The sequence below is a fragment of the Mixophyes fleayi genome, chromosome 8 (assembly GCF_038048845.1).
Source record: "Mixophyes fleayi isolate aMixFle1 chromosome 8, aMixFle1.hap1, whole genome shotgun sequence".
NCBI lineage: Eukaryota > Metazoa > Chordata > Amphibia > Anura > Limnodynastidae > Mixophyes > Mixophyes fleayi.
Window position 1 is genome coordinate 100,461,855 of NC_134409.1, and position 144,179 is coordinate 100,606,033.

At 41.7% G+C, this 144,179-nt stretch overlaps 2 protein-coding genes and 1 long non-coding RNA gene across 7 annotated transcripts in view; 1 reads left to right on the top strand and 2 right to left on the bottom strand.

Annotated features, from left to right (window-relative positions):
• Nucleotides 1-8,801: 8,801 nt before the first annotated feature.
• ADSL (adenylosuccinate lyase) lies at nt 8,802-42,100 on the bottom strand. Its single transcript, XM_075183002.1, has 13 exons — nt 41,845-42,100; nt 38,873-39,076; nt 38,136-38,180; nt 37,945-38,024; nt 37,040-37,211; nt 36,350-36,396; nt 31,978-32,068; nt 24,504-24,573; nt 23,895-24,042; nt 22,660-22,750; nt 20,982-21,071; nt 20,310-20,486; nt 8,802-8,942 (listed from the first exon to the last, which is right to left on the bottom strand). Exons 1-13 carry the CDS (start codon nt 42,052-42,054, stop codon nt 8,856-8,858), a joined length of 1,512 nt encoding a protein of 503 aa, XP_075039103.1. The 5' UTR covers nt 42,055-42,100; the 3' UTR covers nt 8,802-8,855.
• Nucleotides 42,101-51,561: 9,461 nt separating this feature from the next.
• LOC142100150 (uncharacterized) lies at nt 51,562-69,078 on the top strand. Its single transcript, XR_012678740.1, has 3 exons — nt 51,562-51,870; nt 52,467-52,651; nt 67,894-69,078. It is a non-coding gene; the product is annotated as an uncharacterized LOC142100150 (long non-coding RNA).
• A 58,171-nt stretch (nt 69,079-127,249) lies between these two features.
• The window catches only part of TNRC6B (trinucleotide repeat containing adaptor 6B), a 107,226-nt gene continuing 90,296 nt past the window's right edge, over nt 127,250-144,179 (bottom strand). For all 5 annotated transcript variants that reach the window (XM_075183004.1, XM_075183008.1, XM_075183003.1 and 2 more), the window contains 9 exons: nt 142,129-142,285; nt 141,573-141,698; nt 140,070-140,246; nt 139,595-139,741; nt 138,978-139,061; nt 137,955-138,191; nt 136,131-136,201; nt 135,896-136,035; nt 127,250-129,706 (listed from right to left, as the gene is read on the bottom strand). In XM_075183004.1, coding sequence (XP_075039105.1) covers nt 129,337-129,706; nt 135,896-136,035; nt 136,131-136,201; nt 137,955-138,191; nt 138,978-139,061; nt 139,595-139,741; nt 140,070-140,246; nt 141,573-141,698; nt 142,129-142,285 — 1,509 coding nt within the window. In that variant the 3' untranslated portion in view covers nt 127,250-129,336. The remainder of the gene's footprint in view (nt 129,707-135,895; nt 136,036-136,130; nt 136,202-137,954; nt 138,192-138,977; nt 139,062-139,594; nt 139,742-140,069; nt 140,247-141,572; nt 141,699-142,128; nt 142,286-144,179) is intronic.

The window sequence follows — 144,179 nt, forward strand, 5'->3', positions numbered from 1 at the left end:
AAGTGTATTTTGTTAACTGACCTGAGTCTGAACTAGGCAAGTGTCAATGGTCTTGTGAAAGTAGCCAGGCCCAGAAACAGATAATTTTATGAGTAGTTTGTGTACGCAGAGGAGTTAGACTTAGCCAAGCCGAACGAATGAGCAGAGGCTCAAGGTCCTGTGGACATTCCGATCTCAACTCACTTCGAAAGCCCTGTGACATTTGGGAGATCAATCTGTCTTTATTGACAGATGGGGTGTGAAGATCCAACAAGAAATGGCTTAAAATCTTCTGCCTTAGACATCAGATTGTGCATTTCATGAGGGGTCTATCAAGACTGAAATGTCTCATCCTTCTTAACTGTGTTCCCTCACACATCAGGTCTTAACTAGTAACTCTGATTTTATTTTCTATTTTATTTTCTGAAACTCATTTGTGAAACATTTTGTATGTCTTGTTATTATTTTTTGTAAATAAGCCTTGGAAATATTTTTCAGATTAAACATATTTAGCGTATTTCGCCGTGATTCTTTGTGAATTTATGAAGCCCAGGGAGGCTCATTCTACATGTGTATGTGATTTAAGTGTGAAACATTAATAAGTGGTTCTGGTGAACGTAAAGACACCTTCGTGGTGACAGAAACGTTGTATTCATTGTTAAGTAACCAAGGTAACACCAGTCATGGCCAGATGTTCAGATTGCTGTATCTGGGACAGGCGGGGTGTTCGTGATATCCACAAAATGACTTCCTCTACTCTGTGTAGACAATGGATACATTTTAAGAAGTGGCACTTTAAGTTTTCCATAGCCACAATTAGGAATTATTAAATTGCACCATTTTTGTACAGACAGTGACTCTAAGGCTGGGTGCACACTTCAGGTTTTTCGCCCGTTCATCGGGCCAATCACACGATAAACGACCGTTCGACCCATTATATCGCATTAGTGTGTGCACTCCAGCGATGATTGATTATATGATTATCGTTCCAAAGCACATATTATCGTTTGATATGATTTTTAAACCGGTCTAAAAATCTTGTTCAACGATGGAATGATGTCGTTCCAATTCAGCAGTGTGTATGCACTCACGACCAGCAGTGTAGGCAGATCTCTATGGAGTGTGCAGATCTTTTCAGCCGATGGTTATGATAGATGAAGAGCACAGATCTGACGGTAAATCATGTAAAACATAAATAGTGTGTACATAGGAATCAGCATTATGATTGGGACTTTTAGTCGTTGGTAAAATCGTTAACAACATCGGGAGAAATTTTCTGTAGTGTGGACCCAGCCTAAGAAAATTAAAGTTACAAACAGATTTTGTGAAAATTACATCCACCAAAATTATTGTAACATGCTCTGCACACAGAAATCTGGGATTAGCAGATTATTTGGTGCAGAGTCTTTTAACTGCAATATTGTCTAATTATCATTTTTGCTGTTATAATGTAACCTCACTGACATTGGAGGAGAGAAAACCACTTAATCTCTTATGTCACCAGATGAAAATTACACTGCTATAACTACCAGCATTTATGGGAATTTGTACAGATTGAGCAAATCAGGTGCGGTCAAGCAACATAGAAACATATCATGTCCTCCGGGGGCATTTCCAGTGCTTTGGGGGTGCCAGAGCACTGGAAATGCCTAAAACCACACACACAGCATTGGTGGGTCATTACTTAGTGGGACATATCTCTCAACAAAAGTTCTGTTACTTGGGATGGCTATCCTGCCTAAATCGGGAAAGTTATCAGGCATGCACTGTCCAGCTTACTTCTGAAACGAAACATGTAAACACTCCCACATGGGTGGAGAGAGGCTGTCTCTGATTCAAGAAGAAATAGTAAAGTCCGCTCTCTCTTGTTGCCAGGGGTGTAGGAACCGAGGGGGCATTTGAAACCCAGGGGGGACAGAGAGGGCAGTTGCCCACCCATAATTTCTGGGGGGGGGCAAAGACTGTGTTTTGCCCCCCATGCGCTTCTACACAAAAGCCTTCATGTTACTTTCTGAAGCCATCATATCTGTTCTAAACTTGTGAAACTTTTTGAAATTATAGATTTGCTTAGTATAACTACCAAATGTGTCTTAATATAGAATGCCTTAGTATAGATTTAATACAGATTGATTGATTTGTTTATTAAAAAAACCTCTAAGGGGTATATTTACTAAACGGAGGGTTTGAAAAAGTGGAGATGTTGCCTATAGCAACCAATCAGATTTTGTCATTTTGCAAAATGTACTAAATAAATGACAGGTAGAATCTGATTGGTTGCTATAGGCAACATTTCCACTTTTTCAAACCCGCAGTTTAGTAAATCTAGCTCTAAGTGTTCTGTTCATAAACATTTTATAAATAACCTGTATTGATGAAGAACAACTATTCAGTTTACTTTGAATTTTGTGTGGTGTGTGCAGTATCAAACATGAGATATAGTCAGTGGAGGGCTGGCAAATTTTAGCCCCGGGGCAAGACATGACTCAGCAGCCTCTTTGGAACATTTGACCAAGTGACCCAGCTCAAGGTAGCCCCTATGGTACTGCCCCCCTGCCCACCAGCCCAGCCTGCCCCTGGATATAGCAATTTGAATTTATAGCACATACCATAACCAGTGAGGTAGTGACTATAGATTTAAAAAAATACTCCCAATAAAATTAGATTAGGCTATTAACGAAAGCTGAATAAAAATAAGGTTAATGGCTAAGAAAAATGTACTTTTTTAAAATGAACAATTGAATTTATCTATCTTTCTAACAGTTATTGTACTAATTGGTAGTTAATATTAATAATATTTATTTAGTAATGTATAAATACATTTTTACAACAAAATAAACAATGAAACTGGGGTTGGCCAACCTCTGAAACGCTAACAAAATTTAACATAGGAGTTGGAGTCTTGGTATATCTACAGTCACTGTTACAACTGTCATAAAACGAGATACCAAGTGTGAGAAAGAGGGGCTCCAAGCCCTATAGTAGGCCTTGGCCTTTTGCCCCCCCCCCCCCCCCCCCCATATGAAAATCTTCATTCTATGCTCTTCCCTGTTGCTGTAGTAATATAAACTCCATCTTGGTGAAGTAACCATTTCTCAATTTCGGGGTAGACTGCCCTTAATCAAAGGTGTGATACCACCTTGCCAAACATACAAAGTTATGTGTCTATATATATATATATATATATATATATATATATATATATATATTATACACACATATACACTATATGAACAAAAGTATTTAGCCACGCCTGTTAATTATTGAATTGAGGTGTTTCATTCAGACTTGTTGCCATGTTGTATAACATCGAGCACCTAACCATGCAGTCTCTATCTGCAAACATTTGTGAATCAAAATGGGTCATTCTGAAGAGCTCAGTGACTTCAAGCGTGGTACTGTGGTAGGATGCCACCTTTGCATTAAGACGGTTCGTGAAATTTCATCCCTGCTGGATATTCCATGGTCAACTGTAACTGATATTATTAGAAAGTGGAAGTGTTTAGGAACAACAGCAACTCAGTCATGAAGTGGAAGACCACGCAAAAGCACAGAGCGGGGTCAACGTCTGCTAAGGTGCATGGTGCGTAAAAGTCGCCAAGGCTCTGCTGATTCCATAGCTGAAGAGTTCAGAAGTTCCACTGGTATTAATGTAAGCACACAAACTGTGCGGCGGGCGCTTAATGGAATGGGTGATCATGGTCGAGCAGCTGCATGCAAGCCTCACATTGAATGGAGTGGTGTAACGCACACCGACACTGGACTATGGAAGTGGAAACATGTTCTGTGGAGTGACGAATTATGCTTCTCTTTTTGGCAGTCAGATGGACGAGTCTTGGTTTGGCGGATGCCGGGAGTTGGGTGGATGAGGGATAATGGTATGGGGCTGTTTTTCATGGTTTGGGCTAGGCCCCTTATCTCCAGTGAAGGAAAATCTTAATGCCTCTCTGACCGTGGGTGACAGCAACTCTTCTCACCAACGAGAAGAAGGATTCATCCCTTTTGATAAAGTCTTTGATAGACGAAACGCGTTAAGGGAATATTGGCACCTTATGATCTGTGATCGGCAATAAAGAAGGAGGCATTGCTATCTGTGGCCAGGGAGGTTAAAAGAGACATCAGTTCCTTGTGGTTACCGGCTCGTTGGTGAGAAGAGTTGCTGTCACCCATGGTCAGAGAGGCTTCCTAAAGACATTGGACAAGTCTATATCACAGATAAGCCTGCTTTGTTTATATCTAATGTACGGGCATTTGTATTGTCATATATGGATATGGCCTGTTTTTGATTAAATTTCTATTTTTTATAAGGAAGTTCACTTGTATGTTATGAACGCACTACACTATTGTTTTCTATTCTCATATTGAGTTCTAGTTTGGAATCCAATGAATTGAAGGTCCACCATATACAAGAAGGAGCTATGTATTATTATATGTTTGGTACGAGGCCCATTTGAATTATATGGTCACTTTTTTACATTGATGGTATCACACTATGTTTGGCGCTTCTCTTTCTTTTATGTATATATATATTTTTTATTTTTTTTTATTTTTTTTATAAAAATATCCCCCACCACATCACCAGGGGGGAATGGCTACTACAAATACATTTTCATTTTTTCAGCTGACATATCTCAAGACCTGGAACAAATGGGCAAGTCCTTTTTTTTTATTTTTTGCATTGAGAGCCAATTTGGGTCTACTTATACATTACATCACAGAAACAATGCAATGGCCAAATCTGTTCATAACGGTGGCTGACCGTCTTTTCTGAGGTCAAACTCGACATATATAGGGAGGTTACTAACTGAAACAGATTATTTTTACCTGCATGGAACAAAGATGTGATTTTCTAGTACACCAAATTAAGGGTTATTTACATATCTACAAGAGGGAAAAAATGCTGATTTTGTGAGGGCATGTACTTTGGTGTAAATTCACTTATTACTACGGGTAAGCACGTGGATTTAATGTCAAGATGCATCACCTGTGAAGGTGCAACATTTTTTATCATTTGGTAGTAGGATTTGGGTAAATCAGGGGTCATCCTTATCAATGACAAATTAAGCACAGAAGTGTGCAAAGTGCTGCAATTCAGTGGAGGAACAAGATTTAATTTTGCAGGAAGAGATAAAATGACCCAGTGGAGTTGGAGAAGAAACATTTAGGGACATGGTTGGCAAGTAAAAAATCTCTTTCTCTATACAAAAACACATTAATACACAGGCTGATCAGAGATGGACATACAACTGCATACATATAATTTTAATGGGACATATTTTGCATCTTTCAGTAGCACTTTGCAGAGAAGCACATTTCTAGGCAACTTAAAATCAAATTAATGAAAACCTTCAAACACAAAAATAACTTGTGTAATAAAAACAGTGCCACTGCAATTCAAGACATACACCGGTCAGCCACATTAATACGATAGGCAGCAAGTGAGCAGTCAGTTCTTGATGTTTGTGTGTTGGAAACAGGAAAAGGGGCAATATTTAGAATCTGGCTGACTTTGACAAGGGCCTAATTGCGATGGCTAGATGACGGGGTCAGAGCATCTCCAGAACGGCAGGTCTTCTGGGGGTGTTCCCTTATGCAGTGGTTAGTACCTACCAAAAGTTGTACAAGGAAATACAACTGGGAAACCGGAAACAGGGTCATGGGCGCCCAAGGCCCATTGATGTGCGTGTGGAATGAAGGCTAGCCTGTCTGGTCCAATCCCACAGCAACTGTAGTACAAATTACTGAAAAAGTTAATGCTATGATGGAAAGGTGTCAGAACACACAGTGCATTGCAGTTTGTTGCATATCGGGCTACGTAGCCACAGACAAATCAGAGTGCCTGTACACTACCTAAAATGCCTTCAATGCCCATATGAGTGCCAGAACTGGACGAGGGGCAATGGAGGAATGTGGCCCAGTCTGATAAAATCATGTTTTCTTTTACAACATATGGATGGGCGGGTGCGTCATTAGGAGAGATGGCACCAGGATGCACTATGGGAAGAAGACAAGCTGGTGGAGATAGTGTGATGCTCTGGGAAATGTTCTGCTGGGAAACCTTGGATCCCAACATTCATGTAGATGTTACTATGACACATACCACCTATCTAAACATAGTTGCAGACCAAGTACACCACTTCATGACAACGGCATTTACTAATGGCAATGGCCTCTTTTTGTAGGATAATTCGCCCTGCCACACTACAAACTGTTCGGGAATGGTATGAGGAACACGACAAAGAGTTCAAGGTGTTGACTTGCCTCCAAATTCCCCACATCCCATCCTATTGAGCATCTGTGGGATGTGCTGGAAAAACAAGTCCGAAACATGGAGGACCCACCTCGAAACTTACAGGACTTAAAGGATCTGCTGCTAATGTCTTGGTGCCAGATAGCACGGAATACCTTCAGAGGTCTTGTGGATTCCATGCCGAGACCGTTCATAGCTGTCTTAGCAGCCCAAGGGGGACCTATACAATATTAGGCAGGTGGCATAAATGTTGTGGCTGACTGGTGTAAACTAAACAATACCAGAAGTAAGTCTAACTTAGTGAAGTTGGTGGTCCTACAGGTGGAGGAGGTAGGACTTTCTTGGGAGATACATGTACATTTTCTGGAGTATGCACAAACCAAAAAATGTAGGCATGTTCCCATTTCCCTTGAAATGCACATAATTTTCACAGAATCTCCAGTAAATAAAGTAATTCAAATTGTGGGTGGCACAGGTCATGTGGTCTAAGTTTGTTATATTTATAGATGTTGGACAAACATGTAAGTATCTATACAAATTTGCTCTATTTAAAAAAAATATTCCATATATATATATATATATATATATATATATATATATAATGTGAATTGTGTAAAACATTTGTGATTAAAATGACTGCTGCATCCTTAGATAAACTAAGGCAGTTAATGTGTATTCTTCAGTTGACTATTCAAAACACATTGTTGTCCATCCAATGTTAGCAGTAGCTAAGATAACAGTAGTACAGTCTGTTTCAGTTTCTAAAGCACTTGATAGTGTCCCAACAATAATCTTTATATCAGTAACAGAAGTTTTGGCTCGTGGCTTTAATTAGAGGAACCTGTTCGAGCTCTCCATATATTTTAACATGAAAAATGTTTACACATGTCCATGTAGAAGCATTTATATATAGTTTAAAAAAAAAAAAGTATTTAGCATTCCTCATATTCGCTGGTGTGATTAGGACTGTCATCAAGGGGGTACAGGAGGCACAGGAGTGTATGGAGTTCGGACAGACCAGGGGCACAGCCGTCCAAGGTCAGCATTTGTTATAATAATCTGTTGAGGCCCTTACTCATTCAGAGTGGTGCATCAGTCTTGAAGAAAGTGGGGTTGTGTAGCATTATTGGGGCCAGCCGTGATTTAAATAGGGCAGGTCTTGTCATTGTTGTAATTCCTGCTGGCTGGCTCCACCTTCAGGAACATCTAGCAATCAGCTGCCTTAGTTTCTAATCGCACCTCCTCCCTTCTGTCTTCTGTCCTACACCTCTCTTATCCCATCCCCGTTATCCTCTGCTGTACCCCATCTTGCCTCTCCTCTCCACATGTGGATGTGTGTCCAACTCTTCCTGCTTTGAAAGATAGTTAAGTGACATGGGTGTGTTTTTTTCTTTTCTTTTTTACAATATGTAGTGTGAATAGTAAGGGTGAGTATTCATGTTATGTGGGATCTGATCGGGTTAATGCTAGTTAAACCATCCCAACAGTACAATAGTAAAATATATCTCTCTCAGTATCTGTGTTCAGCATTGGACCAGTCAGAGTCTCTCTCTCGGAACAAGATGAATGTGGGTAGGTCCGGGTGTCATGGCACAATTGTATCCACTAGAGGGAAGTGTTGCGCGGGGGGGGGGGGGGTGTGCTGCTGTTTCATTTGTGCTGGGGCCCCACACTTTCTCATGGCAGCCCTGAGTGTGCAGTTACATATAGTTCACCTCTGCACTAGCATTTATGCATGGGGAGAAACCCCTGGGCCGCTGGGCCGCTGTATAATAAAAAGACAGAGACACACTTTGTAGCATTATTGTGTACATTCCCCTGATTCACATTCTGCAGTAGGGAGCTAATGTGCTTCCAAACACAGAGGAGGTGCTTTCTGTGACCACTTGCACTCTGCAGTTATACCCTCATTTTGCAGTGTTAGTGACTTGTTCAATCGTCAAGTCATCGATATTCTTACAATAGTTATTCCAGATAAATGGTTTACAAAAAGTTCCCAGTGCCATAGGCGCCAATGTAATACATCTTAATTGGAAATACACCAAACAGGTATTCCATCCGAAGAACACCTGTTTTATTGTTTACCTCCTGGTTTCTTCCCACACTCCAAAAACATACTAGTATGCTAATTGGCTGCTATCAAAATTGACCCTAGTCTCTGTCTGTCTGTCTGTGCATGTGTATGTGTATGTAGGGAATTTAGACCGTAAGCTCCAATGGGACAGGGTCTGATGTGAATGAGTTCTCTGTACAGCGCTGCGGAATCAGTGGCGCTATATATAAATAAATGGAAAATGATGATGTTGTGTTGGCCACTTATTTTGTTATCCTACAAGCTCCCACTACCATAAGCTCCCACATCTAATATGTCATAATAGGAAATTACACCAAACAGGTATTCAAGCCTAAAGACATCAGTGTCCATCTGTTTTTTTCACTACTTATCACCAGTCAAATCTATATGACAGAGAAGATGACAGATAAATAAATAAATAAAAATGATAAACTTGTGACATGAGTTAGCACTACAATGGTAGCAGGAAGTGGAAATGTAGGACTTCATTGTCAAAACAGATAACTTAAATCCATCTATTTTATTTTCAAAATAAATATTTCTTATTGACACTCTTCAAAGGTCCAACTCAATCTTCACATCCATTTTACTCTGGTAGGGGGTCAGTAAGGGAATCACCTCCTCCTTCAGAAATCTCACAACCTGTTAAAATAAACAGAATATGAATGGAAAAAACTCTTTAGTGAAATACTAGTAGGGTAGCAAGTTTGGGATACATTAAGCACAATTTGTTTGGTTCATCCGGCACCAGAACACAGTAACTCGGTAGGTAGATTTCAGTACAGTTTGCCTAATGCAAGATGAAACTTTTGTGCTTGCCACGTCTGTCCATTTCTAAGAACTATGCCCTACCAGTTTGTGTCAGGACAGGCAAACTGGGGACTTGTCCATAGCAACTGGGGGGAAACTTCCTTGTATGAAGAGAATTAAAAATAAAAAGGCAAAGTTATTTGTTAACGGTTACATTATTTTTCTCCAAAGCCAGTAGAGGACACAGGTATAACTCTTGCATTAGAATCCACCAGAACAGTCAATCCAATCCAACAGAATCCACCAACGGAAGACAGGACATTTTAAAAGTACAATTCCTCCAGGGTTGGTTAACATATAACAATCTAGGAACAAATATCATAAACACAAACCAATACCCAAACACATTGGAAAGATCCTAATCCTCCCTTCATGCAGAAGCTACAGAATTACATATGGCATATTGCAAGCATGGAGAGTATTACGTACTACCTACACGACAAAATAAGATTTTTACTCACCGTAAAATCCATTTCTCTGACTCCATTGGGGGACACTGCAAGACATTGGGGTATAGTAGTGGGTCCAGGAGTCTTTGTCACTTTATCTACTAGTAGATCTTTGCTCTCCTCCCCTACTATGCCCCTCCTCTCCTGTGGATTCCTTAGTTTTGACTAACCAAGCGCGAGAGGAAAGGAGGCGATAACACCCGGTTTTATGTTATAGCAACATATGAGACCACTTTTCACACACAGAACTATATACAGAGCAAGGGAGGGTGCGCAGTGTCCTACAATGGAGTCAGAGAAATGGATTTTACGGTGAGTAAAAATCTTATTTTCTCTTTCCTGCCATTGGAGGACACTGCGAGACATTGGTGATATACCAAAGCTTCCTCAAGGGAGGGATTGCTCTGGACCAGCTGCGTGTAAAACTCTGCGGCCAAAGCTTGCATCGGCCGACGCGAAGCCTTGTAATCTGTAAAACTTGGTGAAGGTGTGGACGGAGGACCATGTCGCCGCTCTACACAACTGTTCCGCCGACGCGCCGTGTCTAGCAGCCCAAGAGGCGCCCACTGCTCTGGTAGAATGCGCCTTTAACCTCTGCGGGACGGGCTGCGAGGCCGTGATGTAGGTCTCTCGAATTGTGGATGTAATCCAGCGGGCAATAGACTGCCTTGACGCTGACCATGCCCTTTTCTGTGCCTCATAGAGGACAAATAGATCCGTGGTCTTCCTAGAAGGGGCCCTGCGTTCTATATAACACTGTAGTGCTCGGACTACATCCAGTAATTGTAAAGTCTCCTCTTGTGAGTCCTTGCTGGATCTGAACGCCGGAACCACAATCTCTTGGTTCAGGTGGAATCGAGAAACTACCTTAGGGCTGAACGAGGGCTTTGTGCGAAGTACCGCCCTGTCTGAATGGAAAATGAGAAACGGGGGGGGGGGGGGGGGGGGGTCACAGCAAAGCGCCCCTAGTTCCGACACTCTACGTGCTGACCCTAGAGCCAAGAGGAATGCTGTTTTCCAAGTGAGATGCCTTAATGTTACTGAATGTAACAGTTCGAACGGGGTCCTGGTAAGGGCTCCCAGGACCAAGTTGAGGTCCCAGGGTTCTACTGGGTGGCAAAATGGGGGTTGTATGTGTAGGACGCCCTGCAGGAACATTTTAATGTCTGTGTAGTCTGCTATCTTCTTTTGATATGGAGAGCGCCGATACTTTGAGCGACCCTAGACGGAGGCCCTTACCAAGGCCGTCCTGCAAGAAGTCTAGTAAGCGGGGGAGGTAAAATTTGGAAGTGTGGAATCCTTTAGATTCGCACCACATAATATATGCCTTCCAGACCCTGTAGTATATAGAAGACGATGAAGGCTTTCTGGCCTTGATCATGGTAGCAATCACCCGTTGTGAAAAGCCCCTCGCTTTGAGAATCAGGGTTTCAGTAGCCACGCCGTCAAAGCTAACCGATCTAAACCTTGGTAGAGGAAAGGACCCTGAACCAGAAGATCTGTTTGCATGGGGAGGCGGAAAGGAGGGGCTGCTGCCAGTCGTGAACTCTGTCTGTGAACCACGCTCTGCGTGGCCAATACGGGGCTTATTAGGATCGCGGGCACCCGCTCTCTTTTTAGCTTCTTTAGCACCGAGCCAGCATGGGAATGGAGGGGGGGAATATGTAGACCATGCGAAACCTCCATGGGGTCATCATGGCATCTGTGAGCTCTGCTCCTGGGTCTCGTGCCTTTGCACCGTACCGCGTGACCTGATGGTTTAGCTTGGATGCCATTAGGTCGATCTCTGGTGTGCCCCAGTGATCCACCAGAAGTGAGAATACTTACCTGTTTAAGGCCCATTCCCCTGGGTGGAGTCTTTGCCCGCTGAGAAAGTCTGCTTCCCAAATTTGTACCCCCGGTATGAAGATGGCCGAAATCTTGGGAACATAGAGTTCTGCCCATGTCATTTTCTGTTCCGCCTCTCGCATAGCCGCAGAACTGCGAGTGCCGCCCTGGTGATTTATGTAGGCTACCGTGGTGGCATTGTCTGACTGAATCTGTAGGGGTTTTCCTACAGGTATCTTTGAGCTCTTGTCAGAGTATTGTATACTGCTCTGAGCTCTAGTATGTTTATTGGCAGTTTGGCTTCCTGAGGGGACCAGAGCCCCTGCAGCCTCAGGTGTCCTGTTACGCCTCCCCCCACCCTGACAGACTTGCGTCCGTTGTGACGAGCGTCCACGCCCAGGTCTGTAGGGATTGGCCCTTCTGCAAATTGTTTCTGGATGTCCACCAGGCAAGGGATAGCCTTGCGTGTGTGGACAAGTGAATGATCTGTCTGTCTAACTGGCTCTGAGATCCCGACCACTTGCGTAAGATTTCCGTCTGTAGTGGCCGGGAACGAAACTGTGCGAATGGATCTGCTTCGAATACCGAGACCATTGTTCCCAGGAGTTTCATGCAACTGAGGATAGAGACCCTCTTCTTCGCTAGGAGGGCCCTGGCTTTCCTGCGCAGTGCTAATGCTTTGTCCTCCGGGAGGTATATTCTCTGGGTCTGAGTATCGAATATTAGACCCAGGAAACGCATTTGTTGGGCTGGCGTTAGCGACGACTTTGGTATGTTCAACAGCCAGCTGTGACTCTGAAGTAATTTCATTGTGGTATCTATCTGCTGTGATAGGAGGGCTGATGATGGTGCCTTCAATTGAAGGTCGTCGAGGTAGGGGATAATAGTTATTCCCTTCTGACGCAAGATCCCCGCCATGGTTGCCATGACCTTGGTAAATACCCTGGGTGCTGTTGGTAGGCCGAAAGGCAGGGCCTTGAACTGATAATGTGCCTCCTTTACCGCAAAAAGCGTAGTAGGCACTGGTGCCCCTTCCAAATTGGGACATGCAGATAGGCATCTTTGATGTATATGGATGCTAGGTATTCCCCTTGCTCTATAGTTGCTATTACTGAACGCAGGGATTCCATGCGAAATTTCTGAATCTTTAGTTGCTTGTTTAACAACTGGAGATTTAGAATGGGCCTGAATGTGGCATCTGGCTTTGGTACGAGGAAAAGGCTTGAATAAAACCCTTGACCCCTCTCCAAGGGGGGTTCTTCTACTATTACCTTTGTTGCCAGAAGTCTTTGAATTGCCTCTTGGAGCGCTTTGCGCTTGATTGGACAAAGGGGAAGGGGGGTGCGGAAGAATCTTTGTCTGGGGGACTGGGCTATGTCTATGATGTAGCCCCGGGACACTATTCTTTGAATCCAGAGATCGTTGTGGACGCCCACCACTGATCGCTGAAATGCAGGAGTCGTGCCCCTACCTCTATCTCCCCCAGCGGAACCCTGTCAAGCGGAGTTCTTTTCCGCTGGGCGCGAGGCTCCCCTCCTAGGCACGCCCCTGCCCCTCTGTTAAAGGATCCTCTAGAAGCCGAGAACGGACCTCTTGGTGTGGGGCCCCACCGCCTCGGGCAAATTTCCGAAAGGACCGAAATCTGCCCTGGCGGGGTCTATTGATCACCGTAGGGAGAGCAGTGCTCTTTCCCCCTGTGATTTCGTGAATCACCCTCTCGAGCTCTGAGACAAAGAGGGTTACGTCAAAGGGTAGATTCTCTAATGCTCTCTTGGAGTCGGCATCTACTGCCCACGACCGTAGCCATAGGCTATGGCGCGCTGCCACAACGAGTGCCGAGGACCTAGCATTAACAGATACGGTGTCTCTGTGGGCATTTACTACATACTCGGACGTCTCGTTTGTGTTCTGCTAACGTTAAGAGCTCCGTGCGAGGAGTGTTGTCCTTAAGGCCTATAATCAATTCCTCAGTCCATAGCTGAATGGCCTTGATAGCCCATGCTCCGGCCAGATTTGGTCTAAACAAACTGCCAACTGCAGTGTATGCTGAGCGGAGCGCTAAGTCGCACTTCTTATCAGTGTGATCCCTAAGGGCTATCCGCTCCTGAACGAGAATGGTCGAGGAAGACGCTAGGCGTGCCACTGGCGTGTCTACCCTAGGTAAAGGTTCCCATTTTGCCGCGTCCTCTGGAGGCAAGGGGTAAAGGGATTTAAACCTGGCAGGCATCAAAAACTGTTTAGTGGGCCTTTGCCAGGCTTCAGCTATAATCTCCAACATTTCTGGTGAATGTGGGAATGCTGCTAGTTGTGCCTTGGTTCTTTTAAAAAAGGGACACCCCTGTGGGTGCTGATGGTTCAGGCTCAGCGAATCCTAAGGTATGCCGGATACCTAAAATGAGACTATCCACACTATTTGCTGCATCATAGTCATGGTAGTCCTCACCTTCTGGGTCTAAATCTAACTGCCCTTCCTCTGCTGATGAGAGGTCTGATTCCTGATCCTGGTCTTGGACCGTATCAGAGATAATTCTCTTTCCCCTATGAGTAGTAGACATTAATCTACTTTCCCTGAGGGCTGGCCCTGTTTGTGGGACTGTGCTCTCGTCAGCCTGACTGTGTACGAGCGTGAGTGGAGTAGAGCTTTCACGTACTTCTGCTACCAGCAGCATGGCGTTAGCTAGTTTCTCCATGGTTGATGAGAAGGATCGTAGCCAAAGCGGTTTTTCCACTGCTGTAGGCACCTCCCGGGTTGAACTGTCTCGCGCCTGGGCGTCAGCGGTACAGGCTGCACAGAGGGCGTTCCGGTCTGTCTGTCCAACTGAAAATTTTGTATTACATTTGGAACAGGTATAATACAACACAGAAACTACAGAGTGTCCGTTGCTTTTTGCTGTCCCCTTCTCAGCCAGTCGTTTTTTAAGTAACTTAAGATCACACAATATGTATTAAAGAGAACTAGACAAATGATGGCTGTTAGGCTAGGCAATCTACCGAGTCTCTATACCAGGTAGTCCTAGAATATCAAGTCACCTCTCCTCTAACTCTATATCTACAGTACTGTATGTGAAAGGATACAAACAAAAAAAACAAAATGCAATGAATCACAGACCCATAACAATAAAGAAACCTCTGTTTGATACCTCCGTTTGATATACTTAATAGGCACAAGCCTTTAATGATACCCGGATGTCTAGTACTGCAGCAGAGGAGCGGCAGAGTAGGAGAGTCAGGTAGCGCTGTTCACGGTGGTATCCTGTGTATCCACGTGCAGGCTGAGTTCCGTTTGTGGGCGGAAATGAATGGGAGGAAGGAAGTGTGATCGTGGCTCCTCCTCCTTTGTTGCTGGTCGCTTCCTGTTCTCCAGCGATAGTGCCCCATTCAATATGGCCACTGTGATCGCTAGGCGCACGCTGTATTAGTTAGCTCAGGACGCGTGCGCTGTGTACCGCATCTTCTCTCACCTCCTAAGGAGTGTGAGCGATGCTTTTTTTGTCCCCTTGTTTTGCTTGTTGTCGAGGGGAATTGAGCGGGGACCTGCCGGCATGCACAAACGGTCAGCGGGGCTGGGGGCTGTGGGACTGACTGACCCCTATTACTGGGCTGCAGTTCTGATCTCCGCTATGAGCACACTTGAGCCCCGGGAATAAATTGCCTCAAATTGCCCCCTGCAAGCTCGTTTTTAGGGGAGTGCCGACAGAGGTGCCAGTAAGTGAGCTTCAGCTGCTTCTTACCTTATGCGGGACCCAGAGTGAGCAGAGCCAAGTCTTGTTCACTCACCTGGGTCTTGAGATCGAGCCCCGCGATGCACCTATAGGGAAATAAAAACGTGAAAAAAACCTAAAGCTAACTCGGTATAAGCAGGAGCCCATACCCTAGTGACCTCTGCTCCTAGTCACTTTAAAGAAACTGAGGAATCCGCAGGAGAGGAGGGGCATAGTAGGGGAGGAGAGCAAAGATCTACTAGTAGATAAAGTGACAAAGACTCCTGGACCCACTACTATACCCCAATGTCTCGCAGTGTCCCCCAATGGCAGGAAAGAGAAATAACAAATTCTACAAGGTTTGTACCCCGTGGTATTTACAAGGAAGCAGTAGCTGCATATCCTCCTCGACTCTCCCTCCCGCTATTGCATATAGCCTTTGGCCTGCCTCCGGATCCCCCAGGCTGGGTGCAGTGCACCATGGGTAAGAGCCTTGTCTATGTTGAAGATTGATTTCTAATGGCATAGGTTGATTGTCCCCAGACATGTTGCATATATTTTCATTAGTGATATCACTGTTGAAATTTGTGCCTTTCCTACTAACGTGTAGAAAAAAAATAACTACTTACCAGTAAAAAGACACAGAGGAAATCTGATGAGAGGACATCGCGACACTTCCAAATGACATCAGTTGCATGCGCAACTGTTTTTTTTTTTTTAGCTGCAGTGCACAGACTATGGTAATATTAATTTTATTCCTAATCCTAACCCCTAACGTAAAGGCAATACTTACCTGGGTCCGTGCGTTGCCCCTTTAAAAGTCGAAATTTCCAAGTTGTGCATGCAACGGACGTAATTTGAAAGTGTTGCGATGTCCTGTCATCGGATTTCTTCTGTGTCTTTTTACTGGTAGTTATATTTTCTATGTCGCTCAGTTCATTATTAGAATAATTATGTAGGAATAAACAGTGTCAGTGTTTACAGCACCGATAACTCGATTACCACCCTCCTACTACCCCCCCCCCCCCCCCCCTTCAATATAATGTCTGTGTTTTTCGTGTTGTTTCCTCTTTAAATTAAGAGTTTAAAAAATAAAGTCCTAAAAGGGCTGTCTGGGTGGGTACAAATCCTCCATTGGTTTCAATGAAAATTATTTAATGGCAAGTTAATAAAATATCCTTTTTCTCCTTCAGCTATATTGGGGTACACAGACAACAGACTCTCTGGGGACATTCTAAAGCCTTCATAGACTTCAGGTAACCACTACCTGAAATACCTTCCTCTTAGATGCCATCTATGCTGAAGCAACAATATGCACCTGTGAATCTTAAGAATGGATGCAAGGATGATCCCTTGGTCACCAATACCTGTTCAGTGAAACTTCCTGGGCAGCAGGGTGGCTAAGTGGTTGGCACTTCTGCTTCACAGCGCTGGGGTCATGAGTTCAATTCCAAACCATGGCCTTATCTGTGTGGAGTTTGTATGTTCTCCCCGTGTTTGCGTGGGTTTCCTCCCACACTCCAAAAACATACTAGTAGGTTAATTGGCTGCTATCAAAATTGACCCTAGTCTCTCTGTCTGTGTGTGTGTATGTTAGGGAATTTAGACTCTAAGCTCCAATAGGGCAGGGACCGATGTGAATGAGTTCTCTGTACAGCGCTGCGGAATCAGTGGCGCTATATAAATAAATGGTGATGATGATGATCCCTCTGCTGCCATGACTAGGAAACAATTTACAGCACAATAGTATAGGCAGAGAAAATACAGAAGGCAGCTTGTCAAAGAAACCATTAAATGGATGATAAAGATCAGGCACCTTTTCTTTTACGACTGGATGAAACGAGGAGCATAACTCCTGACAGACATCCAGGTGTGTAGCTTGGATTCCTTCTTTAAAAAGAACCAAGGCTAGAAGGACAGACCACAATGCCGTCAGAGTACAGTGTCCTTCAACCAACTGAAAACATACAGAGCAGCTAATCCTGGCCTAAGCATTTGACAAGTTAATATGGCCTTTATGCAGAGCATAGCTACATAAACTCTACTAGATCTAGTGACACATAGGAGGCAAGTGACAAGCCATGGATACAGATGATTTTAGGTGCAATATTTGATATATGTCAAGAAGCCAGAGTTTACTAGAGAAATGTAAACTTAGGAAGATGAGAAACAGCAACTTCCTCAAATGTTCTTTGTGAGCTAAAAGCAAATGAAGAGCCTTTTCCAAGGGTACCGATAAGAATCGCAGTGTATGAGGAAAATACACTCCCAATGCATGACAGTGGTCTAAAAAGCTACATATACCTTCAGTCAGATAATGCATCGACATTTTAATGATTGTAAACTAACCTTTTAGAAACAAAGAAATCACTACTGAAGATCACTTATGATAATGTATAATAAAATAAACCTTAAAGAAAAACCCACATTGGACAAACAGCAAAATATTACAGCATACAGTAGCATCAAATAAACCAGGTGAATGAAGTACGCCACTGCCTTGGCATTGTCCGACAGCATCTTCACCGCCATGCAACAAACATCACTCGCAGTTCTAATACATTGATTGGAAGCTGGATTCCTTCAGAGTCCAAAGACCCTGAAAACGTCCGTGAAGACAGACAGCACCCCAAACCCAAAGGCTGGCATCTGTCGTCACCAAAGTCCAAACCCAGATCAAGAATGTGTGACCCCTGCAGAGATAGCCTTTTGGGAGCCACCAAAGGAGCGACTGATGAATACAAGGGAAAAGACGAAATACCTGACTGGAAAGGTTCAGCTGAGATCTGTTCCACTGTGAAAGGAGTTCCAGCTGAAACTCCCGTGCATGAACTGAGCAAACTTGAATGTCTCGAAAGTTGATACCATCTTGCCAGAACCTTCATGCAGAAGTGTACAGAGGTCTTTCTGACAGCCAATACAGACTTTATCATGTTCTGAATCTTGTCCGATGGCAAGAACACCCGCTGTTTGGGGTTGTCAAAGGAGAAGACCCAAAAATATCATCCATTGGGACAGGGTGGATTTGGTCTTCTTGAAATTGAGAATCAACCCATGGTACTCCAGAGTCAGTGTTGTCACCGGGACATGGAAAAGAAGTACAGATGCGACTCTTCCTTGATAAGATGATAGTCACCCCCTATGACTGCAACAGTGCAACCATGATCTAGGTAAAACCTGAAGCTGTGACAAGAGCAAAAGGAAGAGCCTGGAACTGGTAATGGTCCGAATGAACAACAAATCAGAGAAGGGACTAATGGCTCTCCCGGATGGGAACATGCATATATGCATCCCTGATGTTCAGAGACATCCCTGTTCCATGCTGGGAATTACTTATCTCAAGGATTCCATCTTGAATCTTGGCACCCACAACTGGGTGTTCAAAGATTTGAGGTTCAGAATCTGCCTGAACGAGCCATCAGGCTTTGGAACCAGAAACAGGTTGGAATAAAACGCCAAACCTCTGAGGAGAACAATCACCCGTGAGGAAATCAGGGAGTGGATGATCTCTCAAAGAGCCAGGCACTTTTTTCATCCTGCAGGGAGCCCTGTGGAATAGAACCATCTGGGGAGATCCATCATGCACCCCTGGTCCCTAATTCCATGGACCCAGGCATTCATAGTAGACGAACCACAGATCCCGGAAGAGGAGAAGACCTCTGTGTAATCAGAGAAGGCTCTGCAGTCTCAGGGACCGCCGCCTCCGGAATGACCAATACCTGGCGCTCAGCCTGTATCAAATACTTCAGAGGAGGAGAAAACCGAAACCAGACCCTGTACTAAAGTCGATAGACCTCGGACCAAAGTCCATTCCTACGAGACTGCAGCCACAGGCCCTGCAGGACCCTGGCCTAACAAAACAGGAATGGGTTCCGCCAGACACTGTTGGGACATGAAGTGTCCCCAAAGTACAGTATGCCATGGAGACATACTGACACAGAAACAGTAGAGACCTGGCTTTACCAAACAGAGTACGCTGGGTCTTGGGACACAGTAGGAAAGAACTGAGGTCAGTAAGTACAAAGAAATGCCCTTCTCTATTAGAATTGGCACCAGTCATGGCTTTATATATTGTACTTGGCATAACAAATATCAACTCCAAACTTTTGGAGACGGTTTTTACATTTTGGACAGATTTGATGCCGATACTGCAAAGTCTGTTCTGCTAGCTGGTTTCTGAACCAAAGCTGAACAAGTAACTGCTGTTGCAGAGGTATAGGCAACTGGCTCAAGGTCATAGAGGAAACCAAGCTTTAGAGGCATGGAGGTGGTGTATGTCTTTCCGACAATGTAAATGTCGGCAGGCTATATGCAGACCCTTGCATTGTGTGACAAGTGGACAATGTTGTCAGTGTGATTGGAATCACGTTGCGACATTTAAAAACCAATGCCACCGTGTCCGCCGGCTATACACCAAACCTGGCGGCATTGGTCTTTTAATGTTGGCAACGTTATTGGCGAAATTGTGAATTTAGCCTGCTAACATTTAAGTTGTCGGAAACGCGTACGGAACCCTTGTCGGCCACCTCCTCTCTACCCCCATGATTTCAGCCCAGGCCCACATTTTGCCTAAAACTGGCCTTGGCTACAGCCATTATATCTCAAGTCCAGTATGATGAATAAATTGCAAAATGTATGTGGGTGGGAAGGATAGTATAAATTTCACCATCTGCATTCTGTCTGCCTATTTGGTAGCATTTGCAATTGTGAGTATAGTTTTAAAGTGTTTCAGAATCAGCAGAAACTTACTATATTAGTTTGCACACTGTACTCCATTAGATAAAGTATTCATGGTATTAAAAAAAAAAAAAAAAAAGAAGGCCCTTTTGTAAATCCCATAAAATAATATGACTGAAGAAGTCCAATAAATTTGATATAACGGTATGGGGCATATTTCTCGCGGCGTTAAAAGTATTACAGCAATTCTAAGCTCCCTGAGCTGCGAGCAGAAAGCCGGCGTTAAATGTACCGAAATAACGGTAATTACGCACACTATAGTGCGCAAATCGCCTTACTTTTGCGAGTAACGCTGACAATTGAATATGCCCCTATGTGTAGAAAGTAAATCTCAGTTATAATCTATTGGACAGCCATGGCAACCTACACACTGTAGTAGAAACTTACAAATGGTGAGTTGTACATATGAGTTTATTACCTGTTACCTGGCCTTTTACTTTTTTAAACAGCTAACTGGTACTATATACGAGATATGCTAGTCTCACCTGTTGAGGTGCACGGCCAATAAAAGATTTCGGGTCGAGTAGCTGTTCCAGTTGAGCGTGTATGGGGGCAAAATAGGGCTCAGATCGGATTCTGCTGATCAGGTCATTGTCTCCACCCTCCTGTTTTACTACAGTAGCGGCTTGCTGAGATAGCACTCTGATGCGCTCATGGCAGTCCTAATGCAAAGAAAAGATTAAAGGCCTTTTTGGTCACAATAGCCTCTTTTCAGGTAAAAATGATGTGCTCATCATTTTATATTGGCGATTGCAGGATGTATCTGTTGCCTACACAAAGTAGGCAACAGATACATCCGTTATTAATGAATATACAGCCATTCAATACAGTAATTACTAGCCTATCAGACCACTAAGAACTAGTGACATCACTGCGTAAGGTACAGGTCACTAACTGGAATAAATCAGAAAACAGGAAAGCTACATTTATGGATTGGTTATTTATTTGTTAGTAATGTCATTACTACAATGGTTCAAAGAAAATATTGTGAGCATTATCTATGGTCAAAGACCAAAAAGGTGAGTAGGTTTAAAATCCGATAGGAAAATAATACTAAACAGTATATTACCCTGACATGCAGCAGGTTGTAGGTACAGGATATAATACATACAGGACTTGTTTAAGATGTCCACAAAATTATATCCTAGTAAACTAACCTGCCTGTTTCCTCCGTTCTTCACCATCGCCATAATCACATTCTCTGTGGCCATAAACGGGAGCTCCTGGCGGATTCGCCTTTCAATCACCTGTGCCAGAAAGATGTCACCAACATTCAGCGTGCTAGATACTTCATGTCACTTAATACTGCACAGTAATGGTTAGCTATCAGACAGACATACTCCTGATTTTTACTCTGGCAATGAAAAACACTGCAATCATTCATATTTCCTATACCTACATCATTATTTAAAAGGAAGGGAAGGAACATTTTGGGGAGATAAAGAATACCATCTGCCAAAAGTACAGATCAAAGATTTCCCTTGCAGTGTTTGGCAGTATATTGTATCAATGCTGTATGGCATTTTAATTACCATTCAGAAATGCTAGCTGTATATCCAGCACTCTCAGAGATATTTGTGTGAATATCAGCTATGAGGCATTCAGTGATTTTCAGCTCATGCATGAAAAACTTATCCAACCAGATAGGTAGAAACTCTTCTCAAGACAAAAGATGAGCACAACAATACACAACACTACTGCAATGCAAATTGTGCAGTTTATACACACTGATCAGCCACAACATTACAACCACCTGCCTAATATTGTGTATGTCCCCCTCAAGGATCACACTGCCTCAGTCGGCTTGCCTTCCTCCCATACTCCATTCTGGTGCAATCTCTTTTCCAGGTAAAGGACACACCCGGCCGTCCACATGATGTAAAAGAACAAGCGATTCATCAGACCAAGCCACCTTCTTCCATTGCTCCATGGTTCAGTTCTGGCGCTCATGTGCCCATTGTAGGCGCTTTCGGCGGTGGACAGGGGTCAGCATGGGCATTCTGACCGGTCTGCGGCTATACAGTCCACGCTGTGCACTTTCTACCATAGCCAGCATAAACATTTTCAGTAATTTGTGCTCCAGTAGCTATTCTGTGGGATTGGACCAGACGGGCAAGCCTTCATTCACCACGTGCATGAATGAACCTTGGGTACACATGACCCTGTCGTTGGTTCATTGGTTGTCCTTCCTTGAACCACTTTTGGTAGGTACTGACCACTGCATACCGGGAACACCTCACAAAACAAGCTGTTTTAGAGATACTCTGACCCAGTTGTCTAGCCATCACAAATTAGCCCTTGTCAATGTCGCTCAGGTCCTTATGCTTGCTCATTTTTCCTGCTTTCAATACTTCAAGTTCAGGAACTGAATTCACTTACTGCCTAATATATCCCACCCCTTGACAGGTATCATTGTAACGAGATAATCAATGTTATTCACTGACAATGGTTTTAATGTTGTAGCTGATCGGTATATATTCAAATGGGTGTAAGCATCTAAAAATATATTGCCATATAGTTATGTATTATTTGTAACTATATAAATTTCGATTTTTGGGATTTGTTTTTTCAAATTCAAAATGCTCCCTATTGTGTGTGTATATATATATACACATATATATATATATATATATATATATATATATATATATATATATATATATATATATATATACATACATTGGATTGCTGTACAGCACTGTGTAATTGGTGGTGCTATATAAAAAAAAAAATGATGATATTGCTAGAAAGCAAAATCAAAGTGTAGTAAATTTGCCAGTTTTGTAGCAAAATATCATAAATGCTACAGGATCAAAGATTTGGGTTCAGTTTCACCTTTGGATAAACCACAAGCCCCTCAGAGATATTCTGCAGAGTGCTGAGAACAATGTCTGCTGTCAGAAAAGCTTCAGCCAAAGAAATCCGCCTGTAGAGAACAGAAACATACTTTAATAAATATTGGAGTAGGCATGTGGTAAACAGGGTAAAAAACAAGAAGAAACAATGGAATGGAAAAATTCTAGATAAAATTCACCTATGTGTAATAGCTTACTGGATGATCCAGCCAAGGACACCATATCAGTTCTTAAAAGTAAAACTGTGGCACAAAACACCAAAAGGTACAGTAAGTAAGTTCAGTCATGAAATAGAGCAATTTAACTGCTTAGCTATCTTATCATAGTATTTTTGCCTGCTAAATGAATATAAATGCATTTCCAACTTTGATGGATATATATTTTTTATAAGAAACGTCTACCTAAAGAGCAAACAACCTGGGAGCTGTACTGTGCGTGCTGACAGCCATATTGGCAACATGTTAACCCTGGCTCTTTAGATTCCTAACACCATCTTGATGACAATTAGAGAGGAGCGAAGATGCAGTGAAATAATATCAAGTTGATTTTCATGGCAGAGCAAGCAGTTTCGCCAGAGGTGCAACATTCCAGAGCTACAAAGTTTAGTTTTGCTACGCCATTCCGCACATGATATTGTAAATTGCATATAATGGAATCTATGCACAGAGCTGGAAGAGAGCCAGTCAACCCATTCTGCGGCATGGTGTGGTTTTCCTTGCAAACCGTGAGAAAATTTGTAGCCAAATAGTTTTGAAAATTCTGCTCATCTTTAACAATATACTTCTCCCCCTTGCTGTCCGATCATCTTACCTTCTTATTATTGTTGCACTGAATCTGTAGCACAATAACAAATGTATAGGAATATAGGAACTAGACAGCAGCAGGTGGGTATTTAAACTCTGTGTGCATCGCCTCAATTAGCCCATGCATAGGCTCTGTACGTCACAAACAGTGTTAGTGAGAGGTGAACCTAGACTAACAGGCTACAGATAAAGCTACCAGCAGTACAGTCACAGTGTACAGAATATCCATGTTTTTGTCTTTTTTTTCAGTGTCTATAAGTTACAATCCATTATTTTTGAGAAAGGATTGGGTTTCATTGTCTTTTGGGTTTCATTGTCTTTAGGTGGAAAAGACAATGAAACCCATTGGGTTTTTTGGGGTTTCATTGTCTTTAGGTGGAAATCCCTCTTAGATGTCTGGAGATGCGGGTACCTGTTAGCGCTGTCATCCAGGGTACGTTCAAACCACTGTACAGATGCTGTCTGCAGTGGGTTCAAAATAAGAGTCATGAGGTGGCGAGCCAGGCTGCAACAGCGCTCAGAGCGCATGGGATTTCTCTTGTAGGGCATTGCACTAGATCCTGCAAGAGGAGCAGATCATATCATTTCACATGACTGGTATTATCTTGGGTCATAAAACCATCAATTAATTTTAAGGAATAAATATTTTAAAATTCTTTCCTCCAATGCCAAAAGGGTGACACAGACATCGCTAAAGGGGTAAACTCCACCCAGTCCTCCTCTTTGGCTGAGTAACCCATCATCTACAGAGCAGGGTAAGTTAATAAACAGAAAGAAGAAACTCTTAAAATAAATCCACTGAACACAGCCCGAATAGGATAAAGGCAAGAAGAAACAAAAACAAAACAAGCATACCAGGATTTTGTATATAGTGGTAGCATTTATAACCGCAGCATCTTTGCAGCAGCTGAAAATTGCTTTTAAATACTTTATGTAGTGATGTTCAGCAAAAAGACATAACTTGAGGGTTTCTAACTCATTTTACTGGTTGACGGAGCCTTTTTGAATAGCTAGGACTCACCAATTTGTTCCTTCTCAAATGGCTCCTCCAGCTCTTTCAAGTTGGCCAGCAATCGGATGTCAGTACATATCTATGGAACAGAAGAAAGACTCTCTCAAATGGACACACATAGTTAATCTTTCATCATTCTTGCTTCAAGAAAAGGATGCTGGTGCTCTTACAGTTTATGAAAACTTGTGAAAAGGTAATCTCAGATGAATAAAATAACGAAGGAGCTTCCACATCTACTAAGCACTAGTTTTATGCAGGCTGACCAGGAAGAGGTGAGAGGAGAGCAACATGAGACCATTAGACCCATCAGAGTCCCTGGTAGATCCAACGAACAGAAAGCAGCTAGTAAGTAAAATTCTGGTTTTATTTAACTATTAGTACTAAACTACAAAATGTAGTTTTGGGTGGTCTTTAAGTAAACAGATTATAGAAAACAATATAGATTCAAATCTAAACTGAACATTACTATTCCTATTTTTCAAGAATTATCCATTAATAGGAACAAGATACACTTTTACATGGAGCCTAGTGAAGTACTCTGCCGACTCAGAAATGTAGGAACAAATACCTATAATATAGCACATAAGCAGCCTCGGACTGGCCTGCCTATTCACCGGCAGGCCCAGCTGCGTCGAAGCTCCGCCCCCTCCGCTGTTAGGGCGGAGCTTATGGAGAAGATGTCACTTGTGATGGCGGCGGCGACACTTCGATAACAAACCCTACCGCGCAGGTGCAGAGAGAGTGTTATTTTTCACTTTCAGCAGGGTAGTTCATCTTGCCGCGGCCGCCCAGAGGAGCAGGAGTCCGGTGTTTCTGCTTGGAGGTGGTGAAGGTATAGAAACATATTACAGCCCTACCTATCAATATCTCTCTGTTAGCAGCAAGTATTAGTCCAATTCCTAGCTGCTGCCATAAAAATGATTTTCAGGGTCTCTTTGCTGATGGGCTAATGTGTGTGTGTGTGTGTGTGTGTGTGTGTGTGTGTGTGTGTGTGTGTGTGTGTGTGTGTGTGTGTGTGTGTGTGTGCGCGCGCGCGCAATGGGGCTTGTGGCAATGTAAAGGGGGTGAGGACAGGGGGGTTTGTTAAAGTGAAATAGGAGTGAGCAGGTGGCGCTTATAAACAAAATGGGGTGAGAGCAGTGGGGCTTATTATGTGAAATGGGGGTGAGAGCAAGGATCCTTATTATAAGTGAAATGGGGTGAGAACAAGGGGGGCTTATTATAAGTGAAAAGGGGGGTGGGGGCAGGGGACTTGTAGTAATGTAATGTGGGTGTGAGGTAGGTGGTGGCTAACGTGTGCCATTTTATTTGTGGGGTGACGGTGGGAAATTTAATTTAATAACGGGGCCTATTAATTTAACATAAGGTGGCGGCACCGTTAATTTAATGTTGGGGTGGTTTGGGGCTATTAATTGAATATGGGGCTAAGTTTGGGCAGCAGGGCTATTTATTAAATGTGAATGTGAATTATTTAATGCCGGGATGGTTGTGGGAAATGGTTATATTTATTAAACTTAAATGCTATTTATTGCTAGGCCTGTTTGGAGGTAGGTTTATTTATTAAATGAAGATACTAATTATTTAATGTTGGGCCTGGTTGGAGGGAAATAGATCTATTTATCACAGTGAATACTATTATTTTAATGTTGGGGCTGTTGTTATTAAACGTGTGTACTATTTATTTAAGGCCAAGGGCTGGTTGGAGTTTTCTAACTTTCTTGTACCCCTTTTTTTTCCCAGGTAAGACTCTCAACATTCCTGGATCCAGACAAGCAGCAACTGAGCTAAAGACACCAGCAGCCACAGGTCAGGAAAGAGACAAGAACAGGACACACATACTCGGGTACATACAGCAGGCGCGCACACTAACATTGAGTGCACACACATACTGGGCTCCGACTACCATTTATTTGGCCCCGCCTACATGAGGTTACTTTTTCCAGGGCCACTTTTTGTTCACAATCTGCCCCTGCCCTTTTCTATGTAGGTGGGGCAGACCAGAGTCACAAATTTGTAAAGCGCAAGTCAACTGCACCGTTAAGAGCCGCACACGTCATGACGTTGGAGCCTGCCCAGGTGACCACAGAGAGGAGATGAAGCAGCGGTAAGTAACTTTATTTTATTGTAATTTTTTTATTTGCTTTTTTTTTTTTTAACTTGACAATGTTCCCTTTTTACATGGTGGGGGGGGGGGTAGCATGTTCTTTGCACAATATGGTTTGGGGGCAGTACTCTGTGGGATAATATTGTTTGGGGAATACTATGAATTGTGTCATAAATTGAACAATGTGGCATAAGCTGAACTGGGGCACTACTGTGTGGCATAATATGAACATTTATTTGTTCCATTATTACTAATATATATATATATCTAAATGGAACACCTTGGCTTGACTATATTTTAGCCAACCCCTAAACGTAGTGAACACTGCAAGAACAGGTAGGAAAGAGCAGGACAGGCTGCCAACTGTTCTGATTCTAGTGGGGCAAGACTTTGTCCTGATCTAAGGAGCGGGGCCTAGACTATGCACTCTTTATATACACTACATTTCTTGATATACTACACTATGTTAGCTATGTCCTTCATGGGCTGACCACTCCCCCCTCTAGTGTCTGGTCTCGCCTCTACGGTGATTGACCACACCCCCCTTTGGTGAGCCCCTACCATTGCAGTCCCCCGGTGGGCCCCTCATGCCCCAGTCCGACACTGCACATAAGTCATTAAATATATGGATAAAATGCACTGGTATAGGATTAAAACTTTGTATCTTTCATCTGTCTAGTTTACAAAATATTTACAATAGGAATGTAACACAGAAAAGTAACACCTATCCAATATCAATGAAAACAAGACACAAAAAGGCATAAAAGCAAAGCAAAAACCAATGAAAACACACATACTATAAACAACTTCATATAAAGAATATAATTATGTAAAAACTGTCAGTTTCAACTGTAACCACCCATTTTCCTTATTAGCATATCTCTGAATCTTCAGAAAGCCAAATGACAAAACTAGTATACATTTCTATAGATGATTTTCAACGTCAATAACTTAACAGTAAACTAATAATTTTTTATCGACTATTCCACATTAAATCCTAAAGAATATTTTATCAGCAAACATTAAAGCCTAACCATAAATGATAAAATTTGATACTATCTCCATTTATTACTTTAGTATTTAGAAATGTTTGCCTCACCTATGATTACGCTAAAGTTTGTCCAGCCGCCAAGATGGTTTGTTGGGCAATTTTATAACACAATGAAACCACTGCTTGATTTGAGCTATATTTCTACTGAAGCTCACTAAGCCATAGATGCAAGCTACCAGTGAAGGTAAAACACATTCAAATCATCACTGCATTCCTTTTTTTTTGTAACACAACAGAAAAGCATACACTAAATAATAAATTGCTTAATCACAAGATTGAGAGTTCTGAGTTTAGTGGGCAAGTACCAGTCCAATAACACAATACATATTTTGAGCTATGAGTCACCAAAAAACCTGTTACTCTAACTGTTGGCGTGTCACAAGGTTCCATTCTTGGCCCCCTTCTCTTCTCCTGTATACTTCTTGCCTTGGTGACCTTTTCAGTTAATTTGGTCTTCATTACGATCTATATGCTGATAATCCTCTCCAGCCGTCTTTATGCTATTTACACTTAGATGTCACAGTGCTTTCTTAAGTTTAATTTGTCTAAAACTGAACTCATCCTCCTCCCACCCTGCAGAGTTCCCTCCACTCATCTCTATATTCATCGACAACCTTGCCTTTTGCTTGGTCCCGCAAGTTTGCTGCCTAGGAGTCATCCTCAACTGCTCACTCAATCCCTCTTCTCTACCATGCAGCTGCAACCTATGAAACATCTCCAGGTCCAGACCCTGTCTCACCCTCTAGGCATCAAAGACCTTCATCCACTCCCTTGTCGTCTCTCATCTGGACTATTGTAACCCGCTTTCTCTCTGGCCTTCCTACCTCACACCTGCCTCTCCCAACCCCAATTCATCCTCTACGTTGCTGTTAGTCTTATTTTTCTAGCCGGCTGCTCTGCATCAGATTCCCCTCTCTCCCAGTCGCTATACTGGCTTCTTTTCCGCTGCATAGTCCAATTGAAACACTTTACTCATCTATAAAACCCTCACTCAATCCTCCCCCTCCCCCCAACATCTCCAGTCTCATCTCCTTCAATACTCCCCTCTCACCCTCTCCATTCTGCAATGACTGGCACTCATTAACTCCTCTTACTTTAACTTGCAAGAATTCTCCCCTGCTGCTCCCCTTTTCTGGATCTTACTCCTTCTCCCAATCAGGCTTTCCACCTCTCTGCAAGGCTTCAAACAATTTCTCAAAACTCATTTCATCATCAAAACCTACCAGCTTTCCTCCCAAACCACCCCTACTTCCCCTATCTACACTGTCCCATTCCGTCTGTGTCACCCCCATTTGCCTCTCACCTCCAGGGCCCTTGTGTCCGCCTCCTTTCGCTTCCTATGCCACCAGCACACCTGTATCTTCCCTTCTCGCCTCAATCAGCGGCTCTGATCCTTTTGCTGCTTCTTAGGGACCTATTCCTACCACCGAATTCTAAAATTTGACTACGACCAAATAGTTCTTTACTCTGGTGCATGCAGCTGTTTCATGCACAGTACGTTTGCCAAAACTTATATTATACTTAAACAAAGACTTTCATATGCATATAAAATTGGTGGACAGATCACCTATTTCCTGTACATGGGAAACAATTTCTCTGTTCACCAGCAATTACAACAAACTGCAGGAATACCTCCAATTTGATGTTGCTACATCACCCTGATTTCTGGTTCTCCTAGGTCTTCCATGGGCTAAAGGACACACAATCCACACATACATTACAGATTGAGTTTGGCCAGGTTGCACCTTTTCATGCACCCTACATGTGCAGTTGGGCATTTGTAGTTAATGTCTGGTGCCAGAAAGGTTAAGATCTGCATCTGAAGAGTTAATTTAATAATAGAGTGACCAGCTCTGTGCATCTACTACAAAAATGCAAAATGTTTAATCATATGAAAGTATATATGAATTTTAAAATATCTAGAATAAAAAGGTTTTGCATCCTATCCTGGTGGACCAGGAGGTATCAGGAGCATTTGATGGTATTATACTACCACTGCAGTTCCTGTCCGCGGGAACACCAAACGTTGGTGTTCTATTCAGTCACACTCCTCCCCCCCCCCAAAGGGCAACAAAAGCAGAAATATAGACTACTGCCCCACAATCTGGTGCAGATTTTGACTTAGTGTGAGGGGTTAGACCCCGGAGCAGGTCTCCTGGAGGAAATTTGTGCAGAGGATTTAAAGATGAAATCTACCAGAGCAGATTTAGTGGCCGTAGGGTGGAAGAGAGAAGAGGAAAGCAGTGCACAGGAGGTGCAGATAGTCCCCCAAAAGCACCCAGACCAGCTGCAGACAGGTAAGAGTTTGGCTGATGCTTTAATCCAGGGTGTGCAGTCAGCTACCTTATATCACCTACCACTGATACACTGTATCCATTGCTGGCACACTGGGTATAGGAGCATCCTATTACATCAGTGTAATACCGACGCACCAGGTAAAGGGGTGTCCTATGAGATCAGCGGTAATGTTGACAGTATATACTCTTGACTACATATTACTATTGGCTTTGCAGCTGGTAGACATAAAAGCTCTGTACAGAATAATTGTAGTAACAAAACATCTGCGGGTTGGGAAAGGTTACTACACATCTTAGTTCCGACATTTACACAGTTTCAACGAGTAGTTAATCATCCACCCATTGCCAAGCCCCTTGTTACACAGCAGAATGGACATTATCGCAGCAGTTTCTTCAGTGATAATATTCTACGGCCGGAGTTTGGGAGGAAGGAAAATGCTTCCCAGCAGGGTGAGGTCTTCTTAGGCAGGGATTACTTTGGCTCGTAATGTAGGCAATCAAGACTGCTTTGAAAAGACAGTCATGAGTGCATGCACACTGCAGAATTGGAACGACATTCTTCCATTGTTGAACAAGATATTTAGTGCAGTTTAAAAATCTCGTTCAATGATATGAAGGGCTTTGGAACAATAAATGTTCCTCGTTGCAGGGTACACGCTACTGTGATATCAGGGGAAGTACGGTGGCTCAGTTGTTAGCACGTCTGCCTCACAGCACTGGGGTCACGAGTTCGATTCCTGACCACGGCCTTATCTGTGTGGTTTGTATGTTCTCCCCATGTTTGCGTGGGTTTCCTCCGGGTGCTCCGGTTTCCTCCCACTCTCCAAAAAACATACTGGTAGGTTAATTGGCGGCTATCAAATTGACCTTTGTCTGTGTGTATATGTTAGGGAATTTAGACTACGCTCTATTGGGGTAGGGACTGATGTGAGCGAGTTCTCTGTACAGCGCTGCAGAATTAGTGGCGCTATATAAATAAATAATGACGATTATGAACCAGAGGTTTGTCGTCCGATTGGCCCAATAATCAGCTGAAAACACAGTACTGTATACCTAGCTGTAGTATAGACTTCCATGTTTAATTTAAAAAAAAACATTAAAAGCTGTTATGTGGATTACGGTGGCTGCATTGTATAATACCACTTTTGTAGTTGTGGCCTCAATTATCAGTGATTTTCTCTTTCTGAATAAGTAAAAAATGTGATATTACTGACCCTGTCTGCATATAAATCAACCAATCAACACTGTGCATTTCCGCAAAGCAAGTCTGCCTAGCATTCATTCACTGTCTAATTGTTTAGTCAGAAGCATCTACTGTCTAATATGGAACACAGCTGAAGAGGAATGTAGTAGAGTATTGTGGGCATATTTAGTTAAGTTTACATACTGCGGTTATTTTGTATATTCAGTTCAGTAATAGAGATTTGTATTAAAATCAAATAGTGGTATTTCTCGCTCTTGCCATTCTGTTGATAAATGAAAAGTATCATTTAGCAAAGATCTTTGATATGTGAATACTAAATTTATTTTTTTCCTATTAACATGTACTCCAAAGTGACTGCCAGCCGTTAAGGAACATGTGACTTATTATTTACCAAGAGATTGAGAGTTATTTATCTTACCAGACAATTAGGGACAGATTCAATCAAATGTGATATGCCGCGAACGGACTCCCTGGCTAGGCAACATTGCAGATTTTTCCTCTAACCCCAGAGATGCGCAGGAAAAGACGCAATATTGGGGTAACCGGAAATGTGCGCAGCCTGACATTGCGATGACGTCCGGCAGCACCTTGTATTTAATTGAGTTGGCCCCAAAGTATTGCCGGCACCATTTATTTCCCTTGCAGCTCAACCACCAATTTTTTCTGTGCAAGACAAAATTGCACAGGTATTGGCACTTGACGTGATTTGTGAGGGAGTAGCCCTGTGGTACAAGTTCAAAATAGGAACATCCACTCTCTGATTGTTACTTGGTGCAAATACATTGAAGTTCAGTTTTAGCTTCTTATGTGCAGAGGTTGTTACATACCTTGTGGACCGTGGCTCCTAAACTTGCCAGAACAGACAACACTTCTACATCCACTTTGCGACTATAGGTTTGTCCAGTCACTATGTATGCCCTAGAAAAACAAACATGCCTGTGATTCTCCACACTGATCCATCTATACTTTTATCCCCATAAAGCGTATGATCTGATCTCAAAGTGAACTATCAATCATATCCTCCAATATTTCATTCCTTCATCCATGGTAATATCCCAGCTAGTATACTTTAAGTTACATCCTTTACTCCATCTCTGCATGGCATTACCATTTATATCCATTCATTATATATTTTTTTAATTGTCAGATAAATCCATTATATGCCCAATACAGTAATCTCCTAGAAATTGTTTAATTCTGGTCACCCAGAGATTTTTCTCTGTTCCCAAGAAACTAATAGACTTAGATGTTATATGTTGTGTAACCAAGGCTAACAATAAAATCATGAGCCATTAAATGATTGCTAGGACCTAGTGTTTGGAGGATAATTTAATTTGACAAAATAAGACGTTCCCATACACAAGAAAGTGTGTGGCCAAATCTAACATCTAGTCAGATGACGACCGTATGTGTGGTCAGAAAAGGTCACTGGCCAATCTGATTTTGCAGCTGTGCTGGCCAGTGTGGTCATTTATACACAAACTGCATACTGCAATCTATACTAGCCTAACGTCAATACCGAAGTCTATGTGGCCACTTTCACATTAACTGTGATGCATTACAAGGTATTTGTTGTTCAGAGTTACAAAGGTGGATTAGTACAACATGCTCTATTAGACAGCAATGCATCATTTTGATATAAAAAGTTACATAGGAAATAATTAATTTAGGGTTTAGTGGCCCTGTAAGGATAAAGAGGGACAAAAGAGTGACATGGTTGTCACTTTGTTCTTATTGACGGTAGGGTTGACTTTTTTCTTGGCAAAACTAATCACAAAAGCAGGATTTTTTAACTCACCGGAAAACCCATTTCTCTTTCCTGCCATTGAGGGACCCTGTGACAATGGGGTATAGTAGATGGATCTGGAGTAAAGGCACTTTAACACTCAAACTATTTGATTGGATAGCTCCTCCCCTATTATGCCCCTCCCATCTAGACCCATCCTCAGTTTTTGTAGAACAAAGCCCAGAAGAAACCAAGCGTAACAAGAAACATATTAAAGGTAAACACCAATACCAAAGGTAAACAGCATTACGAGAGGCAAAGCCCTGCAGCACTGGTTTAGCCGTTGAACATAAGCCAAACACACACAGTAGATGTAAGCCAACGAGCAATAGATTGCTTAGATACCGACCAACTACGCTTATGGGCATCATACAAGATGAAAAGGTCATTAGTTTGACAATCGCAAAACGTACAGTCTACATAGCATCTGAGGGCCCGATCCACACACAGAAGGTGCAAGAATGCATCAGAATCGCTACGACCTAGGATATCGGAACAGCAATCTCCTGGTTCAAATGAAAACAGGAAACCACCTTTGGCACCAATGAGAATCTAGTGTGAAGCACTGCCCTATCAGAATTGGCTGCCAAAACAGCGGGGAGGTTACAGCACTGCGGCCCCAACTCAGTAACCCGACGAGCAGAGGAGACAGCGAGGAAAAACACCACCTTCCAAGTAACATAAGCAGATCAACAGAATACAAAGGCTCAAAGGGCTCCTTAGTAAGAGCCCTGAGCACCAAATTAAGTTCCTAAGACTAATGGATGTACAAAGGAGGACTGAGCATGTAGAATCCCTTGTAGAATACTCTGCACATCCTTCATGACTGCCATCTTATGCTGAAAGAAAATTGAGAGCACCAAAACTTTCAGGGAAGAGAAACCTTTATCAAAACCCTCCTGCAAAAAACATAGCAAGCGTGAATTTTTTAAACTGTGACCTTCACACCACTGCAGGTAAGCTTTCCACCATAGTAATTGGCAGAGGAAGATTGCTTCCGTGCTTTAATGATGGTCTGCACAAACTGTTGCGAGAAACCCCTGGCCGTAAGAATCAATGTCACGCTGTCAAAGCCAGGAGACCTAAAGAATGGCAGGGAAGAGGACGAAAAGGCAACCAGTAAGGAGGACCTGCCTCCACCCATAGGACCAGAAGGGCAGGTACCCAATTCTTTTTTATTTCTTGAGCATCCACAGGAGCATGGAAAGCAGAGGAAACAGGTATGATGAAACCGCCATAGGACTGTCATGGCATCTGTGTAGCTCCCCGCTGGATCGCTTGAATTTAGGCAGAAGAGAGGGACCTTCAATTTCAAACTCGATGCCATGAGATCTGTCTCTGGCTGACCCCAATGCTGAACCAGAAAAGCAAAGACCTCCGTGTGAAGGTCTGCGTGTTTTCCCCCTGTAGCATTGTCCGATTGGACCTTCAGGGGCCCTCTGGCCAAAACACCTTGAACGAGCACCCTGTAGATTGCTTTGCATTCCAGAACACTAATGGGCAAGGAGGACTCCTGGGAAGACCAGAGGCCCTGGAACCGGAGATGACAGATGACTGTGCCCCAACCAGACAGACTGGCATCTGTGGTAACGAAGGTCCACTCCCACAACTGGAAGGGCTGAGGGAGCAATGTGTGGCCATGGACAGCGTGACGATCTGCCGGTCAAGATGCAAGGTGGATTTGGAACATTTTCTGAGAAGCTTCCTCTGGATTGGCCAGGAATGAAACTGGGTGAAGGGCATGGTACACCATGGTTCCTAGCAATTTCATGCAGTGGAGCAGGGACACTTCTCATTTGGTCAAAAGGGACCAGGGGGTAAATGTATTAACCTCAGATTCAAGCAGATCGCCAATATTCCGAGACTTTATCAGTCAAATTTAAAACGCCAATTTATTTAAAGGCAAGATTTGCCTTTAAACATATTAAGTGTCTGCAGATAACAGTAAAGCATGGTGGAGGTTCCTCGCAAGTTTTGGGCTGCACTTCAGCAAATGAAGTTGAGGATTTGGTCAGGATTAATGGTGTCTTCAATGCTGGGAAATACAAGCAGGTACTTATCCGTCATGCAATACTTTCAGGGAGGATGCTGATTGGCTCCAACTTTAGCCTGCGGCAAGACAATGACCACAAACATACAGCCAATGTCATTAAGAACCATCTTCATCGTAAAGAAGAACACGGAGTCCTGGAAGTCCTTGAGTCTGTCTGGGATTACATGAAGAGACAGAAGGATTTGAGCAAGCCTACATCCACAGACGATCTGTGGTTAGTTCTCTAAGATGTTTGGAGCAACCTCCCTGCCAAGTTCCTTCAAAAAGTGTGTGTAAGTGTACCTAGAAGAATTGATGCTGTTCTGAAGGCAAAGGGTGGTCACACCATATGTTGATTTAATTTCTCTTCTGTTCATTTTCTTTGCATTTTGTTAATTGATAAATATAAACTATTAACACTTCTATTTTTTTAAAGCATTCTTACTTTGCAGCATTTTTTCCACACCTGCCTAAAACTTTTCCCTAGTAGTATATTTAAGATCCAACTAGATAAAGACTGATAATGGCATCAGAGAAGGAGGACCGACAGCAGGAAACTCCTGCAGCGATGCAGAAAATGGTGGCCCCCGCTGAGGAAACACTGCTAGAATGAAGAGGACATGCACCCACGCAAGAATCGTGTTCCTGCACTGCCGTCTATAGCCAGGCAGTGTCTCCATCTGAAACTCTGCCCTCCCCCCATGCCTGTTATCAGACATCTGCCAAAAGCATTCTCGCCTTTATGGAGATCTGCATTGGCTCCGTCTGCTACAACAAGGCCGCAATACTGCACATGCGACAGTATCAGCGGAGCCACCGAAGCTGTACTGTCCTCTACGGTGATCTGCTTCATCGGATGTCCCCGCTGAGAGTCTGTGCTCATGTCCAGGGGAAGACCTGACAGCAGCTAGTAGTTAGCAGGCACTGCTGGAACTTGATGGGAGCTGGCAGGCTGTCAAGGAGAGGGAAAGCCAACAGGGTGAAGGCCGCCGACAGGCGCTTTACCCCCTGGAAGGCATCCTCAATCAGTCTCAACAGTGGTAAAAAATAAAAAATTGAAAAAAAAGTAAAAATAAAAACACTCGACAAGAGTACACAGAAAAAAAAAAAAGCATCCTACTGAAGGCACTTTATTAAAATGGAGGATGGCTCCAGATGGGAGGGACATAGCAGAGGAGGAGCTATCTACTTAAATAGTTTGAGTGTTAAAGTGTCTTTACTCCAGATCTACCTGCTATACTCCATTGTCCAGGGTTCCTCAATGACAGAAAGAGAAAAGTGAAGAATAAAAAAAAAATCAAAAAAAAAAAAAAATCATAATAATCAGTAAAATGAAAATAATCCAAAGTTTCTAAATGATCATGGCAGGAATTGAATTTACCTTTTAAATCCTGCCATGCTGGTCACCAGTTTGTCCAATTCTTCCACCTGAAACGAAACACAGCTATATATACCGAATTCCTAACCAGCCGCTGATTACATGTGCAAAATCTCCAATTTTAAATACACGTCTCCAAATTTTAGAATGAGGTATTCTGTTAATAGATATCATGCCAATGCGACATAAAAGAAATAAAAAAACAATGGGACAAAATTAGCAGGTATGTAAGTGGTGCCCATAATGTTTAAAATGTTACATCTTTAGCTTTAGTAGGAGGCAGGGCAATGCAAATATAAACATTTAACTACACTGTATCCTTTCACTAACCTGCTCACAACCAATTTAAGAAAATGCCATAAAATCAGAACCAAGAATTCACAGTGTACTGAAGTTTTGTATATAAATATAGTTTATAAAGTAGTGGTGGACTTTTGTACAACCTCAAGTCTGTAGAAATGTCTCTCTCTGTGTAGAAGCCATTGCTACCTGATAACGACTGCTGGACTGCGTGTTCCTCACTAGAAAGAACAAAGTTTTCAGCTCTGAAATTGTCCACCAGAATCAATCTGCTAGGACAGGAGGGTTGTACTGAATGCAGAACCTGGATATACCACATTCACATGCTCTAAATTTGTACATCTGGGAAAAGCTAAATGACAGCAAGAAAGTGGGTTATCAGGATAATGGCACCTTCTCATGGTCCCCGTCAAAAAGCTGCAAAAAGCTGGCCTGTGTTCCAGTCGTACCCTTCACCCCTCGAAACCTGAGGTCATTTCTGGCTCGCTCCAGATTGTGCAGGTCCATACATAGGTCTTGCAGCCATAGGCAACTACGTTTCCCCACAGTGGTCAGCTGGGCTGGCCTGTAAAGAAGAGATTGTAAGCACTCAATGATCATTACAGTTAAAGCTGAAAACATTGTCTAATTTTTTAGTAGACCACAGACCACCAATATGTCATTTTATGTTGGACACACACACTGGAAAATCACTTGTACACAGTGCCATCATCACCGTGTTTCCCCAAAGAGGAGTGCAGTGTCCGAAAATCATCATGCCCAAATATTCAGTCAACAGAAGACTGCGGTCAGCCTATGAGCGGTAATATGCTGACCACACTAGCTGGCCCCCTCTAGATCCTCGGTCATAGCAACGAACACCTGAATCTGTCCAAATTAAAAAATGCTTAGCACTTTAATCAACAGACAAAAATGACATGCAGTAAGTATTCGTAATTTTGTCATAGAAATAATCAATTTTCATCTTTTATTGATTATCCACGATCTCCTTTATTGACAGTCTCACTAACCTCACGGTCACAAATTATCGGGAGAATACGGATTTAGTAGGCAAACTAATTATAAAAATGCCCTCTGCTACCATAGTTGTATGCTGGCAGGGTGTATGGTATATACGGACATATAAAGTATATAATCCTGTAACCCTACCAAATATATAAAACTGTATTAGGAAATCAGTTTCATAAAATGAAGTCCATTATATAATTTATGTACATGTAATAAAAACCAGAGGGAGAAACAAGGATTATACTGGGAGGTAAACAGAAAGTTCCACTGCAACACAACCTGCTACTTACTGGTAATGGGTGAATCCCAAGGTTGGAAGCTCAGCATATCTTTCTGCAAAGTCTGCCAAGCGGCTTATGACCCGAGCAAGCTGTGAACCAAAGACAAAGAAAAGACATGGCATTAAAATGTGGATAGCAAACATAAGTATCATTTCTTCTATTCGGATTTATTGTGTACGTAGCAAAAGTAAAGTTCTTACCTTCGGCAGTAGCAAATCAAAACCATCCCGCAAAACAATAAGGTCCTGAAAGTATGAGAAAGGTGTACAGTGAGTACATTCTTGAAATTATTTAATAAATAAGTAGGAAAATACAAGTTCAAGAGACGTTGGAGACATTGGGGTTGCATTGTGTATACACAAATATATGTCTACACACTTACATTTGCGGATTGATATTTTGAGCAAGAGGCATCTTCTAATAAGTGCAAACTTAAATTTGACACCTAAAGACATATTCAATTAGGTTTCTGGTCCGCATTACCACGGAACCTGCGCAGTATTGCCGGTAATACGGTACGGCAATAACGTGGATTTTCCTACGCATCCCTATGGGGTGCGCACGAAAATCCACGTTATTGCGGTCATGTGGATTGACTTCGCGGCCCGTTCCGGCGAACGCAGGAAAGTTGGGAAGCAGGCAATTTGCACCAGTCTTGTGTAGGATAATTTACACTCCAAAAGTAACATTGTCAAAAGATACGTGGAAACCAAAATACAGCCGCATCCTATAGGCTGCGGGTAAAGAGCATCACTACGTCCTTACTGTACTCCACTTGCCCTGCCTTGATTCTCCCCTTCAAGTGCAACAAACAGCAAATGACCGATGTGTGCACCAGGAAATACTGACGCAAATTGTGTGCATATGAAAATACACTTGCGTTCAACTCTAAATCAGTTGCATTATGTCTTGTTCCAAGCAACAATGAAATACTCACTGTATTGTCTCCCACATAACAGGAGGTGGCCCCCAGATGAATAATGGGTGCAGCTCTGGGGCAACAGTGTGCAAAGGTATGCACATGTGCCATGACATCATGACGCAAACGCTTCTCCTCCTCCGCTGCCATTTTGAAGTCTATGTTCTCCAAGTTGGACTCCATCTCTTGGATCTGCTCTTCTGTGATTGGCAGCCCCAGACTCTGCACACATAAGTGAAAAATAAAACAACGGTTATTAATTTAATACAGCTTCTAACAAAGATCCATTTGCACATATTGGCCCTGACAACCAAAAGGAATTTCAATCCTCTCTCTTTAACACATAACTATGCATTGGTTCATATTAAAGGAAAGGACGGAAGAGATGCACTTTCTTAAGGTCAATATGGAGTTTTGACTTGCAGTAGATTTTGGTGCTTGCAAAGAAAAAAAACTGTGAGATCACATGATACGAAGGATTATAGCATGGAAATGAGACGTGGGTAATTGACGAAAACTTAAATGAACATAAGTGAGGAATCTGACTATACTGCATTGAAAAAGCCTAATAAATATAGTATAGCAAAGGGCACAGAGATGGGGAAATTACTTTGGGGTGACTTGGATAAGTGAAATGACCTTTAGTAAGACATAAAGGAAAGAAGGAATGGCAAAATAAGGCAGAAAGAAACCGCAGTAGTAGTAAACCATAGAACACAGGAAACAGTCAATTACATGTTCTAAGGAAACAAGCCTGTAAAACATATGATAGTACAGTTTTATAAATGGTCCTTTCATTGAACACTCACATGTTTTAATACAATCCAGGTTCCTAAAACGATCAATTAAAAAAAGAAAAATGCTAACCAATCCACAATACTTTCCTACTGCTAAAATAAAACAATTAAATGACTGAGACTGGGCCTCCTACAGGTCTAAACTAAAACTATCAATTGCTCACTTTTTAAGGCTATGTCTACATAATGAAAATGAAAAACATTTGAAGTGTGGTAAGAGAACCCCTTTGCAGCTAAAAGGTTAAGTCTGGGAAGAGCAAGAGACTAAAAATAAAACTACAGCTATTACCACCTCCAGCTTGACTATAAATAAAAACAAGATGTTAACGTTCAGGCGACACACTACAATAGAGAAACCATTACATATACCTCTCAAAAACCACTTGCATTAAGTAGATATAAAAAAAAATATATTAAGATATCCCAACAATTTATACCAAAACCCAGAGAAAGCAATAAATATATATTTACATGCGCTTTTCACACTTAACCTTATAAGCCACGCCGACTCCAGTCCCTTCCAACACTTTACATAACATACAACCCTGAGTTTTTTTTAATAGTTACTGTATCAAAGCTGCATAAAAAACACTTTCACAATGCAGATATATATGTATCAAACAGTATATTTTACTTATACAACAATGTCTCAACATACCTATAGTCTTACACACCAAACCTAAAATAGTCAACATAGATAATACAGTATCTTTGTGTAGGGACATTAACTTCTGCAAGTTTAAGCGTGCAATCATCATCACCATTTATTTATATAGCGACACTGATTCTGCAGCGCTGTACAGAGAACTCATCCACATCAGTACCTGTCACATTGGAGACAACAATCTAAATTCCCTAATATACACACACCGACAGAGAGAGAGAGAGAGAGAGAGAGATATTACGGTCAATTTTAATAAGTCAATTAACCTACTAGTATGTTTTTGGAGTGTGGGAGGAAACCCATGCAAACATGGGGAGTACATACAAACTCCACACAGATAAGGCCATAGTCAGGTGCAATTACCATATATAACCCTCATATCATTACAATATAGTACATCAATCTGTTCACTACAAATCTTCCCATAGATCATTCCCACTGTTTTTTTTCTCATAACAATCCTTAACTAATACAATACTACTGTCCCAGCGCAGTCCCATTGCGCGGAGTGCAACTGGGTGAGTGAGGAAAGATTTCATGTTTTTCAGATATCCTTAGAAGTGAGACATAGGGGAGATGTGTGGTGTTTAAGACATGCAATAACTAAAGGCCAAACCAAATCAAACTGTATTATGTTTTAAACAGGGTTTAAAACATCAATCCCAATTTTAATACACAGACGACATTCAAAACATTCCACGTATTAAGAGACTATGGGGGAGATTTACTAAGGGGTATGCGGATTAAATTATCTTGCCGACCAAAGCCGTAACTTAGAATTCTAGCGCCTGGGGCAGGAAAGACAAATGCCGCCCCCCTAGCCATCAATTTTAACCAAATTAACCTAAAATATTCCTAAATTGCACCCCCCTTCAGCGTTGCGCCCTGGGCGGTCACCCGTCGCACAGCCCTAGTGCCGACTGAACCATGTTTGGTATTTTTGTTGTTTTTAACACTAATTAGAGACAGCCTGCCATGCTGTTCAATAAACAGCTGCTTATGTATGTGTGTATATGTATATATCTAGCTGTCTGTGGTGGTTAAGCCCTTGTGACATTCATTGAAATGTAAAATTGTCTGAGTGTGTCCAAAGTCTAGCAAAATTGGAGATTCCGTGTAAAGAAAAAAAAAAAAAGACTGACTAACAGGACATGTATTTTAAAAAGTGTACTAATTCAGAAATGCTGCCATGCACTGATGTGCAGATTGCCAGATCTAAAATAAAAATCAGCAGTGACTACAGATGTGTTGAAATCACGGTACATACATATACAATAATTACATTAAAAAACAAATAATTAAGTTTAAAAATATATGTAACTGAACATAAGAGGACCCTGATTATTATGGGGTTAGCTGAAGTATTTATATCAGCTCTTACAAGCATGAGTGTTATTTTTCACAGCACACACGTGTTGCATGGCTTTCACAGATCTATTAAAGATAAGATGTATTCTAATATGAATGGCTCATTCTGCACATGTTGTGCAAGGTGTGGATGACCAAAATCTGGATTGCAATTACTTTACCCGCTGGGCCTGCGCCAGAAACAACCATAACCTTCTCCATGTCTGGAATTTCTTGCTGTCGCTGAAGTTGAAAGCCATCTCCCGGCTAGCATAGCGGGACACTAGAGGAGATCGGTAGCGCAGGACCTCCTCAGGTCCCTGGGCTAGTGTCGACGCACTGCCCGTCACTTTAGCGCCTGAATCTCCGCTGAAACCACTGCCTGCGTCCATCTCCTGTACGAAGCGCAGTCTATAGTAGAATGACACCTTGCCTCATCCAATATGGAAGCTTCTCTACGCTTCCTATCACATGTGGGTGCTCGAAATAGCCATATTAGTTGAGGCAAATAGAGCGATGAACATATTAAGGCAACTTTTTAGCCGTCTGAGTTTATCCTCTGGTGTTTTAATAATGATAATAATAATAATTAATAATAATAAATACATATCATTCATTGTGAATTTAATTTTTTTAAAATCTCACTTTATGATTACCTAACTAAAGTGCAATTCACTTACCATTTAAATAGCAAATGTTATACTTTTCGTCCTTCTTTTATGCAAATTACATAAGAAAGTTTACAATATATGGAGCAATTTAGAGTTGGACTTATTTGCATATGTAAAATGTTTGCACCCAAAAAAATCATATTTATGTGCAACTCATTTTCCCACAAAAAAATAAAGAACATTACCTTTACCAAGTTCCGCGCCAGTGCCATTTTTTCACTAATTTAATATGACGGGGAAGTGGGGGTCTGGGATCAGCTGTGGTATGAGTAAGTAGGGAAAATAATAATTACAGGGCTGTGGTATAAGAGGAGTTACATGGGGAAAGGATAATCTACAGGGCTGTGGTATGAGAAGAGTAACCCCTACACGGGAAAATGGCCCTGTGACCAAGAGGCTAGTTGCCAGAAAGCCAAGGTGACTTGTTCCTTCAGTGAAGGTGATTACATCTTTCTTTCCTCTGGCCTTTCCGGAAGATAGTTTTAAAAAGTTCTGGCCAAAAGGCTCGGGTATGACACATTATTTGTTTTAGTAAGTATTTGTATTTATTTCCCCATTTGGACATGGGGTTGTGGATAAAGCACTTAGAGGCTCCTATGTCTAGAGGAGGTAAATGTGTGGGAGGGGAGTGCAAGTTCCAGTCCCTGAAAAAGCCCACCTTACAATTGCAGCAAGATGACCCAAAAGCCCCTTGCACACTAATGAGCCTTATGGTTCTGGAGACCAGGGAGCAGAGGGGCCATTTTGTTTTTCAAGGAGGGCCAGAAGATCCTTGCTGAAAATAGACGGTTTTCTCCATGTGCACTGAGTGAAAGAGAGCACTGTATTTCAGCTTTTGAGGGTAAGAATACTTATCTGGACTACTCAAATGAGCCATCATAGATACCTAATCTGTGGTGGTGTTGGGGTAGCCTCCCGGTGTGCTAGGGACATCCTAGGATAAGAAACCGCAAACCAATCTTGGCATATTGTTTGCTGACTCTGCTCCTTTAGTCAATAGAGCAAGGCCCTCTTAATACAGTGAACTAGCAACGAATTGCATTACTAAAGATTAATGCTCAAAAATACATCACCCTCCTAACTCCCAGAGCATCAAAATCACCCTCCAGGATCTGTTCTCTAACTCCTCAAGTTTAGTCTAGAGCCAGTATAGGGTAAACTTGTTCATGGAGGCAAAAATGATCTGTGGCAAGAGTGTCAGCAAACACGTCTGCACCTCCACAGCCAGATTATTTTTAAATACTTGCTGAATGGACATCATCAGTGTGCACATCCTTATAACTGTACATTGGTCCAAAATTTGATTTTTACTGCACCCAAAAGCAGAGGTGACATGGTAGACTACCATCTCCTGCTCCGCATTCATCCACCGTGCAGCATCACTTTTAATATTAAAAGGATTAGGAAATAAAAGGAGCATTGCAAAATATGCAGTAGTTCCATGCATATGTAAAACACAGTCCTTAACAGAGCCGTGTGCTTAGTGCACGTCTTCTATCCCAGTATTCCTATTCTTTTTTCTGTGCTGGTCACAAGAACCTGAAATTCTCGGCTAAAGTGGTATGGAGTAGCATGACAGCCTTAATGAAATAATGCATGAAACGGCATTAACAACCTATTGGCAAATATCTACTGCCGAATTCTACAGTATTTCTATTCCCTTTTTTTTATTATTCAATTTCATTGTACTTTTGTGTCAGGATACTCTTTCTTCAACTTGTTGTCTGGTACTTGTATTCAAAAAAGTGAGTTTAATAAAAAGTGAAACCAAAAACATAGGTTAAGTGCATAAAAAAAAATATCTTCAGATAAAAAAATGTTCTGGCAACTGAAATAAGAGAAATAGGTGCTTGGATGTAATAGACTTGCTTCTCCGGTGTTTCTGGCATCCTTAGGGGCAAATGGCTATTAGTGTTTTATACTTCTCTATATGTTTCTTTTGGTTGCTGTAGCAATGGTTCTAATTTGTGTGAGTTATATGCTATGCTTTGCTTGCTGCCTATTTTGGTGATTTTGATAGGCTTATGTGTATGTCTGTTAGTATGGCTGGGAGTGATACACCAGCTTCCTGTTGGATTTTATTAGACTGTTTTCTTTGCAAAAAAAGAAAGTGGAAATAATATATTTAATCAAGGAAAGAGACACCTATCTGTAATAACATATCAGCAGACATTATAAACAAGTGTTACAAGCTATAACAAACAAATTTGACAATAAAGCAGGAAGGACCTGTTGCCCACCACTGTACTAAGAGGAACTGTAGTAGGAAATGTGTTTTACTCCTAATAATATTAAGGCAAGTGCCATCTATTTTACTAATGACTATGCTGATTAATTATTGGGACATAATGCAATTTGTGGCTTAACCACCATTTTCATCACATCGAAAATACAGATGAAATCTGTGACATCTCTGATGTTCTAAGGAGACTTCTTTTTACTCAAACTTTTGAAACAAACATTCGCCTTGTAGCACAATACAGGAACCCTGAAATAAAGGGAGCATACAGAAAATGAATGTCTGTGCCACTTACCCTACCATCCAGTGGTTGAAGTGGAAATTTAGTAGTGGCGGTATGGAGAATCTAATTGAATGCAATTTTATATTTTTACAATTAAGACAGCAGTAGAAGTAAGGGTAAGGCATACCACCTTATACATCCCCACTTCGACCACTGCTACCATCACAAATAAAGGTGTTTAAATAAAAATTAAGAAGATACACCAGCTAATTTGAAACTGATAACTTAAATTCCAGTTCCTGTAAAATAATGTAGAAATAAAATTGTGAGGAGTGGGTGAAAGGGGTGGGGAGTATAGTGTAGGGAAAATCAGAGTGAATATGAAGGGATTGAGGATGAGGTGGATGAGTCATTTGACATATTAACATAGGTAGTCTTTAGCCAAATTGGACGTCATGTGACCACCTTCTATTTTTCAAACTAGTAGAGCTAGTACATTGTTATAGATTAGCCATGGAGGCCGACCCTCCCAAAGGATGCTGAAGAATTTTACAGTATGCAGGTTATGTGTTCCATGAACTGAATAACTCATATACAATTAATTACTTCATGTAGCTATGGAGGTGCCTCATTCTTCATCATATGTGTGATCTGGCAAGTAGACTTTTGAAAACTTTAATTAGACCGCCCACTTTATAAAACAAAAAGATATGATACGGAAGCATAGTGAGTGATTATTGAAAGGAAAATGTATGAATTCTGGTGGCCGGAAATATGTGATAAATAATGGAAAAGAAAAGTAATTACAGATGTACTCGAAAGATACAATAAATCTAATATCTAATGATACCAATGCTAATAATAAAGATGACGAGATCCTGTCATCTAATTAAAACTCCGCAGATCTCTGTCTGTTGTGAGACTGTTTGTACTTGGTGCTAGCTTTATGGTATTGTCTATAAGTCCCCTTTTCTTTTTGGTTATATTACTTTAATTCCCATGAATCTGAAATTTGTGATTCTACAGTCATGCTCGTCTTTGAAATGTTCAAATAAATATTGGTTAGGCTTTGTTAATGGTATATTTCGCATATGTTCATTTAATATGGTGCTGCTTATATATTGCATAACACATAAGTAACAGCAATGCATAGTGAGATGCCCAGTAGTAGCTGCTACATCTGATAAGATTAGCATTGTTCAGTAATAACAATTAAAATCACACAGGGCCTACACCCCTCTGCTTCTTACCTAGTGTGGAGTAGGGGTGGGACGACATCTTCTATTCTTGGGATTGAGGTGCTGTACGGTGAAATCATAGCCAAGCACCACACCCAGTCCACTACGACATGGAGGAGCAGCAGCCTACAACTTCACAGGTAAGAAGCTTCTAGCCCCTGCCCCTCCATCTCAGCGCTAACACTCAGTGTGTGGGGGCCCGAATGACAATTCAGGTACTGGATGAGTGACATTATGTCACTCATTGAGTGTTTAAGCCATTCCCTAACCTTGGCGCCCTAAGCAACTGCCTGGGTTTGCCTAGTAGTAACGCCAACCCTGTACTCACCCCTTTGCTGCTGTCCTCTTCTCCTGTGGCTTCCAGCAATTTTTGAGGCAGATTCAATTCCCTGCGTACTTCTTTAGAACAACGTGATCAGCGCACTATTACCATTACTATAGTAATAGCTGTGCATTATTACCGTTACTACAGTTACAGCTCTGTGAGCGCAAGCAAAAAAATCTGCTTTGAAATTACCGTAGTAACAGTAATAATGCGCAGCCCGAGTTGTTCTAAAGAACAATGCAGAGAATTGAATCTGCCCTCTAGAGTCTTGTACCTGTAAAGCGGTCGTGGCACTTCCCCCAGATACACAAACTGTCATATTTTACATCAAATGAGAGTGTGAAAAGCTGGATTATTGTTCATTGCCAGGGTCATATTAGAAGGCAGATAGTATACCCTCATGACACATGACTTGTGATTTTGAGTGCCAGGCATAGCTCTCTCCTCATCATTCCAGAAGTTCGGAGGAAAGAACACACTAGAATAAAGAAATATAAGAACAAACAGTTCCAGAAATTCTGGGACAGTTAGCAGGTAAGTATATATAAGATTAGGGCCGCCAAGAGAGGGGGGGGTACAAATAACCCGGGCCCGGGCATGCCAGGGGTCCCGGCCTGGGCCCTCTCTGCAGACAGTTTTGTTTTGCTTTCTCACAAATTTTTTTTCCTTTTGTGTTTTTTTTTTTTTTCGTGAGGGCCTCTGCCCTGTTCATTGGTGGGGGGAGCTGGGTAGTTAAAAAAAACCCAAAACATATAGTCACATGATCATGGCACCGGCGTCCCTTCTCCTTCCTCTCTGCTCTGTTCACACTGAATGTCGAGCGTGACGTCATCAAGTCACGCCCGACATTCAGTGAGGAGCAGCGCAGAGAGGACCCAGACAGAAGCAAGAGGAGAGAAGACAGGAGAAAAGAAATGAAAAGAAAAGAAAAGAGATAAAAGAAGAAAATGCAAAGGTAAGTAAAAGGAACGGAGGCAAGGGGAGGCAAGCAGAAAAGCACAGTGTGAGGAAAAAGGGGGTTGGGGGAGAAAGGCACAGTGTGATGAAAAATGGGGGGGGGAGAAAGGCACAGTGTGATGAAAAATGGGGGGGAGAAAGGCACAGTGTGATTGAAAAGAGGGGGTGGAGAAAGGCACAGTGTAATTGAAAAAGGGGGGAAAGCAGCATGGCACAATGTGTTTGAAAAAGGGGGGGAGGCACAGTGTCATTGAAAGGAGGGGGGAAGGCACAGTGTGATTGAAAAGAGGGGGAGGGAAGGCACAGCGTGATTGAAAAGAGGGGAGAAAGGCACAGTGTGATTGAAAAGGGGGGGGGGAAAGCAGCGTGGCACAGTGTGATTGAAAAAGGGGGGTGTGAAAGCAACATTGCACAGTGTGATTGAAAAAGGGGAGGGGGAGAAGCAGCATGGCACAGTGTGATTGAAAAAGGGGGGGAGCAGCATGGCACAGTGTGATTAAAAAGGGGGGGCAGCATGGCACAGTGTGATGAAGGGAGGCCAGGTGAAGGAGGGAAAAGCAGCATGGAAGGCACAGTGTGATCATAAGGAAGTACTGCGTGGTGATGATGAAGGGGCACAGTACTGTGTGTGTGATGGCACAGGGGCCTTTTAGCAATGTAGTGTGTGTGAGGTAGTTGGTGGCTAAATAATGGTTGCTATTTTGTTTGTGGGGCAATGGTGGGGCAATTTAATCGTGGGGACTATCAATTTAAGATGGGGTGGTTTGGGGGCTATTGAATGTGGGGGTGAGTTTGGGGAGAATGGGGTCTCTTTATTAAATGTGACTATGAATTATTTAATAGCAGTGATGGTTGCGGAAAATAGGTATATTTATGAAATGTAAATACTATTAATTTATTGCTGGGGCTGTTTTCAGGGAGAGAATTAGGTTAATTTATTAAATGGAAATACTATTATTTTACTGTTGGGGCTGGAGGAAGGCTGGTTGGAATTTTCAAAATGTACCCATTTTTTTTCCAAATAGGGCCCCGACATTCCAGGATCCAGACAAGCCACAACTAAAGAAACCAGCAGTCACAGGTGGTGAAAGTGACAAGAATAGGTAGGAGAGAGCAGGACAGTCTATGAAATGTTGTGATTCTAGTAGGAAATCCCAATTTTTGGTGACTGTTCTGGCCAGTGTAAGGGGCAGGCCAAGATTGTTAACTCTTTATATACACACTGCATTATTTATATACTACACTATGATGCTAGATGTCCTGAAAGTCAGGAGTGCACAACAATGCAGGTTTTTTTCTGTAGGAGGGTGGCCTAGCGTTTTTCACCTGCTAGCCACGCCCCCGATTGTATGAACACACCCACAGTCACCTTTACGGCAGCGCAAATTTTTTTACCTTGCTCAACTATAAGGGAGGCCCTGTGAAGTTGTTGTACCGGGGCCCTGAATTCCTCTCGGCAGCCCTGTACAGGGTAAGTGTTAGAAACAAATCATTTTTTAGCAACACATGTTAAACGTGACAAACACTGTACAGATTTCTCCTAACACAATGATTAAAACCTAAAATCAAAGATTGTGCAGTTGCATCATTTGGATCTACATTGAAATGCAGACTTGCTGCTTAAATGAGAATTTGCAAAAAGTGTAAAAGTGCAAATCGGCAGCAACCAACCATTAAATAAATAAGCCTCATTGTGACAAGGAGGGGAGTCCCAGTGCAAGGGGAGAGCATGAAAGAATGCAGTACTGCATGACAGGTGCACCTGGATGACAGTGGACAAGAGGGAGGGGGGTCCCTAACACCAAAGGTCCTAAGGATAGGTGAGCCTTTGTCTGGCGGAGCGTGCCCAAAAGAAAGAGGCATCACTTTTTGGCTGACAGAGACCCTTGAAAGGGGTGAGTGTGTGGCAGCTGATACAAAGGAACATTTGTATGAGCAAAAAGGGGGAACAGTTGCTCATTACCTCCTACTGTGTTCTGTCCTCTCCACCCATCAACAACTGCTACTACCTGAGCCTAAGTCCTGTGCAGCCGTGTACTGTGGGACGTAAGAAGTTACTCGTAAAGGGGTCTGCTAAAGTCGAACATCTCGCAAAGCTGTTCTAGCAGTAGAGGATCTCATGCTACTCTGCCTTTAACAGGTTCATGGCCATATGCCATGGGAATCTGTCATTTACTGTGCCCCTAAATAGAAGGAAATGTGTATGTGCAGCAGTACGGTTGGACCCTGCAGTCAGGGGAGTACTGTGAGACATTGAGTGACTACAAGTTTGTAGGGAAGAAATCCCTGAGAATAGCCGCATTAAAAGAGTCCTCTTGGAAAGTACCAATATACTGTGAGGAGGGGGGGGGGGGTCGCTGCATGAAGGCTGTGTGGCTAAAGTTGTAATGGAGGGTCCCTGATGTAGGGGATGGTGTGCACGAGAGTAATGCACAAAACTCTGAACCATATCTACCGTGTGACTGTGTATATGATGAGCTCTGACTGATGCTGTGTAACAACTTCACCTACAACTTCGGGTGTGTGAACTGCCAGAAATATTTTATTGCTGCTAAGTGAGTGCTGGAGGAGTCTGGTGTTTTCCATGTATATAAATACCTTGCAACCATTATGATAATCGTGCTGGAGGAAGAGAAGTCTAATAAAGTTACCTTTTTTTTTCTTTAACTGAGATGGCTTGATGCCCAATATTTATGTACACTTACACTGCACTGGCTATTCAGGATACTCCCTGGTGGTGGATGCCATAGACGGTGCAATAGAGGACATCAGCAAGTGGGGTACCAAGCAACATCAGGATACCCCAAGTAAGTTTGCACACATAACACCAGGTATCAGAGTGGTGTCACACAAATCAAGCAATGCTAGGTGCATTAGGTCACATGAAAAATGAAATGTATAATTAACGGGTTAAATAAGCACTGTAAACAAAGTCCACCTGCTGAATTGAAGCTAGTATACCATTGCAGCAAAACTCATATGTAGTGTGCCATGCTATACCACACAGGCGCGTACGCAGTGGGGGTTTCCAGTTGCCTGAAAACCCCTTCCCCCTGCGACCCAAAGCTTAATTTTCACTTCTAACAGCCAGTGCTGTGCCGGGTGCAACACTGACTCTTAGATAAGCAGACCAGCTGCTTCTCTTCCAGGGCTGATCGGCGGAGGTTGCTTCCCCTAGGCCAGAGCCTGGCTCCCTCCTCTTCATCAACTGACTATCGGGCGTGATTTCAACATCATGTCCCGACGCTGTCAGTGAGGAGTTGCAGCAGGAGAAACTGCAGACAGAAGAGGAGACCAGACCATAGGAAGGTAAGTAAAGGTGTGGGGACTGAGGTGTGATGGGGGGAGGACACAATCAAAGCTACCTCATTTTTTTTGGAACAACTTGGAAACCCCCATTTAAAATTCCTCCCTTTTCCCCTGCCACAGTAGAATGGAAAATATTCTATATTCATGGTTTGTCAAAAAGATATATAGTTATTGCTGCATAAACGTCTATATCTAGCATGGTAAAAAAATAAAAAATAAAAAATAAAAATCTCTATTGACAGTTGCTTCACTGTGAAAGTTATTTTCCTTGGTGTAATTGGAATTATAGTGGTAATGGCTATGAACACTGATCAGCTGAAGTTCAGTAGAAAGAGGATCTTTATGATTCCAATGCTAATCGTATCTGGGTGCTGCTTGCCATTCATTTTTTGAAGGTAATCAGAGCTCGTTGCGCAATGAATTTGGTCACTTTGTGTCGCAGTCACATGTTTACATCTTAATGTCCAGCAAATACAGTACAGTATCACATTGCCACAATATTACTGCATATACATCATAGTTTCCTACTGTCCGAAGACTCCTGAATTTTTGGGAGCTCTTCTGGATTCCCGAGAGAGCAGGACAACCTCCTGAACGAATCCTGCTCTTTTAGTTGGTGAAGTGTGGGGGACGGGGCTAATTGCGTCATCCTGGTCACACCCCCTGCTATAATATGCCAAAATTGGTATTTATAGCAGCCCTGATGATGCGATTATTGTGGTCACGCCCCCTAAGACAGCCAACGTTGGAGATCTCCAGGAGGGGTGATTTCCAAAGTTGGCAAATATGATATAAATAGAGTACATTAATCCCATTCAGTACTCACTCAAGCTGCAGCACTGCTGCTTTATCTCACAAGAAAACACATTAGCATTGTGATTAGTTACAGTTTTAAGTCTGAACTTTCTATAGTGAACTCAACCTATTTGGAGTTCCTTGTGACCTATAGTTAGGGGCGGATTGGCCATGTAACCTACCGGGAAAAGTCCAGGTAGGCCGATGGCCTCAGGAGGCCAATTGGTGTCTTTTAAGAGTTTTTTTTTTATTTTATTTTTTTTATTATTATTTGTAGAGTCTCCACCCCAGACACCCACACCAGCCACTCACCTTAATGTGGCTGCGGATCCCTCTTCCGATCGGTCTCTCCCTCCTCTGTGGCTGCAGTCTCCTACACAGGTCACATGGGACGTGTCACGACAGCTGCTGACCCATGTGTGCAGTGAGGGGAGTCTACAGCATGTACAAGGTAAGTGTATGTTTCTCTGCTAAAGTGCGTGCGTGTGTGTGTGACTCTGCTAAGGTTTGTGTGTGTGTGTGTGTCTCTCTCTCTGCTAAAATGTAAGTGGCTGCTGAGGGGGGCTACTAAAGGGTGTGTAGGATAGGATATATATATATATTGTGTGATATGAGGGAAGGAAGGGGGGCTGTCTTAATAGTTCATGGGTGGGAGGTAGAGTATTAATTTAATGGTGAAGTTTAGGTTTGGGCAATTATTTAATGGTTGCTATCATTTGTGGGGTGATGGTGGGGCAATTTAATTTATTGGTGGGACAATTTCATTTAATACTGGGGCCTATTAAATTAATATGGAGTGAAGGGACCTTTAATTTAATGCTGGGATGGTTGGGGGCTATTAATTGAATGTGGGGCTGAGTTTAGGGAGAAGGGCTATTTATTAAATGTGAATATTAGTTATTTAATGCCATGATGTTTGTGGAATATGGTTATATTATTAATTTATTGCTGGGGCTGTTTTGAGGGAGGGAAATAGGCCTATTGATTAAATGCCAGGGATGGTTGGAGGTTTCTAAATTTCATGTATCCATTTTTTTCCCCAAATAGGGCCTCCAACATTCCAGGATCCAGATAAGCAGCAAGTGATCCAGCAGCCACAGGTGGTGAAAGTGCCAAGAACAGATAGGAGAGAGCAGGACAGTCTGCCAACTGTCTTGAATCTGGTTGGGCAGTCTAGAATTTCGGTGACTGTCTCGCTTAGGATATGGTCCAACTAAAAGGACAGTTAGCAGGTATGTCCCACTTCACACTGTGCTACTTGTGAAGGCAGAGCTGTGTGTACCTAACAGTAGTGCACACAGTTTTGCCTGTTTATTTGTCATATATGATAACCCCCCTAAGTGCCCTAGGCCCCCCAGAGCCTTATTCCAGCTGTAGCGATACTTTAGTGGTTCTCGCCTTGATTCCATTGCCTGTCTTCTACCTTGCATTGGTCCCATTCTCAGATCACTTTGTTGAAAATATGGCCAGCCCCCTTTGCACGGACAATATAATTAATCTTGCTTCCTTTAAACTTACTATATCACCAGCAAACCCTTGGAATAGCTCTCCCCTTCACTTAGTGCAGGGAGGGTTGGCAGACAATGGCATGTTATTAAATCAAACCACCTCCAATCACTGGACACATTTACGGCTCATACACAATTGTTACTGTAACCCCTGGGGATGCTGCAATTGGACTTGAGCACCCAGGGGCTAATAATCACAATTGCATCAGTAGGAAAAGAGATGGATATAACTATTTACCAGTCCAGGAGGTGGAACTACAAGTCCCAGAATACAAATAATAAATGATTTTACAGTTGTTGCTACAGGAGGGTTTGCTTACTGTGACTGCTGTACCTCACTACAAGTGATTTAAAGACATCTAAAAGCTGCAATCTGGACACATGATGTTTCCCTGCCATGCTGCATCCATACAGAAGGGCCCCAACTTGCAGTGCACTGCTCCATTTGTGTGGCATGTTTGAATACTGTTGATGTGTGTGTTTGGCAGTACATTGTAGAGCTATAAGGAAAAATATATACATTCACCCCGCAAGATATTCCCAGTATTAGGAGCAAGTAAGGTATCTGATATATTTTTGTATAAGGCTGTGACAGTTAATGTTCATATTGTATACTGTTATTGATTTACTGCGAGTTATTGTGTTAACCTGGTGTTCATAGTAAGAAGTGGTGCTCCACTTTCATCCACACTGTCTTATTACTGTATTGTATAGTTTGCACTATTATTTCAAATTATACCAAAGTATATTTTTCTATAAAATTACAAAGCTGCATTCAGGGTTTCCATTTCAATAAATGTGCCTGTATGGGTTTTGCAGCACACAGCTTGTCACAGAGTGTTAATACTGGGCAGGGGGTTTCCCGAATCTCCCCCTGGTGTATCTTTTGAACACCCCCCAGAAGAGAAAGCAGCGATTGGGGTGGAGGCACTGAAATTCAAGTATAGAGGTAAGAAGCATCTGCATTGTTCAATATATATACACCCTCACAACGCATAATACAGAAGGGGGTGTTACAGTGGAGGCACTGCTGAGATCCTGAAGACACACTCAGTGAAACCCATCAGCACAGACGTCATGGATAGTATAAGAGAAGAAGTGTTTCTGTGGTGTGAACAGCAGACTGTGGTCCCAACTCGATGTTTAGGGATCTATGGTGACTCTCAGGGAGTGACAGATGAGGAAGTCCTGCATATGCTCCACAAGATTTATGGGGTAGAGCATCATAAAAACTTGGATGGAAAGATAGAGATGTGGATAAGACCAGTCTGATCCTATGCGAGACGCAAGCAGAATTGGATAGAGATTTTCTTCCCTCTGTCGTTTCTGGGCCACAAAAACAAAAATGGCACATTGTGATTCCATTGAAGCCAAAACAGCTAGCCGCAGCACCTCTTCACGCTGAACTTCCGGATGGAGATATTAACAGACAAGTATTCCCTCAGGCCAGGGAAGAGAATTCTCAGTCACCCTCCAGTACTAGGAAAACTGATGAGGCTCAAAGCGATCTGTTCCTCACTGCTGTACAGAAACTGGTAGAGCAGTTAGAAAAGTCACAGCTTGAAGGAGACTACAGAAGGCTCCGACTTTTCTCAGGAATAAAACCAGTCCCTACTGGGGAAGAAACTTACGAGGCATGGAAAGAGATGGATTTCCAATACCTGGAGGAATGGCATTGCTCCGAATCCTATAAGAGACAGCGGATTGTTGAAAGCCTGCGAGGTCTCGCTGGAGAACTAATCCAAGCCGTACGGAGAAATGACCCCCAAGCCACTGTGCGACACTACTTAACGACTCTAGATCAGGAATATGGAATGGAAGAGGATGCTATTGATCTTCTCTATCAGCTACACCACACCTATCAGGAGTCAGGGGAGACATTGTCCAGTTATATCTATCGGCTGGACAAGCTGATCCACCTTATTGTGTCAAAGAAAGGAATACCCCTAGCAGAAGTAGACGACAGGCATATGCAACAGTTGTTACGGGGAGCTCTGTACCTTGACCCAGTAGCGATGAAGATAAGAAATGCTCATCTGGGACAAACATCATTTACTTTTCTTCAGTTGATACAGGATGTTAAACAAGAGGAAGCTATAGTTAAGTCCCGAGAGAGGGTAACCAAGAAAGTCAAGGCCGTACAGTCAAAGCTTGAGGCTGACCTTCCCAGCACTGAGTTAATGAAGATTGTGGAGAAACAAGGTGAACAGATTGCTCAGTTGTTGGAAATGCAGAAGCAGATTCAAGCACAGATGCTGAAAAACCACACTACCGAGCAACTGCACCCGAACATCCGCCCTCGACAAGTTCTCAAAGCTAACACGACTCAGAAGCAGAGCGATTGTTTCACTTGTGAAGAAGTTGGGCATTTCGCTAGACAATGTCCTCAGAGGAAGAGAAGAAAGGTGGTCACCCTCACCACCCCACAGGGATGGGAAGCTTTCGGAAAACTGAAAGGGAGGACCATTAACCTCCACACTGGCCCTCTAAGGAAAGCTAACACTAACACTGTGGGGAACTCTCACCTGGGATGGAGTCATTTGCCCAAAGTATTGCTGGGACCCACTCCTCACGTGCCTGCATGCCTAAATGGGAGACCTTGTATAGCCTTGCTAGATAGTGGTTCACAGGTGTCCATTGTGTTCGAGAAGTGGTACCGAGAGAATCTATCTGACTTGCCCATCAAGCCATTGACCATCTGGGGTCTGAGCGACAAGAATTATCCCTACCTTGGGTACATCACTGTACCTTTGAAGTTCCCACGGGAAGTAGCTGGAATAGAAGAAGAGGTGAAGGTGGTTGCACTTGTCTGTCCTGAGGCTGAAGGAGAACCTCCAGATGTCCCAGTGATTATTGGAACTAACTCCCACTTGTTCGAGATACTGGCCAACTGGTGCCAAGAGGAAAAAGTTATAGTAAAACACTTAAGATTCATCCTATGTGTCTGGCTGCTTATAAGAAGAAAGAGGGAAAGATTTCTCCGAAAGAAACCACTTTACAACTAGGAAGTTTTGATCAATGCTTTAATGGTAGTGATGCTAGTCAAGAAGACCGACACTGGCTAGTTTTGCAAATGCTACAAAGAGAGGCTGCCTTCTCTTCGGGGGACTGGGATTTAGGCCTAGCAACAGGGGTGGAGCACCACATAAGGCTAACGGACGACAGGCCTTTCCGAGAACGGTCAAGACGCCTAGCCCCTGCTGATTTGGATGATATTCGGGAACATTTAAGGGAGATGCTAGAGAATGATGTGATTGAGAAAACTGAGAGCCCCTATGCTTCTCCTACTGTGGTGGCTTGAAAGAAGACGGGAAAAATACGGATGTGCGTGGACTACCGGACATTAAACAAGCGCACTATTACTGATCAGTACACTGTCCCTAAGATAGACAAAGCCCTTGATTGTCTTCAGGGAAGCAAGTGGTTTTCTGTGCTAGACCTACGCAGCGGGTACTATCAGATATTGATGAGTCAGAAGGATGCTGAGAAAACCGCCTTCACCTGCCCGGTTGGATTCTTTCAGTTCAAAAGATTGCCACAAGGATTATCAGGGGCTACAGCCACTTTCCAAAGATGCATGGACGAAGTTGTGGGTGACATGAATTTCAGGGAAGTGCTGGTCTACTTGGACGATTTGATAGTATTTGGCCGAACATTGAATGAGCACAACGAAAGACTCCTCAAGGTATTGGATCGCTTAATAAAGAAAGGGTTGAAGTTGTCCCTTGACAAGTGTAGCTTCTGTAAAACCCAGGTCAAGTATGTGGGATATGTTGTGGATCGGGAAGGAATTTCTACAGATTCAGCGAAGATAGAAGCGGTGAAAGAATGGCCTCGACCAACAATACTGAAGGAATTAAGGTCTTATTTGGGGTTCTGTGGCTATTACAGAAGGTTTGTCCCAAACTACTGTAAACTTGTCAAGCCTCTTACAGATCTAACTCGAGGTTACCCCGCTCCAAGAGATTCCCATTGGAAAGAGAAGCCATTGTTCCGGGTAAATGATGCGTTCGGGGAAAGGTGGAATGAGGCTTGTGAACAAGCTTTTGAGGGATTGAAAACCTGCCTGATTCAAGCACCTGTTCTGGCATATGCCGATCCAGAGTTGCCATACATTCTGCATGTAGATGCCTCCTTTGAGGGACTTGGGGGAGTGCTATACCAAGTGCAAGAAGGAAGGTTAAGACCAGTCTATTACATCAGTCGAGGTCTCTCACCCAGTGAATGGAACTACCCGGTGCATAAGTTGGAGTTCCTGGCCCTTAAGTGGGCAGTTGTTGATAAACTTCATGACTACTTGTATGAAGTACCATTGGAAGTGCATACAGACAACAATCCCCTCACATATGTGCAGACCACAGCGAAGCTAGATGCAACTGGGCACAGATGGTTGGCGGCGCTGGCCATTTACAATTTCACAATAAAGTACAGGCCTGGGAAAAGAAATGTAGATGCCAATGCTTTGTCAAGATTACCGGGAAGGTTTGTGGAATCTCAGGAAGAAGAATGGATAGAGTTGCCAGCTCCAGACGTGAAGGGGATGTGTCATGAGGGACGTGTGGTCGTGCCTCCAGTCAAAGAATGCTTAACAGCTCTAGGGGCAATAACAGATGCGCTACCAAGACAATATTGCTGGCTGAGTCAAATGGAGCTTAGTGATCTTCAGAAGTTGAGTTCGAGCCAAGTCAAAGAAGATCAGCAGAATGACTCCTCTATAGCAGCAGTTAGGTGGTCTGTTAAACACAGACAAAGAATCCACCAGGGTAGTTTGAAAATGGAGGAAGCTATTTTGCTAAGCAGACAGAGAGAGTCATTGGTGGTGAAGCAGGGGCTACTGTATAGAGAAACCAGCCGCAGAGATGGCAGAGAGAGGAAACGGCTAGTATTGCCAAAGAAGCACCGTCCCATGGTTCTCCGTGCATTGCATGATAAACACGGCCACCTGGGAATAGAGAAAACCATGAGTTTAATTTCAGATAGATTCTACTGGCCGAAAATGGAGAAAGACATTGAAAGTTATTGTAAATCTTGTGGGACATGCGTACTTCGAAAATCCCTCCCAGAGAAGGCTGCCCCCTTAAAGAATATATCCAGCAGTGGGCCTTTAGAGTTAGTCTGTATTGACTTTCTATCAGTGGAACCAGATGAAAGCAATAAGTGTAACATTCTAGTGGTGACAGATCATTACACCCGTTATGCTCAAGCCTACCAGACAAAAGACCAGAGAGCCGTGACCGTGGAAAAAACCCTATGGGAAAAGTTCTTTGTCCACTATGGACTGCCTGCCCGCATTCATTCAGATCAGGGTCGGGATTTTGAGAGCAAGCTAATAAAAGAACTGTGTGAGGTCTGCGGGATAAAGAAGTCCAGGACTACGCCTTTCCATCCCCAAGGAGATCCGCAGCCGGAGAGATTTAATCGGACCCTTCTCAGCATGATGGGCACTTTGGACACTAAAAAAAAGGCACATTGGAGTAGGCACATCAGCCATTTGGTCCACGCCTACAATTGAACGAAAAACGAGCCCACGGGGTACTCCCCATATCTCTTAATGTTTGGACGGGAGGCTAGATTACCAATCGATATCTGTTTTGGAGTGGACACTGCTGATCCCCAAAAAAAGCCCCACTTGAAATACGTGGAGCAGCTGAAACAAGAACTAAAGGAGGCCTACGGACTAGCGGAAGCAGCTGCATCAAAAGCTGGACAACGAAACAAGGGTCGTTACGATCTACAGGTCAAGGAGCATATTCTGGAGCCCGATGATAGGGTTTTACTTAGACACTTGGGCCTCCCGGGGAAACACAAGTTAGCCAATCGTTGGCGAAAGGATCCTCATGTTGTGGTTGCGAAATTGCCAGACATCCCAGCCTATCGAATTAGGCCCAAGGGGCTGACAGGCCCTATAAAGACATACCTTCGACAACATTTGCTTCCCATCAGAGATGGTGTCCGGTTCTGGGAGGAGCCTGAAACAGATGAGCCAAAAGTGTCCACACCCAGAAGATCACGACGATTCAGAGAACCGATCACAGAAGAAGATGAGGAAGGAGATGATTGGGGGTATGATGCTCCAGGGAAATTGGGAGAAATAGATTGGAGACAAGATATCAGAAGGCCCACTAGGTCTACCGAGGGGGCCGCTGTAAGACCTCCACAAGTAGAAGAAAGGAGAACTATGGCTGCCATTTCAGGTGAAGGTGTCAACCCAAGAGTAGCTGGACGGTTGGATTCTCAGTATTCAGTGGAAGAAGGATCTAACCAGAGAGTTGACATGGATGGGGACGTCGTTGATCCAGATGGAGGATACACTGAACGCCCCAAAAGGGTGTTGGGGGGAGAGGAAGGGAACCCACCAGTTCAGGGTCGGGTCAAAAGGACCCCTAGAGCCCCAATGATGTTGACTTATGATAGTCTAGGTCATATGACTGAGATTCCTAAGCAGAGCCGGATTTACACTTCATGGGGCCCTAGGCAAGATGTCGGTTTGGGCCCCCCCCTTCACACACACAGTGGCCCCTCACACACACACAGTGGCCCCTCACACACACACACACACACACATAATACACGCACGCAGTGGCCCCTCACACACACACACACACACAATACACGCACGCAGTGGCCCCTCACACACACACACACACACACAATAAACGCGCGCAGTGGCCCCTCACACACACATAATACACAGACGCAGTGGCCCCTCACACACACATAATACATGGACGCAGTGGCCCCTCACACACACATAATACACGGACGCAGTGGCCCCTCACACACATAATACACGGACACAGTGGCCCCTCACACACACATAATACACGGACATAGTGGCCCCTCACACACACATAATACACGGACGCAGTGGCCACACACATACACACAATACACGGACGCAGTGGCCCCTCACACACACACATAATACACGGACGCAGTGGCCACACACACACACACACATAATACACGGACGCAGTGGCCCCTCACGCACACATAACACACGGACGCAGTGGCCACACACACACACACACACACACACACACACACACACATAATACACGGACGCAGTGGCCACACACACACACACATAATACACGGACACAGTGGCCACACACACACACATAATACACGGACGCAGTGGCCACACACACACACACACACATAATACACAGACGCAGTGGCCACACACACACACACATAATACACGGACACAGTGGCCACACACACACACACAATACATGGACACAGTGGCCACACACACGCACACACACAATACACGGACACAGTGGCCACACACACTAACATAATACACAGACACAGTGGCCACACACACACACATAATACACGGATGCAGTGGCCACACACACACACACATAATACACGGACACAGTGGCCACACACACATAATACACAGACACAGTGGCCACACACACATAATACACGGACACAGTGGCCACACACACACACGTAATGCACGGACACAGTGGCCACACACACACACACACATAATACACGGACGCAGTGGCCACACACACACACACATAATACACGGACGCAGTGGCCACACACACACACACATAATACACGGACACAGTGGCCACACACACACACATAATACACGGACACAGTGGCCACACACATATACACACATAATACATGGACGCAGTGGCCACACACATATACACACATAATACACGGACGCAGTGGCCACACACACACACATAATACATGGACACAGTGGCCACACACACACACACACACATAATACACGGACACAGTGGCCACACACACACACACATAATACACGGACACAGTGGCCACACACACACACACACACACACACACATAATACACGGACACAGTGGCCACACACATACATAATACACGGACACAGTGGCCACACACACATAATACACGGACACAGTGGCCACACACACACACACACACACATAATACACGGACACAGTGGCCACACACACACACACATAATACACGGACACAGTGGCCACACACACACACACACACACACACACACACACACATAATACACGGACACAGTGGCCACGCACACATACATAATACACGGACACAGTGGCCACACACACATAATACACGGACGCAGTGGCCACACACACACATAATACACGGACGCAGTGGCCCCTCACACACACATAATACACGGACGCAGTGGCCACACACACACACACACACACACACACACACATAATACACGGACGCAGTGGCCACACACACACACACACATAATACACGGACACAGTGGCCACACACACACACATAATACACGGACGCAGTGGCCACACACACACACACAATACATGGACACAGTGGCCACACACACACACACACACACACATAATACACGGACACAGTGGCCACACACACACACATAATACACGGATGCAGTGGCCACACACACACACACATAATACACGGACACAGTGGCCACACACACATAATACACGGACACAGTGGCCACACACACACACGTAATACACGGACACAGTGGCCACACACACACACACACACACACATAATACACGGACGCAGTGGCCACACACACACACACATAATACACGGACGCAGTGGCCACACACACACACACATAATACACGGACGCAGTGGCCACACACACACACATAATACACGGACACAGTGGCCACACACATATACACACATAATACACGGACGCAGTGGCCACACACACACACATAATACACGGACACAGTGGCCACACACACACACACACACACACACACATAATACACGGACACAGTGGCCACACACACACACACATAATACACGGACACAGTGGCCACACACACACACACACACACACACACACACACACACATAATACACGGACACAGTGGCCACACACACATAATACACGGACACAGTGGCCACACACACACACACACACATAATACACGGACACAGTGGCCACACACACACACACTTAATATACTACCCCACCCCTCCCCCAACTTACCTTTTTCCATCTAGGAGCTGTGGAGTCTTCATCCCCTTCACACATGGGACGGCACCTGTGATGTGGTGCACGTCCCATGTGACACACAGCAGGCCACACAGAGGAGGGAGGGAGGAGACCAGCCACCAGACTAGCCCCGTGTGGCCCCTCCCCCAATTCGCGGCACCCGACAAAAAAATTGCTCCTGTTACCCCCCCCAGCTGTGCCCCCCGAGAGCCGCTAGGTCCTAGGCAGGTGCCTAGGTTGCCTAGCGGTAAATCCGGCCCTGTTCCTAAGGTGATTCATCCTAGCTGGGTCTATCAGTGGCCATATCTGACTCCCATATCTGTTATGTCAGGGACTGTTGTGTATGGGTGTGAAAGTGTGTATAGACAGGATGTCTTAACCCTTTAAATTTGCAGGATGTGGGACAAGCCTCATCATTTGTTCATTGTGGACTTGCCCCACAGGGGGAGTGTGTAACCCCTGGGGATGCTGCAATTGGACTTGAGCACCCAGGGGCTAATAATCACAATTGCATCAGTAAGAAAAGAGATGGATATAACTATTTACCAGTCCAGGAGGTGGAACTACAAGTCCCAGAATACAAATAAGAAATTATTTTACAATTGTTGCTACAGGAGGGTTTGCATACTGTGACTGCTGTACCTCACTACAAGTGATTTAAAGACATCTAAAAGCCGCAATCTGGACACATGATGTTTCCCTGCCATGCTGCATCCATACAGAAGGGCCCCAACTTGCAGTGCACTGCTCCATTTGTGTGGCATGTTTGAATACTGTTGATGTGTGTGTTTGGCAGTGCATTGTAGAGCTATAAGGAAAATATATACATTCACCCCACAAGATATTTCCAGTATCAAGAGCAAGTAAGGTATCTGATATATTTTTGTATAAGGCTGTGACAGTTAATGTTCATATTGTATGCTGTTAATGTTATTGATTTATTGCGAGTTATTGTGTTAACTTGGTGTTCATAGTAAGAAGTGGTGCTCCACTTTCATCCACACTGTCTTATTACTGCATTGTATTGTTTGCACTATTATTTCAAATTCTACCAAAGTATATTTTTCTATACAAAGCTGCATACAGCGTTTCCATTTCAATAAATGTGCCTGGATGGCTTTTGCAGCACACAGTTTGTCACAGAGTGTTAATACTGGGCAGGGGGTTTCCCGAATCTCCCCCTGGTGTATCTTTTGAACACCCCCCAGAAGAGAAAGCAGCGATTCGGGTGGAGGCACTGAAAATCAAGTACCGAGGTTCAATATATATATACACCCTCACAATGCATAATACAGAAGTGGGTGTTACATTACAAAAAGAAGTGTTTTCTTGCAGATGCTTGAAGCAGTTTTCCTTTTTGGTGATTGCACTGGTGATTGCATTGCATTGGATAGCCATTATGGATTCTTTTTAATGCATTTTTTGAAACACACAGTACACATTTTTATATATTAAAGAGAGAGCTTTGACTGGTAGTTTACAGCTCATGATGTCAGAGAAAGATGCAACAGTGCGGTGAGGTGCTCATATGCTGCTCTGGCAGACTGATCAAATACGATTCTGCCAACATGTTTCGTAATAGTTAAACTTATTAAACAAAATCAGATATGTTTTCATGAAGGGAATTTTGGAAGGATGTGTTAGTAGGCGACTAAAGAAATTTGAGGATAGAGACATAAACCAGCCGCAGATAATGTAAAAGGATTCATGTATTTTTATAGCACAGGACTGACAGCTTTTTCCCTGCTTTGCTTTAGAAATGACCCACTGTGTCTTAAGTTATCACATCTAGGTTTTCCTAAATGTTACTACAACCGAATTCCAGTAGTTCCAAATCCCTCCTACTTTTGTGTTGGCCCCACCCACAGTTGATTTGGACCCGCCCACATGAGGTTACTTCAATAATTTTTTCCAGGGCCACTTTAAGTTCCCAATCTCCCCCTGACTATAGTAGACCGAATCGACCAAAGTTTATTAGACAAAGTTCAAGCTTAGCTCTGTAAACAGTCACAGCACTAAGTTCAGTGAGTGAAAGGTGCTGCTGCCAGAATAAGCCGCCTCTGTCATATCAGCCTGTAGCAGTTGCACCTGTCACTCACTAAGTGGCCTAGAAATGCAGTGCAGTGGGGAGGGGGATGGTTCACAAGGATGTCTGATAACCTTAAAGTGGCCATCCATGCTGCAGTTATGGCCAGTTAAGCAGCTTTATGCCGTGCGTGCGGAGAAAGCTCAGTGGGGCATAAATCAGAGAATAAGCCAGAGCGGGGACCTAAGGGGAAAAATGCTGGGGCCCACAGATGAAGGTTTGACGGGCCGTCTGTTGTCCATCACTGCTGCAAATTTATACACAGTACAGCTAGGATAGTTCTTGGTGTAAACCTCAGTATATTTATGTTTTGCACAACACTTCTGCTATTTATGTGTATTCTTATATTTCTTATGTTCTGTTCATGTATCTGTATGCCAGCTGTCTGGTGCTGCACAATGTGTGGCGCCTTATAATTAAACAATGATATTGAGGATCTTTAGTATCACTTCTCTTATTCTGTGTGTTTAGTGTAATCATTTCATCTCATATATTTCATAGATTGTAAGCTTACGAGCAGGACCGTACCTCTTACTTCTCTGTCTGTCTGTATTTCCCAGTATCGTTTTATTACTGTGTTTGTTCCCAATCGTAAAGCGCTACAAAATTTCCTGGCATTATATAAATTTTAATGATGATGTTGATGATATCATTATATATGCCTTATAAGTTATGTTTTAGAGAGAGAGGGCATCATAAACAAATACTGTACACTTATTTATTACGCAAAACTATTTTAAGTGTATTTGTTTAGCTTGAAAAATATATTAAAATGTTTAATTTGCCCTTTCATGTTTATGCTATTCTCAAGGTGCCAAAACAGGAAACAGGAGAGTGGCTTCTAATAAGTATAGTGAAGTGAGCTCAACAATAGGTGTTATCCAAAATCCCTGTTATAGTGTATGTGTATATCATAATATATTGACATAGGACTATAAAGGGCTCTAGTTTCACCAAAAGGGGGAAATGGTACACACAACCAAAAGTTGATAGCCACAGGAGATGTAATGTTGATAACTGTCCAACTGTGTAGCGAGAGCAGGGCACCAGGCAGATTCGTTAAAATAAAGGTTGAGCTTGTTTGGCTCACTGTATGGACAAAAAAAGCTAAGCATAAGCCCAGTATCTTTACATTTGGTGGCAGTGGTGGGATCATTTAGTCCTGGACACTCATCCATGTGGAGTTGCAGTGGTACTGTATATGACATACAGCCCAGAGCTCTGCAAAAGTTGGCACCCACACTTAGCTGAAAGATGTCTATCATACGTCAGCGCTGTTCTCTGCGCTGCATTTACTAAACCCAATGCTCAGGCATCCGTTGATTTTATGGGAGCAGAACATTTATTTAAACCTGTCCTTGAGCACTATTTAGTGCCAGAGTAGCAGGTCTCCCTGCCTCTAGCATACTGTGCTGTCAGCAGATCTCCCATCCCAGGACTCGATAACAACCCGTTACCAGGTATGCTAAGAGGCAGCATAAAATGCTGTGACCTATGGACCTTCTAGAAGTGAAGTCCAAATCGTCTGATGCTGGTCCCTGATAAAAACCAGGGGGTCCATTAGACTCCATGTCTTTGCTCTGCCAGTACAAACCTTGGCTGACAGTGAATCCGACCTTTCTCCGTTTCAGGCGTAACATAAGTAAACCTAAACTTCCCAGCTAGCAGATAGATATATCCTGCAAGGTTAGAGTAGAAATTTCAGCGGAGCTGGAACAGTCCTCTCAGAAGACCAGCAAGTAGCACCTACAGGAGTTGTGTCAGTCAAGGGGAATAAGCTTTGTCCCAGTGAAGACTAAACATCCGGTTGATGGCCAGCGATCTGGAGCATCCCAGTCATATGGGTGACGCCAGCTGTGACAAGGAGAAAACGATGGTGTAACAGCAGAGAGTTTCTGAGCTTCAACCAGTCAGGAGTGAGAACTCTGGCGAGTCTGTGGGACTGCTTTCTGAGCAACTGGCTGCCCTAGGCCCATATGCGGCTGCAAGTGAGTTTGCACCATTGAATCGATTCTAAAAGAGCCAACCTGGCATCCTCCACAACCTATTGAAGCTAGCTAAAGCGACCATGGGGATAGCACCAGACCCCTTCTGGATTACAGAGATGTACCCATGTTCAATGAGGCAATGACAAGCATTAATACCACTTGCAGGTTTCAGGCAATGATGAGGGTACATGGAATTGAGAAGGCAGGCTTTCCATGATACCAGGGACCCAGTCTCACGGGAAGGGGTTTGAAGCCTATAATGCAGGGGTGTCCAACCTTTTAGCTTTCCTGGGCCACATTGGCAGACGACGAGTTGGTTTGGGCCGCACATAAGATACACTAACAATAACGATAGCTGATCATCCAAAAAAAACATAGAAAACATAGTTAACATATATATATATATATATATATAGGAGAAAAAAGTGATATCTATATATATATATCACTTTTTTTTCAAATCCCCCTATACTTACCTTTCAATCGCCCTGGTCAAAAAATCCTCTCTAGTTATTATACTATAATCACTTTTTGTATTGTTTCGATGCCATATCATTTAAGCCAGGCATTGTATATCAGGGTGCCCTGACCAGGCCTGCGGTACCTGACATATACACCACTGTGACCCCAAATTGTGACCTGTTTTGATAATTACACCACTATGTTAGTTAAGGGATAACAACTTATAATGGGCCAAAGAGAATAATATATAATGCCCCATTAGTAATACAAGAAGGAGTATGTAGCAGGGAGATAAGGTCCATGATGCTCCAGGACCAGGTGACTTTTATTCACTTGTCAGCGTCCCTTGAAATAATAAAAAATATCCCCATAAACTTACCTTTTAATCGGCTTGTTCTCCTGTCCTCTTCTTTTCTTTTCTCCAATTCTGTGCTGCTGATTGTTCTTCTCCCGCGGGTGTCTCCTCTGTGCTGCGCTCCGCAATGGATGTTGGGCGTGATGACATCACGCCCGACATTCACTGCGAGCGCCGCACGGAGGAGGAGACAAGGGAGGGAGTAGGAGTACCAGCTGACGTGACCGCAAGGTAAGTAGTTTCTTTTCTTTCTTTTTTTTGCAGGATTTTTTTTTCCATTAAGAGCGTTGCCCCCTTGCCACAACCAAAACTCCTTCTGGGCCACATTTACAGGCGTGCAGGGCCGCATGCGGCCCGCAGGCCACGGGTTGGACAACCCTGCTATAATACATTGCAGAGTGTTCCTTTAAGTACCTAGATTGTTGTAGAGCCTATCAGCAGTCTGCAGAGTGTATGAGAAGGTGAGAGTGACCCTGATGTCTCATTTCATGGTTTCCTCTAAGACCTACAGGACAAGGTTCTGGATAATGACAAACAGCGGCAGCAGTTCCCATGCCAGCCAGCTAAAGATAGCTTGTTCCCGGTGGCTGGAAGGTAAATGACTCATAGTACATCAGTACCACGACACACATTTACATTAAGGGTCGTTTACAAACCGCAAAAATGCAGTCATAAGCCTTCTTTAGGTCACACCTATATCATTTCAAGGTAGACAAAGGGCTAGATTTACTAAGCTGCGGGTTTGAAAAAGTGGGGATGTTGCCTATAGCAACCAATCAGATTCTAGCTGTTATTGTGTAGAAAGCACTAAATAAATGAAAGCTAGAATCTGATTGGTTGCTATAGGCAACATCCCCACTTTTTCAAACCCGCAGCTTAGTAAATCTAGCCCAAAGACTTCACAGTCCTTTGAAATGCACCTGTAAAATAGCTTTACGGGTTTGCAGATGCATCTAAAAATGTCTATGGAGGATACATTAAATAAGCCCAAACTTTTGATACTTTAGGACTACCACCTTTATTCTTTTTAACTTTCATGTTTTTCTTTTTTACAAATAGACAACCGACCTAGGTGGTAAGGACCTGTCCTGTTTATACAATGGATCAACCCAGTGCTTCATCAACGATGTCACCCTCAGGAAATGCCTCCAGTATCTTCACCCAGTACACCCCAGTGGCATTCATCACACCACCAAGTAGACAAGCTCAGGATCATCCAGATTTCATGTAGAGCAACTGCCCCCAGGGCAGAGGAGCATTCCAGAGGCCCCTTTGTTTGTCCCAGGAACAGCTTTTGCTCTCTGATGCACCAAAGATAAAAGGGACTGGGCCCATCAGTAAGCAGAATTAGTTGATCTGTCTTCTCGTGTGCTTTTGTCCTAGACAGATATATATAGAGAAAACCAGAGAAAAAATAAGCGCTCAGTATATCCCATGTTGTATATGGTACCAGCTGCATGGCAATATAAATGCCCATATATGTATACAAAACAAAAATACACTTGTTGTCAGTGCTTATTCTTAACACTGCATATCTGTGTGTATCTAGCAAAATGAAAACATATACGGTATTAGGTTATATTTTGAACAAAACATTTAAGCCTGCATCCCAGCTTCAAGGGCACCTTATTGTATGCAGGTCCTATACTGACCTTTATGCTTTAAACACCATTAAAATGAAATGCACTCACCTCCCACATTTAGGGGCTTAAATGTTTTGATCAAATTATGAACTAATACCTCATGTTTTCATTTTGCTAGATACACACAGATATGCAGAGTTAAGGATAAGTGCTGACAACTGTCTGTGTTTTATATACATATATGGATAGCTCTCTTACTAGATCCAGCTGATGTAGAATTGTTTGAATCATCAGCCTGGATTACAAAATGGAATCTAGTAGCCATGATTGTTTTTATATGCTACAGCTTTTAAAGAAACTATGTTTTGCAAGAAACGTTTATGGCATATTCACGGAATGTACGCTTTACAAGGCTGTACTGTTTTGTTTTTGTGCTTATTTTAGAAAGACAGTGATATGAGAATTAGTGTCTCCAACTGCTGAGGCAAGGCCACACATTTTAACACATTGCAGTTAGGGAGGCACATTCTTTGAGTTGAGGTGCATGTAATTAATAGTTATCCACTCAATCAGTGTAAATGCCAAGAAAAACACCCATCTGCGATGTGCCAAGATTATTACTTAAAACATATGGAAAAGTGTATTATTGTTACATTCTGATCTGCTTAGTCAGATGGTCTGTGTACATACAACTTAATAAACTTGACTATTAAAAAATATCCTCTGACTTTCATTTTAACAGCTACGACAGTTTTGGTAGACATGGCATGATTTAAGCTAAATCTTCTAGGGGTCCGAGAGCTAGCAGATAAAGACTTACTGCCAATGCAGTACTGGCGGCAGCCATTAGTTAAGAACTTGTTTTCTGCTTCTGCTCATGAGCTCTCATTGGAACTGTCTCTCTGTGTTGTCCTGGACTCTTGGAGGTACCAGACGCAATGATAAAGTCTTGCCCTGTCTGTATAGCTGTGGTGTACAGGACCCAGGCAGAGTTAAATAATGCAACTAGCGTGTTGTGATGTGAACCGGTAACTTAAATGGAGAAAGGGTAATCTTTGCTTCTGGAAATCCCGGCGGGGTGGGGGTGGGGGGACGTTGGAGGCTAGTTACATTTACAGGAAACATGATTTAATTGCTGATAAGTGGATAGAAAAAAATGTAGGGATAACAGTGCTGCTCTAAGAAAATGTAAAGCTGCCAATGTGGGTCTGTACGGGACGAATTCCAAACTTCCCAATAGACTATAATACAAAAACCATAATATTGACAGACGGCGCTATGAATCACAATATGAAAAATGGAAATAGGGTGCAGAAATATAGCAGAACCAATGATTATAAATACAATGACAACATTGTCATTGTATTTATAATCATTGGTTCTGCTATATTTCTGCACCCTATTTCCTATTTCCATATTATGGTAATTGCTGATAAGTACCTTAAGCGCTGCCATTAACAGACTTCTGACAAATTAACCTTCCCTATAAACTCTGATGTTGAAATTTTGGATAATAAGAGGAGAAAGTGAAGTAAACAGTTTGATGAATGAAAGTTAATCTGTGGGTTACAGAGAGTAAGGAAGTAAATTATATCCCACAGATATATGTATATGGGAAAGCTAGACAGTGTGTGCTTACTTTTCTGTGTAAAAATCTCTCTGTGTTACAAGAAGAGTCTGCTGCTGCAGGGCAGGGGCGGATCTAGAAAATTGCTATACCCCGGGCGATTTAGGGGGGGGCGATTTAGGCCCCGCCTCCTTTTTGACATCTAAGGCTGCTGGCGACTGCACACTATGTGCAGGTCCGCTCTGCAGTGACAGTGTGCTGCCCGGCTGCTATGATTGTGTTTTAAACACAATCAGAGCAGCCGGGCAGCACACTGTCACTGTCAAACGGACCTGCACATTGTGTGCAGCCGTCGGCAGCAAGTCCCTGCTAGGGGGGCCGATTGCACCGATCGCCCCCCCCCCCCCTGGATCCGCCACTGCTGCAGGGGGATTGGTGCTGCAAAATTCTGTTCTTAACAAATATTGTACACTGTAAAAGAACTCTTGGAAAACACTGTATTGTTTATTGGACAATGCATGCATAGTTGGGTTTTTTCAAGTATACTTCAATAATTCAAGAGTAATTAAAATGTCTCCAGAGCAGTAACAACACATTGAAGCTGATCAGTATTTAAAATAATTTTTTGTAAAAATCATGCTGGGACTTGGGAGTTTCACAGTTGTAGGCTGTACAATATCAGTCATTTATTTTTCTATTTTTCCCTCTTTCAGTGCAGGAGTGTTTGTTTATAGTTCATGGTGCGTTACTAGGAGAATAACATTAGTTTTCTACTTTTCAATTTTATATATGTATAAGCAGGAAGATGTAATTGTTTACCTTCTAAACTTGTACAAGTATAATTTTACTACATTTCTGGATATCATTCTAAAGTGATTTTTGTTAGTAATTTAACTTGTGATCCAGTGCTGGAAATTCAGCTAGGTCACTTAGTTCTATTGTAGGTGTGTGTACAGGATCAAGGTATACTGCAGTTTCAAGCCGATATATATTGCAAATACCACTTGATAGTGCATAAATGTCTGTTAATTTATGCATTTTAACCTATTCCCATAAACTGTAGACTGCTGATTCCCTCAGCTTTACACCATCCATTAATAATGTTAATCTTAACACTCTAAAACTTAACTATAATAAAGACACGACAACTTTGTAGTGGCAAATAAAATAATCTTTTTATTTATTTATTTTATTTATTCTTACCTATAAAGGGTGGCGGCGAGAGCGATTCAATCAGCTAACAACTAATATCTAAAACTGAACAGTGTATGGCCCACAGGCACTCACTACTGGTCCCAGGCACCACAGTCCTTTACGATTGGCCGGTGCTAAATCTGGCGTTATCGTGACCACTCCTCTCTGGGCTCCCCAAGACGTACGCGGACAGTGCAGGTCAAGGGGTCCTCGCCACAGAGGTACCAAGAGCCAGGGTGCTTCGAAAGGAGCAGTGACTTGCGGCCAATCAGCGGTAGCACCGTATGAATTAGTCGCTGATTGAAAAAGCTCTCCTGCATGCCCAACCTTTATTTGTACATCCCTAACTTAAACCTAACTTAATAAAATTGGGCGGGTGGGCGGGAAATCCCGATGCAAAAGTAAGTTGCAATGCCTAGCCAGGAATATATATGAACACCTCCTTTCACTCCTTCCCCTAACATCCGGGAGCAGCAACTTCCTGGCACATTAACCCCTAATGTCCATGTCCTGCTTCGTGACAAGCAGCTCCGTTTATCTCCATTCAGCTTAAGGGCTTCATTCTTAATAGATAAGAGTCAAGGCTTACATGCTTTCTTTTACAAGCATGTGCAATTTTTGTTTAAGACAAACTCTTTCAAGGATTCAATAGTTCAGCATTTTCTTTTATTTATTTTTTTCAAATTATTTTTTATTGTTGACATTCTGAAGCAAAGCAATACAGAATATAATATTGATGGACATAGTATTTAAGTGACTATGTATTAAGTAGCATTGTACAATCAATATCTATTATGAACTACAATGGATAATTTTAAATACACCATATAACAATAAAGTGCTTAACATGTATAACTCTGGTTAATGTATATAACACATACGAGAACAATTCGAGTAGTTTTGACAGACGATAAAGATATATGTTTAATGTGCTCTATAATAGAATAGGTAAGTCATCAGCAACAATTCTCAATTCATACCATGAGGTTGACGAGAACCATTTATAAGTTTGTGATTTAATATCCAACTAACCGATTCGATGTAACTTTCCCACATTTTTAACTTTAGACTCTCTAGCAAGTGAGGCTTCAAGCCAATCCATCTGAATATATATAACAAATTTTCTTTAAATACATTGAAGGGATGAGTCCCAGGTTGTTACCATACCTGTAAAATGGTCTTTCTAGCCGCTGCACTGAGGGTCAGAAGGAGTCGTCTACCATCCCTAGTCACACGTTGACCCTTAGGTAGGGTCTCCAGTATTGCCCAATGAGGTGTAATACACTTCATGACAGCGTTGAAAAGATGTTGAGCCCATCATGATACTGTGGTGAGGGAAAATATATGATCTATGGTAAATATTTAAAAATAATTCAGTATATATGGTTGCTGGTATCAAACGGCAAGAAACTTCTAGATTCTTCAGAAGAGTATCTATTGTTAGATCTGAGAATGAACGTAACCATTGAGAAAGACCTGTTATAACCTTAGAGTGGTCAATTCGATCTCTGATGAAATTATAATGGAGGGTGATAGTCTTACATTGAAGAAGATTACCAGACAAAAGGGAATCCAATGAGTTCTGTCAATAATCTGGTGAGAATTCTCTAATTACATTAGTGATATAATGGTGTACCTGAAAATATGCAAAGGGAAAGGGACTAAGAAAATGTAATTCTCTACCACCTGGGCATATGTAAGGGGTCGCTTATTTGGAATATCCAGCAAACAGCCTATAATGGTAATACCACGTTCTTTCCAAGCTATGAAAGGGTAGGAAGATGAGCCATTTTGAAAGTCAGGGTTTAATGTGAGTGTTTGAAAAAGAGAGTTATGAGAATTTAGACTTATGTCTCAAAATATGCCAAATTTTGCATGTATAAGAGAGGGTTATCTTTTATATCTTGGGGAATTGTCCCGGTCTTGCATATGTAAGAAGGAGACCAAGTTGACATTTGCAATAAGGTTACTTTCTAACAAAGTATCTGTGTAAATATTTGTGCCATGTAACCAATCTCTTAGGTGTCTATGTAAAGCTGAGTGGTTATAGTGTGTGATGTTTTGGAAGTTAATCCCACCATTAGATTTTGGTTGTTGCAATTTGATCAAACTGATCCTTGGCCTCTTATTATTCCAGAAAAAAAGAGCAGAAAAGTGAGTTAACCTATTTTGTAACACGTTGAGTGAGGAGAAGAGGTTGGCATTGCATAAAATACATTAGTATGGGGAATGACACCATTTTTATTACATTCACCCTCCCTAGATAGGAGAGCCAATGAAGACCCCCCCCCCCCCAATTCTTTGGCAATAGATTATATAACATTTGAGATATTTAAGTGATATAAAGATGAAGGGTTTTTGCTGATTTGAACCCCAAGATACGTTAAACATTTGGTAGCCCATGTAAATGGGATATCACTGTCCCACATTGGGCAATTAGTTCGTGATCTAAGGTACAGAGCAGTAGATTCTTCTACATTAATAGATAATCCTGATATAGATCTAAACGCATCTATTTTTTTTTTTAATATTAATCATAATGAAGAATCGGGATTGGCCAAATACGATAAGATATCAACAGCGAATGCTGTGATTTTAACTTCACAGTGACCGACCCGATTCCTTGAAATTCCTGGGTTTGTTGTAAAATGCGTAATAAAGGGTCCAAAGAGAGGAGGGCTGAAAGTGGACAACTTCGGTGTTTACCACTCTCCCACAAGCCATTCAGAAGAAATGTAGTATTAGGTGTGTTGTAAAAATAGCGAATAAGACCGATAAAAGCATCTCCAAATGCCCTACGTGACAATATGCAGGCCCGGCGCTCCCATTAGGCAAGGTTAGGCACTTGCCTAGGGCGCCGGGCTCTGGAGGGTGCCTGGAGGGCGCCACAGAATAGTAAATGACTTTAAAACTGTGCGGCGACCGCTGACCATACCTGTCACTGCCGCCGCACAGCATTCAGATGCACGGGGAGGGGGGAAGAGGCTATTTTGTCACCACCGCCGCCTCTCTGCTCCGTCTCCTCCCCTCCACTTACTAGTGTCAGTGAGTGGAGGGGAGGAGACGGAGCAGAGAGGCGGCGGTGGTGAGACATGGTAAGGAGAGGAGAGAGGAGGGAGGAGGGAGGAGGGCGGCGATTTTTGCGGGGGGGCGCCGCTTTTTTTAAAAATGCCTAGGGCGCCGTGGACCCTAGCACCGGCCCTGACAATATGTTATATGACAAGAGAGTCCCTATAGACAAAAGCACTTAAAAGCAGACCTGTGTGCTTCTGTAACATTACACTTACCTGCAAAGAGTTAATATTCCCTGTTCCAGGCCGACCAATAGCAGTTAGGTGTGAGTCTCCTGGATTTCATATAGATTCCCTCTGGCTGTTTAGACGCCCTCAGTCTGCTTCACAAGATCCATGGGTAGAACCTGTTGGAGAAAGGATTTGTATTTTACAATTTTCCTTTACTGTGTTTTCATTTTGTGTATATTTTCCTTTTCAGTTTTTTACTATTCACCTTATCCCTCCCTTCAGTTGTTCTTTTTTTCCCACTTTACTTATTTTCTATTCTCTCTCTCCTTCACCCCTGCTCCCCACTTTTCATTCCACCATTTCCCTTTCCTTCTCCCCCCTATTTACCCTTTCTGCTTCCAGACATTCATAGAAGCTGTACAGCAGCCTTATTATCTTGTTTAGTGCTTCTGGGTGTTCGGGTCTACTCCCTGCACACCATGTCCTGTAACCCTCTGTTTCCTTCCAGTGAGTTATCCCCCACCAGCCCCCCTCACAGTATCTCACCATATATGATATATATATATATATATATACACACACACACACACACACACACACACACACACACGTGTATACACATACATGCATATACACCTCAAGTCCTCCTGTATGTGCCCAACCCTATGCTGCCCCGAAATTCCCCTATTTTAGAGTCAGATTTGGGAGTGTTCCCCTCCAGCTTTCCTCACACGTCCCCCTTTTTTGCCCCGCTTGGCGTGAATGGACGGCCCGTCACCCCCCCCCCCCACCCCCTTCAAGTTCTTCTCCAGCAGCAACACCCCCCCTACATACCTAGGGGTCTTACGAAAACACAATTCTCCCCTCTTTTTACCTGGTTTCCAGCCCTGCGTGCAGCTCATGTCTGAGTATTAACCACTATGTCCAATTTTAGTACCACAGATTCCAATGGGACAGGACATCTTCCGGACACCACACCAGGGCGTCAAAGCGGCTCGAGTGTTGCGGACGCCGGAGTTTGATGCTCTACAGTGGGTCATGCAGAAGCAGGAGGAACCAATGAAAGGGAGATCGATAAAGTGCCACTGGTGAGTATGGCACACCCTCTACATCGGGCTACTATACATACCAGGCTGTATTCTACGACTGTTAACAACTCTTCTGTTTTCCCCGAGGTCGTTCTACACGGGGGAGGTTAGTACACACTCAGAATGTTAGGCAGCATAACGGCGAGCCTACCTAATGCAGCCACACAGCTCAACACGCAGGATAGTGACAGGGATAAGTTGGTAATGGCGCCCCTAAGGGAGATATCAGGGTGGCGACTTATGAGTCCTACCACGTGCACTGCCGGTTCTTCATTTTTCACATTTTTCACAGTGGCCTCCACTGCTCACGGGACTCACGGCAGGCTAGAGCATGCGTAGCTCCCTCCATATTAGAAGCAACGCTTTATCGTTTGATAAAAATGTATGACGTCCATATGACAACTGCTTTTGAGTAAGCTCGGTAGTTAACCCTGCCTATCGACGGGGTTTTACAGATGGAGAAATAGGTTAGCATTGAAGAGTTTGAACTGAATTACCGTGCTTACGAGCATTGGGACTGTGTCCCCCACGCATGGGGGGCATTGACATGCCCTGCAATGGGATAAATAGGATTTTGCCAACAATACATATGCATATGCCCTTATACCTTCAACATCAGCAACAATGAGTTTGATTTTGTAGGGTAAAAGTTTCATATCCAGAATTTGTTTTTAATCATTTACTGTTTCAATTAATATTTATTATTTTTTTTTGTTTAGGTATATTTTATAGCTACACTTACACGTATAGCTACATTCAGTCAGTTATATGCACATTTAAACGTCATTCTATGAATAAGATTGGAATTTCTAGGAATTGTTGTCTTTCTTTATGATAAAATAGACAACAGATGGCTGGCCTATTATAAATACCCGCCGCTCAGTGTCTTGCCCATTACGGGGCATACCCAGTCTGCAAGTATTTCTGTGGCTAGATGCTATTAACAAGTAGATTCAGTGTTAGCATCAGCTTTAAAAGTCATTGAGCATCATATACAGCTACATCATTGAGCTCTTTCATTAATGTTTCCCGATTGGCCCACTCTATTTGTACTTAGCTAGTCCTGTTTTACTTAAATTTGTGTCTACTAATCTATGGCCTTGGATTACGAGCATTATGTCAAATAAATGTTCAGTAAATATGGAGTTCTTATCTCAGCTATAATTCCTCGACACACTAACTCTAACTTCGGGGTCATGTTATGTTTAGAGCCGTAAATTAGAATTCTAGCGCCTGGGGCGAGAAAGACAACTGCTGCCCCCCTAGCACTCAATTTTAACCAAATGAACCTAAAATATTCCTGAATTGCACCCCCCCTTCAGCGTTATGCCCTGGGCGATCACCCCTGTCGCACAGCCCTAGTTACGGCCCTGGTTATGTTATAATTGTCACAAATCCGCTAGGATGAGTGGGATTCTGTTGGTTATGACTGGGATTGGCAGGACTCCTCCCAGAGGCGCGGAGTCTAACAGAGAGGAAGGTTTTCACCAGGGAATCCGCAAGGGAATTTGGGTTTCGCAGCTTCCACCGTGCAGGTCGTGGCCCTCCAGGGAAGTTCCCAGTATGAAGTAATAGAGAATGGACACAAGAGATGAGTTGCCCCAGATAACCACTAAGGAGTGGATGATGATAAAGGTAGAGGCAGTACACAAGGATAGATAACACGTGGAGCACTACATCAGTTAACGTCAATCGATGGACTAGGTAAATGTGAATTACGACCACACACTTGGAGATAAGGGAAGTGATGATCTACGGCAGTTACCACTAACGAGTGGAGCAGGTAAGCAGAGATCAGCGGCAGTGCACAGAGAGGTAGAGAGCGATCATCCACGGCAGTTACCACTAACGAGTGGAGCAGGTAAGCGGAGATCAGCGGCAGTGCACAGAGAGGTAGAGATCGAACACATGGAGGAATAGGGAGCTGTTTCCAGGCCAGGAGACTGACGCGAAGAACCAGCATTGAGGAATAAGGAGAGGAGCCTTATAAAGGAGCGCCCAAGGAGAGCAGCCAATGGAAGCACCGGACAGGTAGAACATGTGAAACAGTCTGCACAGGGCCGTCGCGAGAGCCAGAGTGGGGAAAAACGGAGGATCAGGAAGCAGATAGGTGCGCCGGTTCCCGAGTGGCGGCGTGTTACAATAATATTTGGACGAAGCGGTAACAGTATGAGAATGTCCAAGTACAGAGCTTCAGTCACTACTCTTGACAGTGGTTAATACTTTATTTGTAACATGGGCTTCATGGGAAAGCAGGACTTCCATGTCTTAGTGAGCGGAAAACCTGGCGCTTTCGATGGCTTATTAACATTATATACCGCTTGCTTACACTAATTTAAAATCATAGCACAGCCTGACATTATTGTGGAGGATAGCAGCAACGAGATCATTGCAGGATATTGTTATACTCTACGTTTCATACTATTCTTCTACTCTTGCCAAAACAGTTGTTCGTGCGCCACAGGGCGACACATCACTTAACTTTTGCTGGCATAACAGGCATTATTACCCCCTGTATGTATGTAGGTATATATATATATATATATATATATATATATATACACACACAATACACATATATGTATTCACACACTAATAAACCTCAAGGAGATGTTTGTCTACAGAGCGCCAACAAACACCGTCTCCATGAGTGGGTTTATGGCATACTAGCTAACCACAAGCAGAGGTTTGAGAAGTACCATTCGTTAACAGGCTTTAGTTGCCATCTGTTTACCTGCAGACCTGATCATAGGTCCGGTGGATCTCGCACAGAATACACAGCCTTCAGTTGCAAAGTGTGTCACACAATAGATTTCCCCTTTGACTATTTTCAAGTGGAGCAACTTTTTCGCCATCTAGCGATGGTTTCCGTTTAGCTCACAAAAACTCAGCAACCATTCAAGTATGAGTGGGGCAGCTAAAGCTGCAGCTTTGGCTCTGTACAGTTAAAATTAGGGAAGCCAATAGATACAAGGCCTCTCAAACAACACACATTAATTAGCACAGTTTGTTTACCAGGCACATGTTACTCAGCAACACACAGATTATACTTAACACTGGAAGGTTCCTGACATACCATGTTTGTAATGAAGCTAGGGCTCCCTCTTTGCGGCTGATCCATCCATAGATCAGTCAGCCTTCCGTATACGGGGTCGCTAGCTGTCACGTGGCTATTTCACAAGGAGGCAACAGAAATACAGCTGACACAAACGTTGCTGGATCTACTTGCGCCCAAAACATAAAGACTGAGATTTGCCTTCTAACATTAACGAAACATATATAGGCCAAGAGCTCCCAATCCCCCTTGGTTTTCTAGTGCATTTAGTCAGTTCCCCGATCACAAGCTATCAGTTTACATGCACCTTTCAGAAACTTTACATTTTCTGGGTTTAGACCATTATCAATATGGCACTCACTCCTTTCGGATTGGGGTGGGTATGTTCGCAGCCTTTGCGGGCTCATCAGTAGCAGCCATCAAAACACTTGGTAGGTGTTAATCTACAGCATATAAGAAATACATTCAGCCTGATTTTTGAATCTTGTTCTCTTCTTCCCTTTTTCCCCAAACACAGGGCTTTGGTGCTTGTCACTTTTACTCAAGAGCATGAAGTGATTTTTTCCTGGATCAAGGCCTGACTAGTGGTGAGCCTCCAGGGTTTTTTCATGTTTTTACCTTCATATGGGTTACCGTCCTCCTTCCACTCCACTCCCCCTCCTCCCCACAAAGCAACCCTTTGGAGTTCTGATGATGCGGATTATGTGTTCACCGCACAGCATAGCATATGTTGCCAGTAGCTGCCACAGAGTAAATTTCGTCCTGATTATGTGGATGATGTGTTCACCGCATGGAATAACATTTGTTACTGGAAGCTGACAAAATAATTTTGTTCACAGGCCCCGCTAATCAAGCCAAGTGTATTCTGGATAATTGACCACTCCTATGTGTCCTGGGCGGTCAGACACGACATGGCCGAGAACACTTCCTATTTTACCGTGCCAGTTGAGATTTATTGGATGGATAGATGAGGCCTCAGTTTGGCAGGACCACCTCCTTTGGCTGGCCTGACTAATCGAGCAATGTGGCCTGTCTGACATCTTAGTGATCCACATGGGCGCCCATGCCAAGTGGTCCCCTGCCTAAGCTGGAAAACAAACAGCCCCCAAAAGATCAAGGGGAATTTAGTCAGAAACTCAACTGGTCATTTTCAAAAGGACATAATGTAATCGAGGGTACCCGTAGACCATGTCCAGTTATTTCGTAAGGGGGTGTTCACCTCACTACAAAGAGCCTAGGTGGTGTTTATTACACAGATCTATAGCGCTGTCTATCCCCTAAGAAAACCAGCGGTGGTAGGAAGGGCACTGCGATAAGCGGCCGATACATACGCCGTCATCACTGATTGGCCACAGGTCACTGCCCCCTTCGAGGAATGTGACTTTTGGTCCTTTATATACCTGTTTATGAGGGTACATCATTGTGAGTCTAGAGGGGGTGTGGTCACTGATGCCAGATTTAGCACCAGCTGAGCAGGAAGGGATTTGTTCCCTGTGTTAGTGAATTAGGGCCGGTTCGCCATCCACACTTGGTTCGGGTAATCAGTCGGTTAGATGTCCCGCAGTGCACTTTCTTTGCCACCAAGCTTTCACTTATTAATAAACTGTGACCTATTTAGCCACTTTATAGTGTCTTTATTTTAATTAAGATACGGCATATTAAAGGTTATTGTGAAGGGGAAGAAAAGGCAAGCAGAATATGCAGTTTATAAGTGGGGCCACAAGATCATGTTGAATGCCTTGTTAGCATCAAGACTAAGAAGTATAGTCTAAGTTTGTGAATTATTATAAGACACAACCGTGGCTGCAATAGCGGCTCTAATACCATTAACTGATTGGCGTCCCTTCACAAAACCCAGCTGGTGACTTGTCAACAGATTAGGTAGAAAAGAATGTAATCTAGTAGCCATAATTTTTGCCAGGATTTTGAAATCAACGTTGAGAAGTGTGATACATCTATAAGAGGACACCAGCTGGGATCTTTATTAGGTTTTGGAAGAAAAAATGTATGGTCCTCATTAAAATTTGGATAATGTGGAGTATGTTTATGGATTGTTTGATATAATTCTAAGACAACAGGTGATGTGTTATGTTGTGTCAATTTATAGTACTCACCAGCAAAGCCATCTGGACCTAGGGCTTTATGAGACATAGGCTCTTAATTGTAGAAGCAATTTCTTTTAGAGTAATGTCCATATCATGGATCTCTCTTTGATCTGGGGTTAATTTTGATAGGCGGGCTTCATTTAATAGTTTGTGTTGTCAAATTAAATCAATTGGGCTTGATTGATAAAGATCTTCATAATATTTACAAAATTGGTCAGCAATGGCATCAGACTTTGTATGGACATAACCTGAAGAGGGGTCTTTAATGGCTGTAATATAATTTATTATCTGGTCATGTTAGCCAGGATCTTACCCGGTTTTCCTCCTCAGCGGTAATATTTGTGGGTAATGTAATCTAAATTGCATTGTGATTGTGAGAGGAGAAATGTTTTGCGTTATTGTCGAGAATGTTTATAGGTGTTGAAAGAGTCGCCATTCAGGTGATCCACAAAAGTCCTAAAGGCAGAAGACATTGCTTCTTGAAGGGAGCAATATTTAGCATGTGTGTCACATTTGAGTTTAGCGATATAATTGATGTGACCATGCATTCTTGCTTTTGGCACTTCCCAAAACAGGACTGGGTTGTCTAAATGATCAATGTTGTCATCAACATAGTTCATTCATTTATCATTAAGAAAACTTTGAAAGATGCCAGATAAGTTAGGAAACGCCGAAGGCAAGTAAAAGAGGATGGAGAGGCATGATAAATTGAGATATGAAACAGAGTGTGGTCCCAAATCAATTTGTCGCCTAGATGTTAGAATATACTTGCGTCACCAGAGCGTCCTCCACTAATATATAATCAATTCTGGATAATGTTCTATGTACTGTAGAAACGTGAGTATAAGACCTGTCTGTAGGCTTGAAGAGACACCAAGTCTGATAGTTGGTGAGAAGATTTTAGTCTCTGAATGTGTTGACATTGAGTTGAGTGTGTATGTGATATAGGTGGGGCCTTATCTATAATTGGGTCATCAATTGTATTTAAGTCACCTTCCAATATAAGATTTGGACTATCTCTTTGCATCAACATATGTGAGGTCCTGAAAATTTTTTGTAATACAATTATTAGGGGCATATACATTCAATAGAGTGAATCTAGAGTTTTGAATGGAAATGTCCAAGTGAGTGAAATGACCCTCCAGATCTAAAGCTTTATCCATAATTCTAAATTGCAGGTTACGATTTAAGAGGATCGCCACTCCCCTCAACTTTGTTAAATAAGGGGCAGAAATACATTCACCTATCCAATTATCTGGGGTCGTCCCCAGCCCTCCAGTGTGTCTCCTGTAGAAACACAATATCAGAGTGTGTCTTTTTTTAAGAATGAGGTAACCCTTTTACATTTAAGTGGTGAGTTTAAACATCCAATGTTCCAGGACGTTAGTTTAAATAATAGGTTGTGGCCTAATTTTGTGGGGGTATGTGTACAAGAAGTAGAGCTCATCCTACCCCTCCAGTGGGCTACATTTCTGAAATTGGATGACCCCCTCATCCCAGCGAGCAAAGGAGCCAGAAGTTATGGAGGTTCCCGCACGGCAGCCATCAATAGATTCAAAGTTGGATAACAAAATTCCTAGGAGGAATAGTATAGAGCACACAATAGCATTATCAAAAAGCAATGCCTCAGAGTCAAAACCATTTTCGTTTTTACAACTAATTAGAATTGTGTTGTACATCCACAAGTGGTGCATAAGACAAGAGAATTAACAAGAAAACAAAAAACAAGAACAAGAACAGTAACTATATAAAGTTACACCCTAAAGAGGGTGTGGGGGAGTCAGTAACACAACATATGAATAGGTACTTTCACCAGAAGCGAAGTATTAGAATTTGTGCGACAGATTGCATATTAATTTAGGATCATCGTGATGATTGGGTGATTGTGGAGAAGAACGAGCCTGGATGAAATGGGCTTTGGCTCTTTTCAGGTGTGTAAACAACAGACATTGTTATCAACACAAAGTTTTGTTGGATACAATAGGGGGAATTGCTGATTATTGTCAACCAAGAGCTGACTATTGAGAATTCTTTCCTTTTTTGGGCCACGGAGGCGGAAAAATCTTGGAATATCATGATGCTTCTTTCATCAATTGACAGTTGTGGTTGTTTTCTGTACACCATTAGTATCTTCTCATTGGCCCTGAAGTCCAGAAATCTAGCGATAGCTGGATGAGGGCGTGAATCATCTTGGTGTTAAGGGCCCAGCCTGTGTGTGCTTTCAATTTGCATCCGTTCTGTATCGACATTAATGCCTAGAGCCCTAGGCAATGGAAGGCTCAAGTATTGTTCTAAGTGTTGGCCTTTAATCGACTCCGGTATCCCTATGAATCTCAGATTGTCCCTTCTGTTTCTATTCTCCAAGTCTTCCATCTTTTCAGTAATCAATTGGAGAACCCTGGTATGGGGAGTCAATTGTTGCTTGATGTGGATGTGCAGAGTCCTCCACATCGCTGGTGCACTGTTCCAGACTGGCAATTTTGGAGGTGTTAGATTAATTTGCGGCACGTGCAGAGTCTAGTGATGTTCGAAGATCTTCAAATTTCATTTTGTGGCATGATCAATTTTGATATCGCCTTTGCCACTTCAACGATTGAGTTAGGAACTAAGACCACCTCTTGTTCTTCTTGTTGTGATTGTGAATCAGAATTCTCTTCCAGAGAAGGTTATGAAGATGATCTGTAAGCTGGCTGTCTTGTTTGGTCCATTTTCGATGGAGTAGAAGGTAGAGTGCCTTTGGATGAAGAGGATTTGTCAAAAAATTTGTCCATGACAAGCAATTGATAACTGGAAAGCCCAATCACTTGAAGATCAGAGTAATGTAATGTCAAACAATAATTGATGTTTTGTATAAGATCTGAAAAGGACTCCACCTAAAGAAAGGTGATCAAAATTAAATTTTATCAATATGAACAAAAAAGTATGTTAATAAAGTCTGAAGTGAGATGACAATGTCAAAACGCTAACACAATTCTAGGATTACAATGTATCAATTAACAAATGAATCTATTTTTTCTTCATCCACGAAAAGACAGGGTAACAGTCTCTAGTTCAGGCCTGTCCAACCTGCGGCCCTCCAGGTATTGTGAAACTACAAGCCCCAGCATGCTTTGCCAGTAGACAACCTGTTGATAGCTGGAAGGGCATGCTGGGACTTGTAGTTGCATAACATCTGGAGGGCCGCAGGTTGGACAGGCCTGCTCTAGTTATTGAGACAATAACACAAGTAGTATTTGAAAAGGATCACCAGATGGCAGCTATACTGCAGGTGGTAAATTTGGCAAACTGACACAGTAAAATATGGTATAAGGGACAATATGGTATAATTAGTATATAGGGATCATCAGTTTTTACACTTTGAAAGTATCACAATGAGTTCAAAATAGTAAGGTAAATCAAAAATTAAAGTATTGGCAATTGAGCCTTAACAATCCATAGCGGGACAATAAAAATAAATTAATAAAAGTGTGAGTATGAGATACCCGAAATTTGCAGTGTATTATAAGGCTACATCCAACAGGTCCGTACCCACCATCCCCGGGCCTTACATCAAATATTCACTAAGTTGAATGTAGCCCTCAGGTCCACACCCCCTATTGCTGGACCTTACACACAGTTAGCCTGCTAGCAAACCAAAATTTATTAATTGTGGTGTCATCAATATAGTGTATTTTTACTATGTTTTAGCAAAATATAAATTTCTTCAAGTATTATTTATAGACAGAAACTGAGTTAGTAAAGCACTAATTCAGTTATTAACTTTCAATATCAGAACCAGCATTTTATTTAAATCAAAATGTAACCCATAACAGTGTTAGGCTGGGTACACACTAAAGTCTTTTCAGCCGATTATCATGCCAATCAGAAAATAAACTACTGATTGGCCTGATATCACAGTAGTGTGTACCCTAGGCTTTGGAATGATTATTGCTCCAAAGCACTTCATATCGTTGAATGAGATCTCTAAAGTGAATTGAAAATCTCGTTCAACGATGGAACAATGTCGTTCCAATTCTGCAGTGTGTATGAGAATTGGAACGACAATTTAGTTATGAAATAGCAGGGGTGTAAACTAGAGATGGGCGGGTCCGGTTCTCCGAGAACCGAACCCACCCGAACTTTGGGTATCCGAGTACCGAGCTGAGCAGCTCGGTACTCTCCCGCCAATTCCGAATCCAAATCGAGGCCGAACGTCATTGTGACGTCGTCGGATCTCGGGACTCGGTTCTCGCGATACTTCAACTTTATAAATACACGCCTCCACAGCAATCCATCGCCATTTGACAGAGGGAGAGAGCAGGGTGTAGTCATAGGCTAATTAGAGCAGGGACAGAGAAAGAATACAATATTGTTCTTGCAATTGCTCTAACCAAAATCGCTAGTGCAGAGAGGAGGATAGAGGTTTATTATTTTTTCTTCATATTTGGCACTCCCCAGCGCTTTTGGGTTGTCCCCCATAATTGTGCATTAATATTTCTGGCTGTCAAAAGTCATATCTGTCAGCAGTATCTACTCAATAAATGTTAGCACTCCTCAGTGTTTTTGGGGTGTCCTCTCTAATTGTGCATTAATATTTCTGGCTGTCAAAAGTCATATCTGTCAGCAGTATCTACTCAATAATTTTAAGCACTCCTCAGTGTTTTTGGGGTGTCCTCTCTAATTGTGCATTAATATTTCTGGCTGTCAAAAGTCATATCTGTCAGCAGTATCTACTCAATAATTTTAAGCACTCCTCAGTGTTTTTGGGGTGTCCTCTCTAATTGTGCATTAATATTTCTGGCTGTCAAAAGTCATATCTGTCAGCAGTATCTACTCAATAAATTTTAGCACTCCTCTGTGTTTTTGGGGTGTCCTCCCTAATTGTGCATTAATATTTCTGGCTGTCAAAAGTCATATCTGTCAGCAGTATCTACTCAATAAATGTTAGCACTCCTCAGTGTTTTTGGGGTGTCCTCTCTAATTGTGCATTAATATTTCTGGCTGTCAAAAGTCATTTCTGTCAGCAGTATCTACTAAATAATTTTTAGCACACCTCAGTGCTTTTGGGGTGTCCTCCCTAATTGTGCATTAATATTTCTGGCTGTCAAAAGTCATATCTGTCAGCAGTATCTACTAAATAATTTTTAGCACTCCTCAGTGCTTTTGGGGTGTCCTCCCTAATTGTGCATTAATATTTCTGGCTGTCAAAAGTCATATCTGTCAGCAGTATCTACTAAATAATTTTTAGCACTCCTCAGTGCTTTTGGGGTGTCCTCCCTAATTGTGCATTAATATTTCTGGCTGTCAAAAGTCATATCTGTCAGCAGTATCTACTAAATAATTTTTAGCACTCCTCAGTGCTTTTGGGGTGTCCTCCCTTATTGTGCATTAATATTTCTGGCTGTCAAAAGTCATATCTGTCAGCAGTATCTACTAAATAATTTTTAGCACTCCTCAGTGCTTTTGGGGTGTCCTCCCTTATTGTGCATTAATATTTCTGGCTGTCAAAAGTCATATCTGTCAGCAGTATCTACTAAATAATTTTTAGCACTCCTCAGTGCTTTTGGGGTGTCCTCCCTAATTGTGCATTAATATTTCTGGCTGTCAAAAGTCATATCTGTCAGCAGTATCTACTAAATAATTTTTAGCACTCCTCAGTGCTTTTGGGGTGTCCTCCCTAATTGTGCATTAATATTTCTGGCTGTCAAAAGTCATATCTGTCAGCAGTATCTACTAAATAATTTTTAGCACTCCTCAGTGCTTTTGGGGTGTCCTCCCTAATTGTGCATTAATATTTCTGGCTGTCAAAAGTCATATCTGTCAGCAGTATCTACTAAATAATTTTTAGCACTCCTCAGTGCTTTTGGGGTGTCCTCCCTAATTGTGCATTAATATTTCTGGCTGTCAAAAGTCATATCTGTCAGCAGTATCTACTAAATAATTTTTAGCACTCCTCAGTGCTTTTGGGGTGTCCTCCCTAATTGTGCATTAATATTTCTGGCTGTCAAAAGTCATATCTGTCAGCAGTATCTACTAAATAATTTTTAGCACTCCCCAGTGGTTTGCGCTCAGAATGGATTCAAAGCAGTCCACATATGATCTGAATGAGCAACCAGGTTCTGTCACCAGTCCTGATGTTAGTGTTCCCAGTACGTCATCTGGCCAAGGCGATGTCAAACAACAGAGTGTTTTCAAATTAGTGCAAAAAACAAAAACCAAAAAAAAATTTACTGTATTGAAGCGAAAAAGAAGTGTAACTGAGCAAAAGTTAAGTGACGATAAAAAAAAAATTGCAAGCATGCCATTCTACACACGCAGTGGCAAAGAGAGAATGAGGCCTTCACCTTTGGCTATTAGTGGCAGATCCCAAAAAGTTACCCAGCCTACAATTGGTGCACAACTACTGTTACGCGTCAAAGCCGAGCTGCAAGATAACAGTGAGGCATTACAGGAGAATATTTGCTCTGATTCACAAATGACAACAATCCCTGTGGAGAGTCCATCCAACAGTGGGATGTCTAATCGTGAGCATTCTGCTGATGTGTGCCTTAATAGCCCGAGTGTAGCCGGTGATACCCAAATTGAGGATGCCACTTTGGAATTAGAAGAGGATGAGGGGGAGATTTGTGTAGGCGACGAGGGCGCTAATGATGATGTTGATGATTATGATGCAGACAGATACCAAATTGCCTTTCTCAATTTCTATTTATATTCTAGATTATATAACGGCTGAATAGTTTTCTATTTTACTCCTAGTGGAGAGAGGATCTGATGCAGACAGATACCAAACTGCCTTTGTCCATTTCAATTTATATTGTACAGTATATAACGGCTGAATTTATTAGTATTTTATACAAGTGGAGGGGGGCCTAGAGAGACAGAAACCAAACTGGCTTTCTCCATGTCAATTAATATTGTACAGTCTATAACGGCTGGATTTTTTTGTATTTTATACAAGTGGAGGGGGGCCTAGAGAGACAGAAACCAAACTGTCTTTCTCCATGTCAATTAATATTGTACAGTCTATAATGGCTGAATTTTTTAGTATTTTATACAAGTGGAGGGGGGCCTAGAGAGACAGAAACCAAACTGGCTTTCTCCATGTCAATTAATATTGTACAGTCTATAATGGCTGAATTTTTTGGTATTTTATACAAGTGGAGGGGGGCCTTGAGAGACAGAAACCAAACTGGCTTTTTCCATTTCTTTACATATTTAACTATAAGTGTAGGGTGTAATATACATTCAAAGACGATGGCTGCATTGCCAATATGCATAGATGGAGAGGAAGACAATCTGTTTTGTGTGTAGAATAGGCCTACCAATGAAGAATTAAACTGTTTTTTTGGATGATTTATTACCTCAACAATTAGATTACTTGTCTCTAAAACAGTTGGAGCACTAAATTGGGTTAATTTAGGCCCAAAAACATGGATTTTCCCAAAAAATAGCAAAACAAAACCAAACAAAACCAAAACCAAAACCAAAACACGCAATGGCAGTTTTGCAAAACCAAAACCAAAACCAAAACACGATGGTAATCCAGATCCAAAACCGAATCCAAAACCAAAACACGGGGGTCAGTGACCATCTCTAGTGTAAACCCACCTCCTTCAGTGTCTGCTCATACACATACCTGGAAACTGCAGCGATGTCCCCTGATAGTGATAGTATAAAGAGTGCAGATGGAGAGGGCTGCTGCTGGGAATGAAGAAGGGAGGAATCTAGTGATGAATAAAAATAGCTATGGATAGCTATGAAAATAGCTATCCTATTGCTCTGGATGTAGATATCTGATCCCTCCCATACACAGAGTATGTGTGCACTACGCTGCATAGACCGGCTCCAGTCTTTTGTCCCAGTCCTGGTGCATAAAGTCCTGGGACTGCCCAATCACCTGAGTCACCACAGAATACTCTTAGGCTCTCACTACAATATTAAAACAGATCACTTGGATTTGCAGTGTCCCAAACATTTCAGCCTATGGTTATGACAGATAACCAACCACAGATCTGAAAGTAATAGTGTACAACGGGTATATTGTGTACACATGAATCAGCATGCTGATCAAGACTTTTTTTTCCCTGTTGTTTGTAAAATTGGCAAAAATATTGAATTGCTAGAATTTTGCTCTAGTATGTACCCAGCTAAACCCTGTCTTCCAAAGGTGGTTCCGTCTTGATTCTTTATGTTGATAACCTTATTTGTTAACCTAATTTTGAAACTTATTTTACAGATATCCAAGAACTGCTCACATACCTTGCACACAATAGTCATAAGGTCACTACAGACAAAATGCAGTTGAATACCATCATTGCCTTTCACCTAGTTATAGACATCTCACTGTATGACCTCAGAAGGAGCACATCTCCAGATCCAGTCATATACACTACAGAAACAAAGGAATGTTTTGCTGCACTGAAACAAGCACAATGCCATTCACCTGCGTGGGAAAACTCCAATATATGACAAATTATTTTCTCTTTTTACACATGAGCAGTTAGGACATGCATCAGGGTTCTCAGAGAGACACAGTGACAACAAGGCCTGTAGCATATTACAGTGCCCCCCTAGATCTTGTTGCTGGGGCTCTACCAGTATGTCTCAGAGCTGAAGCAGCAACTGCACTGATAATTGAAAAATCTGCAGATATTGTCCTTAGACAAGAATTGTTTTTGTATGTTGTACATGTAGTCGAAGCTTTGCTAACTGGTGAACACACACAAAACATATCTACTGCTAGGCTTACAAAGTTGAAACTAAGTTTGTTGGTTCCTTCAAACATCATCTTGCAAAGATGCACAGTCCTTAATCCTGCCACACTGCTGTCCATCCCCAATAACGATAAGAGTTTTCTATCTCAGAGGACAGAGGTGTGGAGTATACATGATTGTTTAAGCTAGGTACACACTACACGGTTTTCGTCCAATAATCGGCTCAATCAGCCAACATACGACCGCTCGTTCAAAAGTCGGGTCAGTATGTGTAGTGACACGATGGTCGAAAGTCTGCCCAAATGGACGATTGTCGCCTCATTTGGTTGGTCGTACCGTTTCATATTTTTGTTCCAATCTAGTTTCCGTTGTGTAGTGTGTATAAACTTCCGTCCGATCCACGACAATCCTCCGATACTTCCTCGACCTGGGGGGCATGTGTATGTAAATTTTTGATGTCTGTCCCAGTACATGTTTTGTATAGATGTATATTGCACCTGTCTGGCTGCAGACCATTACACTTGTATTAAGCACGTGTGTTATTACCCTTTGCATCTATGTTGGCAATGTATTCATATTTACCCTTTATAAACTTTAACCTTTATAAACTATTAAAGTTATATTAACCTTTATTAACTTATAATTGTGAAATACCCAGAATAAACCACACAGTGTTCATGCAACATTTTTATTGCAGGAAAAAAAGGTACAAAAATGTTTACACACACAGGTGTCTGAAAGATCCGCATGAGACGTGAGCGCGCCCATACCAATCAGAGCGCAGAGTACTGCAGAGTATTATTTTTAGTATTTTAAGGTGCTACTGGTTTGTGGCAGAACAGGTCTTGATGTCGCTTGGGTTTCCATTCCCTTTGATTTCTTTATCTATGAAACAAGGAAATAAAAAAATGTTTACCATTTAACTTTTATATCTGTAATTTATATTCAACAACATAAATACTCTCATTTTCTCACCTTGCACACTGCTCAAGATCAGTTTATATTTTGGTCCCTGTGGCGAAATCGCAATAATAGCGGGCTTAACCTCCATACATTCTGGAAAACAGGCGCCATTTTGGTTATTATAATGGTACAGGTATGTGCCCAAAGCATTTAGCTACACATGTTCACTGAAATACCTTCGTGTCGAACTTCTTTTGTAATTTTCTCTTGTTTGCCAACAGGTGTAACATTAGTGGTATCAGTGGTATCTAAACAGGCCTTCTCACCGTTAATTCTTGGTTCTGACATAAAAAAATTAGGTTACAAATTAGGCGTTTACATTGCTTTATGTGACACTACAATGAAATAAAGTCCTTCAAGCAGGTACACTACATGTGCTACTGACTTTTTTTAATGTCGTTCTGGTCCAGTACTTTGACTATCATCTCCACCTCTCTTGGGCTCATTGGATTTGCTCTTTGCTCTTCTTGAGCATCTCCACCCCCACCTTAACTTTTTGGACATTTTTTGGCCCTTCCAGCACCATCTCTTACTCTGTCTCTGTCTCCATAGCTGCAACCCCCTGTGACACCTTCTTCTCACCAGCAACCCCCATTGACACCTTTTTCTCACCCGCAACCCCCACCGACACCTTCTCCTCACCCGGAACCCCCACTGACACCTGCTCCTCACCTGCAACCCCCACTGACACCTGCTCCTCAACCTTAACACCCACTAACACTTGCTCACTCGCCATCTTTTCACGCTCCTCAGCGCCAAACAGGTTCCTCTGTCATTTTATACACTCAGACATGGGCGTTCGTTTCTGCTGTGGACCAATCAGCGATGATGCACGCCGAGAATGGAGCATTCCATTACATACGAAGGGATTTTATTATTAGTGAATAATCATTGCATTGCACTTTAGCAGTTAAATGTTTTTCTAAATTTTATGTATGTTACTAAACTTCTATTTTATATGAATGAATGAAGAGACAGTGTTGCCTTCTCTTTTTATGCAGCTTTGGGTGTTAACTATAGCGAAAGCTCTGCCCCTTTATGCTAATGTCTTTGATATCTCGTTACATTTCCCGCAAATGTCGCTTCAGTGTGTACGAAATTAAAATCATTGCTCACGACAACATGGCTGTAAAAAGTCGCTAAAGGCCCGCTCTTCCCTTTATCGTCCTAAACAAGGCTAGTGTGTATGCAGTTCACAGACCGAGCGATCGGCCCATCGATCGCATGTAAAATCGCTCGGCATAAAAAGTTGGTTGAAATTTCTGTAGTGTGTACCTAGCTTTACAAATTGAACAAAATTTTTCTCCAAGGCCAGATCCCGTTGACAGCCTGTTGGATAACCCTGATCCTGCTCTGTATGTTGGTGGGAGTTGCACAGATCTGAACAAAGTGTTTTACGATCAGGATACATAGTAGTTACTGACAATGAGGTAATTGTAGCTAAGGCATTACCACCACTACACTCAGCAGAGATGGCAGAACTTATAGCACTCACTAGAGCCTGCCAGCTTGCTAAAACAAAACTTCAAATATATACAGTTATGCTACCAAAAGCAATAGGCATCATGCAATGCCAAGCACATACCACACGATGTGAATCAGTTTTTTGGTACTGTAATGATGGTAAGCCTGTTGTACCAATAAGCTTGTACTCTGTTTTGGCACAGCTTAGTCATGGTTTAACACGCTTATCAAATACTACTATGGCTCAGTTGATTAAGGCCTATTGGTATGCTTCAGGATTATTTGCACTAGCAACAACATTCTGTGCTAGCTGTTTAACCTGTTTACAGGCAAATCCTGAACGCACTGTTCCCACAGAACCAGCACTCCTCCCAGCTACAAAGGGACCCTTCCAAGTAATCCAGACTGATTTTATTCAACTCCCAATGATAAGAAGGTTGCAATATGTTTTGGTTTGCGTGGATTTATTTTATGGGTGGGTGGAGGCATGGCACATGGCCACAGCAAACATAAGTAGACACTAGTGAAGGATTTAAGGGACATACTCTGCTGAGTAAAGACTACTGTGTTTTGAAAAGAGACTTTAGACTTTATGAGATATTCGCATAGCAAATGCATGAACTAGGTTGTTTTTCTGTATGTCGTAGAATGTCAGAGGGTATGTTTTTGAAGAGAGAAGCAGAAATGAAACATAGCTGAATATATATATGTGTGTATGTATATATATATATATATATATATATATATATTACTTCAGGAATTTGTATACAGGTATGGATTACCACAAGTGATACCCTCAGACCAAGGTATGCATTTCACAGGTTAAGTGTTTAAAGTAATGTGTGATTTGATGGGTATAAAGCAACAGTTACACAGCATGAGGATCACACCCAGAGGACCCTTGCATATTTCACCTTACTAAACTCTTTTTGCAAAACTCCCAAATGTTGTAATGGGTGCTATACCAGAACAACCTACGGGACATGACTTGACTGTTAAACACTTGTCTAAAGTGAGAAGACAAATGAGGCACTGCTTTCTACTCATCTGCCTGATATTGATAAATGTCATGATCTAAATCCAGATGATCGTGTGATGGTAAAGGTATTCGTAAGAAAAGGAAGACTGTCTAATCAGTGGGCAGGTCCTTTCCAAGTTCTCCTGACATCTTCAACTTTGGTCAGGGTGAGAGAGAAATCAACTTGGACACACGCCTCACAGTACAAAAAGTTAACTTCTTCCGTTATACTACTGGAAAAAGAAGATAATCTTGCAGACACTTCCCCCAGTCTTTTGCAACAACAACTTCAGTTACACCAGTTTAGACAGGCATAATAAACCCCAGCCTGGAGATGCAACAGTCAGCACCAGGTAGCTCTGAGGGAACCAAAAAGGTCCCTGCTGTGAAGAAAAAGTTAGACAAGGAACTTGACCCAATCCAGATAAAGGACTTTGGGCATTCACATTAGCCACAACCATCTTTGTTGGAGGAATCATCTTTATTTTGGATGCATATTGTCTGTCTCCTGATTCTTGCAAGACAAGTAATTTGATATACCCACATTTAAATATGGGAAAAAGGGGCCTGTGTGCGTAACACACACACACACACACACACAATTACTGCTCAAGTAACCAATGAAACAAATTGTTGGGTATGTTCACATATACCACCCACAGGAAAGACACCTTTGTAGGCAGTACCTGTCTCTTGGTCTGAGGTAACAGAGCAGTGGAATGCTAGAAACAAAACCTGGCTTCAGTTTAAATATATTTCTGACACATCCCTTCCTCAGTATTTGAGATTGGCAGGTGTGTTTGGTGACCCCGATATCTGTATGTCAGTTCAGAGCCCAGTGGGCAAGAAAATGTATTACAAAAATTCATTAAAAAAAAGGAATTTTTTCTGAGAGTGGACTTCCTCACCTCAGTCTCTGTACGGCGCTACGGACACTTTGTGGTGCCCTATAAATAAAAATAATAATTTAGTTTCATGTTAAAAAAATAAGGATGTAGGAGGTTCTGATTGTAGCTATACCAATGTATAGGTCATTTTATCAAAATTAAGTGACACAAAGAAAGACATCATACTTAATGTAAATATGAAATGCCCCAACCCCCAGTATAACTCCTCTTGCAAAACTGAATATTTCAAATTGAACGAAGTGGCCCAGGCCATAAGTTATGGAGTTTTGTATCCTTTGTTTTGCCAAGGGGGCTGTATTTTGTGTATTAAAAGACAATTTTTATACTTACGATAAATCCGTTTGTCTGAATCCATCTGGGGGAGACGCCTACCATGGGATTGTGAGAGTGGAGGTGGAGTTGGCACTTAACAGGTTAACTTTGTTAATGTATCAAAGCTGACAAACCCCTCCCCTCTGCAACCCCCTGTAGCATTCTCCAGTCTACATATAAAGCTCAAAAGGAAGGGGAGTCACCCAACCAGAGACCAAACAGCAGAAGAGAGGGAACGCCGTGTCCCCCAGATGGAATCAGAGAAACAGATTTATCGTAAGTACAAAAATCCTCTTTTCTCTTTCATCCTATTTGAGTGACACTGCTACCATGGGGACGTTCTAAAGCAGCCCCTTTAAGGGAGGGACCGCTCTAAAAGCCCGGCACGTAGGGCACTACTGCCAAAAGCAACTTCTGCAGATGCACCCACATTGAACGGGTAGAATGGGCAACAATACGATCTGGCACAGGTCTGTTAGTACTGACATAAGCCTGCTTAATAGTAAAAGTAAGCCATCTAGCAATCACTTGCTTAGAGGCTGGCCATCCTCTTTTAGAGGAATCAAACAAAGAATCCATCCAGCGAATCTTTACTGTTCTCTTGACGTAAATCTTTAAAGCCCTGACTACATCTAGAAACTCCATGGAACCGGTCACTGAAGACTGTGGGACATCCTTAAATACCGGAACCAAAAGTTCTTGGTTCATATGCAAGCTGGACACCACCATTGGTAGGAAAGCGGGAACTGTTCTGAGAACTGCCCTATCATCGTGAAAGATAAGATACAGTTCACGACACGAGAGAGCACCCAATTTCGAAACTCTACAAGACGATGCAATAGCCAGCAGAAATACCACTTTCATAGTCAAGAACCGTAATTCGGCTTTGTGTAATGGTTCAAAAGGAGACCCTTGAAGAATATTCAGCACTAGGTTAAGGTCCCAGAGGGCCGTTGGAGGAACATATGGAGGTTGGATGTGCAGGACTCCCTGTGAGAAGGTCCTGACATCCGGAATGTCTGCCAAGCACAGGTGAAAATATACCGAAAGGGTCGATATCTGTACTTTCAATGAACCTAAATGAAGACCCACCTCAAGCCCTCCTGAAGAAAAGCCAGAAAACGCGGAAGACGAAAGGTAGTCGTGTTGCATGTTCGGTTCTCACACCATCTAAAGTAGATACTCCAGACCCGGTGGTAAATACAAGCCAAAACTGGTTTTCTAGCCCTAAGAAGGGTGTTCACTCCTTGTGGAAATAACCCTCTGAACCCTTATAGGCTGGCTTCAACAGCCATGCCATTAAATTGAGCCGAGGCAACTCCTGATGTGAGAATGGTCCTTGTTGAAGGTCTTCTCGAAGAGGTAACTTCATCCCTGGACCTACCGCTAGACCCAGAATTTCTGCATACCAAACTTGCCTTGGCCACGCGGGAGCCACAAGTATTACTGGGAGTCCTCCTCGCTTCACTCATCGAAGAACTCTGGGAATCATAGGGATGGGAGGAAACCAGTATCCCAACCTGAAGTCCCATTGCATCGTCATTACGTCAATGGCCACCGCCAAGGTGTCTTTTATTTGAGAGCATAACTGTGGTACTTTTCTGTTGCAACGGTATGCCATTAAGTCTAGGTCCGGGATCCCCCAATGTAGGACCAGACCAGAGCCGTTCGGCTCTCACTGTAAGAAAAAAGTGTGCTCTGTAATTTACCAAGCACCTGCTGCTAAAAAGTTAATAATTAGCAGAAATTAAATAAAAAATGTTCCTGTCATTAAACGTAAGCCCAAAACCCTTGGGCACTTAACCAAGACTGGAGAATGCTACATGGGGTTGCAGAGGGGAGGGATTTGTCAATTTTGATATATTAACAAAGTTAACCTGTTAAGTGCCAACTCCACCTCCACTCTCACAACCCCATGGTAGCAGCGTCCTCCAGATAGGATGAAAGAGAAAAGGGCTTACTCATGGTTACCGGCTGGGGCTAATGGAATTTGTTTCTTCGGCAGAGTTATCCCTGCAATAGTGATAAGATATAGTTTATCAGAAGTACCTAAAGTACAGAAAAGAGGGATAGAATACAAAAACAGTTCTGGTATTCACTTTTTCCTCAAGTAGGGGTTAGGATATTGTCATATAGACTGCTACAGTAGTTAGAAATTTAGCTAAGGTGATAAATTAAACTAAAATATCACTTTCCATCATAAATGAAATGGCTCAAATAAGGAAAGCCTCCTTACAAAACTGAGAAGCCTTTGATGTGTTAGCAGAGAGAGGAGGAGTATGCAAATTAATAGGCCAAGAGTGTTGTACTTTTACTTCAGATCAACATGACGTGGTTGAAGGGCATCTAACAAAATTAGCAAATTACAGAAAGAGGCAAGGGAAATTAGTGGACAGACATGGAATCTTCTCTTGTGGCTGGGTGCAGGTTTATCCCAATGAGTACCAGGTATAGAACAATGTATAGTAACATGATTTATGTTCATAGTGATCACTTATATCATTATGAGAAACCTTCCTATACTCCTAAGAGCCTTATGCAAGCAAGGAAGGAAAAATGTTAAAATCCAGGTAAGAAAAACTAGGCCTGAATATCCAGCATTTTATGAGAATTTTGGAAAAGGTGACATAGTAGGCGAGGTAAATTAGAGGATGCTGGAGGTAGTAGAAGGCAGACTGATGTAGAATTATTTGAATATTCAGTTTAGATTACAAAGAGTCCAACAGCCATGATTGTATTGCTACAACCTTTAACAAAACTATATATTGCAAGAAACGTTTATGACTTTCATGCTTCATGGAATGTACGCTTTGCAAGGTCGTACTGTTTTGTCTTTGTGCATATTTAAAAAAAAACAGTGATAAGAGAATTAGTGTCTCCAAACTTCCAAGGGAAGGCCTCATATTTTTACCATTATGGTTAAGGAGACACATTCCTTGAGTAGAGGTGCACATAATTAATGGTTATTCAATCAGTGTAAATGCCAAGCTAAACGTCCCTCTGCATAAGCGGCAAAGATTATTGCTTAAAACATATGGACAAATGTATTATTGTTACCATTCTAATCTGCTTAGTCAGATGGCTCGTGTATATGCAACTTAAACTTGACGATTAAAAAATAACCTCTGACTAACTTTAACAGGTACAAAACAGCTAATGCAGTAAGGTAGGCAGCACTACTTCCTGAAGTAGTGTGGACACTACTTTTGGAAGGATTTTTGGATTAGTCTTGAGCAGAACTTTAAGTAAAACAGAAGAGTCTCCATCCATCAAGCACCAAAGAGCTTGCAACTCTTTGCAGGCAGATGTAATTGCTATAAAGAAAACATTTTTCTGTGTCATCCATTTCAAGACTTTTTGCACAGGCTCAAATGGGTCAGACATCAGTGTGTTTAGCACTAAAATAAGACCCCATGTGCCCACAAAAAGCTTGGTGGATGATTAAAACCTCTTCACTGTCTGGAAGAATTGAATATCCAGATTTTGGAAGGCTAACTTGGTTTCTAAAAATTTTCTTAAAACTGCCACTTGTGCCTTGACAGTAGATGTCGCAAGATTTTTACTGAAACAATCATGAAGGGCATCCAAGATCTGGCTTTGTAGTGGCTACTGGCTTCAACCTAGAGCCACACCAGATAATAAACATCTTTCAAATCCTGTAATAGATAAATGAAGAATGTTTCTTTCTTGCCTCTAATATGGTATTGATTACCTTTTCTGACAACCCCTTCATTGAACAGGCTCCTCCCAAACTTCATGCAATCAATGTCAGTCTCTCTGGATTTGGATGTGGAATTTACCCTTGGAGCAGTAGATCTGACTGAAGACTTCTGGGTGTATTTCCTTCTGGTTAAGGTAGTCTGAAATACTTCACTCCAAGATGAAACAAACTGTTGAATCACTTCCCATGCTGCTCGTTTCCAAGATGCTACATGAAGACTTGTCTCACTTCACCTTCACAACCTGCAAGACTGGCATCTGTTAGAATAATCCACTCTGGGTCCTGAAATTACATTCTTTTTGTTCTTAACTTTGGGTTTAACAACCACCTGAGCAACTGTTGTTTTTGAGAGGGTAATATTTTGAATAAATACTCCCTTCATAGTGTGTCACATAATTTTGTTGCAGTTCATAATCGGGACCCAACATGTCTATCTGTATATGGTGTCAAACATGTGAAAAGTACTGAAAAAAGTGGAGTCAGATATAGTAAACTTTGTAAACAACTTAATTGTATCCATTCTGGTGGCTTTAACAAAGCCATGGAGCTTAATAATATTGTATAACACACTAAGTGGTTTATGAATTTTGTCCAATAATACATATCCCATCACTTATTTGATAAAGGGTTTTTTTTCTTTCACAGTTTAGATAGAAGTTTTGATATTTCATATGTGTGTTAGGTCTGAGTTAAGAGTATATTCAATATGTCCATTCATTCAATACGACTTTTAGTACAAAATGTAGCAATTATATGCATCTCATATTAATGTGTATGTTAACATAATATGTACACATGGAGTTGGTCATTTGTTATTATCACCTGTACATGTGCACATATATTAATATTTATCATTAGATCTTTATATTTTACCTCTTTATATATATCTAGAATATATATTTCTATTCACATTTAGATATATATTATACATTATGTTAATATGCATATTTTTTATTTATACCTTTAGACTATATGAAGGCTATGAGATTGCACCTTTTCTATGACTTTTACATGTCTTTTATATATCTTTTATGATTTTTATTCTATTAGTACTATAGAATAATTCACCCGAGTGATCCCCCATTAATACGTATTGTTTTAAGCTAATATTTTGTAATGGTATATGTAATACATACATGAGCCCTCCCTGGTATGTATTTTAAACTATATTGTATAATTGTAACTGTTAAGGACATTATTACTCACTACTCATCTATATGTACTGTATATTTATATGTTTATACTTGAAAGTATGTTCACTTATATTGGATCTATAGATCCCGGTTATTTATCACTATTTCCTAAGCATTAGCACTATTAGCACTCTAGCACTTTACTAAGATGGCCGATTTCTGGAGCCATTTATTTATTTCTCCCTTACCAAGATGGCCACCGCCATATTCTATTATATCACCTGCACCAAAATGGCCGACAATCAGGCTGATCCATTGAAACTCCTTTACCAAGATGGCCACCGCTATATCTTGAGTTTTATAACCACTATAACTATTGTGAGTCACTGTATTCCCCACATCCCACAATATCCCTCATATTCCACCATTAACAATTGAACAGAGGACTGCCTGTGATCAGAAAATCACGCCAGTACCGTAGTCGCGCATGCGCAGTAAAACCAACGAATCGCGCATGCGCAGTCCGTCCAGCGCAATGCGCATGCGCAAAATGGCGATGCGCATCAGTATAAATACATCCCTGGTTTAGACCACACTTATCACCTCCTGAGGAAGTCCTGTTAAGGACAAAACGCGTAGAGGCTCTGTTCTAATCATTCCTGTGTATATTGGATCTACATATCATCAGTTAATCCTGAGCGGAACACTGTGGGAGGTTCCTGCTGTACCTAAGGACATGGTATATCTGATACCTGAATTTCATATAAGCTTGTATTTTTATTACTCTGTGTGAGTGGGCATTTTTTTTTTTTTTTTTTTTATAATTTTTTTTTTTGAATGGTCAAGTAACAAACAGAACCGACATGCACTGTCAGTAAGAAAAAAAAACCAAGCAATAGAAGCACATCACAGGTAACAAAGCATAAAATCAGTATTAAGATATAAATAATCAGTGCAACAATATGCGTGTGTAGCAGTTGACCAAGAATTTTTAAGGAAATAAGGGAGGGGGCGAAATGCCTCAACAGAGAGTGGCATGACGCAGGAGGAGAAAAGGAGAGACTAGTACAGTAGAGAACAGGAAAGGAAAGAGAGAGGAAAAGAGAAAGAGAGGGGTTTACAGGAGGAGGACGGACATGTGTAAAAGAAGAGTCAAGTGAAAGGGGGATAAATCTGAAAAAATGAGAGCCATGGACTCCATACCTTAGTGAACGATCTTGATGTCCTATTGATAATGCTGGTCATATATTCTAGGCGGTGAACCTGCCAGACTCTATTGATAACGGCTTGAAGCGAAGGGGGAGTTTGCTGCCTCCAGTCTGCTGCTATTTGGCAGGTAGCTGCCGATAAGATATGCCTAGCTAACTTATTCTCATGCCGAGTTGCCGCTGGCGCTCCTAGGGGCAAGAGGAAAAATTTAGGCTCAAATGGAATCGTTACCTGAATAATCGATTGGATCAGGTGTTTGATCTCGGCCCAGAAGTTTGAGAGTTTGGGACAAGTCCACCATATATGGATAAAGTTACCCTCATGGGAGCACCCACGCCAACAGCGATCAGAAGAGTCTGGGAGGAATTCATGTATCCGGGAGGGAACGTAGTACCAGCGGTACAATACCTTATAGGCATTCTCTTTTATTTTAACGCAGATTGAGCTGGAGGCAGCATTCTCATATATCTCCGACCATTCTTCGCTCAAAAGAACTTCACCCAGGTCATGTTCCCAGGCCAGTTCGTGCGAGACTCTAGTATTTGAGGAAGGTGGGGCAAGTTCATAATATAATGTTGAAATAAGGCCTTTCGTGGAAGACTGACGGAGACAGAGACGTTCAAATGGGGTAAGGGGGCGGGAGGAGAGGCGAGATTTGACAGTATGGTGAAAGTGGCGGAGCTGAAGGAATTGGTAAAATAATTTAGTGGGAATATTTATTTGCGATTGGATGTCAGAAAACGAGGGGAACACAGCTGTGGAGGTGAGATTGTTTAAGAAACGGACCCCTTGTGAGGTCCACGAGGAGAATGCTTTAGGGGTAAGGCCTGGAGCGAAGTCTGAGGAGTTAAACAAAGGAACTAGGGGAGAAGGATGGGGGGAAAGGCCAAATTTTTGAGAGCATGAGTCCCAGACCGCTAGGGAATGTGTAATGACCGGATAAAGTGAGACACGTTTTGGTCGACAAGCTCGTGGAAGCCATAGGAGAGTGGATGGGGATAGCATACCCAGACTTTCAGCCTCAATCTCGACCCAGACCCTGGAGGGAGACAAGCTACACCACAGAACGCATTGAGCAAGCTGAGCGGAGAGATAATAGCGTCGAAAATCAGGGATTCCCAGTCCCCCTCCCCGCGGGGCTCACTGTAGAAGCTTGAAACGGACTCGGGGGCGCTTACCCGCCCAAATGAATTTAGATGAGTGGGCATTTTATATGTTAACTCTGATTAAATACTGTTACTTTTGAAATACTACACCATATAGTGTATTATCTTCTTTTTCTTATCCACTGAGTGGCAGAAAGATATGGTATTTGCAGTATGCTGATGTTATATGACTGGAGTACAGACTTGCAGTTGCTGAGAATGCTGACCACATATTATTGAAAGAGAAGTGGTGATTAAGCTGTGTTCCAGTCTCTGGCTTAATTATACAGATAAGCGATATAATTCCTTGGGTGTGTAACACTATGGTGATGGGCTATCACTAACACACTGCTCCTACTAATCCTATGCTTTTAATATTCTGTCATTTTATATATGCAACACTGGACTTATACCCGTGGTCCTAGAGGACCGTCCAGCAAGCGTGGAACATTGAACTGTTGTTTTATTATTACTTCCCTCCTGAACTTGGGTTAATTTCCCTTGTAACACACCATTGTGCGCCGTATCCTTATTTGACTTATATATATATATATATATATATAAATTGGTGAGATTTAAACCAATTTGTTTATTATGTTCATTTTACACTTGATCGTTATAGGTCTCCTTCCATAAGGGGGTTTATATCTCTCATTTTTTAAAACCTTCTATTCACTTGTTATCAAATCATGGGTCACCAGCTGCTATGCTTCAAAATAAATTAATTGATTAGTGAACTTGTATAAATGTTTGGGTGAGCATTGAGATATTCCCTTTTTCCCCTCTGAAGAAGTTACATCTGCTAATGAAATGCGTCAAGGTGTTATATGGACGATAGGATTTTACCCTGCCAGAACAAATTTGGTTTGACTGCATATTTGCACCACGGAAGAATGTCTTGTTGCTTATCACGCATTTAATGGGTTGTGATATGAGCAAGTGAGTTTTTATTACTCATGCTTAATTATGATACAGCACAGAATTGTCATAGAGGCCAGCATAAGAGCACAGCTGCCGACTTCCTACACGGGTGTTATCTCCACTAATGCCAGACTATTCACAGATCTCTACACTTATTGCTATCACGTTGCTGAACTGACTGCAGGAGCGGGCCGGACAGGTGAGAGCTGCCGGAGGGTCCAGTAAAAAAAAAACCCGGCCAGTGCATCTAATCGGTTTTAATGATACTAAGCCATTGACTTAGAGATTTCTGTGGATTCGGCTGTCTGCCATTTCAGAATTGTAGGTGGGCTAGATGTGAGTATTCCTTGGATTATTTTTAATAGCCTGGAATTGGTTGTCATTATGGCAGGGGGACATCCTGCCGCAAGTCCTCCTGCTTTAATGCCACCCACACATGCTGGTTGCGTGGAAATCAGGGAGACCCCATGTTAGCAGCCACCGCCGCGACTCTTATCACTGCTGCTGGCGTCTCAGCCGTCTCTATGATGACCGGGACGTCAATTCCGACTCCCTCGTCCCGGTTGCCTAGGCAACAGCTGGGACATTTGGAGCTCTCTGCCGACGCGCCCGGCTAGCTGTCAAACAGCTGAGCGCACGCAGATCTGTTCTGACCCAGCCATCCATGGCTGATTGTTTATGCTGCAGCCTGATTTGATTATGCAGCTGGGCACTCTAGTTCTCATTGGCCCCACTGCTATTAATTATTTAGGCAGGTCCTGGGGATACTTTCAGGGCCTTGCCCTGATTGGCTGTTAGTACTATTTAAGTCAGTGAGGACTGAGCCTCACTGCCGGTTATAGCGTTCTGTTCCAGTTTGCTACCTGCTTCTATGCTGTGTTGGTGTTTAATCTTGGATTGTTTTCCTGTCTATGACTTCTGCCAGTTCCTGGACCCTGACCTTCTGCCTATACCCGGACTCTGAACCCATGCCTGGGGCCCTGACCCAGCTTGTACCAGACATATCCACCTGTGCTCTGCCAGGCCAATCAGACATTATCATCTCTGTCCAGTCCACAGACCTCTGGCCTGTCCCTACTCCATGTATTACCTCCTGTACCTGAGCGCTACCGTGTGACCATAAACTTGTACTACACTGAGTGTAAGTCCTGGGGGCATTCGAGTACCTGTGAGCATAACCAGTCTCTATGGGAAAGTCGGCGGCTAGAGGTGAAGACTTCTTCTGCTAAGTTCTACAAGTTTATTGCGCACTGGTTGCCATAACATTATGACCGGCCACTGAAGATCGGAGGTAGATCATGGAGGACAGCGGGACGAATCTTTCCCCAGCCCAGGTCCCGGCGAATCAGATCCAGACCTTGTCACAGGTTGTACAGAGTTTATCTCATCGCTTGTCAGTACAAGAGGAATCCTCCAGGAATTCTCAGGATCTACAGGCATCTCCCGGCATTGTTATTGAGCTGAAACTGAACCTCCCGATTGATTCTCTGTAAGCAGATCCTCCTTCCGCGACTACAAGGAGAGTTGCAAGTTATAGTTGCACCTGAGAACACGCTCCTCTGGCTCTGAACATCAGAGAGTCAGTATCCTAATCTCCTTACTCCAGGGTCACTCTTCAATCAGCGAGTCCCGCTTTACAATCCGTGGATGCCTTCTTCCAGGCCCTAGGTCTGCTATATGACGACCCAGACAGAATGGCCTTAACTGAGTCTCTTCTTTGGGCATTAAGGCAAGGACTTTGCTCGGCTTAAGAGTATTGTGCAGAATTCAGACGGTGGTCAACCGATAGGGAGTGGAACAATCTGGCGCTTCGGGGTCACTTCCGCATAGGCCTTACAGAACAAATAAAGGTCTCCTTAGTACAGTATCCTACGCCAACCTTACTTGAAAATTTGATGCAACGAGTTATTAAAATTGATCGCCGAATCAAGGAAAGGAAAATTGAGAGTCTCATCTATACCTCCTTGCTCACCACCTAAGTCTTCTTCTACCTTTTCGGACACCCCTGAGCCCATGCAGTTGGGCGCTTACAGTCTGCCTTCTGAAGAACGCTCCAGATGGCGCTCCCTGGGTCTCTGCATGTATTGTGGTCAATCTGGCCACCTAGCTCGTACCCGCCCTATCAAGTCGGGAAACGCCTAAACATAAGCGCTGGTGAAGAAGTGCGCTTAGGTTTTCAAATCTCTTCAGAAAATTCCTTGTTAGTCCCTGCACGCTTAATCTTCAGAGATCATTCTTCAGATGTGTCGGCCTTCCTCGATAGTGGTGCAGCAGGTAACTTTCTGGATATCCGCTTGGCTCAGATGCTTGGCATTCCTGATATTAAGTTGGGATCGAGCAGCTTAGATGGTAACCCCTTGGTTGGGGGGTAGAATACTCGCTAACACTCCATTGGTTTGCTTATCTATAGGAGCCCTCCATGCGGAGGAGCTCTCATTCTTCCTGATCACCTGTTCCTCTGCTCTGTTGATTCTGGGGTATCTTTGGCTTCAGAGCCATAATCCCCTTGATTGGAAAAAGGGGGGAGATCGTCCGTTGGAGTCCACAGTGTTCCTCTTCTTGCCTGACCCTACCTCTCAGAGCTCTTCAGCCTAGTTCGGAATTGTTACCTGCACCCTACCAGGATTTCAGTGATGTATTCTGTAAGAAGAAAGCCGATTCTCTCCCGCCTCATTGGGATTATCACTGTGCAATTGATCTTGTACCGGGTTCTAAGTTGTCCAAAGGGAGTCTATATTCTTTGTCTATCCCTGAGATCCAGGCCATGGACCAGTATGTGGAAGAAAACCTGAAAAAGGGATTTATCCGGCCTTCCAAATCTCCCGTAAGAGCTGGTTCTTTCTTTGTGTCCAAAAATGATGACAGCCTCAGGCCTTGCATAGATTTTCGTGGTTTGAATAAAATCACGGTTAAGAACACGTATCCTCTACTGTTAATATCTGTCTTATTTGATCAGCTTAAAGCAGCCACCATTCTCTCGCAGATTGACCTCAGAGGTGCCTACAATCTTATACATACCTTTAAAAAAAGGGGGATGAGTGGAAAACGGCTTTCAACAATCAGTGAGGACACTATGAATATCTTGTTATGCCGTTCGGTTTATGCAATGCTCCGGCAGTCTTCAAAGACCTCATCAATGATGTTTTACGGGAATTCCTTGGAAAAATGGTTGTCTATCTGGATGATATTTTAATTTATTCACAATCCTTGTCCCAGCACTATCAGCATATTCGCAATGTTCTGCAAAAATTATGTGATCACCACCTCTATGCAAAACTGGAGAAGTGCGAGTTTGAGGTTTCCAGGATGGCCTTCCTGGGGTACATCATCTCTTCATCTGGTTTTGCTATGGAAATCAATTACAACGTCCATCAAGTGGGCCTTTGAAGATTGGCGGCACTGGTTAGAGGGAGCAACCCATGTCATAATCTTCACTGACCACAAAAACCTCCAGTATATTCAAGACCGCGAAAACCTTGAATCCCAGGGAGGCCCGCTGGGCTTTGTTTTTTTACTCGGTTTAATTTCATTATCACTTTTTGTCCAGGTTCAAAAAACACCAAAGCCGATTCATTGTCCCGAAGTTTCATGGCATGTTATCCTCAGTCTCCTGATCCGCAACTTATTGTTCCCTCGTCCTCCATTCATGTCGTCCTAACTCAGGATCTTGGGGCCACTCTTCATCAGTTCCAAAAAATTGCTCCAGCTCAGACTCCTGCTAATAGAACGGAACAAATAATTTATCTCCTAAAGTCAGTCCTCGTGAAATGCCATGACAATCGGTCAGCAGGTCATCCAGGAATCCATAAAACCATCAAAGCTCTATCTTGCTGGGTTTGGTAGCCTACCTTATCATCGGATGCAGTGAACTATGTCCACGCTTGCCTGGAATGTGCTAGAAACAAGTCCTCTAGGAACCATCCTTCTGGTCAATTAATGCCCTTCCCTACCCCAGGTAAACCTTGGACACATCTCTCGAACTTTATATTAGATTTTCCATGGTCCTCTGGTAACACCACCATCTGGGTGGTCGCTGATAGTTTCAGCAAAATGACCCACTTTGTACCATTACCCAAGGGGTGGGGTACGATAAAACTATGCTGGTAATTCAGAAACCAGTAATGCCTCTAAAAAACCCCCCCAAAAGAATAGAAAATTGACTTGAAAATAATTAGACTTACCTTGAAGACGACGCTAGAGATCCCCGAAGACAGCAGCATGACGACAGGCAGGCTTTCCGATTGGAGAACTGCCTCTGCTACCTGACGTCATTGCGATGTGTGTCAAGCAAAATTTAAAGCGGCAATGTGGGGTCACCTAAGGGTAAGTGGTTAAACACTTAACCGAACATTGTCGCTTTAAATTTTCCTTGACAGACTGCGTTCCCTACCTTTTGCTCTTCTGCTGGATTTTTTTTGGTTCCTTCCTTGGGGCGTTTGTATTATACTGAGGCTGGCAGGGGTTGCAGAAGGGAGGAGTCAGCAGCAGTTAGTTAACTAAGTGCCAACTCCGAGTGCCCCTCCTACAATCCCATGGTAGCAGTGTCTCCCAGATGGATTCAGAGAAAGATTTGACATAAGTACCAAAATCATCTTTTTTCTCAGTCATCCAATCTGGGGGACACAGCTACCACAGAACCTTCTAAAGTAGCCCCTAAAGGGAGGGTTTGCTCTGAAGCCCCTGCATGGAAAACACTGCGGCCAAATGAATCATCTGAAGCAGCGAAAACATTAAATTGGTAAAATTTGGTAAAGGTGTGAACAGAGGACCAGGTAGCAGCCCTGCCCAGCTGATCCGCCGAGGCACCATGACGAGCAGCCCAGGATGCCCCCACTAAACGCGTAGAATGAGCTGTGAGCCTCTCTGGCAGTGGCCTGCTAGAACTCACATAAGTCTGCCGAATCGTAGATGTACTCCAACGAGCAATGGTTTGCTTGAATGCCGGCCAACACCTCTTATGAGAGTCATACAAAACAAAAAGAGAGAGTCCATCTTGCGATAAGCAGAGGTCCTGTCCTCATAAGAACGTAAAGCCCACATCACATCCAACAATGAACCCTCACGAAAATCAGAAACCACTATTTCCTGATTCCCGTGGAAACCAGACACAACCTTTGGCAGAAAAGAAGGTATCGTCCTCAAGACCGACCAGTGGCCGCGAGTTCTGACACCCTGCGAGCCGACGTGATAGCCAACAGGAATACTACCTTCCAAGTCACAAATCTGAGTTCAGCCGAACGTAGAGGTTCGAAAGGAGGTTTTTGGAGAACACCCATTACCAAATTGAGATCCCAGGGAGCTATTGGTAGAATGCAAGGAGGCTGAATGTGCAACACCCCCTGGAAGAAGGTCTGAACTTCTGGAATAATAGCCAGATGGTGCTGAAAAAACACAAACAACAGATAGACCTGGACCCTGAGCGAACTAAGAGGGAGCCCAACACCCAGACCATTCTGGAGAAACTAATAAACAAGATAAAATTGAAAGAAGACGACTGGCAAGAATGAGCCTCACACCATTTAATATAAGCCAGCCAAGTCCTATGATAAATGCATGCCGAAGACGGTTTCCTGGCCTTCATCAAGGTCTGCACGACACCGGACGAGAACCCCTTGTTCTGCCAGATGCCTGCCATTAAAGCTAACCGAAGAACAAGGATGAAGACTTCGGATAATTTACTATCCACCCGTGTTGTTCCAAAATCCAAATGGTCAGAAGATGTTGATCCAGGATGCTCTTCGCAGGAGCCTTGATAAGGAGATCGTCCAAATAAGGGATAATGTTCGCAGCCATGACAAACATGATTTTTGTAAACACGAGGCGCTGTTGACAACCCGAAAGGAAGCGCCCTGAATTGAAAATGGTCCCTTCCAATCATGAACCGAAGGAGAGACTGATGTCCTTCCCAAATGGAAACGTGGAGATAGGCGTCTTTGATGTCTATTGATGCTAAAAACTCCCAGGGTTCCAGTCCATTGATGACGGCGCGAACAGATTCCATCCGGGACTTGTCCACCCGCAAGTGCTGATTGAGCCCCTTGAGATTTAATTTTGGCCGAAAAGACCCATCCTGTTTTGGGACCCAGAAAAGATTTGAATAAAACATCAGACCCTTCTGGGATTCCGGAACTCGGCAAACGACTCCTGTGGAAAGAAGAGAAATCGACGGCCTGAGACAACGCCCTTCGTTTCAGAGGATCGCGAGTAAGAGAAGTTGAGAAGAACCTTCTGGGAGCCGGTCCCAAAAGGTCTACCACGTATCCTCTGGATATGATACCCAAAGTTCATCTGTCCCGTGAAGACACCATCCACTGATCTCTGAAAAATTGCAGACAGCCCCCCACCCCCTGCGAGGAAAGGGATGTTCCCGTCATGCTGGAGACATATTGGAAGTCGAGCGCCTCCTGGGAAAGGAGTCTTTTCCCCTGTTAGACTGCCCTCGGGTTCAAAAAGGCCCACCTCTTGCTGGATGACTGACCTTTTCCAGAGGTGTGGCTCCGAAAGGACTGCCGAAAAGAGCTGAACCTAAGAGGTCTCGCCCTAGGAGCATTCACTGGCAGAAAATTACTCTTTCCTCCAGTGGACTGGGAAATCATAGTGTCCAGTTCTGGACCGAATCATTCTGAGCCGCTTCATAAAAATAGCCCGAGGCTTCCTTCAAATGGAAAGCTAGAGGAAGAATATCTGAATCTTGCAAATGTGCTGCCAATTGGTCAGCCCAGGATTCCATGACTCTGGCTACCCACGCAGATGAAAATATGGGCTGGAATGAAGAGCCCGCTGCTGAAAACATGCTCTTAAGAAAACCCTCAGTCTTCCTATCTGTAGGGTCCTGTAAAACCGCAGAGCTGGGCATCTGCAATGTGGTGTGCCGGGCTACCCAGCCACTGGCGTATCCACCTTGGGAATCTGCTCCCAGCACAAAGTACCCTGGTCCTGCAGTGAAAAAAGCTGAAGGAACTTGCGAGGAAAAGAGAATTTTTGGTCCGGAGCCTTCCATGCTGACTCCACAATCACAGACAGCTCTGAAAAGAAAGGAAAACACACAGTCTTTGGCTTTTTTTGTTTAAAAAGACCCTGACCTGAAGAGCTCTGCTCCTCTGATTCCACCAAGTCTAAGGCCTGAAGTACAGCTAACACCAGGTTCTGCACCCCTTGGCTTCTGGCATTGCCCTCCCAGTCACCCCACTGGGTGGAATCAGAATCCTCTATTAGCTCACCCTTGTCCTCAGAGAACCTGAGACCAAAAATGGAGCATGAGATAACCTCACCCGTTTGGCCCTGGGAGGAAGCAGCCCAGGAGAATCCAGGAAGCGATTTAAACAGTCCAATCTTCTCCCTAAGGAAGAAACCCAAACCAGCTCTCCCAGGGCAATCTGAGAAGGAAGGGACAAAACCTGGGAAGACGCCCCCATATTAACCGCAGGAGCTGGGTTAGAAACCCCTTCTGTTGAAATATATGGAATAGAACCCGCGGCTGAGAACACAGAGGCTGCTTGTGCCTCCGCCTGCCGGGTAATGAGCTGTGTGAGCAAAGAGACCGATTGGGCCAGTGAAGACACCCACGCCAGCTCCCCTCCGCCAGCAAGGACGCTCCCTGTACCCGCTCGTCTCAGGCCCCAGCAACACACTGTACACACAGTGCTTCCTGGTCCATCTGTCCCACCGGAAGATTAGCAGAACAGTTTGAACAGGCATAAACCTTAACACTGGCAGATTTACACTTATCTGACACAACAAGCAAAAAAAGGAATACACCAAAACAGCAGTATATATATATATATATATATATATATATATATATATATATATATATATATATATATATATATATATAATCACTGAATTTAAACCCCCAGATAGGAAAAATACAGGAAAAGCTTGACTGCTTGTGTCACACGGATTAACAAAGCAACCACTACTTAGCTGAATCCCAGGTTAAGGAAGGAGTCGGTAACAGCGCACTTCTCTCCTCACACAGAGCCACTTGAGGAATCTCCGTCCTCCTCTGCAACCATGGGAAAATTTTGCGCTCCTGGGATATACCAACTGGCAGGGGGGAAACATCCATTGTCCCCTCCTCCCAGACTATTCCTGACAGCCGACTGCAGTGTGGTACACAACCTCTGTGTTATCCGCTTGTGGTCCAAGCGACAAAAAGAAACGTGCCCAGCATTTCTGCAGTCTGACCTAATCAGGCACTGCTGTGGACTGGCCCCTTGAGCCGGAGATCCAGGCTCCCCCTCCGCCGTAGCGGGGAACATGGTATCTCACCCATATCTGGCTCCATTCTGACTGAGCGCTCTCTGTCTGTTAGCAGCGCCGGTGACAGTTCGCTGACCTAACAGATAACCCACAGCACCTGTATCCGTCTATACCAGTGTTTCCCAAACTGTGCGCCTAGGCTCCATGGGGTGCCTTGGAGATCTCACAGGGGTGCCTCGGCCAGGGCCAGTGGTAAGCAAGGCAGGGAACTACTTGGTAATTATTTTGGCTTAGGGGTGCTTTGGAAATTTTTGGGAGACCCTCAGGGTCCCTTGAACTGAAAAAGTTTGGAACCCACTGATCTACACTGTCTTACAGATAGAAACTAAAAATAAAATAAAACACTATTATACCTAAAACACAAACAGTAGCACCTCAACACAGCCCAACTCTTTGGGCACCTAAACGAAACGGAGGCTGGCAAGGGTTGCAAAGGGGAGGAGTCAGCAGCAGTTAGTTAAGGTAGCAGAGTCCCCCAGATTGGATGACTGAGAAATATTCTAAGTATCAATAAATTCAAAATGTGTCAACATGATGCAGAGTAGATTCTACAAAACTCTACTTTAAAGGTTACTATCTATATAAAACATACATGATAAATGATGGTGAATCAAAACATTAAACCACAATATCTTAACTATGTACCTTTGTATGTACAGATAACATTAATACACAATGTAAGTTAAATTTGAAGATAGTTACTGTATCATTATAGGAAGGATTTCATATCAAATTCTAGATGTAACCCTTTGGGGGTTAGGGTACCAACATTATAAATCCATTTTTTCTCTTCCTGTAAAATAATTCTCTCAAAGTCTCCTCCACTCCAATCTAGTTTAACAATACTGATGCCCATGAAACAGACTCTCAAAATCTCTATTATGCATCTCATCGAAATTGGCTGACAAGCTGTGTGTTTTAAGGCCTATTTCCCATATGTTCATATATTCTGGTCTTAAATTTACGCTTGGTGCGTCCTATATATTGCAAACAACACGGACATGTTAATAAATAAATAACACTTCTAGTCTCACAAGTGATTTTCTGTTTTATTGTATACTCACATCCATTTGCAAAAGATCTAACAATTTCTCTCTTTTTAAATAATAAGCTATTAGAATGTTTACATCCAAAGAAATTTTTATAATAGAAGCCCCCTTCCTGGTCATTCAACCAAGTATGGATATCCACTTCTTTTTCTTTCATGTAGCTTAAGACCAATTTCTGCTTCAAATTTGAGGCTTTTTAAAAAATGTATTCTCGGTTTACTTGGTAATAGCTCTTTCAATGTATCATCTCAAGAGGATATGCCAGTGTTTGGAGAGAACGCGTTTAGGTCTATCTGCAGAACTGCTATACTTGGTAACAAATCTTATTGCCGAGTCATACACCTTATTTTTTTTCTCTCATCTTCTATATCTCCTTCTGAATTACATTTCTTGTATTTAAAGTAAACCTGACATTTCAATCTTTCTAACTTCTTCAAAATCCTCCTTCACTTTTCTAGCATCATAACCCTTTTCTTCAAATTTCTTCATAAGTTCTGACCCTTGTTCAATATAATGACCCATATTAGAGCAGTTTCTTCGTATTCGTTTGAATTGCCCCTTTGGTATGTTGTCTATCCAACTCCTATAATTGCTTGAAGCTGGAATGAACCCATTGCAATCAACTGGTTTACTATGTTTTTGTACATATTAATTCTCCCTCAATGAAAATCTCTAGATCCAAAAGAGAGTCTGCACTCATTTCCACTGGGAATTCTAGATTTAAAGAATTGGTGTTGATGTATGTAAAGAAATTGCTTAACTTCTCTGTCACCTTGCCAGATAATTAAAATATCGTCAAAGCATCTATACCATTTCATAAGATGTTTCGTAAATGGATTGCCACTCCAGATCGTGTCTTCTTCCCATATATAAATTTGCAAAACTTGGGGCAAATGTTGTCCCCATGTCTGTTCCATTTACTTGTCTGAATTGTGACCCTCCAAACCAAGAGTTATTATGCGTCAGACTTTTTATCAGGATTACTTATTTCATCCTATCTGTAATGGGTCAAATTTATCCATATATGTTAAAAAAAAATAAAAAAATTCAACATGATCACAGCCTTCTTTGTGAGGAATACACGTGTATAGAGACTTAACGTCACATGTTGCTAAGAGGTAATCAGCTTTCCATTTCAGAGAATCCAGGATATTCAGAATTTGAGTAGTGTCATTTAGGAAGCTTTTCTGCTTCACTACCAATGGCTGTAAAAAGCAATCTATACATGGAGACAGTTTAGACGTCAATGACTGAATTCCCGAAATTATCGGTCTCCCTGATGATTGTGATACATTTTTGTGAATCTTCGGGAGATAATAGAATATGGGTATTTTCCTCTCTAAGGTATTCATACTCTTGTCTGTAAAGGATTCCCGGAGACATCTTTTCATTCAGTAACTCAAAGAGCTCACTTTTAAATTTCAAAGTAGGGTCTCCCTTTAAGACCTCATAATCTGACAGGAGTCTTCATTTAGTTAGTTCACATTATTAAGAATCACTATTCCCATCCCCTTATCTGCTGGTTTTATGATACCTTCATTGTAAATCTAGAGATCCCTTAGCGCAGTTTGTTCATATGGGGAAAGATTGCATTTCATATATCTATTTTCGTTGAGATTGAAGATTTCAACTTCAACCAATTTTTAAAATGTACTTATATAATTACTTTTCATATAGCTCAGAAAAAATGTTGGTCTTTTTACAATCCGTGTGTATATATTTTTTATTTTGGACTTTTGATGGTCCCCATCTTATCATGCTTATTTTTCAAGAAATATTTCTTCAAACTTTTCTGATAAATTTATTCAGATCAATAAAAGTCTCAAATTTGTTCAATTTGCTATGCGGGGCGAGTTTTAAACCCTTTTTTAGCACCCGTATGTGTTTGGATTCCAGTTTTTAAGAACAAAGACTGAAAATACCCTGAATAATTATTTTTTCAATGTTTTTAATTTTCTTCCCTCTTCCCCCTCTCCTAATTCTAACACTCTTTTCCACCCTAGGTTTCTTCCTTTGTATAGGTTTTTAAAAATGAAATTTATATGAGATGCTTTAACTATGCACCCCTAACATGGGGTTATTTTTTTGAGGATGGTCATAGGTTCACACCTGTGTGGCCAACCTGTCATTCATACTATTTTCTTGTGAGAACTTTAAATTATCCGCTTAAGAAATCACCAAAAGGTGATAAAATGCGTCAGGTGATTGAAGTGATTGCCTGACTGGTTGTTTTTTTTCTTTTGAAACGTCATTTATTAGTACATGCTGGGCTGTATTGGAAGAAGTGGATTGTATTTGTATACATACATATACGTATATACTCGAGTATAAGCCTACTTTTTCAGCACATTTTTTATGCTGAAAAAGCCCCCCTCGGCTTATACTCGAGTGAGTGCCTGTTCTCCGGTCCCTCAGTGCTTATCTTCCGCAGTGGAAGTTAAGGGCTGAAGAAAATCCCTCCCTCCCTACCAGGCACAGAGGATAGTAAACACAGGGGGACATATCCAGAGCTCCTCGTCAATGAGAAAGAGATGCAAGATGTGTGTACTGTCCTAAAGACAGCCTAGTAGGAGACGGGCGCAGTACCTGGGGTGAGCAGTTTATCTAGTAATTATTTATAACAAACATATCCTCTCCAATATTTTCCAAATTGTGGTATCTGCTATCCCATGTGAACGCAATATACACTATATATACACAATATATACACCTTACTAATATGGTTGCTGATTTTTTGGTACATTTGGAGACATTTTGGGAGCCTGAGTTTATTAAAAGAAGCAAGTCATTTCCCACCCTAGGCTTATACTCGAGTCAATAAGTTTTCCCAGTTTTTTGTGGTAAAATTAGGTGCCTCGGCTTATATTCGGGTCGACTTATACTAGAGTATATACGGTAATTTGCTAAAAAAAAAAGTCAGGCCTATGAATGGAAAACAGCTATCTTCTTTGTGTTGAAGGGGGATATAATGCTATTGCACAATTTGTATGGTATTGTATGTATTAATATATATTTGTTAAAGGTTAGTTTTATTAGTACTTTTCCATGAACTTGATTGATTTGTACATATATATACTGGGTTGGTTAATTCCCAGCACTGTAATTTTTCCTTCTTCTTTGTACTGCCATTAAGGACACAGACTTTCCTTACAGCGTCGAGAGCCAACTAACTCAGTTAGAGTTACCCTTGTGCCACTAGTTTTTTCTTTTCGCAGATTGGTAGACTAATTTTCACCATGTTTACAGATCATAGTGGCCGTACTGACGTCCTATTAAGTGATTATTGGAGTTTCCATTTTCTTTGTCTACTGCCTGTAAGTCCTTTTCATTCCCTCTTGTAACTTGTTTTAATTCATTGTTTGTAAGTCTTTAGACCTATCAAAACCGTAAATGTTGGAGTAAAATATCCTTATGACATGTTTGAATAATCCTATATTCAGTAACAGTTGTGGCAGTTCAACTTTTACATGTTTTTAGAAATCATATGTCACCCTTTTAAATGGATACTCTTTCTCTCTTAAATATACCAGGCTTCTTATTTTGGATCTGTTACACAGATACTTGTTCACGTGTTTCAAAGTTTAAGGAGTGCAAAAAGTGCAGGATGAATGTGTGTAAAAAAAAAAGTGAGTAGAAAAATAAAAAAAACTGTACACATTGATAACTATCAGCTGTCGTCAACTACAAAGAAAAAGACACAGGCCAAATTAATTAATGCTTTAGCAGCCAAACACATTTTAATAGACTTTGTATTCCAAGAAACCCCCCAAAAATATCTTGTCGTAGTTATAATGTGAAGCAACAAGGTTGCACATAATACAATCAAATGTTTTCTAAAACAAGAAAAATAATAAGCTTGTTAAAAAGCTCCAACCTTTCCCCCCCTTGAAAATAAAAAAACAAAACTGAGTTTTCAGAAGACTCCACATGTAAATCCCTTCTCTATCAGAAATGTCCTCAATGTTAGGATATTCTGGTACAGAACGGATAAATATATATAACATTTGACAGGTATTCTTGAGAAGTTACACAGACATTAACCAAAGCATCCAGACAAATCCTGGCAACCCCCCACCCTATTTCCCAATAATCTGGGTCTTTGCCTCTTAGTCATATGTAATGATACAGTACCAGCTGCTGCAAAACACAAATAATTGTAAAATAAAGACTACAGTCTCAGCTTATACACAACTTAATAGAGTTTAAACATTTTAGTTTGCATTAATTGACAAAACAGAAATTTCCTTCTTGTAAGTACCACAATACTATTAAGGATTTCAAACATGGTCTGCAGAAAAAAAAATATATATCATTTTATGTATATATAAAAGAGGGGCATTGTGTTGGATGGATATGCTGAAATGTGACTGATGGTTTAGGGGACTGAGGGGAAAAAGAAAAAGATGCAAATTACATCTTTAAAGATACCCAGAAACCTAGCCTGAGGAAGTGATAGGGTGTTGAAGAAGCCGATTTTTTTTTTTCTCAAAGTTTTTCTAGTATAACTAGTCAACAAGGCAATCAGGAATGCAAAGAGTCTTGGTGATGTAGCCCATACAATATACCAGGAGGCAAAACATAAAACATACACACTCCTAAGTGCCTTATTGGGTAGCTTTTTTTTTTTCTTTTTTTTTGTCTGTTAGTTTTAGACTGCCACTCAAGCAGTGTTTCACACCGTATGGCCCATTGTGCCATATAGGAAGTTTCTGGTATCTGAGCAAAAAGCATTTACATTTCCTATATATGGACAGGTTTTCCCAGGGTTACAGAAATCCATTCACTGCACAAGGGGTCTTGCTGGACATCTCATACAGCTTCCCTAAATTCCAAGTTTGGAAGCAAAATGTAGATGGACCAAGTCTGATAAGCATCGCACCCACGGAATTGCCAGGGGGTCTGTTTACCTATACAGGCTGGAAGGAGTCTTAGGCCTGACTAATGCTTAGTAATCAAGACCCACAATGCTTTGCCAGATAAAAGCAGAGCATATTCAAGTATAGCTTAGAACGGAACACTGAATTCTGATGAAGGTTTTGAGAGATTCATCATGTATTCAGGACTATACAAATCTTTTACTGCCGGAGGCTCAGATATAATGTTGATTGATCAGGCAGCAAAAAGATACATTTTGCTAGAAAATGAGGTTGAAAGATCCAGAACATATTCTGAACATTTGTGTATGTTATTAGTGGATTTGTCATGAATCTTAAGCAGAGGTCCTCACACTGTATACTGGATCACTTTAAATTAATCCATAAACAAAGTTCCTGCTGCAGAGATATAAAAGGAGGAGTGGATGAAAATCAGAGGGACTCATTTGACATCTCAATCAATTTATTACTTTTTGCTACTCCCCTGCCTTTTGCAGTTAATCCATTTTGTTTTGCTCACCCCTATTCCAAGAAAACAGGACCCCTGAGCTTTAAGATATCACCCAAGAATCACAAGACAAATAGGTGAAGGTAAGTAATTTTTCAGCACACTGTAGTCTAGTAAACTTAAATATCTGCAACAGACAACATTATAAATGTCAGTTACTTCATGTTTGATTAATGCAGGTAAAAGAACCGAGAAACTATTTAAGACGTCTCCCGAATGACTCGAGTACAGACTAAACATCACGGTTCTTGTTTATCTGGAAACATCCATCCATATTTCAGGATTCATTTGGTCTGAACCATCAAAACATCCGGCAGTAAAAATGTAAATTTTGTACACAGTCAAAAACCAGTAAAAGCTTACAAACAGATAATACCTTTGGCAGCGGTGGTAAAGGGTAAAGAAAGAAAGCAGGTATGTGTTAAACACTTAAGGAAAAAGGACCAGGGTGGGATGGCACTGACCTGATGTACATTTATGGATTGTAAACAATGGACAGTCAGTTAAAACCCAGTCCCCATCCCGTATCAGGGAGTATACGTAACACATTTGTGATGCAGGTCTCCAGTTGCAGAGTTATAGAACGAGTGGCTATGATAGAACCATCTGGACTTCAAGGTATTTCAAAGCATTACAGAACCTATCCAGCATTGTGCAGCACTTAAAGGCTTATTTAATAACATGGTGCAAATACCAGGAATGGCCTGTAACCACAGCAATCAGACTATTATGGTCATTAGTTTAACAGACGATCAACTATTCAAAGTTGATCTCAAATTACTTCTATCTGCACCACGTGTATAAATAAGCTGTTTTTCCAAGAATGCATTCAATACCAACACTAGTTCCCCCTTAAAGATTAAAGACTAGAGGGAAGGGGGGGGGGGGGGGGGGGGGAAGAGGAAATAAATCCTGGGATCATTGACCAATAATGTACAGACAACAGGGAAAAAAGGTGGCCTTTACCCCAAACCTGATAAATGAACATTACAACTAAGCGGTAACACAAGCACACAATACAAGAGAGTTTTTTTTCTGTGGAGGAATCTGTATATATTTTGTATCTTTATATTTGTTCCCTTCCTTGTCAACCTGCAATTTATTTCAAAGCTCCATTACCTCCTACAGGTGGAGTCTTACAATAATGTAATGATATATAGTGCATATTTTTTAATAAGCCGTATTTCAATACGTTGCCAAGATCTGGACTTTGTTAGTTCTAACACAGGGTAACATGGTACCATATGCTTTATTAAAAAAGCCTCTACGCATTTCAAAAAGGAAAAAGGACATCTATATGGTGTTTGTATTTGAAGTCATTCTCCAAAATTATATTTTCCATTTAGAAAACGGATTGGTTTATAAGATTTAGTATCACTCAAATATTCACAGTATGGAAAATTGAAATCAGCAATTCCACTGTAGTTTTATTGTTCCATTGCTTAAAAAAATATTTTTTTTCTCGCCTTTTCTCGTAGTTCTTGTATAAATCTCCCCAAATTTAATTTCCTTCAGCAGTGAACCTCTTCACTAATATTTAGGGAAAAAAAAAAAAAAATCAGGCACATTTCCAATTATTTATGTTTTAATAAAAACAAACAAAAAATCCCAAAACAAACTCAAGAAAAACCACATTTGAAACAAACCCCTTTTTTGCTACCAGAAAGGCCTGCAGTTTTCTTTCTTTCTTAAACTCTCCTCCTCCTTGGAGGTCAAGACAATAGACAACTGGCTATTTGGAAAAGGTATCTCATTTATCCTATTAATACTTTTTTTTATTTTTGACAGGGATGAGTTGGATCTTGCATGAAAAAGTTTTTGTTTAAAATGTGATCCTGTGCTTTGCTTGCATTCATAAAATGTTGACTGAAACGGACATTTTCAGGGGCTGTAAAAGTTTGGAAGAGGGGAAAGAGGACTTTTTCCCAGTTTAAGCAAAAAGTAAAAATGGAAGGTTGCAGAAGAGATAATAAACTGGTAGAATCTCCCATACATCGTGCTCTAAAAAGATGTGGGACAGAGATAAAATATTAAAGTGTACATTACATTAAACATATGGGGTAAATAAGATGGATACATTTTAAAGGAAGCTTTTTTGCAAATATAATCCCTATCCTATATTGAACTGTTAGATGCATCCTATTAGTCTATCTAACCAACATGTACTATGGAGTTTGCAGGCCTCAGCAGTGCATTATCTGCCTGATATCAGCCAGTCATTTGCTGAACACTGTTCATACTTGAAGATGTCAGGTTTGTGATGTGATGGCTGGGTGTAGAGAAATGACTGCATGTACCAAACTCCCACAGATATAAAAGGCCTCACCAATGGTTAAATCTAGAATAGGACTCATATTTGAAAAGTAGACCATTGAGGCTGTGGGTGCAAACACAAGAACAATTGTTTACATTAATGGAGATAACAAAATACATAATTTCTACTGCAGAAAGAAGCATAAATTAGGAATATAAAAAGGCAGAATGAAAGCTAGGCACTTGCAACTTAAAATCCATATTCTCTAATTGAAATGAACTACAAGCCCTACAAGGAATAGCCACCCTCTCATCTTCTAATATTAATCTCCACAAATATGTTTTCCAATCTAAAAATTACAAATATCTGTTGCCACCTCAGTCCAGCAGCTTCTAATCATTTTCTGCCAATCCCAGTTCTAAGGTCTCCTCCCCTCCCACTGCACAGGATAAAAGTAGCCCACTCAGTGCACCACATGTCAGCTTTTGCTATGGAACAGGGACACCCAGTGTTTGCAGAGGAATTGCGTAAGTATTTTAAATACTCTGAGTAAAAAAAAAAAAAAATATATATATATATATATATATATATATATATATATATATATATATATATATATATATATATATATATATATAATCTCTCTCACACGCACATACAGCTAAGAGGGCAATATTATAAAATGTAACTGCAGTCTCTACAGTTATAAGAGAGACTATCAGAGTTTGAGTAGAGATAAAATTGTGTTCTCCTTACAGTGCATTTGCACATTGTGCAATATCACCAGTTCCAAATGCCATTGACTAGGCACTAGACGATTGTGCTTCTATGTGGAACAAAAACAAAGCTTTAATACAACTTATACACCAGTTACATTATCTGTAAGGAAATACCACTCTTTGAAAAATCACATGCTGTAGCACAAATTGTGCCTAGAGATGCATAACTGAAAACTTATTTACAAATACGTAAAACATTTTGAAGTAATCAGGTGTTACCACTGCGATTTAAGCTCAAACATAACGTAACTAAACAAATCCATAACGTAACTAAACCTGCCCATAGACAAGTAGCAGCAAAGAAACTTACATGCTACAAATAAACTGCAACATTTCATTTTATTTTACACAACATGCTTTTGCAGAATAATTCTCCACTACGGTGCACCGGTTGCCCACACAGGGTGGAAGCTGCAATGTTGGAGGCTGAAAAAATATTAATGAGAATGCAGCCAATCCATTGAGTTTTGTCAGTGGCTGCTGGCGAGTTGATAAGCTGCATTTTCATGAATATTAGTTCATCTCATGAAATTGTTGTCTCTACTTTGTATGTGGAAAGCTACATAGGCCACAAGATAAGAAACAGCTGAGGACAGTTCTGAAAATTTGTGAAGTAAACAATGCAAGATGAACTTGTGCACTGATAAGCATCCTCTGACGACTAGCTGAGCATCATGGGAGATGACATTCAGCAACAGCAGAAGAGCCAGGAACTGCTCCTAAAAGTATTACAACACATTGCTTACACAGAAAAGAACACTGGTAAGCAAATCCATTATTTATCGAATCTGTATTTATGGGATTTCTAAAAATCTTATAATTAAACAGAGCTTTACGCTAATGGTGCATAGCTATAGGTTTTCTCAAATTAAATTATGGAATATTTGAACACAAAATAATTTTTCTTTTGAACTTTTATAAAGCAACATTTTTTCTACTCCCTCAAAAGACCCACATTGTGGACATCATTTACTCTACCACACACCTGTACTGACAACCTGACTTCAAATAAGTGTGGGTGTGGAAGAAATGGTGATGGAGATGCATGTGTACAAAGCTCTGACATAGTAACATGCAGTCTCTGCCACAAAACAATTTTGAATACTACAGTATGCATATTGCATCTCATCAGCTGGATCTTACTTGTTTACCATAAATTCAGGGTTTAAATTACATTCTATTTGCAGTGCAGCTGGTTAAACATATTTGAATTTGTTTTCACACAAATCATGAATCTTCTTTCAAAACTGCAATATGGTGTAACAATGATTGGCAACAGTCAAATTTCAGATATTTTTTCATTAATAAGCTCATTCATAAATATTGCCCCAAATCTTAGACAGAAAACAGTTACTGAAGAAGCAAGTATTTAAAAAAAAAAAATTAAAATAATGAAATTTTAAATGTGAATGCAAACCCTTTAAGTTATAATACTGTGATTAGCTTTATAATCTGGCCATGGTTTTGCAACATTAACTGCAGGAAAAGGGTTGCACGTTTAAGCTATAAGAGGAATCGCACAAGTCTATTTGGCAAAACACAGACTATGTACTAATCCATCAAAATGAAACAGCAGCCAAGAGATCTGCATTAGTGCTAAAGTAATATTTAATTGTCGCAAAATCTCTTCAAGATGATAGACAGGACTAAAGTTCGTTTTGCAAATGATTTAAATAAACAGCTTTTTCTTTTCAACCAGAATTTATATGAGTAATCAAACCCTTATCAATTAAGCTTGCGCACACAAAATTTGCTCTAGGTAAAAAGGTAAGTAACTTTTGGTATTGACAACTTATCCGATTCAGTACTTTACATTGGGGTTGGGTAACCTGAGGATGTCCACGTGTTGTGAAACTTAGTCCCAAACAAGCCCTGCAAGGCATAATGGTAGGTTTTGTTTCACACCAGCTGGAGAGCCAGAGGTGGTTTAACTCTGCTATAGAGGAACAGCCAATGTATTCATCCTGCACTCATTTAATCTACTACAGTCCAATTACTTCAGTATTATAAAAAGTATAAAATTTGGAGTTGTGTAACCCTGAACATATATACGTCAATGATGACCATTACAAAACACAGGAAGGCATCATGGTGATGCAATGTTTGAGAGCAAATAGCCATGCCTTTTTGGCATTAGTATTCATTCTTACTTATTCGTGTACAGTAAGCTTTCAAAATACAGAATCAAAATTAAAGAAAAAGGAAAAAAAGGATTTAAGTATACAATAGCAGCTATAAAGACAATTTAAGTGCTAAATAATAGAGAATCAATAGTTTTAGCCCCACTATTTTTGATGCACACAGTGTGGCAAGTTATCAGTCAGCTGACTCTTCAACAAATTAAGCCATGCAGTGTCATAAAGACAGGATTTTCACAAATCGCACCATAACATTAATGACATTCCAGTACCATCAAACTACCAGAGTATGGACTTTTATTCATCATTTATGCCTAAATTAGTATGCCACTTTCTACTGGAAATTAATGGGTTTCAGAACCTGCAAAAAAAATAATGACTCCACTTTTCAATGACGGTCTTATGTATACATTTGTGGTAGACCCCTTGATGAAGTTTCAACGTGCATAAACATCAATATAGTTTATAGCATGCCTGCAGTTTCTCAACCAATGACAGCATGTCCTGACCGTTACTGAAGCCATGGCAGTTAGAAACCATTGGTGGGAGAGCTTAGCAACTGGTGACTAGTGCCATGAAAATCATAGAAGGGTGAATAAAGAGTGTTTTATGGCAGATAAGCGAAGTATATTTATCAACGAATATGCATGATAGTGATATCAACTGGTCCCACTTTAACACTTAATTATCCCTGTTTTTGCACAAACAAAAAAAGGCAGACCTAATATTAAAGTGATAATTTTTTGAATATGCACATTTTAATTGGGACACATTTTCAGAAGTGAAAACAAAGCCTCTATACGTAAAAATCCACATAAAGATGTAATGGGCAAAGCATATTAAAAATACACCCTGCACCTAAATACAGTGAAGTGGACAGGATAGGAATGCATTCTCCATCAGTCAGGTCACTGGTTCTTCTATTGTGAGAGATGGCATTTTGGTAAATATTGGCTTAGCCCATAAACTGGCTGCCTCCATTAGGCATAGGAGGTGATTGGAACAAGTTATTCATTAACAAAAGTCATGACTTTTGGAGATATAACCTACATATAAAAATGTATTTTATATTTCGAGAAAATATACATCAAAAATGCAAAAAAATAAATAAAAATAAAAATCTTATTCTCGTGTCTTTTACTGAAAAGAAAAAAAGGTGAGAAAAGATACTTGCTATGTATGGGATAAACTCTGCCTTTAAATGTATAAAATAAACAACTAGCAGTTTTTATATACAGGACATTAGCAGCACAGAGACAAACATGCAATGGAAAGATACAGTGCAGAAATAGTAATGCATAGCTATAGCATGTTAATGTTTGGTAGAATACATGTCTAAATACCTGCAAAGCAGTGCTGGACTCTATGGCAGGGGAAATGTACAAAACCGCAGATAAGGTGTTGGCTCTTTTGATCTCTACATTGCTAGCAGGGGCTTTGCTCCAACCTGTTGTTTTGGGTGTTCTGCACTGTCTCAACAAATACATTATCTCCACTGACAATGGGCATTTATGAGACCTGGAGCAGGTGTCACTCAACCATTCAAACTTGGGGTTTCCTTAAATGTACTAGAAAACAAGACTGTTAGAATATCATCAGTTGTTTTTTTGCGCAGCTTACTGTGAACCTAATTTCATTCTGGATATGTAAAGATTACCAGATGGGAACAGATAACAGTATTGCAGAACAAAATGCCCAAAATAATGCAGTATCTCAGGTAAAGCTATGAAAGAAAGAGATGAGCTCTATTGAACAGTACTATACTTTTTAATGATCCTATATCTTAAATGCAACCATGTAGAGTATTAAATGATTCTTCCTTTTTATGTCATAAAACTATACTGTCTGGTGTATGGAGCTTACATGGTGATAAAAGGGAGTCAGCCAAGAAGGACAGCTTACGTTTGCATCATACACTTTCTATATATAACAGATCTGACACGTAAAAGAAGTGTTTGTTTGGACAAAGACTGCTCTAGAGATGAACTACGTGTAAACTACAATTCTAACCAGTCATTGCCATCTTTTCAGTGCAAAAAACAAATCACTTATCAATATTATGTGCAATGCCTTCCAGTCCTACATGCAATGCCAAAACATCAGTTTCCACAAAGAGGATAGGATGATTGTAAAAGAAATGATGTAATACATTATTACATATTACTAATACACTGATTTTAATATTAAGGTACAACATTTTTTCAGTTTTTATTTTATTTCTTATTCAGAAATGGCTAAAATGTTCTGGGTTCACGATAATTTGAGCAAATTAACCTAGAATTGGAAGCTTTACCATATACTGCTTTATATCTTGAAAATATAAATTTGCAGAACAGTACTTGCTCAGAAATGCTTCTTACTGAGACTCCAAAGCTGGGTTCCAAGGACAATATACAAAGCCCCCACTTTTAGATTTAGAAGCATATTCATAAAACAAATGAGAAATAAAATTTGAACAAGAAAATTGTTTTTCAGCATTTGTGTTGTCTCAGAACACAGAATCACCAAACAAGTTGCAAAAGTGCGTTTTCCTCACAAGTATTAAAAATTATTATGTATTAAAAATGAAACATGGCAATTCTTCCACCCACACAAAAATTGTCAAGGGACAGATTACAGACTAGTGGGGCTGATGTATCCAAAAAACACAATGGACTAGATTTACTAAGCTGCGGGTTTGAAAAAGTGGGGATGTTGCCTATAGCAACCAATCAGATTCTAGCTGTCATTTTGTAGAAAGCACTAAATAAATGAAAGCTAGAATCTGATTGGTTGCTATAGGCAACATCCCCACTTTTTCAAACCCGCAGCTTAGTAAATCTAGCCCAATGTGTTTCCTTTAAATAAAAGCCACCCCTTCCTCCCCCAAAAAAACAGAAAATGAGGTGGGGGTTAGGTTACAGCACACAATTAAGCTGGACACCAGGGTAGATTGGATCATATAGACCCATCACCTGACCCACAATACACCAGTGACTGTAATGGAGTTAATGTGTTCACTAATCATTATTAATAGTACTTGTAGATTTTGGCTAACCACCTACAGTATGGATGTAAAGTCCTGGGCATACTGCACTCTCCCACAATCCTCAAATATTTGTGGCAAGTATCCTATATTCCTGTCCTGTAGTAAATGTTATGTCCGCATGACTCTGGGGGTAATTTACCAACATTAACCCAAAAGGTGAAGTGACCACTAGCATGCAGTAAGACATTCCCCTTCATTAATCCATTTAAACTGGACCAATTTAAGCTAATGGCCTATTGCGTAAAATGCATTACAGCATATTGCTCCATGTTAGAAAAGTAATGTTTGTAGTTAGAATTTCAGTTCTTTTCGAAATATTCACAGTAGATTAACATAACTTTAGACCCCTTTCTCACCAAAAAGTGAAAAGCAATTCAAGACCCAAACCCTTCTAATGTATTTAATACAGCCTTTAAGCGTCAAGCACCATTGCAATTAACTGTTACAGCATTAACTAAACCGCTCACAATAATGCACTGATGCAGACCCATACTCGCCAACCAGTGTTCTATCAAAGCGGGAATCCAGCACATTGACTATATTTAAGTATACTCATTGTCTACACACAGTGAAGGCAGCCACTTTGTTGGCAGAACAAATATCCATTTGCAGCCTACGAATGCACTTGGAATCCATCACATCATGGAACCTTAGTGATGCACAGGAACATGTAACATAGCTAGGCTGAACAGATATTGATTAAACCCACAAACTGACTGCTTCTCTGTGCACATGGTCGGGTTACACTTTAAGACTCATGTGTTCTCCAGCAAAATAAATTCTCCAAGTGGAAGAGCGCAGTTTAGCTGAAACCACAATCTTATCCCTGTTCACTAGTGAAGCGTGAAATGCCATGTTATAAGTCGCAAGTCAAATATTAACAGGAGACATAAATGCTGGAGATAAGTGAGAATTGCTTTGGTAAAAACCATAAGAGTCACCAGTTAGGTTTGGATTGGATGCATAAAAGGTGTATATCTAGATTCTTACACTTCCACCTGTCTCAGAACACAAAAGACACATACTTCCTTTTCAGATGCATGATTTTCCGCAGAAACTTTGTTGGTACTAACGATATAAATGTCCCCCATGAAAATGCTCCTGAATCAAGAGAGCTGGAGAGATTCAACAATAGGCCGGCATAAGCTAAGGCCATCACACAGCTCCATGTCCTCTGGCTGCTCGTTATTTACGACAAAAATAGCTCACCTCAGTGGTATGGTACCCAAACACGATACATTAACGTGTTACGCCAACATTCAGCAGGCACCAACTTGTTTAGTAAGAAATAATTTTAGACTATACGCAATGAAACTTTAGCCATATTTACAAAAAAAGAGTGGCAAATTTGACAAAGAAGCAGGTTGTTGAAAGATCTTCAGCTAAACTTCTATTTCTATAATTGTGATATTAAAACCAGTGGTTAAGTTTATGTGAAATAGATTAAGAGGAATAAGATTGTGCTAAAGAATAACCTTTTGGAATGGAAAAACCTGCCTGTCAACATTTTCATGAATATGGCTTGGAGTGTACTAAGGCATAACGGCTAATGAGCCAACACCATAATGGGAACTTAAAAAAGATTGGGTAACTTCACTAATGAACCAAACTTCCTGCAATAAAATATACTTGTACACAGTGCCGATTGTTTAACGTCACATATCCATATTATAATTGTGAAAACTAGCAAGGAACTTACATGGGATGGTTGCAGGAAATGTATCCACAGATGTTAAAAAGTCTAAAAGAAATACGTACACAAAACAAAAAAAAACCAAAAAAATAGCAACAAAATTTAAAAAAAAAAGAAAAAAAGTCACGTTTCAAATATAATTAGGACTAAAATGCAAAATAACAGAATGGACCCATAGCACATTTACAATCTCCAGAATGTGTCCTGTGCCACCACAATGGTTGAGTGAAATGGTGCCATTCGTTGTAATGCACTCTTACTGGCTGTTGTGAAGTATACATGCCCTTGCATGAATATATATATCAAACTGTAAAATAATTGTACACACCTTTAGCACACTGACCCTTTGTTTAGGAAAAACAGCTAATTAACAGGACAGGCACATCATCGAAGTGGCGATAATATTGTAAGGGGAGGGGGGATTTAAAATTGATTCTCAGTATGTGTACAGTGTCATCTGTTAATGTTTAAAAAAAAAAATACATAAAATAAAAATCAGACCATGGTAAATGGAACCCAGTGCAAAGTTGTATTACAGGATGTTGATGACAGTTACACAAAAGCACAGAGATTTAAAAATAGTAAGATTTTACCCTCATGATAACACTCATAGTAAATGCAAAGTATTTGGGAGAAATAGTTTAATGGCAATTTTAAAAAGGTGCAGAGCGATAATATGCCTGTTATGAAAGAAAGATCTATTTAGCAGCAGATTAACCTAACTGGTATCGTCTTTCCTTAGCCATTTAAAATTGCGTTTATGCATGGCCAATCTGTTTCGTATAGTGCCACCTATAGGCGTAACTCATTTTATGTAAGAAAGTTATGAAGCTTAGCTCATATGATGCATTTTGTCAGTGCCTCTATGACAAGTTGAAGTGAAATGGTCCTTTAGCCTCAGATGGAACAATGAATACAAAAGTCAGTGCGATTTATCTGGAGACTCAATTTGCAGCTTGACGTAGCACAATTGCAGTGACAGGATAATTTGCATGGAAACTGCATGAGGTTTGTCACTGAAATTTAGCAAAGGCAGAAACAGAAGCAAAAATGTAGAGACAGGTGTCTGGGCTTCTGTCACAGCGAGCCAGTGCAAGCCTTGCAGTACATACAGAAGGCATGTTAACAAAGCCTGTCAAAATATATCTTTGCAATGCTACCACATGAACTTATACTAAAATCCCAATACAGAAACACCCTACTCATGAGTGTCAAGTGCTCTCTTTGCTTTTGGGGAGTCTGCAATACCATTGAACTGAGGGCGCATTTTTGAATTGCATTTTAACATACTCATCCCAGAGTTCATACGGCAACAACATAGTTCAAACTCTAAGTGCCACCAATAAGAGATCTGGAGTTCAGACATTAACCTTTGTTACCAGAACTTATCTAGAAAATGTAGGCCTCTCTGGCAGCAAAGACAACATGTGGAACTTGCTGATTAAATGCAGCATCATATGCATTATGTAGAGGAACATACTGACAAAAAGGGCTTAAAACTACAGAAAATAGCCTAACAAGTGGGGGAAGGGTACCCTTCACTTAATGGCCAACCCAATTCAAAAGATATGCCCTGACAGGAAGTTTTTCTGCAGTGTGGATTGTAGATGGGTGAGAAACACCATAAACATCTTGGATATTTACATTAAGTCTATGTAGGTATACCCACACGGGCACTCAGGTGAAAGGGTCAGACAGTCAAAGTACACGATACAAGATGAACCAGATAAACCTGGTTAATTCTATGCCAGCCACTCCAACATCTTTACCACCCCCCCCATGCTGGAAAAGAAACAGGTGCTGTGTTGCCATGTCGTGCCTTGAAATGTTAAATAAATGCATGTTAGAGGAGCATTTCACTCATTTACCCTGGATACAAACAGTTGTGTTAATGGGTAAAACACTTTGCTCCCAGAGAGAACTTTAGTGCATTAATGTGCAACATTTTGCAGTCCGCTCTGGCAGCAAACTGGTTATTTTTTAAATACCCCTCTTCCCTGCATCATCAAAAAATACCTTTTGCACCAACTTATTTTTGTTTTCAGCAGTCCAAAAATGCCATGTAAAAATAAAACAAACAACCCACTCTGCACCCTCCCCTCCCAGCACAAAATGACTCTTAAATGGTAGGTTTTGTGAATTCACATTGTCTTTCAACATTGGCTTTCATTATTCAAGTATTTCAAGACTGATATGTGTTTTTTGTCCTTTTTTTGTTTTTCTTTCATTTTCTACATCTCCCTCCCTCCAGACCCTTTTTCAGGATCCCTCCCTCCCCCTTTTCTTCTGCTCTTCGATGGGGGGGAGGAAGGAATTTGCCAGCACAAAAAAAGAAAAAAAAAAAAAAGAAAGAAAAAAAACACAACCACTTTGAAAGTGACCGCAGGTTTTTGTAACGTTGGCGATCAGGAGTCTTAACTTGCACCCACCTGATTTAACTATCTGTTTTCTTTTTTTTTTTTCCTCTTTTTTTTATAGTTAAAAAAAATGTATTTATTGCAAGTTTGAAAAAAAAAAAACAAAAAACACAAAAAAGGTCAAGTTAGTGCTGCTGCTCTGAAAGGTCACGAGGTCAGAGTTGAAAGTTCAAAGTTCATATTGAGTCGGTCCCTCCTCCCAAAAGATCACCGGGTAGTAAAGGGGCAGGGCTGCCCATCCGGTGGGCGTCCTCTGTGCTGGGCACCCCCCACAGGCTGGATGTGTAGCTTGGAGTACCCCAAAGAGACACGCCTGGCAGGTCACTACCACCTCCGCCACTGCTCCATTGTCCCAGCCCTGTGCTCCCTCCGAAAAGGTTTAGGGCTGGTCCTACCGGTTCAGCCTGATGGTTTTGTCCCACTTCCAAGGGCTGCCAGCCTGCGCCAGGAGCAGAGGGAGTTGGCGGCTGAGCTTGTGCAAGGTAACGGCTCACCTCCTCATCCGTTGCAAATTCCGCCAGGATGGTCGTGTTACCCAAAACGCACCTAGTTTAGTGGAGAGATAATACACACAATGAGTGCATGCAGCATTATAATAAATTACAGTTTAGTATATTAACAAAACAGTGTTATTTTGTAAAGTATTTTGCATTCACTTTTAACTAACTGAAAAGCATGACCAAATAATCCTGAACATATGAAAACCATCTATCACTAAAATGTTTAGGGAAAAGTACACAAGTGAGCAAAATTAAACTAACCAAGCTCTGATGGGGGTAAGGGGGTTAGTCACCGTAAAATCCATTTCAATTAAGTTAGAGAAATGGATTTTACGGCGAGTAAAAAAATAAATCCTCTTTTCTCTTTGCTGCCATCGGGGACATACCAAAGATGGCCGTTAAGGGAGAAATTGCTCTGAAACAGCTGTGTGCAACACCTTGCGCCCAAAGTTAGCATCCAAAGATGCAAAGCCTTGCAACTCGTAGAACTTCAAGAAAGTGTGGACAGACAACCATGTTGCAGCCTGGCACAATTGCTCAGCAAATGCCCCATAAAGCGCCGCACACGAGGAACCAACAACCCTGGTGGAATGAGCTTTTAAACCAACTAGCACAGGCCTGACCTCCTAGACATAGGCTAAGTGAATAGTTGTCATAAGCCAGCGAGCAATTGATTGCTTAGAGGGAGGCCAACCCCGTTTGTGAGCTTCATGCAGGATGAAAAGGTCAGCGATCTTGCCAACAGAGACTGTCTGGTGAACACAGCACCAAAGAGCCCGTACCACATCCAAAAAAGACAAAGTGTCATCAGAAGACTTGGATGCATGACAGAACACCAAAACAACAAATTCCTGGTTTAGATCAGCACAAAGGACAGTTTGATGCGTAGCACAACCCTATCAGGATAAAAGACCAGAAAAGGAACTCAGACTCGATGAGCAGATGAAATGACGAGAAGAAATACGGACTTCCAAGTCACATAACGGAGATGAACCTGGTCCAAAGGCTCAAAGGGAGCCTTAGGGGGGAATTCAATTGGCCGTGTTACGGGTAAAAGTAAAGCAGCCTGCGCATTATTACCGTTATTATGGTAGTTTCAATGTTGGCTTTTTGCTCGCAGCTCGAGCTGCAAGCAGAAAGCTGGGCTAAAACTACCGTAATAACGGTAATAGTTTTAATGCCATGCTAATTCAGGGGGAATTGAAGACTGAACATACCTCAAAAGTGCTGAAAGAAAATGGAAAGCGACAAAACCTGCAGTTTTAAAGAAGAATAAAGTAGAGGGGGAATTTGTAAGTTCAGCCGAGATTTCTGAAGTCGATCTCCGGCTGAACCAAAGGGCAAAGGCCTCTTCATGAAGCAACCATTCCGTGGAGTGCATCCGGTTGCAGATAAAATAACCTGCCTCCCAGTTCTCCACCCCTGGGACGAATATGGACAAAATCATGGGAACACGATGCTCCGCCCAAGACATGATATTGACAGTTTCTCGCACTACCATGGCACTGCGTGTTCCCCTGGATGGTTCAAGTAGGCTACCGACATAGTATTGTCGGATTGAATACTCAGTTGCCTCCCGGCCAGAACCTCCTGACCCCGGGATCAACGTTCGGTAGTCCACCCTAAATTCCAGCACATTGGAGTCCAGAGGCCTTGGAATCTGATCCGACAGATAACCACGCCCCAACCCAACAGACTGGCGTCTGTGGTAACCAAAGTCCATTCCCACGACTGGAAGAAACAAAACCGTCTCCAGATTTGTTCTGGTCAACCAACACATGAGTTATAGCGACGTCGCTGCTGACCGCGTTATGATCTCTTGTGCAGATGAAGGGTGGAATTGGACCAATTCAGGAGAAGCTAAAGTGGTTGCAAATAAAACTGTACAAAGGACACAGCCTTGAACACTGATACCATGGACTCAAGCAGAATTATGCAGCGGAGGAATGACACTATCCGCCATTTCAGAAGAGACCTGGGGGTATATTTACTAAGCTGCGGGCTTGAAAAAGTGGATATGTTGTCTATAGCAACCAATCAGATTCTAGTTATTTATTTAGTACATTCTACAAAATGACAGCAAGAATCTGATTGGTTGATATAGGCAACATCTTTACTTTCTCAAACCTGCAGTTTAGTGAATATACCCCCTGGTCTTGGGCAAAACAGAAAGAATCTTGTCTACTTGGAGGAACACCTTCTGACCCACCGTATCAAAGTTGAGACCCAGAAAATGCATCTGCTGTGTTAGAAAAGAAGATTTGGATAGAATCTAGCCGTGGGTTTCCAAAAAACCCCCCAAAAAACAGTCATCTGAATGTGCCACAGAAGAGGAGATTCGGATAGTGCTGTGAACAACAGGTCGTGGAAGGAATTTCACCAAGGCGATAACATAGCTTTGAGTCACAATCACCTGCACCCATACATCTGAAGCCAAAGCCCACCACTGGTCCTGAAAAAGCAGAAGACGGGCCCGCCACCATGACCAGGATGTCCCGTCATGCTGCAGCATTGTCCTCCGGCCTTAAAGCACCACACCTAGAGGATTCCCGGCCTCTGTGGAAACTCCCCCTTGAGGATAAGGACTGCCCTCTGGAGGGAGCCCCTCTCAACCTGCCAAAAGTACGAAAGGACCTAAACTTGGACAGTTTCAGCATAGCTGTGCTGACAGGCAGAAAATAACTTTTTCCACCAGTGACCACCTGGATGATCCGTTACAGTTCGAAACAAAACAAAACAAAGTTACCCAATCAAAAATATGCATCAGCCGAACCAAGAGCGCAACCACAATGAACGACGTGCAGCAATGGGTAAAAAGGATCTGGAACTTTTTGCTAAGCCTCAGACAACATTTCCAAGGGAGAAGCCACTTGTTTTTTTAACCCCATGTTCCGCAAAACCTAGTTAATGTCCAACGTTCAAGATTATATTATCAACACACTGGGAGGAAGATCCGTCCTCAGAACCTAGGGAGTATTCCCCCTCAGAATCACTAAGCAATTGGACATACTCGTTAGAAGAAAAGTCCTGGCGCCTTCCAGAGGACCTATGGGGGGAGTTAAGCAGGTGTTACAGAAAGGATAACACTCATGCTAGACCATGGGTGGACTCTGCAAGAGATACAGCCAAACCTGTTTCAGCCCGGTCAGCCCCACTAACTGGTGGTACCTGGCATGAAGGTGAAATGTGAAGTGCATTTAAAGCAGTAGAAGAGTCACCTACCGCTTTTGAATAAGATATTACCCAAGCTAGTGTGGCTATGGAAGTCACCAGTGATCTACCCCAAGCCTGTTCCTCTGGTACTGCCGGAGCAACTGCGAGTAAACACTGATCACGGGACTCTCCCCCTCACATGCTGCACACAGGGATCCCGGGTCAGACTGTCCACAAGAAAAATTGGCACTTTGCACAAGTATAAAGTTGCACAGACATTCCAGTGGACCCCTTGGTCTTGGAAGTCCCTTTCTCAGACAGATTGATGTTGTATAACAAGGTCCCTAAGCTATTCACTCCTTGGGTAAAAACAAGGGATATATTAGGTAGCAAGTGAACAGTCAGTTCTTAAAGTTGAGGTGTTGGAAGCAGAAAAAATAATGGCAAAAGTAAGGAACGGAGCGACTTTAATAAGGGCCAAATTGTGATGGCTAGATCATGGGTGCCCAAGGTTCAATGATACGCGTGGGAGAAAAAGGCTAGCCAATCTGGTCCAATCCCACAGAAGATATCTACTATAGCACAAATTGCTGAAAAAGTTAAAGCTGACTATGATAGAAAGGTGTCAGAGCAGCATTGCAGCTTACTGCGCATGGGGTTGAGTAGCTGCAGACTGGTCAGAGTGCACGTGAGCGCCACAACTGGACCCTGCAATGAAAGAAGGTGGCCTGGTCTGAGGGATGATATGGATGCCCGGGTGCATGTGCATCGTTTACCTGGGGAAGAGATGACGCCAGGATGCAATATAGGAAGAAGACAAGTTGACGGAAGCACTGTGATGCTCTGGACAATGTTCGGCTGGGAAGCCTTGGTTCAAGACATTCATGTGGATGTTACTTTAACATGTACCGCCTACCTAAACATTATTGCAGACCAAATACACCATGGCATGAAAACAGTATATCCTGATGGCAATAGCCTCCTTCAGCAGGATAATGCGCTCTGCCACACTATCCACACACACACACACACCATATATAATATGAAAATATAAATATATATATATATTCTATATATATATATATATATATACATATATACATATATATATATACATATATACATATATATATATACATATATACATATATATATACATATATACATATATACATACATATATACATATATACATACATATATACATATATACATACATATATACATATATATATATATACACATATATATACATATATACATATACATATATACATATATACATATATATATACACATATATATACATATATACATATATATATATACATATATACATATACATATATACATATATACATATATACATATACATATATACATATATATATATATACACAAAATTAAAGTTCTCAACCTTATCTAAGTGGACTCAAATTAAAATTTAGAAATACTATGCTTTTTTTTTTAAAATTTACTTTTCTTGTATACAAACACTTAAAGAAAACAAAACAAGACTGAGACTTAGTATGTGGGCCATAATACAGTATATTTGACTAAGATTATTGTCTGTGTTTTATCATTGACATTTAAGGCATGTTAATGCATGCAAGAGAATTTGTTTTGAAAGTCCTAGAGAGCTTCTCCCTTCTGCAGTAAAAATGGGTTCTCTGCTGACCCCAGAAGCAATCCCATAAGCAGTGGTTCCCAAACTGTGTGCCACGGCGATCTCACAGGGGTGCCGCAGCCAGGGTCGATGGTACGCAAGGCAGGGGACTACTTGGTAATTATTTTGGCTTGAAAAAATTATTGAGACCATAGGGGTGCCTCAAACTGAGAAAGTTTGGGATCCACTGCCATACAGACTTCTGCGTCAAGAAAGTGATCAGACTGACATACAACCAATCCTCTAATTGATGTGAACTGGGTGCTCATTGAAGTTATCAGCTATGGTCAATGGCCATGGTTAAGAAGGCTTCATCAGCAAATGTTTGCATCATAGAGTTTATAGTGGTCTTGATGGCATTCTAACTATGGGGCAGCCATTGCTGTTAATGCTATGGCACACAAATGGTTAAGTGAACTGCTGATAAAAAAAGGGCTACTAAATAAGAGATTAAACATCTTGCTAGTGAAACAGAACATACAGGGTTACTGCCATGAATACATGTGTTCATGTTTATTTATCTAGTCCATAGCACGAGAAGGGATTTTTCCTCCATTACGGTAAACTGTATCATACTTTAATGAGGAAGAGGATTGCTTGGACTTGCTTTGGATTAACAGACTAGGATTTGGGGACTGAATGGGTGCTTGATGGACATATATATATTTTTTTCAAGTTAAACAATTATATAACCAAACAAATAAGTGAAAGCGGTCATGTGTCTTTCTCTACCAATGCAAGAATAGAGAGACAAACCCAAGGCTGGCAGCACCCAAAGACCAAAGAAGCCTGCCCACTCCATTTTTCTTTTTTATTAATTGTAGACCTGTGTCCATCTTGAAGCTGCACTACCACCTGGACAATTATATAGACCCCCCCCCCCCCCCCATACCACCAAAGTCCTAGAGATGCTCCATGCAGTATCACAGGTTTCTGTGTGTAATTATTTATTAATAAGTAAAAATAAAAGTACACTACTGTAATATTGAGGTGTGTGGGTGAAAATATCAGAGGGCCGATTTAAACATTGGTATGTTATTTTTTATAAGCAAATAACTTTTTTGTTCAACATTATGGTTGGAACACCACTGTTTAGTAGCGGAATGGGTGATCTGAACCTAAATGGAGAACATCATGAGCGCTCTTGGTCTTATAGGCCCTATACTGGATCAGGTGAAACCACTTTGCAAACATTAGTTCGCTTTCAACGTTCTAAATGCATGCAAGTTATTTTAAGAAGGCTGAACGTATTTTTAAATGTCATTATTTTAGTTTTAATTTATTATTTTTTGACAGTACTAGCTGACATAATAATCAAAATAAGGTGTAGAATCATTTTTTAAAATGTATCTTTAGGAACAAAGATGCATTTAAAACAGATATCCCCTAAGCAACTGTTTGATGCTTCTGACTCACATGTGCAGGGCATTCTGGGCCTTGGCTGCCTCCTGTTTGGTGCTGTATCGGATGAGGGCTGTGCCCTGGGTGAGGTTGAGATGGAATGTCAGCAGGGGGCCATGCTGCATGCAGATCGTCCGGAGGGTGGAACCGTCGATCTGGAGAGCGATGAGAAAGCAAAATGGGTTACATTTGTTTTAATGCATTTTCTTGGAGACCGGTATGCTAGACTACATAATATGGCTGCATCTACCTGTGGTGTAAGATTAAGAAGGATCAGCCAATAACTAGGACGCACAGAACTGCCATCGCTCCAGGTAGATGCTATATAGAAGAATGAAAAGGAATTAATTTTAACATGGCAAATAAACCATATGTTTGCTGTGTGCAGAACACATGCTTTAAGAAAACATTACTAGCATTTCTAAATACAGGGCAGCTAACAATACATTTATTAAAAAAAGCTTAGTAGATCTCTGTTAAATGTGATCTTCTGAAGTTTCACATTTGGTGATCTCAGACAGGCTCTGAATGTTAGAGCTTTTCCAGCTAGAAAGTGCTAGTGTTCATAGTGCTCAAATTGTTCCCTACTGACACATTGACGAGAAAGAGAAATGCTTCTCCGTCGTCACATGGGAGCAATTATGCTGAGAATATGTTGCATACATCATTCCCATATAAACTACAGTATACTGTTCAACGCATTTTAGTTCCACATATGCCACCTTAGGGGAGACAATTTAAAGAGTTAATTCTGCCTCGCAGCCTCTGTCTACCCACAATGGAGGCAAGCATGTGGCTGCCTGACCAAATATACATCAGTAAACATAAATTAGTGGAGCTTTGCAGCCAGCCCTTGTCAATGCCTACAGCATCTGATGGAGTCTGTGCCCAATTGTGTCTCCTACAACCACAGATCCGATACCCAATTACCCAGTGTACAAAGTTGGAAAATGGAACACATATACCCTTATTAGAATTAACGTTGAAAAAAAAATGTTTAGGGTGAAAAGATTGTAACCACTGTGCCATGAAAAAGTGTAACCGCAATGCAATACCCTGTAGCCAAAATACAGAGTGCCAGACATTGACCTGGACCCCATCATCACAAAACACCCAATGCACACAGTATAGTACTACAGTATTAGAAAGGTAACCATCACTAATAATCATTTTTTTATGATAATCATCACAAAAATCGTATATAGGGTATAAAATATCAGAAGTTAATCAATCAGTGACACCAATAAGTACCAGTAAACTAGGGGAGTGTCAGAAGGTAAACTGAGGCAGCAGCATATGGTGCCAACACAATGAGAAGGGTGTAGCTATAACAGCACAATTTGCACCTCCTACAGGGCCCAGTTTTATAGTCAGTGGGAAGAAAAAACACAAACAAAACGTGCCTGTAAGGGTTCTACCACAGTGCCACTGATATTTGTACCAGAGTTTCTTTCCCTGTGCATTCTTATAATGTAAATATTAAAACTGTATAGTTATAGAAGATACTACATAACTCAACATTCACAAATGGCTAATAGTGATAAGTTAGTCCAACTAGGACCCTTTCACCCATTGAAGTGGAGCCCTGCACATATCAGGGCTATTGGAATGCATAGTGTTACAAACTATACCTGCAGAACTCAGCATTCAGAAGAGTTGTCATTGCTTGTCATCTCTTGCTCAATCTCTCTCCCTTTTCCTGGAAAACTACAGCCAATCTTATTCATATGTGATAACCCTCTCACAATGCTCTGTCCTCCTCCTCTGGGCATCACTACGGTTTACTGTTATTCTTGTCACTTACAGCAGATTATATTATACAGCCAACATTCATCAGTAATTGCCACTCAATATGAAAGTGAGCTGGCTGTCCTCTGACTGTGCGCATGCACATGATATCACTAGCTGCTTAGTGAACCAGTAGATCACAATCTCATGAATATTGGTTCAGCATACAAAATGGCTGCCTCAGTTAAGAAACATTTACATGAACAGTGTTCAGGCAGATCATCTGTGTCACAATGCAAACAATAATTTATATGAGAGGTCACAGCTTAGGCCCTCAATGGTTTACCAGACGTGATCCTGGAGTCCTGTGCCCCCCATCCTCTGACAGAACGGGGGGCTGTGCTGTTCCAGGGGGAATTGGTGGCTTTGGGGTTGTTCGTGAGCCCTGGAGGGGGGCGAGGCAGCCCAGGGCTATTCCTGGACATCTGGTTCTTCCACATCTTGTTTGAATGATGTGATGGGTTGTGTCCAATGGGATCTGGTGACCAGGCGGATTTATAATCCCCAAACTTTGCTGAGAGTGCTGATGGATAGGAAGAGAAAGAGAAAGATTTACAATGCACAGACTGGCAAACATCTAAACAGTACTTCCAACTCATCAAGTTGGGTTCCAATTTTACTGCCAACTACAACTGCTGTGGCCTGCAGAGGAATGTAAATTTCTTCATCTTATTTCAAAGACAGGTCAGGTGTTCTACTCAATATTCGATTACTACATTTCCCTTTATATAACCTGTCAGTCCTGTGTTAATGCCAAGGATGTTTAAATTCTCTGAATTTTGCGTTTTTAAACATCTCCCAGTAATCTACTAATTCTTAAGTAAAATAACATTTCACTTCTTGGGCTTTCAACCATCAGTTTAAGCATTCTCTAGACCAAGCCACACAGTATCCTGAAACTTCACCCACGAACATTTATGGTTTCATTAAAGCAACACATCATGCTACAAGGTACACCAAACTCTATGCAACTAGTCACTAAAATATGTTAAGCTTGTCGTTTAAAGCAGACCTCTCACCAATATTTAACATTTCTCAGGACAACAACCTCACATAGCTTGGGAACCATTTGTTGCTGAATAGCTTACTTTTTTTTTTAAATTAATTACATTATCAGTTTCCATCCTCATTTTCTGGCAACCTCATTTTAATGCCAATGTTATTCTAAGCAAATGCTGGAATTTGCAGTTCCTTAGCAGCTGGTGAGCTACAGACTGCACAAGCCTGCTGTAAAGAAAGGAATACATCTTCTGGTTTGCCATTGCATCATACAAGTTAGTAGCTACATCAACATATATAGCCAGGTTACCTGAAGCGCTGTGGATATTCTCAGAGGCACTGTAGGGCCAGGCACCAGGTGAAGGCAGCGAGGTGTTGAGGGAAGAATTGGACCCTAAAGAAACAGATACCAGTGTGAACATGTTATGTTGCTAGTAACATTAATTGTAATACAGTTTGTGAAAAAGCAGCCTAATTTCTTAAGTGACCTAGTGGTGTCCAGGGGACCATTTGTGTTAGGTTGCCCTCCACCTGTGACACTAACAAACAATCCACCCCAATGATGGCTGTTTAAGAGAATGTTAACAAGCTTTAAAACGTTTGTCACAACTATGTTAAATTGCACAGCTGTTCATTTTTCACATTGATTATCACATGAAATAGAACAGTAGGTAGGTTGTATAATGCATTACTACTTACAATCATCTGCTATGCCAATGGGGAATGATGGGACTAAACAAAAAAGTGTTTAATGAGCCCAAGGCGTGCCACATAATTTATACACATTCTCTCCAATAAAGTGTTAAGGATTAACTGACCAAAGCAAACTCTTCAAATGTATTCAGAGAATGTAGCATTTCAATCTTTTATACAACCTCTAGCTACATGAACCGTCCCCATGTATCCTCAACAAAGAAAATATCTTGCCTGTAGGGGTGTCCTGCAGTAGCTGGTGGTCAGTATCTACGATGGGAGATGGGGCTGGACCCCCCAGCACACTGCCGGGGGTAACATAAGGGTCGGATTCTGGGTCAATATTCTGAATTCCTTTCCATGGCACGCCTGGCTGAAACTCTGCAAAGGAGAGATTGGGAGTCAGAAACAAAATCACAAAAAAAAGGAAAGGTCTACATGCATTTGGAGCTCTAATATCTACCACACAAGCACAGTAATGTCTCTAAAGTTGTTGAACAACCCTAATAAAACCAATTGGTAGATGTAAGCTTAGAGGTAAGAACACTGCTATTTATGTGTGCATGAACTTGCTTTCTATTTGTATGTTCATTCCAGTAAGTAATAAGCCATTATGTGAAAATAGGCACAGCAATATGTGCAAAATAAATACAGTTTAACAAGGACTGAAAGGGAGTATGTTCAATTATTAGGGCAAATTAAGACTCACCTGGGGGCCAGCTGGTATTGATTGATTTGTTTCCCATTTTGTTTGAGGGGGGCGATTTGGCAGGTAACCAGCTCTCACCAGTCGGCCCTCCATGCAATCCTACCGATTCTCCAGACATCATGTCAAACTGGTTGTATGGGGAACCACCACGATTCTTTCCAGGGGGAGCAATGGAGCCTAGAGAACATGAAGACAGGATTTAAAAAATAAAATACTGTTTAAGGAAAATGTGGTGTAAACAGTTGTGAAAGTGACATTTCAGTTTGAAATTACTTGTGGTGAATATTTTTATTCCTCAACTGCCCATACCTGTCAGTGCCATGTGAGGATTGTTATTGCAAGTTCCAACACTGGAGCAATAAAATAAAAAATAACGGAAGGGTCCTTCTCCTCTCATAAATATCCATATTAATTGAAGAGAGATCATGTGAGCACGTGTGTGACGTGCTCCCTGATGACATGATAGTCAGTAAAAACTGAATCAAAATGGTCAGATCATTACCACCCATGTTGGTAAACGTGGTTGGAATATGATGGGCATGTGTGTGCAGTCATCTTGCAATCACACCATAAGGCCAAAGAAGCACTGGATATTTATGATTGAGGTGTGCAGGTCTTCCTACATGTGAAGCCAAAGGATTCGGTCGATTGGCCTGTGTGTGGCCATCTTCCATATGATAATTGTCCTTCTCTCATGTGTTTTTACCTTCACCTTTGGGCTCCATAGATAGAAAAGCACAGTCTTCTTGTGTCACTTGATTTTAAGGGAGAGGGGAGGCAGCTTTCCTCCTACCCTTGAATCCCGAGTTCTTTATACAGAGCCTTGCTAGTAAATAATCTATGCAAGTAGGCAGTAAATGCATAAAAAACAGTCTGCTGAAATTAGGCCTCAAAGCCTGGAACAACATTTTGTGTGAGACTGGATAACACTCAGAAAGTCAACTGCTTCCCAAGACAATGGCTTCCCTAAGAAATACTAGTGGAGTTCTCTGTCAATTACTTGACTAGTTAGCAACTGTCATGTGAGGATGAAGTTAGGGTTATGACCTTTAGTCAGCGGAATGTCACTGAGCAATTGCTAAAACGAGCAGCAATCAACTGACTGGGAATTCATTATCAGGTGCATTGCGAGCCGAAGCCACGGTCTTTAAATATCTGATGGACAATGTTACACTGTAAATTGCTGTTTTATAGGTATATAATGACCTAAATCCTTCTCACCGAGAGAAGTTCTCTTCTTGACAGTATGCACTCTGCTGGGTTTTACACACCTATGTCTGTTATGTCTCTAGCTGCTACATAAAACATTTCAAATCTCCACTCATGACACCTACGATTAAACCAAAACCCCTCCCTACACAAAATAAAAATAAAATCTTACAACACAGCCTTTAGAGATTATCTACTTTTGGACCCCTCCTCCCCAATTTCTACACTGGGGAAGGGTGGAACAGACTATATTAATTGGGTATTTTCCAGAAGGGGACAACACCTGCTGCTTACCATTTTTATGTAGACTAACATCTTGGGACACCGAAGAAGGCAACCCATCCATCATGGATGTCCACTGCTTAAAACGCGATTCTGCCCCAGCTTCTTTTCCATAATCCATTCCACTGGAGTTGAAGCCTAGAAAGCAAAGAAATTTAAAATTTCATGTTCTATGGACACCATTTGCAAGGTACTTTTCAAGTCCAGACCCAATTACTTATGTGCAATGATCATTGTGATGTATGTTTGATTCCAGACCATGGCTTTATCTGTGTGGAGTTTGCATGTTCTGCCCGCGTTTGAGAAGATTTACTCTGGGTGATCCGCTTTCCTCCCACACTTCAAAAATATACTAGTAAGTTAATTGGCTGCTATTAAATGGACCGTATTCTGTCTGTGTGTATGTATGTTAGGGAATTTAGACTGTAAGCTCCAATGGGGCAGGGACTGATGAGAGTTCTCTGTATAGCGCTGTGGAATTAGTGGCGCTATATAAATAGCTGCTGCTGTGATGAAACTCATTGTGTGCAGGGCTCACCCCACTACTTCCCAGAAAACCAACACCAACCAGAGCCATATCCAGGCATGTGCCCCTTGGACTGCATGTCTGAGAGTCCCACAGGATCCAGATGAGACTTGGGTCCAGCTGGATGAGAGGGAGAGTGCTTCATTCCTGGCTGCCTCTGTTGCTGCTGCTGAAGGGCATTTACCATTCGTGCCAATTGCTGGACAAGCAAAGCAAGGACAAGCAAATTAGCATTAACCACAATGCTACATAAAATGTGACTGCAATGCAAGGTTACAGAAAGAGGGGGAGCAAAGTCTTTCCCCCCCTATGTTAAAATACACAACTATTAAATGTGTAGAAGTCAGGAGATGATTATATAGAATTTAGCCAAGCAGATTGCATAAAATTAAGAAGTGTGTATACAAGATTATCCGCTTTAAACACCTAGGAAACAAATAGGCTACACTGACCTTTTTCCCAACCTTTTTAGAAACAATCAAGATATTTAGTACCACTAAACTATGTGCTAATTGAACTATCTACTTTTATTGCTTTGCAGGAAGATAAGAGAATCAGGGACACATACAAAAATAATAATACAGCAGACTTATTGGTGCCAGGTCGATAAGGTAGTTTAACCACCCCTTACCCTGGCAGTGCAAGAAAGGAGGTGGAAAAACACCCTCCCCTCCCCCTTCTCTGCTACAAACAGTAATGTTGAAGTATGAAAAGGTCCATACTGATTTACATGCAAGATTAATGAATCAGCTTGAGATGGTTAAAGAAACAGGTGGCTGGATTATTGCTTACTAGTCTGTACCACTTTATAATACACAGACGGGCTGATCCTGGATCATGGCATTTCCAGCATAACCGTGGCCTGTTAGCGTGGTCAGAAGATGACTGCACACATAGGCCAACAGCAGTTATCTAGGAATGAATTAACTAAATTGTCAGATGAACCAATCAATTTTAATGCTATCCAGAAATCGTATCAATTGAATGAACTGGACCATTACAATCGTCTTGAGTCTTGAATAATGTGGCCACACATTTAGATCCAATTCGACTGCAATGACGCAATATAATCGCAAGATGGAAATGTGGCCATTCACTCTATTATTTAAGGGCCAGCTGATACTTTCACACAAGGGCTGATAGGGATCATCAGCAAACCCGGTTTTCCATACTTCCAGACTAAGTCCAATACGATTACATTTTGATTGTTTAGGATAGGACCACACATTGGTAAATTCAATCAAACTGACCAACCCCCAAAAATATTACCGTGTGACAGTTTTAGATAAACCTAAACAAAAAACTAAACATTTAATACAAGGGTGTTACCATTTAATATTCACATTAGACATACAAAGGAAAAATAAGACAAGTTAGATACAGGAAGTGAATTTGACAGTCTTTACAGGAGTCTACAGGGGAAATTTTTTAAGAAACCAAAGGAATTGGGTGTAGAAAGGGACCAGGTCAAGTGGTCAGTAATTATGTATGAGAGAAATATACAGCTAAGACTTTTGAGTGTTTTCAGGAAATAAAGATGGTTGGGGTGGGGGGGGGGGCGATAATGGAAGGCAAACGAGAAGTTGCATTAGTTACAACTGAGACGGCCCGGAAATCAAAGTATGAGAACTTTCGCTTTCGATTCTTATGGGAGAACTCAGTTTTTGAATAATTTTTATTGATGTTATTTGATTTAATTCCAATCTGGATCTATTATGAGAGGCAAATTCATTATACCAAAAAATTTTCTACAAAGTAAAAGCATTCATAATATATTTGACCATATTGATTCCTCAGCCTATGCTTGATCATCTTATGAAACATATTTTGATTGGCTGTAAGATAGGAGGCTTTTTATTGGATACAGGGCCTATAAAATGGAGACACTATTGTTAGAACTCATCCACCTTGATAAAGACTGATAGATCGACTAATGAGAGGAACAGTGACATTTACTTTGAAGACCCATATAATAGAGCATCCAAGAGATAACTTTAAAGTTCACCTAAACCGTAACTCTGGTGAGTTTAATACCACTGGGGGTATAGGAATGCCACCTCTGAAAATTTGAAGAGATGCACTATATTTATTCT

What these genes read in the sequence shown, in the direction of transcription:
- ADSL (XM_075183002.1), bottom strand. Translation starts at nt 42,054, where the DNA reads ATGGACGCAGGCAGTGGTTTCAGCGGAGATTCAGGCGCTAAAGTGACG. An exon ending in TTCTGGCGCAGGCCCAGCGG is followed by an intron (nt 39,077 to 41,844) that starts GTAAAGTAATTG and finishes TTATGTGTGCAG; the next exon opens with AGTCTGGGGCTGCCAATCAC. An exon ending in TTGACGGGGACCATGAGAAG is followed by an intron (nt 36,397 to 37,039) that starts GTGCCATTATCC and finishes GTTTCGTTTCAG; the next exon opens with GTGGAAGAATTGGACAAACT.